Raw genomic sequence first — 144,179 nt, forward strand, 5'->3', positions numbered from 1 at the left:
AGGTCCACTAATTAGAACAAAGAAGTTGAAGGAAAAGGATGGTGTAAAGCAGTTTAAGATGTATATGCAAGTCCACTTTGTCAAAGGAGCGTATACACGCAGGTTCACAGAACAAAAAGAGTGTATACGTATGCACACACTTTCATAAGAGGAAAAACGCGTATAGGTTGGAAAATCAAGAGTAAAGAATACCAGGGGTCAATACCATGGTATTAGCCTAAAATATTGAGTGGAGTAACGAGTATTTGATCCCGTCCAAGAATACCACAGGTCCTAAGTATGGTTTTGGTCCGAGGTATTGAGATAGGCCAAAAACTATATAAGGAGGAGAAGATAAAAGGGCCAAGGTGTGCAAGTGAAAGGGTTTCTCATGAATACTTCTATTTGGATGTATATTTTATGTTTCAGGAGCTATGTTTGTGATATGATCTTAAATATTTTGTGCACCTTGTATTCAATGTTGGATCAGGATCATGAGACCTGAAATGAATTATCATTGAATGATCTGATTTTGGTTGGGCTAGATCTGATTGCATACACATGTTTTATTCTTTGAATGTCATGATTTGGGTATGTCTGAAGTCTGGAATAGCAGCGAAGTTGTGAGTTAATATTTGCAGATCTATATGTTGGTTTGCCTTGGTAAAGGCGCGTATACACGCAGGTTCGAATCTTCATTGAATTAGCGTATATAAATCTGTTTGGGAAATGAAATATTATTGAATTGTAAATATTGATTCACCCCCCCTCTCAATATTATTTCCAACAGCCAAGTGTACCTATTCAGAAGAGAAGTTCGAGCGTTGTTGTATGAGGGCCAAGAATAGTGAGTTGTCGTAAAATGTGTAGAGAGTGCAAAGAGGGCTAAGTATTATTGAAGGATGGTGAGCATAATAGAGGGCCAGATACAAATGAGAACAAAGGGCCAAGTGGATGAAAGCTAAGCCGAAAAAAGGCAGAGAGGTTGCCATTTACAATGAGTATCAATTTCCTTATTGAGTGTGGATTGGAGCCTAAATAACAGGGAGTTGATGCTTCCATCTAGTGGATGTATAAGGAAAGCTTAAGGGCTAGTGCCTCCTACAAAATGGTGCTTACATAAATCGAGGAAGTTGTTAGTTGGTGCTTGCAACAAATCCAAGAAGTCAGTACTCTAGTTGGTACCTCTGCTAAGTTGATCAGGTGTCTATAAAGAAGGGATTCAGTGATTCCTACTAGTGGGCGCTAGCAAAAAAACTAAGGGAGTTGCTTCCTATGAGTGGGTTCTCACAAAGAATGATGTAATAGAGTATGAGATCATCTTTGCATCAGAATAAAAACAAGCTTTGGTGGTTTTTGTCCCGTAAGGGTTTCCACGTTAAACCTATGTGTTCATGTGTATGATGCTCATGGTGTGTGTTCGTGTGTTGAGTTATTCATTTTTTTTACATGATATGTTGGTGATTGATCACATAATGAATGCCAAGTTTGAATGAAAATAGAAATTGGCATAAAAATTAAAATTATCCTAAATATTTATTTATCCCCCCATCTTAGTATTTAACATTGTTTCCAACAATTGGTATTAGAGTGATGTTCCTTTAGGAACAACTTAACCGCTCGAAGGTAGATCAAAGGAAACATGGCTAATCAAACTTGGCTTACACCCAAGGGAGTCCCATTTTTTAATGGCTTAGAATATGAGCTCTCAAAGGTTGGAATGGAATCCTACTTAATGGCTTTGGATGGTGATGTATGGTGCTCCATATTGAATGGACAAAAGAGTAAGCATAATGAAGAAGCCAAAAGAAATCTCATGACAAGGCTATCAAGTTCAAATTCAGTTAAGTAAGACATTGTGAGTCTGTGAGAGAAATATGGGAAAATATTCAATGATTATATGGAGGTTATAACAATGAGGATCAAGAGAAGGAAGAATAATCCTATTGCTCGATTAGTGAATTAGACCCGGTCAATGTCATTTTTGGAGATAAAATAAAGGAGGAGGAGGAGGAATAAGACATCCCCAAGGAAAGATGCTCTAAAGTTTGAAGACCTTCCTCCAGATGTGCAAGCTACTAATCTTCACTCCAAAGGTGAAAAAGAAGACTTGGATGAGAGGCCAGGTTGTGTGGATGGTATGTTATTACTCTATGAATGTAAATAACAGATCATTTATCTCCTATTTGTGCATGTGCGTTATCAAGAGAAAGTGATAAATGATCATCTTGTAGTAGTAATAAAGATAGACCTACCTTAGTAGAAGTAGGAGAATAAGATACCTCTCAAGAGGAGTGAAGAATGTCTCGTGGTGAGAAAGAAGAGAGATTCCATGACTATTCATCTACAAGTGAAAATGAATGTATTCCTTGTAATGATGAAGGAGTACTCCTCATACCCATGGAGGATTCCAGAGACTCAAAAAGGGGTCTAGATCCTTGTGATGATATTGCTAGCACACTGAAGAGGGGGATCTAGATTATAATATTTATTTCAAGAAAAAATTGATCTCTACTCTAAAAGAGATCAAGCATCTATCATAGGCAAATCTCAAGAAAATGGAGTAGTTGCATGAATATGAGCTTGAGAATGAAAAGTTGAGCAAAACAATTGTTAACCTAAATGCTCAACAAGGAGAGGTCGGTAGGATGAACGTGATGTTGACAAAACAACTCAAAGAAAAATAATCATTTTGTGAGAAACTACAAGTTGAAGTGGTATCATTGAGACATGGTTTAGAGGATAACACAAAGACCTTGGAAGAGATGCTCATTAGGAAAATATCCCCTCTCCTCAAGGTTGGTTTGGGATTCAAAGAAGAATCAGGCTCTAAGAAAACAAAAGTAGTTGAAGGTCCCAACAACATTAAAGGAAAATAAGGTGTTGGATAGCAGCAGTAGCAAGCAAATCAATAGCATCAACAAGAGAAGAAAAAATAGTGAGGAGAGTGTTATGCAACGAACTCACAAAATAGAAGAAAGATATATCAACAACTTAAAAATTAACCTCTTCGAGGGGGAAACCTCCTTTACATTACATAACTGAACAATTATTGGATGATCCAAATAATAAGACCTCCTTGGTATATATAAGAGTCTAAAGGGTTATAATATAATCAGAGCTTACATAACAATAATAATGTAAGGGCATAACAATAACAATAGTGGACTTCTATGGGGCACAACAATAACAACATGGGGGATACATGGGCACAACAATAACAATAGGGGGCTACAATAACCATAACAATAAGGGGAATACACTAGTATTATAAGGACCTAACATGTCCCTCTCCTTCAAAAAAGTGTTGTCCTCAATGCTTGAGTAGTTCTAGATGCTTATGTATAAAATTCTCATCCTCCCATGTTGAATCTTCAATGGGTAAGTTCTTCCAATAATCCAGGGGATCAGTAAAGTGCTCAAAATTCAAAGTGTTCAAAATTTCTCAAAACATGTGTCAAAGTGTAGATCTCGACGACCTGAATCCAACAGAACTTGAATCGCTCAAAACTGATATCATATGCTCCCGATATCGCGTTTTGTTCAATTTCCCAAACAAGCAAAAATTTTGCAGATTAGATGCAGGACTGCTGACGAGACAGGGTGACTGTGCAAGTTGATATCACATATGGGGCCAATGGCAGGCTGCTAAGTGGCCTCGTCTGACTGGTCCGAGTTGGCAGCGTATGATTGGTCAATGGTGTTGTTTGAGGTCCAATGGTAGGGTGCCACATGGCACCCCTGTGGCATGTAAATTTTTGGGTGAGGTATGAACTGGCCTCCACAGGAATCAAACACGGGACCTCAGAACTAGTAATGCAACTCCTTACCATAGCACCAATGGTGGATCTTATTAACCTATGTTGCTAAGTCTTATTTAAACTTTCATTATTATGCATTTGGGGGATGAGGTTGGGGCTAAGCCTTGGCCCCCGGTCACCTCATATCCATGAGACCACAGGCGGAGGGTTGGGGTCTCGGGCTTAGCCCTGACACCAGGTCAGGATGGACCATATGCCCATAGTTTTAGAGCGGAGCGCTTGGCATTGGGAGTGAAGGTTTGGGAGCAAATGTATAAGGCCAGGTTAAGGGCGCATGCCATAGTATGAGACCATGACCTTCAAAGGAGCACTAAAAATCAGAGGGCTTGATGAGTAGCCCAGGTCGTGGGAATATGAAGTTTCAAAATACCATGGGACAGATTTTGGCAAAAGGGGCTAAGGTAAAGCTCAGCCCCATGGCACATGGGGTTACACACGACCATGGGTGCAAAGTTGACGAAGCTCAATGAGCCAGTGCATAAGTCGAAGACCAGCCCCAGGGACATATGTCGACCACATGATCTTCGAAGAAGAATTCAGCACTAAGTCGAAAGGTGTTAGGTAAGCGGGTCAGCCCCAGGGTCAAATGCTCATCCACAGGAACCAACGCCGACGTTTAAGGGGGCTTCGATGGTTAGGGCAGGTCGTTGGCCCAACCCTTAGCCTTATGGGGCACCAAATGACCATGGCCCTGAACCTTAAGGGGCTAAGTCAACGGGGGTGGGTCGTTGGCCTTGGCCCTCGACTGCAGGCCCATGTGGCCCAAATTTTTTTCCTGAGGGGGTCATTGTGCATTTAAAGGAGGTAATGAATTTCACCTGAAACAACGTGAATCTCATTAATGTCGAGCGAAATTGTCGCTTGGCAGTTCTAGAAAAAGCGCAATTTGTAGGATGGATAGTAGGAGAGTGCAACTTGTAGATCAGTTAGAAGAAATACTTCTCTAGAGCATAACTTCTTCAATTTTTTGCCAAATTGAGCCCAACAAGAGCCTAGCTGAGGGCTTTTTACTGTTATGGAGCCATTGGAGACATAATTTTTACATTCTGAGCACTGTAAATCCATGTAAACACAAATTTGAGCACTTAATGAAAGAGGCCCAACCTCGGAAGTTAGACCAAGAGATGTAGCCCAAGAGAGGGGTCAACTCCTTTATCATTTTTGTTGTCATGTGTTTCTGATATGGTATATTTGTCTCTATTTTTATGTTGTTAACTAAGTTTTTAAAACCATAATTTTAAGTGCTTTTGCAAAGTGATCCATTGCCTAAAAGACTGGAAATTTTACTTGCTAATTTTCCCATCACCTTCAAGTTTACATTACAGATCATTTTGGAATCAGAGCTCATGTTGTTTTGAAGGTTTGATTTTGTTTGCAAGTGTTTTATGATGCTTACAAGGTTGAAGAACAAAAAAGGATAAGGAGAGCTTGTGGAGCCAAGGTCTCAAATTGTTTCAAGGAGAACACACATATCTCAAGCTTCACCAGTCATGGCACTTGAAGAAGGTCTTGAAGGGATGTTTGAAGATGAAAGGACTTTCAAAAAATCTTTCTTTGAAATGGTTAAATTTCATTATGAGGAGAGGAACTCAAGGTTGCAAGGGGAGATCTCAAAACCTCTAAAAGGAGATGGAGGAAAAGGAGACAAACCTCCAAAAGGAAATGGAAGGAATGGTGACAACCTACCACCTTCACCTCCATCCTCATCCTCATCTTCTTCTACTTCTACCCTTTCACAAACACCTCCAAAGTCTCTAAAGGGACATGGTAAAAATCCTTTGTTAAAGCTTGACATAAAGTTTGAATTGCCTATGTATGATGGAGAGGTAAATGCCGGGAAATTAGATAATTGGGTTCGTCAGATTGAAGTGTATTGCAGGATACAAAGAACCAAAGATGATGAAACCAAAATTCAGCTTGCTTCTCTTAGGTTGGAAAGTGCAACACTTATTTGGTGGGAGGTCAAAACTCAAGAGGACATGAAGAAACATGGTAAGGTTTTATCCTCTTGGAATGATTTTTTTGTTGCAATAAGAAGACAATTTTATCCATTAGCATACATGCAAAAAGATATAATGGATTGGCAAAAACTTTAGGCAAGCTAAGGGACAAATGTGTACAGCTATACTCAAGAATTTAGGAAAAGAGCTTTGATTTTGGGTATAGATTTATCCTCCCAAAACACTCTACTGAAATACATTGGAAGTTTGAATAGTTACTTGAGACACACAATTCTCATGTTTAACCCTACAAAACTAGATGAAGTTTGTGTACAAGCAACTCATTTATAAGTAAGAGGGAAGAATGCCTCTAAAGAAACTAGTGAGAAGTCACTTAAGTCTAGAGGAAAAGGAAAAGGGAAGTTCAAAGGTGAGGATAAAAAGAATGCTTTATTCAAGAAGGAGGGAGAAAAACTCACATGTAAACATTGTTCAAAGAAGGCCATGATGAAGGCCATTGTTGGAAACTTCATCTTGAGATGAGACCCAAATTGTTTAACAACAAGGAGAAAGAAAAGATTGCGGCAACTACACAACAAGATTTAGGATGTGATTCCGGAGATGAAACAAAAATCATAGCCCTGGGATTGAAAGGTAGGGATTCTATTGCATGTACTAGTTCTTCTAACAAGCCCATTGAAACTCAAAATGAAAGAGAAATAATAGAGCTTTTCCATATTAGAGTCATCACAAAACATAACAAAGTAGATACTTTGTTTGATAGTGGATCACAAGCAAACCTTATTTCAGAAGACATTGTCAAAAAACTAAATTTGGAAACCATTCCTTATCCTTTGTGTTGGGTATGTGGCAATGCCAAATTGCAAGTGACAATAAAATGTATACTTAAATTCGCCATCACTGCAAATTTTATTGACAAGGTAGAACTTGATGTAGTACCACTTGACATTTGTGGGATTGTTTTGGGAAGCCCATACTTATATGATAGGAAAACCATCTTTGATCACCATGAGAACAAGTATCATTTGTTTAAAAATTGGATTGAGTATATTGTTAGAGCACATCGCAAGAAGTTGAATTTGTCTCTTGTGAATGTTGGACAAATGAAGAGGTTTGTAAATGCTAGTCAAAATTTTGAATTGTTAATGATTAAACATAAAGATGTTGAGGAATCTGAAGCCTTCCAAGGATGTGATGCAATATTAAAATCTGATTTAGTTGAATTTGTTAACACATGTGATAAGATGTTTCAGGAGTCTAATGTGTTGCCTCCTAAATGAGGAAAACAACATGAAGTTCAATTGCAGCAAGATTGTCCTCATCTAAACATTGGTATGAACAAAATGCCAGTGTTAGAGAATTCAAGGATCAAGAAGTAGATGCAAAAGCTACTTGACAAAGGGAACATTACTTCTAATACATCTTCTTGTGGGTCTCCTAATGTTTTGGATTTGAAGAAGGATGGCGCATGGTGCATGGCGATGGCAATCACATTTGGTGAAGAGTCAAGCCAAATACAAGGCTAGACATGATAAGCATGGTATTGACCACAATTTTCGGGTTAGCGATGAAGTAAGGCTTTGCATCAACAAAGAAAAGATTCAAGGTGAAAGGAACTTGAAATTGGGTGAGCCTCCTTTGATTGAACATTCAGGTGAGAATGTTCAGATTCTTTCAAAAGAAATTTTCCCTCCATAATATCTTGAAGAATTGCAACAAGATCATATCCTTAAAAAAAAAATAGAACTTCAAGAAGAAGGAATGGGAAGCACCTTCGTATGGGGCTCAAAGGTACAAAACTAGGCAAATCCAAATGGATTTAGATTGGAAGGGTGAGGTTCAAAAGCTTCCAGTTGGGAGGAGTGATCTAGGGGATCAGAAAAGTGCTCAAAATTCAAAGTGTTCAAAAGTGTTCGAAACTTGTGCCAAATCGTGGATCTCGACGACCTGAATCCAACGCAACTTGAATCGCTCAAAACCGATATCATATGCTCCCCATATCGCATTATGTTTCATTTCCCAAAAAGACAATTTTTTTGCAGATTGGATGCAGGACTGCTGACTAGACAAGGTAATTGTGCAATTTGATGGTACATATGGGGCCAATGGTAGGCTACCAAGTGGCCTCATATGATTGGTCCGAGTTGGCAAGGTCTAATTGGTCAATGGTGTTGTGTGAGGTCCAATGGCAGGGTGCCACGTGGCCCAATCATGGGTTGCCACATGGCATGTAAAATTTTGGGTGGGGTCTGAACTAGCCTCCATAGGAATCGAACATGGGACCTCAAAACTAGCAATGTAGCTCCTTATCGCAGCACCAACGGTGGATCTTATTAACCTATGTCATCGAATCTTATTAAAACTTTCATTATTATGTGTTTAGGGGATGAGGTCAGGGCTAATCCCTGGCCCCCGATCACCCCACGCCCATGAGACCATAGGTGGAGGGCTGGGAGCTTGGGCTTAGCCCCAGCCCCACGTCACGGATGGGCCATATGCCCAAAATTTCGGAGCGGAGCGCTTGGCATTGGGAGCGAAGGTTTGGGAGTTAAGGTATAAGGCTAGGTCAAGGCCACATGTCGTAGTATGAGACTACAACCTTTAGACGAGCAATAACAATAGGGGGATCTAGGAGTAGCCTAGGTTGCGGGAATATGAAGTTTCATAATACCATGGGGTGGAGTTTGGTGACAGGCGCTAAGGTAACGGTCAGACCTAGGGCACGTGGGGTTACACATGACCATGGGTGCAAGGTTGACAGAGGTGGGGGGAGTGGGGTGTCGATGTGTAAGTCGAGGACTAACCCCAGGGTCATATGTTGACCACATGACCCTCAGTGAAGAATTTGGTGCTAACGCGTAAGGGTCCAACCCCAGGGTCACATGTGCATCCAAAGGACCCAGCACCAGTGTTTAAGGCGGATCCGATAGTTAGGGCGGGACATTGGCCTAACCCTCGGACCCGTGGGGCACCAAATGACCACGGCCCCGAATCTTAAGGGGCTAAGTCGATAGGGGCGGGTCATTGGCCCTAGCCCTCAGCTACATGGCCCATGTGACACAAATTTTCCGCCTAAGGGGGTCATTATGCATTTAACGGAGGTGAAAATTTCCACTTGAAATGGTGCAAACCTCGCCGGCACTAGGAAAAATTGTTGCTTGGTAGTTTCGAAAAAGGCGCAATTCATAGGATGGATAGCAAGAGAGTGAATTTTGTAGATCGGTTAGCAAAAAAACTTCTTTAGAGCACAATTTTTTCCGTTTTTGGCCAAATTGAGCCCAACAGGAGCCCAACTAGGAGTTCTTGACTGTTTTGGAGCCATTAGAGACATAATTTTTACATTATGAGCACTATAAATCCATGTAAACACAAAGTTGAGCACTTAATGAAAGAGGCCCAACATTGGAAATTGGACTAGGAGATGTAACCCAGGAGAGGGGTGAACTCCTTTATTATTTTTGTTGTCATGTGTTTCTGATATGGTATATTTGTCTTTGTTTTTATGTTGTTAACTAAGTTTTTAAAACGATAATTTCAAATGATTTTGCAACGTGATCCGTTTCCTAAAAGACTTGAAATTTTACTTGCAAATTTTCCCACCACCTTCAAGTTTTCATTACAAATCATCCACTTAATGAGATACTATGAAATTAATAGATTAAGTAGCTGTCGGGTTCTTCTTTCGTGGCTAATTCAGGCTCAGATGTGATTTTTCCTTCTTCAAGTTTTGGAAACATTGTTTGAACTACGATCTTGTCATCGATAACCTTCTTTAACCATGAAACATGGAAAACTGGGTGTACTTGGGAAGATGCAAGCATCTCCAATTTGTATGCCATAGTACCAATATTTTGCAACACCTTGTAAGGACCGTAGTACTTGGGTGATAATTTATTATCCTTCTCAGCTTTTTTGAGGAACATTTATTTGTATGGTTGTAGTCGTAAAAATACCCAGTTGCCTACATCAAAACTTATTTCACTACGATGCTTATCTTCCTGTTGTTTCATTCGATTTTGTGTTAGAGTGAAGTTATCCTTTTAGAGTTGGAGAACTTGTTGTTGATGCTCGATGTGATATTCCATTGCTTGAACCTTAGAAATTTCTCTTAAAATGATGTGATGGGGTCATTTTTGCATCAGTATGGAAGGAAGTGTTATACCACCATTCAACTAGATGTAACCAGTTGACCCATTGTGTTTGTTTATTAGATACAAATCAACAGAGATATCATTCTAGACATTTTTTCACTATCTCAGTTTTGTAAAAATTTTGAATAATATGACACTTATTCACAGAGATTATCCCAATTATACACTATTGCGGAATACATGCATAATACATAACCTCCTCTACATTGATCATCAATTTAGCAGCATTAAAAACAATGAAACATCAATCGCATGCGCACATTAACACAGTATGTAACCCGGGGAAAGCATACAGCTGAAAACCCCACACTATCTGTATATTATAATGATTGAGAACATGTAACAATACATAGTACAATACTCCTCACAAGTATCCAGCACTATCTCCACCTGTTACACACAAAACTAGCTCAAATCCGAACAAGTCACAGGTTCAAATCTTCTCCGCTGCTCTGCCTGCCTCCACTGCACAATCCTGCAAGAGAATCACATGAGCACAAGCTACAATTGCCTTGATATTGGCCCACACTGCACAATCCTCATTGGCATTACTCAATCCATGCATGTGCAAATCTCATGCACAACTGATAGTCATAACTCACCCTTTCACTTACCTCTAACACCTGTCTCTGTTGAACTGTCCATGCACTGAGTTAACTGATGTATTCTTTAGTTTCTTTATGAGTTAATAATTAGTGAATTAATTAACAATCAATTCACACAACTCATCACTAGTGTATTCTTTAGTTAGACTAAATACAACTAGTTCAACTAAGTCAAACTAAACACAACTCCATCAACTCCACATCCAACTCCACAGAACTCAGATGCATGAGTTCTAATTAAAGTCCTCCATGCAATAGCTCAACTGACACATAAGAAACCACGTGATTCCTTTTTTCAGCTGCATGTGCCACATCCGTAGCTTGAACTAAAGTGCTCCAAGAGAATAAGATAATGTTTAGAGTCCAAATATTACTAAGGGCTAATAATATTTGACTGTTTCTATTTTTAGCCCGGCAGTCTAAAAATAGACTCTGATCACTCCGCTGTGAACCAAAAATAGAAGTCCATCTATTTTTCCCAACATGACCAATCATCCATAAACAACATCCTGCAACTCATAGACCATGATCCATATGTCTAAAAATAGACATAGTCTAAAAATAGACTTTGTGCCAAAAATACCCTGCGAGCCCACTTAGTGAAGGCGACTCCTTTCCACTAAGCTCCATCATCTTTTTGCATTTTCAACACTCCCTCTCAACAAGATATGGATTATCTGCAACCCCTATCCTGCAACTCTGGAATGTTTTGCATGCAACACATTTGCCCGATCCACTTGCTCCAACAACACTTGGAACAAAAAGAACACTCCCAACTGACCACTCTGTTGGGCTAGGAACATACTCTGATGCTGAAGCTCTACTTGCTGCTGACAAGTGCTCCCTCTCTGACATCTGTGCTGCTGCAACATCTCCATGCATCTCGCACCATTGCACACTTCTTTATGCCACCTAGCACTATGCAAAACACTTGTGCCTCTTGCATTGTTGCATCCTGCTAGCTATGCGCTGTCCTGGGATTCCCTACACTGTCGCTCTCTCTGTCACTCCATCCGCATCTGTCTCTACCCAATTAGTCAGTTCCTGCTACTCCACATCGGGGCTCCCGTAGCAAGGTCTCATCCAAGAGGTTGGGTACCTCAAGGATCCTGCCCCTCCTCCTTGGGACGATCAATCCACATCACCCCACCTCCTACCTGGAGGTATGGCTGCATGTGATCCCTCAGCCCACCTGGCTCGAAGTTTCCCCCTACTGGAGGTCTCTGCATGAGTAGATGTCTCTACTCGATCTCCTCTCAGCTTCCCTTGTTGTGGCTGCTCCACAACCTCCTGAAGCTGCTGCACCAATCGTGGCTCCTCCACAATCGTCTGAGACTTCTTCTGGCTCTGCATGTTGAGAGGTAATATACGCTCCCTCTCAACCACCAAGTCTCCATCAGTTGCCTTGCTGCTCAAGGCTTTGCATGCATCTACATGCAACTGATAAAGGTTCCTGACTCGAACCCCTATCTTCTGGGTTTCTCCAGTTGTCTTACTACGCAAGAAAGCCTTTCCCTCGCTGAAGACAACATCATATCCCTTGTCTTCTAACATTGCTACAGAGATAAGATTCTTCTTCAATCCTGGAGCATGCATCACTTCCTTCAATCTGAAGGGTTTACTAGACTCCCTCTCAAAGGAAATGGTACCAATACCGGTCGCATTGTATCTACCATCATCGCTCATCTCGATGTGCACTCCAAGATCTTTCTCATCCAGATTAGAAAACAAATCTCGATCTCCTATCATGTGAGAAGACGCACCACTGTCCAAGAACCATATCGATCCCATCACACTTGATACCAAGCATGCGATCAGCGAAAAATCCAGCTCAAACTGCGAGGCTAAGGCCTCTCCCGCTGCAGATCCAACAACTTGCTTATTTTTCTTCTTTTACGGACAATCTGTGGCATCTCCATTCTCAGCTTTGATGTTTCTGAGTTTATCCTTGAGCGTCATTCCACCAGCTCAAAACTGAACCGCTTCTGATCTAAAATTTGTGAGAACAAAGTATTTCTTGTATAGAGATCGACTGTATGGGAATTCACCGGATATCTCATCTTCCAAAAGAAGGATGAATCCAGAAGCTACCTGGCCCGATTACAGACTCTGCCTAAAGAAATAAAATGTAAACACTTTCTAAATAATAGATCTGACGATCAATCCCACTTTGATATCCTGTAGAACTTTTTCTACAAATCAACCTGGCTCTGATACCATGTAGAAATTTTGAATAATATGACACTTATTCACAAAGATTATCCCGATTATACACTATTGCAGAATACATGCATAATACATAACCTCCTCTACATTGATCATCAATTTAGCAGCATTAAAAACAATGAAACATCAATCACATGCACACATTAACACAATATGTAACCCGGGGAAAGCATACAGTTGAAAACCCCACACTATCTGTATATTATAATGATTGATAACATGTAACAATACATAGTACAATACTCCTCACAAGTATCCAGCACCATCTCCACCTGTTACACACAAAACTAGCTCAGATCCGAACAAGTCACAGGTTCAAATCTTCTCCGCTGCTCTGCCTGCCTCCACTGCACAATCCTGCAAGAGAATCATGTGAGCACAAGCTACAATTGCCTTGATATTGGCCCACACTGCACAATCCTCGTTGGCATTACTCAATCCATGCATGTGCAAATCTCATGCACAACTGATAGTCACAACTCACCCTTTCACTTACCTCTAACACCTGTCTCTGTTGAACTATCCATGCATTGAGTTAACTGATGTATTCTTTAGTTTCTTTATGAGTTAATAATTATTGAATTAATTAACAATCGATTCACACAACTCATCACCAGTGCATTCTTTAGTTAGACTAAATGCGACTAGTTCAACTAAGTCAAACTGAACACAACTCCATCAACTCCACAGAACTCACATGCATGAGTTCTAACTGAAGTCCTCCATGCAATAGCTCAACTAACACATAAGAAACGACGTGATTTCTTTTTTCAGTTGCATGTTCGTAGCTCGAATTGAAGTGCTCCAAGAGAATAAGATAATGTTTAGAGTCCAAATATTACTAAGGGCTAATAATATTTTATTGTTTCTATTTTTAGCCTAGCAGTCTAAAAATAGATTCTGATCACTCCGCTGTGAACCAAAAATAGAAGTCCATCTATTTTTCCCAACATGACCAATCATCCATAAATAGCATCCTGCAACTCATAGACCATGATCCATATGTCTAAAAATAGACTTTGCGCCAAAAATACCCTGCGGGCCCACTTAGTGAAGGTGACTCCTTTCCACTAAGCTCCATCATCTTGTTGCATTTTCAACAAGTTTACCCATCAGATTGAGAATGATAAGATGAACTATGAGCTAATTGAGTACCATGACAAGAAAATGATTTCGTCCAAAAATTTCCAATGAAAATGGAATCTCTGTCACTTACAATAATCTTTGGGTTTCCATGTAGCTTTTGAATTATTTCCATAAATGCAGTAGCAACTATATTGGATTTAGAAGAATGAGATAATGCGAAAAAGTATGCATACTTGGTAATTCAATCAGCTATCACCATGATGACACACTTTCCTTCAGACTTGGGTAAACCTGTGATAAAATCCTTTGAGACCTCCTCCCAACACTAGCTTGGAATAGCTAAAGGTTGTAACAAACCCGAGGTCTTAATTGTCTCAACTCAATTTTGTTTGCAAACCAAACATTCTACCACAAACTTTTGAATATCAGATTTAAGGTCATCCCAAAAAAAATTCCTTCTTGACCTTGTGGTAAGTTTTTAAAAATCTAGAGTGCCCTCCTAAAAGAGAGGCATGCAGTTCCAAAAGAATATTTTTCTTGAGTTGGTAATTATTACAAAGATATAAGTGATCTTTGTACCATAATGAATCATTTTTTCTAGCTAAATGTATCAGATGTACTGGGATCTTGTTGCAACTTTTGAATGAGTGTCCACACCTCTTCATCATTCTTCCATTCATCCCTTGCTTTGGTTATCCAATCAGGTTGGATAATAGAAATGGAACAAGTCAATGCTTCCACATCCTCATCCTTTCTTGAGAGTTCATCCACAACAACAATTTACTTCCGTTTTTGTAGATGATTTCAAAGTCATAACCCAACATCTTTGTGACCCACTTTTACTGCTCTTCTGAAGATAATGTTTGTTCTAAAAAGTAACTAAGACTATCATGATCTGTGTTTACCTTGAAGTGTCTTCCCATTAGGTAAGTTCGTCATTCTTCTCATAAATACGTTTGTGTAAATACTTTCCTTTGATTGGACGACTTTCAAAAGCAACATTTTTCCTTCTTGCATTAAAACAACACCAATTCCATTTCCTGAGGCATCACATTCCACAATAAAAGTTTTGGTGAAGTCTAGTGTAGCTAAGACTGGTTCTTGGCACATTGCCTCTTTAAGATGTTCAAAGGCCTTAGTTGCTTATGGAGTCCAAGAAAATGCATCTTTCTTCAATAATGTTGAAAGAAGTGTTGCTATTCTCCCATAATTCTTAACAAACTTGCGATAATACTCTGTCAACCTGAGGAATCCTCGAAGATTCTTTATGGTTGTGGGGATTTTCTATTCCTTAATGGATTTAATTTTGTTAGGGTCCACCTTAATACCCTCATGAGATACTATATGACCCAAATATTCCACCTCCTGTACTCCAAAGAAACATTTGGAGGTTTTTGCATATAATTGTTTTTGCTCCAATAGTTTGAGTACCCTATCAACATGTTGAACATGATCCTTCCAAGACTTGCTATATATTAGTATATCATAACAAAATGCTAACACAAATTTTCTAAGGAAGGGTTTGAAAATGAAATTCATCAAACCCTAAAATGTGGAAGGTGCATTAGTAATTCCAAAAGGCATGACCAAAAATTCATAATGACCCGTATGAGTTCTGAATGTTGTTTTTGGAATGTCTTCAGTCTTCATTCTAATTTGATGATATCATGAATGAAGATCCAACTTGGTGAAGTAAATTGCTCTGTGTAATTCATCCAACAATTCATCAATAACATGAATGAGAAATTTATCTTTAATAGTGAGCTTGTTGAGCTCCCTATAATCTGGACACATACGCCATGATCCATCCTTCTTATGCACCAATATTACTGGAGTAGAGAAAGATCTTTGAATAGGTTGAATTATACCAGCCTCTAGCATTTCAGCAACCGTACATTCAATTTCACTCTTTTGGGCATAGGGATATTTGTAAGGTCTGATGTTTAGAGGAACACTTCCTAGAGTAAAATGAATAACATGATCCTGGTCACGAATAGGTAAGAGGACTTTGGGAGTCTCAAATACCTTGGAATGATTGTCTAAGACTTTTTGTAGATCCAGAGAAGTAGATGATTTCAATGTTTGAACCTCTAGTGAGCATAATTGTGCAATTATGCTCCGTTGTTCTTTCTTCAAAAGCTTTGTCATGCCATTAGAGTTGATTATATTTCCTGGTTTCCCTACGAAACCCCTTAATTCAACTTCCTTTCCTTCCCAAAAAAATTTGAAGAAAATTTCTTGAAAATTAAAAGTTATCATCCCCAACGATTGTAACCATTGGACTCCTAGTACAACATCAACACCACCCATTGGAATGGAAAGCATTGGACTATTCAATACACATTTCCCCCATTATTAGCTTGATATTATGGCACTTTCCAGAGAAATTTATAGTTCCTCCATTTGCAACCATCACTTGACACTTTGGTGTTGGATATAGGAAGGAATTCAATCCCTTAGTTCTTTTACAATGGATAAAATTATGGGTACTACCCAAATCAACTAGAATTATTATCTTTTTTATTCTTGATATATCCTTGTATTTTGAGAGTTTAAGGAGTGGTAATTCCTGCCAATGCATTACAAGATATGGTCATATTCATTTCTTCTTTCTCTAGCATTGGTTCCCAGTGTATATCCTCTTCTTTTGATGTTTCTTGTTCCATTTCTTCCTCATCTTCACAATCTATGTAGAAAAAAATATTCTCAACACACTTATGACCTTTAGTGTGTTTTCTATCACAATTGTAACAAAGCCCTTTTTCTCTTTTTTCCTCCAATTTGATGTGGTGTTAACCTTATAGGTTGTGGAAGACTAGGAGCAACAAAACTTCCATCTTTATAGTCGTGAGTGGTAGATTTCCTTATTTCCATAATTTTGCTTTCAACTTTTCTTGCCACCCTGAATGCCTTCTCCAATTAATCAAATTCCCAAAGGCAAACCTCATGTTGGATGTTATCCTTTAAAGTCCCTATGAAGACATCAATCCTATTCTCCTTTGGAATATCAATTACCTTAATATTCAATTTTTGGAAGTCTTCAATGTGCTCCGTCATTGAACCCTTTTGTTTGAGATTTATCAATTGGCTAAAGAAGGTGTTGCGCTTTGTATCTTAATAATTTGCTATGATTTCCTCCGTAAAAATTGACCAGGAGATAAGTGGTTTATGAGAAAAAACCATCTATACCATACAAATTGATTGGGTTCTAAATATAAATATGCAATTCGTACATTTTGTGAGGGTTTCACATCATGTAGATCAAAATATTGCTCCATCTATAGTATCCATGTTACCGGATCCTTGCCATCAAACTTCCTCATATCGATCTTTGGAATGTGGTAGGTCTTCAACCCAAAGTTGGAGTCTCTAAAATCACGATTAATATTCCTTTTGTTCTCATCATGAGTTTCATGGAATACCTTGTCACCATTATGAAGCATTTCTTGTAGCAACTTTGTCAAACCTTCCATTTCTACTTTTAAACCATGCTTCAAACCTTCAATTTTTTATTCTAAAGCATCCATGTTCCCTTTTAAAGCATCCATCATAATATTCATCATCACTTCCAATTCATTTTTTTTTCTTTGTGAAAGTGAATTTTTCTGCACATGGTCTCGTAATTTTGATATATCACGCTGCATTTCTTCCTCTTCTTCATGCGTCATAGAAGAGGTTTTTGGTTGCTTGCTAGGTGTGTCCATTTTTATTTGTTTCGAGACATTTTGGAATCAAACAATGATATCTATTCTTCTTTATGCCCTTTGAATCACTTCAAATTGATTTTATATTGATACTATTGTATCTCTATAATTTCGGATCTCCAAGGTCTGAAATTTCGTACTTTGGTATCCCTCTAAATCTTATTTCCAACCCCACAAGTTAGACCGAGATTGGATTCTTCAAGAAAGAGTTATGCCCAAACTCCCACGATGCCCTGATTATCAACTAGTTCAGTAGAGCGAACTTGTATGGAGTGTCATGTGTCACTGTTTCGACCTTTGGACCTAAAACTGATAAAAAACAAAACAAAAAACAAAAAAACTTAAAGTCCGTGCAATTTCCACTGCTTTTTATGAAATTCAAATATGATGCTTGGAGAAAAAGTTATGACTATTTTCCCTAGGTTGTCTATTTGAGATTGAATTCAAGAGCCTGCAAAAACCCTAACTTCCTCGGATCATATCTTCGAAAATATAGCGAACCAAGATCTAAAATTCATACACGAAGTTTACCAATATTTCGGCTCCATGTGGTTGAAATTTCATCTTTTGAAGCCTCGTAGAAAAAATAAAAATAAATAAATAAATAAATTATAGCGAGAATTCCAAGATAACCTGTTTGAAGAAGCAAAACCCTAGAATCCAAAGTTGTGATACCAAATGTTATGCAACCAACTCACAAAAAAGAAGAAAATGTAGATCAACGACTTAAAAATTAGCCTCTTCGAGGGGAAACCTCCTTTACATTAAATAAATGAACAATTCTTGGATGATCCAAATGATAAGACCTCCTTGGTAAATATAAGCGTCTAAGGGGTCACAATATAATTAGTGCCTACATAAAAATAATAATGTAAGGGCACAACAATAACAATAGTGGGCTTCTATAGGACACAACAATAACAACATGGGGGATACATGGGAACAACAATAACAATAGGGGGCTACACTAACAATAACAATAAGGGGAATACACTAGTATTATAGGGACCTAAGAGAGAGCAACAAAATGTTAAAAACTGTTAAGGAAAAAGCTCAAGGCAACAATCTAGAATGCCACAGAGAGAGAATAAAGAAGCATCAAAGGTTCTTTTCTTCTCCAAAGGCTTTAGAGATAAGGTATCTTCAGTAACCAAAAGACCTTCCATGGGTAGTGTTTTTCTTGCAATAATTTTGGGCATAAAGCCATAGACTATAAATGGCATGCAAGAAGGAAAAATGTGTTGGGTAGCAACAACCCAATAATGCAAAAAGTGGCTAGGAGAAAGCATGTTGGTAGCGATAGAAGTTTTGGCAAGAATGCTTTCAAGAATAGTAACTACTTTGCCCCATTCCTATACCATTTCGAATGCTACAATTGTGGCGTTTTTGGGCATAAGGAAACACACTGCAAATATAATAGGACAAAGCCCACTTCTCAGAAGATGCAACAAAATGTAGCAGCTCGCCCTTTAAATATGAGAAGAAATGTAGGAGAAAAGGAAGTCGAATTTGTCTTCAAAACTTTGTGGCAAAGGGACATGTTGGATAAAGGGGGAAGAAAACCCTCTGTGATTGTCAGTTGCAATAAGCGGGAACATCAGGAAATCATAGGAAGTGGGAGCTTTGGCATTCCTCCATTGTAGATAAAGAAAAAATGAAGTAAAAATATATGGAGAAAGAAATAAGAGAATAAGGGGAAGTGCCCTCTAGCCCTGTGTAGCCAAGAGAATGTCCAAACAAAGGTAAAGAAGGAGCTGGAAAGAAATTCTCTTGTTAGGACTCCGTCATTGAAGGTCTAGAAGAAAGGGGAGGATAATTTGCTTAGTGGGAGTAGATCCTTAGTTTCTCTTCATCAAAAGAAGAGAATGACTTCAAGTGAAGCCAAAAGAAGTCAAATGAAAATTTCAAGATGGAATAGACATATAAGTGCATCTGAATGATTAGAGGTATGATTGAGTCCCCTTGCTTATTATAGTGACAAATTTGTTTATTTAAAATGTACCACCATTACAAGAGAGAGGAGAGTGCATTTAGCTTGGTTTTAAGGGGAGTTCACAACACTTTATGTTGTGAGAAAATGATGGGTTGAAAAAGAAGTGGGGAATGACAAGATGCCCAAAATTAAGCCAAGTCCATGAGGACAATCCCTATGCAGATGCAAAATGACAAATGTGAAGAGATCAGAAAAGGGAGAGAGCATTTGCTCACGGGGACCTGCTTTAGTAGCAATAACATGCAATGATCATTACCCTTAGGAAGAGGTGATTACTCAGGAAACGAAAGGTTCACATCTTGAGTGAGATACACTTATTTCATTTAAGATTGTGAATTTGGTTATGCCTTGCAATCATGTTTTCATGAAGACAGTTGGTATAAGTCGTGCATGCTCCTTAGTTGTCAATTAGTATCATTACGTCAATTGGTAGCCTTTGGCTCATGTGGAGTGACCTTTTATGTAAATGGACATTTCTTGTTTAGATGAAGTCATGAGAGTTTGCATGGTGCAGTGATCGATTTGTATCAACATTACAAGAGAGAGGAGAGTGCAGTCAACCTGGTTTCAAGGGGAATTCACAACACTTTGTGTTGTGAGAAAAGGATGGTTTGCAACAGAAGTGGGGAATGACAAGATGCCCAAAGTTAAGTCAGGTCCACAAGATCAGTCCCCATGTAGATGCAAGAAGGCAGATGTGAAGAGATCAAAAAAGGGAGAGAGCATTAGCTCATGGGGAGCTGTTTTAGTAGCAGTAGCAGGCAATGATCATTACCCTCAAGAAGAGGTGATTGATTAGGAAATTAAAGGTTTTCATCTTGGGTGAAATACCCTTATTTCATTTAAGATTGTGAATTTGATTATGCCTAGCAATCTTGTGTTCATGAACGCAATTGGTATAAGTTGTGCATGTTCCTTAGTTTTGAATTGGTATCACTATGTCAATTGGTAGCCTTTGGCTCATGTGGAGTGACCTTTTATGTAAATGGACATTTCTTGTTGAGATGAAGCCATGAGAATTTTTCTCGTGTAGTGACCGACTTGTATCAATTTCATGGTACAATTGGTATCACTTAAGAAACAATCCTAGTTGGAGTAGCATGATCTTAAGGGGAGTAGAGTTCATTATTAGAATGCTCAAGTGAATTGAGCACAATATCTGAAGAAACAACAACATTAGTGAACAACAAGTCGAAATGCATCACTAATGGTTGGTATTTTAGGCAACAACAATGCCATGTGCAGTTTTGATTGGTATCAATTTCTTAATTGATACAAAGGATACATTAACAAAGAGAGTATTCAATTAGCAACCATAGGGTGCCCATAATTGGATGATCAATCAAAGAAGAGGCAATATATGTTTAGAAGGAGCATATAATAAATATCTAGTTCCTAAAGCAACAACAACTACAAGAAGACACAATGACATGTTTACTAATGTTCAATTCTTGCAGGTATCTTTGCCCATGATGATTGTGGCTGAGTTTGGATGAAAAACTTCAAGTGCCTCATCGAAAGATCAACCCTTAAGTGGAGAATTCTGAAAAGTAAAATTCACATAGTAGCTTGATCGTCAGTTAGTAATTGAAAGGGGGAGATGTTGTAGTTTGTATCCCTTTTCCATTGATGTCAAAGGGGGAAAGTAAGTTGTGATGCCCCAAGAAGAGGAGAGAAATCCATTGATAGGAATGTGTGAGGAGTGGCCATCAATGTGGAGAAGTGTTGTGTTGCCATTAATGCTAAAGGGGGGGATTTTTAGACAATTGGCATTGTCTGGATGGCTGGTGGAATCCAGTGTGTTGGCATTGATGTCAACTAGGCTAGCAATGATGCCAACTAGGCTAGCAATGATGGCAACTGGACTAGGCTTGATGTGCACGGTAAGTTGAGCTTAAGGCGAGTCTCAGGTTTTGAGTGCATTTCTGCCTCAAAATATTTGGTTAGATGCTCCTAGGAGTGACATAGTTGGATAATGCTCATAAATAGCTATCCAACGGTATATTGAAGTCCATAAATGGCCTCCTGGATCAGGAGTTATTGCCAGCTAAAGGTCAGTGCCCTAAAGTTAAAGTTGCAAAGCTAATGATGGTGGATGTAACAACCCTGGTGGAAATTCCATGTAAAAATATATAAATACCACGAATGATGGGACATGTATTCCAAGTTGAATGTTGGGCAAGACATCCTAGGGGGTGTTCATTTGGTTGTTTATGGCTAAGGATATTGGCAAAGGCCATGGCTAAGGCATTAAAGAGGCAAATAGTTATTTTGGCATATTTATTTATGAAAATAATGGAAATTAGGAGAAAAGGAAGGTGAAAGGTCACATTTTGCATGTGAGGAGGAGATTGAAGGAAAATAATGGAAAATGAAGAGAATAGAGGCCTCAATAATAAAAAGGCTTATGAGGATCAGTGGGCAAGACTTGGTCAGTTCAGTTTTGGACCTCTCTCATTATTCTTTCTCTCTCATACTCTTGGTCACTTAGATTTTTCTTGGAGCACTTTGGCATTGGAGCAAGAAAGGCAAAGAAGGTAAGATGAAGCAAGGATCAAGCAACTACAACAGGCTTCATTGCAGGTATCAACTTGCATGTGTATTTTCCTTGCTAGATTTGGCATGCATGGGATTGCATGTGTATTTTCCTTGCTAGATTTAGCATGCATGGGATTGCATGTGTTTCTTTTTCTACCATGGCATGGGTTTTTCCAGGTGTGACAGTATTTTCAGCCTAGCCTTGCCATTTCCTGATAGCTTTGATGAGATGGGTTCTCTCATGTGTTTTGTGGGGGATGGCCGGATTGGATTCGAAGCTGAGTGGGGTGGATCTCTGAATTGACAAACACATGGTGGTAGTGGTCCCTGAACCAGACTGAGGATGCACGAAGCCACTAGCCTAGTAACCCCTGAACTGGATTGTGGGTTGCGATAAAGCCATATTGTGAGCCTTGGTGGGCCTAGGAATCCTTACCAGTGAATGACAGGATATACGGTAAAGCCAAGAGGTGGATTTTCTCTCCATTGGGCCTAGTGATTCTGGAATGGAATGCACGGTAAATCCTGGAGAGTATGTCTCGGTGTAGGGCCTAGTGATCCCTAGATCAGACTGTAGATGCACGGTAAAGCCTGAGAGACTAGGAGGCACTCAAATTCCCCACAGTGTAGGCAGAGAACTTCGGTGGCATCCACATTGATTAGTGTTTTTTGATGTGTTCTATGAGTCCCACATTCATGCTTGGAATATGGCACAGGGGTGATTAGATGAAGAGAGACTTGGCTCAACCAATCTATGGTCGAGTGGAACGTGGTAGTCCCATCTCCGGTTGGTTCATTGCATTTATTAATGAAAAAAAAATCATTCCCTTGATTTTCATGTGCAAATGTACTAATGTATATATGGATTTTGATGGCTGATATGTTTATTGTATTTTTGTTCCTATTTTTATATGCAAATTTACCCCTGAGGGTGTTACAGAGTGGTATCAGAGCATGGTTCAAACACTTGGACTGGATGGGCTCTATCATAGGTAAAATGAAGAACAAAGGTTAAATTTTAGACCTTTCTGTCATATCTATTATAACTTTTCTTCTGTGGAATATTAGAAGTTGAAAATTTGTCCATACTGAAGGTAAATACCACTGATAATGTGATAAAAATTTCAGATATTGGTTCACAATACTTTAGGAATTATGATCTAAGGAAGATGACCTTCCTGAATGCACCTTTAAATAAGTCACGTTGGCATTTCTGCAATAACTCATCTTCTGTAGGCTTTCAGAAACTGAAAATGTGTCCACATTGAGGTGACATACCACTGATTATGTGGTAGAAATTTTACATATTGGGTCGCAATATTTTAGGATATATGAGTAGAGGGAGTCGGGTCTTCTAAATGTTCCTAAAATCAGGTCTCAAACAGGTCACACTGTCATTTTCGTTATAACTTCTCTTTTGGGCACTCTTAGGAGCTGAATTTTTTTTCACAATGAGGGGAAATCCCATTGGTATTGTGATAAAATTTTCAAATATTCATTCGCTATATTTGAGGAGATATAACCAGTGTAAATAGAGCTTTCTGGATACTCCTACAATTGTGCACCAAATATGATTATGTTGGTATTTTTGTTATAACTTTTCCTCTATGAGATCTCAGAAGTTGAAACTTGAACCATAGTGAGGGATAATTCCACTAATCATACAGTTTAGTTTCCATAACTTGTACTACTACATTTTAGGATATATGCATTTAATCATTTGCTATATTAGTTTGCATACAAAGTGTTTGATGAAATGCTTAAATGGTTCAATGATTAATTGCATACAAACTGTTTGATAAAATGCCCCAATGAGTATGTTGTTTGTGGTTGGGGATAGTATTGATGTGTAATATTATTGTTGTAGTGATATATGCTTACTTTTATGCAAATACTTAGCTATATTAGTTTGCATGTAAAGTTTTTGAAGAAATGCTTACATGCAAATGTAATACTATAGTAGTTGTTTGAAGAAAATGTTAAAAGTATGGTAATTGTTTGAAGAAAATGTTATTTTTTAAATGTAATAGTATTGTAGTATGATAATATGGATGTAGTTGATCTATGCCTATTTGCATGCAAAGAATTTGAAGAGTTGCATGTAGGGAAATTGAAAGGTTGCATGCAAGGAATTTGAAAAGTTGCATGTTAAGAAATGGAAAAGTGGCATGTATTTAGTTATTATGCTACAAGTGGAATTAGTGAAATGTTTTAACTTAATCTCATAGAAATGTAGGAGAAATAAAAATCAATTTGTTTTCAAGTGTGGTTAAATTTAATAGAGCTTTGGAGATCCCATTTCCATAATTGGACATTGGAGATCAGGCCATTATAGTAGCTTCCTCCTGCTACCTTAGTATGGACCATGGATAGTAAGGGGTATGTTTATAGGTTGTTAGTATTTGTGAATGCTGATTTCAAATTAATAGACATGATGTCTTGATTTTTGGAAGATTTGACTGACTATGTATGAATTATATGTCGCTTACATGTTGATTTGCGTGATACCTACTTACATCCTTGTATGTTGGGTTACATTTTTAATATTTTGATTACATGTATGAGTCTTGTAGGTTGATTACAAGAATTGATCGCTTATGTTCAACTACATGTGTTTATGCTTAAGTGTAGTTGATTTGGCATTGCTTATGCATATTGTTGGTTGCATGTGGCAATGTGTACAATGGAATAATGATTATTGTCATGCATGAGGTCATGGTTTGTGTACTTGATATGGTCATGCATTGATGAGTGGACTCTAGCTAGAATGGTGTGTGTATGGTTTTACACTCATGTGTTATATGTCTATATGCAGTTGTTATGCATGTATGGTCTTGGTTATAGTTTGAATAGTAGGTCAAACATGCCTTGTGAAGTCATGGTATGCAAGTTAGGTCATCATAGTGCTATTGGATGTTATGATGCTAATGTGTTGGCTAAGATGCAAGATAAAGGAAGTTGGAAGACTGTAGAGAAAAAGAAAGAAAGTTACAGCACTAATCTCGCCAAGAAAGACGAGGAGCCAGATAATTAAAAACTAAGAAAATTATAGGTCCGATAGACCAATTTGGTCTCAGTGGACGTTAACCATCATCATCATCATAATCATCATCATCAATGAATCAGGAGATGTAGATCATCATAATGAGGTTACAGCATTGGACTTTAGGGTAAGAGCAGATCGTCATACATGTATTGTATGTTCGACATGCAGGTATGTAAGTTAAGGATTTTTATATGCATTAGGTTTATATACATTCGGTTTATGTACATGTCTTTTGATGTTATGGTTACATTCATGATAGATGTTAGATGATTAATGTGGTTATATGCACATGTGTTAGATAGTCAAGAATGATAGTAACTTGTAGCTTTATACATTTCTATTGTTGTTTTATATTAGATAACCCGATGATTATGTTGTATGTTGTTAATGAGTATGATATATAGCTTATTGTTGTTATATGTTATTAACTTGATGATTAGGGTTATTTCATTGAGATATTGATGTTATAATTTGGATTGGTCATATGAACGATGGTTATGTTCATTGCCTTGAAGATCTTGATGTTATATGTATTGTGTTAACCTGGTTTGACCTATGTAGATGGTTATGGTTGCGATATTCAGGTATGAACCGACATATTTGTGAGATGGTGTCATACTAATCTATATTTAATTTTCATATGTGTGAATGATAATTGTGTATGAGTTTACAATGTGAACATGTTACTTAGATATTGTTATGGATATCATGATCTTATGAGTGGTTGAGTTGACATGTTGTAAAGTTATATCTCGCTAACTAGATTGATTATGCAGACAAGATAGCCTTCCCTGAGGTACACTAAGGTATGAGTTTGCTTATGTATTATACTTGGTGTTTCATAGTTGATTACGTCATCTAATTGGTATTTGAGTGTTCGGTGCCTATTATGTCGTCTAATTGATTTATTTAACATGGTATGTTTGCGAGTTGGTTGAATGTTTGATGAATTGCTTAATATGAGTATGTGTTCAAATGATTTTGTTTTAAGATGATTGTACTAACATGTATGTTTTGAGACAGTTGATCTGTATTGGAATGTAGTTTATAGTTGTAGCATTATGTCTAATGATTATGGATTATGACATGATTGTTTGTAAAAGTTGATTTCAAATTGATAGATATGATTGTCTTGATATTTGGAACATGTGGTTGACATGTGTGAGCATGATGCAGGGAGTTGCATGGCAAGAGAGGTTTCCATGAAATATTGAAGAAGGCTCGGGTTGAGCTTTCCCTGGGAACCATGGGGATTGAGTCATGGTGTTTGTTGTTAGTCTTGTGCTTTTGGTCTTTTATGAATTGTTGAGCTTGATTTGCATCTTTGTTTATGTCTAGTGTATGGCCATACCACTTTGTTTGTGGAGTCATGTTGTTATTGGTTTTTATGGTCTTCTTCTTGTTTTTTTTCTTATCTTTCCTTTTATGTTTTGAGTCTTGGGAACTGGTTGGGAAAGAGGAAATTTGATGGAAATTGGGAGAGAGGTGTGGTACCCAACCAATGATATAAGACCCAGATGAAGCTCTGTGCAGGAGTAAGTGCAGCGGAAGGTAAGACTATGACAATTGGTTGGATTGGTTGGGTCCATTGTGGTAAATGGAAAGTAGCAGTGCAGACACAAGAAAGGTAACCAAAAAAGGTAAAGTAAATGGATTTGAGGTGTCATATGCTTTGGCTATGTTGGGAATTGTTGCTCTCAATGCCTGTGCATAAATAAGGAAGTTCTCTTAACCTAGACCTTATGTTATCTGGTAATTATGTTATGATCATGATTATGCTGATGTTTATATATGTATACATGAATGTATGTATGTCGTTGTTTGACAGGATCATGATTGTTTTATGCTAACATTTATATATGTACATATGTATCCATATATCTATGTTAATGTCTGACAGGGTTGTCAGGTATCATTCTTGTGAAGGAATGATTGCTTATGCAGGAGAACGACATGAAGAGGTTCCTGGTCTACGAGGAATCAATTGGAAAGAGTAGTCACGAAAAATATATGAGGTCAGCATCATGTGGATATGAATTGATATTGTATACTTGTATTATGCCTATGTTTATGTTATGATAGGTAACGCTGAAGGATACACCAACGGAGTGAAAGCAATGTGGTTTGCGACATGCTAGGATAAGCATAGATGAGATACCAGAAGCAAGGTTTCTTGGTAAGGACAGTGTGGTTTTGGATGTGTTGTACTATTGTTGCGCATACATTGTATATGTTGTACATGTTGCATCTATGATGTGTGCACTTGTGGTGTTGTGTATACATAGCATGTGTACATGTTATTCATGCAATGTTATATACAGGATGGTACAAATAGGGTTGTGTGAATATTGCATATGGGGTGTTGTATACATATTGTACTGTCTTCATGATGTATATGCGGCATGTGTGCATATGGTGCTCTATGCATGTTGGATATGCAGTGTTGTGTACGGATGATGTTATGTACATGTTGGATATGCAGTGCTATGTACATGTGGTGTTGCGTGCATGTTGTACATATGGTGCTATGTACATATGGTGTTGTGTGCATGATTGTACAAGTGGTGTTGTGAGCATGTGGTGTCGTGTACATGTTGTACATAAGGTGTTATGAGCATGCGGTGTTGTGTACATGTCGTGCATGTGATGCTATGTACATATGGTGTCACATACACATCGTGTGTGTGGTACTGTGTACACATTGTACAGTGGCGTAGTGTACATGTGACGTTGTTGATGCAGGAGCATATGGACTTAGCCAGCAATGTGATTGTTTGTTCACATGTTGTGGCTAAAAGAGTTGAATTTCATGACCTAAGTGGTCAAAAATTCATTGTTAGTAAAGAGGGTTGGATCTCTCAAAGATGAGTTTTACTTCATTATTGTAATAGTTAGGAAATTGTATTATTTTAGACTAAGGCTAAGTTGTTAGCATAGGTGTGTAATAGAGCTTAAAGATAGAGATTTGATTGTTAGATTGATCAAAATAAAGATCGAGTTGTTAGTGCAGTTAGAATAGAGTTTGACTCATAAAAGAAAGAAAAATGTAATGGAAAAAGATGAGCTGAGCTGACATGATTGAGGTTTGAGTGAGAAGCGAGAGTTTGAGAGTTAGCGAGGGTTTGAGATTGAGACAGAGGTCAATATATTGTTGTAATTGAGCCGAGAGGGCCAAGACTTTGTAACATATATTATATCAATGAAATTGACTGAGTGTGTATTTGTATAGCAATCTTGGGGCAAACTCTCCTTTATTTTCACATTTTAATGCAAATCTCAATGTTTATGGGTTTTATGGGTTTTATGTGCTTTAACACTAAATTGCGATCATTTAGTGTTAAGGGTTAATTTTGCGATTAAACACTAAAACCATTGACTAAGCGCTTTGTTTAAGTATTGAGTTAATGCAAGTGGTTATATCCAAAACGCAGGTTTTAAACAGTGAAGGTGGTTATCGGGTAGACAAGGAGCTGTAAGTGGTAATTTAGGGTAGTCACCTGATTCCATTAACCAAGTGACACATAGCACTCAGTGGAGAGAGAAAATCGCCTTATCGGGCGGGTATTCTCTGTGCAAGTGGTTCACCCGATATCCTTGTGAACAGTTTGATATGGCACACATTTGATCAACGGTGGAGGATCAACGGACTGTTTTGTTGATCGGGTTGAGTTAGAACCGTTGGATCTGGAAAGAAGAGATCTACGGCGCAAAGTGGTCTTGATGAGTTTTGTTGATTGGGTTGAGTGTTGACCAACGGATCTGATAATGAAAAGATCTACGGTGTGGCTTGAAGCATTGTTTATAAAGCGAAAGTCAACGTGGGACCAAAGTTTTAAATAAAAAGTGGGGACCCTCCGTGCAAAGCTAGCCACGAATAGAATCTATTGGAAGCACCTGGTTGGTTCTAAAGTAACCAATATTCTATTTTGAAGACTTCACCTTGTTTTCACCAACCTCCTACGTCATTTTGGTATCAGAGCACAGAGATTAAGATTGATTGCAGTAAACATGCCACTGAGGAGAGGAGCTGGCATTGGTCGAGGAAGACCTGAAGCAAATGTAGTTCTGTTGGAAGAGATCCAGAGTTTGCGTACAAGAATGGAAACAATTGAGACTGCTCAGAGAAGAACACCTGATGAAGGAGTTGACAGTGCTAAAGAAGAATCTTTTGAGGAAGAAGAAGAGGAGGAAAATGAAACTACCAGAGTTATCAAGATGTTGGCGAAAGTAGGAGGAAAACCAAAGGTGGAAATTCCTACGTATGAAGGGAGTCTCAATGCAGAAGAGCTAATGGATTGGATCAATTTATTGGACAAATATTTTGACTATGAAGAGGAAGTTGATGACAAAAAGAAGGTGAAGTTTGCAGCTACCAGATTGAAGGGTCATGCAGCTATTTGGTGGGATGAATTACAAACATCAAGAACGAGAAAAGGAAAGTCCAAGATCAAGCAATGGGATAAAATGGTGAGTAAAATGAAAGCTAAATTCATGCCTAAATATTATCAGTTAAATCTTTCAAACAATTGCAGAATTTAAGGCAAAAAGGAATGTTTGTTAAATAATATACAGAAGAGTTTTATAGATTGAGTATTAGAGTAGGACATGCATAGGATGACATGGAGAAGGTAGCCAGATATATCAATGGCCTAAGGTACGAAATCCAGGATGAGATCAGCTTGCTGAGTCTGAAGACCATTGAAGATGCCTATCAAGCAGGTTTGAAGGCATAAGAGAAGATGTTGAGAAAACAGAATCAGAGGAATAGAGGAAGGAGTTCAGTAAGAGGTAGAGGAACTACCAGACCAAGGGGTCAGCAACACTAGCATGAAGCAGGAAGTTCAAGTAGTATACCGCCACAGAGGGGAGACTTTAATAGAGGAAGATTTGCACCTAGAGGAAGAGGTCGAGGAAGAGATATTCAGTGTTACATATGTGGAGAATGGGGACATGGATCATGGCACTGTCCTCATAATAAAACAACAAGTCAAAGGAATGTGAATGTGGCTGAGGCAAAGGAAGAAAAACCTCAAGTTGCAGACAAGGAAGAATCACCTGAAGTAGGAGAATCCCTGTTGTCGAAAAGGGCATTGCTTAAAGCAGAGAAAAAGATTGGAGAATAAGCTTAGAGGAAGAGTTTATTTAGAACTACATGCAAATCTAAAGGTAAATGTTGTAAAGTGATAATTGACAGTGGAAACACTGATAACCTTTTTTCTACAGAGATGGTGGAAAAGCTAGGATTGATAAAGACATTACACCCTACTCCTTACAAAGTGTCATGGTTGCAAAAAGGACATCAGATCATTGTGACAGAACAATGCAAGGTAGAGATACAGATTGGTACTTATAAAGATGTGATATTGTGTGATGTAATGCAAATGTATGTATGCCATGTATTGTTGGGAAGACCTTGGTAGTTTGATTGAAGAGCTATTCATGATGGGAGGAGAAATACTTATACTCTGGAGAAGGATGGAAATAAACATACACTGTTGCCATTGAAGGATGAAGCTAACAAGGGAGCACCTGGAAACAGTGTTATGCTGATGAGTCGAAAGGAGCTCTTGCAAGAGGTTGAAAAAGGTGAAGAAATGCATTTTTCTGACATATGGAGACCTAAGGTAATTTTGACTTCCACAAACTTAGATGATTTACCTGAAGAAATCAAAACCTTGTTGAATGATTTTGCTGATATTATTGTGGATGAGTTTCCAAATGCATTGCCACTAATCAGGAGTATTAGTCATCATATTGATCTAATACCAGGAGCAAGTTTGTCAAAAAAAGCAGCGTACAGGCTAACTCCTCAAGAGAATGCAGAAGTTGGAAGACAAGTGCAAGAATTGATGGATAAGGGACTAATCAGAGAGAGTCTTAGTCCATGTGTTGTACCAACAGTACTCTGTCCAAAGAAAGAAGGTGAATGGCGAATGTGTACAGATTCTAGAGCCATAAACAAGATCACTATCAGGTATAGATTTCCTTTACCACGCATGGATGATTTGATGGATTGTTTGAGTGGATCAAAGTATTTTACTAAAATAGATCTGAAGAGTGGATATCATCAAATAAGAATTGGAGAAGGAGATGAATGGAAGACTGCATTTAAAACAAATAATGGGTTGTATGAGTGGTTAGCGATGCCTTTTGGACTCACTAATGCACCTAACACATTCATGAGATTGATGAATGAAGTCTTGAAGGAATATGCAGGCAAGTTTGTTATTGTTTATCTTGATGATATTATAGTCTTCAGCAGAAGTAAAGAAGAACATCTAGAGAATCTTAAGTTGGTTCTAAGAACTCTGTAGAAAAAGAAAGTACTGATAAATATGAAGAAATGTAGTTTCATGAAGGAAGAATTAATTTACTTTGGATTTGTAGTTTCTAAAGAAGGATTGAAAATGGATCCAAAGAAAGTCCAAGCAATTTGGAACTGGCCTATTCCAAGGAATATATTTGAGGTAAGAAGCTTTCATGGTCTTGCAAGTTCTTATAGGAAATTTATCAGAGGTTTTAGTTAGATTTGTGCACCAATTATTGAAAAAATCAAGGAGACTAATCAACCATTCAAGTGGACAAAAGCAGTAGACAGGAATTTTAAGTTGCTGAAGGGGAAATTCACAGAGAAACCAGTTTTGGCTTTACCTGATTTTGAAAAGGTATTTCAAGTTGAAATAGATGCTAGCGGAGTTTCAATTAGAGCAGTTTTGAGTCAGGAACAGAGACCAAAAGCATACTTTAGTGAGAAACTAAATGAAGCTAAGAAGTATTATTCTTATGATAAAGAATTTTATGCTATTGTACAAGCCTTAAAGAAATGGAGACATTATTTGCTAGCAAAGGAGTTTATATTGTATTCTGACAATCATGCATTGCAGTTCATAAATAACCAACCAAAATTGAACCAAAAACATGCCAAGTGGGTAGAGTTTTTGTAGAGCTTTACTTTTGTGATAAAGCACACAAGTGGTAAGTTGAACAAAGTTGTTGATGCTTTAAGCAGGGTAAGTTTTATTGTGCAAGAATTCAAAGTTGGTGTTGTAGGATTTGAAGAAATGGTTGAAATGTATAAAGATGATGCAGATTTCAAAGATATCTATACAGTAGTTCAAAATCCAATAGTTCATAACAGAAGTCAGTGGTTAGATTATCTTATCCAAGGAAGTTTATTGTTTAAAGGCAACAAGTTATGCATTCCCAAATATTCTATGAGGGAAAACATAATAAAGGAGAAACATAGTGGAGGATTATCTGGTCACTTTGGACAAGACAAAACCTTTGCATATGTAAATGCTTTTTACTATTGGCCAAAGATGCAGACTGATGTTAAGAGATTTGTTGAGAAGTGTAGGATATGTCAGCATGCTAAAGGGAGAAGCCAGAATACAAGATTGTACCAACCATTGCCAATACCAAACCGACCATGGGATGCAGTTAGCATGGATTTTGTTTTGGGCTTACCTAAAACTCAAAGGGGGAATGATTCTATTTATGTTGTGGTAGATATATTTTCTAAGATGGCACATTTCATTACATGTAAGAAGACTAGTGATGCAAAACATATTACTAATCTAGTTTTTTCAAAAATTGTAAGATTACATGGATTGCGTGTAAGTATTATGTCTGATAGAGATACAAAGTTTGTAGGGCATTTTTGGAGAACTCTTTGGAAGAAACTGGGAGCTAACCTTAGTTTCAGTTCAGCATACCATCCTCAAACATATGGACAAACCGAGGTAGTAAACAGAAGCTTGGGGAATATATTGAGAAGTTTAGTGTATCAAAGTCCTAAACGGTGGGATTTAGCACTAGCTAAGGCTGAGTTTGCTTATAATGACACTCCAAACCGAAGTATTGGGATGAGTCGATTTCAGATTGTTTTTGGGATGAATCCAAGAGGTGTGTATGAGCTCAGAGATTTGGGTAAACATGAGATCAAAAGTGAAAAAGTTGAAGAGTTTGCAGAGCAGATGCAGAGACTACAAGAAGATGTCAAATGCAGATTGCAGGAAAGCAGTGGCAAATACAAACAAAGAACATATATGAAAAGAAGAGAGAAGGAATTCCAAGTGGGAGATTTGGTGATGGTGTATTTGAGAAAATAAAGATTTCCTGCTAAGACTCACAATAAACTAAAAATGAAAAAAGATAGGACCATGTAGAATTATAAGAAAGTTTTCAAGTAATGCTTATGAAATTGAATTGCCATAAGGGATTGGAATATCACTTATCTTCAATGTTGCAAATTTGTATCTATACAAAGAGACAGAGACAAAGCTACAAGAGGAGACTACAGAAGATGAAGTTCAAACTTTGAACTGGGAAGAACAAATACCAAAGATAGTTAAGAAAGAGATGGATGGTGTTTTGGAAAAAAATAATAACCAAAAGAACCAGAGGATAGGTTTATTTTCAATATCTAGTCAAATGGAAAGGACAACCAGTGGAGGATCCTAGTTGGTTGACAACAGCAGAGCTGCAAAAGTATGGAGTAAACCCTGAAAGTCTGAGGGACGATTCTTTTCTTCCCCGAGAGTCTGATGTAGGAGCATTTGGACTTAGCCAGCAATGTGATTGTTTGTTCACATGTTGTGGCTAAAAGAGTTGAATTTCATGACCTGAGTGGTAAAAAAGTCAGTTTTAGTAGAGAGGGTTGGATCTCTCAAAGATGAGTTTTACTTCATTATTGTGATAGTTAGGAATTTGTCTTATTTTAGACTAAGGCTAAGTTGTTAACATAGTTGTGTAATAGAGCTTAAAGATAGAGTTTTGATTGTTAGATTGATCAAAATAGAGATTGAGTTGTTAGTGCAATTAGAATAGAGTTTGACTCATAAAAGAAAGAAAAATGTAATGGAAAAAGATGAGCCGAGCTGAGATGATTGAGGTTTGGGTGAGAAGCGAGAGTTTGAGAGTTAGTGAGGGTTTGAGATTGAGATAGAGGTCAATATATTGTTGTAATAGAGCCGAGAAGGCCAAGACTTTGTAACAGATATTATATCAACGAAATTGATTCAATGTGTATTTGTATAGTAATCCTGGTGCAAACTCTCGTTTATTTCAGCATGTTCGCGTCCAAACAGTTAACCAGGTATTTCCTTTATTTTCACATTTTAACGCAAATCTCAGCGTTTATGGGTTTGATGTGTTTTAACACTAAATCGCAGTCATTTAGTGTTAAGGGTTAATTTGCGATTAAATGCTAAAACCATTGATTAAGCGCTTTGCTTAAGTATTGAGTTAATGCACGTGGTTATATCCGAAAGGTGGGTTTTAAACAGTGAAGGTGGTTATCAGGTGGACAAGGAGCTGTAAGTGGTAATTCGGAGTAGTCACCCGATTCCACTAACCAAGTGACGCGTAGCACTTGGTGGAGAGACAAAATCGCCTTATCAGGCGAGTATTCTCCGTGCAAGTGGTTCACCCGATATCCTTGTGAACCGTTGGATCTAGCACACGGTTGATCGACGGTGGAGGATCAACGGACTGTTTTGTTGATTGGGATGAGTCAGAACCATTAGATCTGGAAAGAAGAGATCTACTGCACAAAGTGATCCTGATGGGTTTTGTTGATCAGGTTGAGTGTTGACCGTCGGATCTGATAGTGAAGAGATTTACAGTGTGGCTTGAAGCGTTGTTTATAAAGCGAAAGTTAACGTGGGACCAAAGTTTTAAATAAAAAGTGGGGACCCTCCATGCAAAGCTAGCCACGAATAAAATCAGCTAGAAGCACCCAATTGGTTCTAAAGTAACCAATATTCTATTTTGAAGACTTCACCTTGTTTTCACCAACCCCCTGCGTCAGTTGTGTACACGTTGTGCCGTGTACATGTGATGTTGTGAACATGTTGTGCATGTGGTGCAGTGTATAAGTGGTACTATGTACATGTTGTACATATGGTACTGGTGTACGTGTGGTATTGTGTGCATGTCGTTGATGTTGTATTATGGGCATGTGGTACTATGCATCATGTAGTCATGGTATTGCAGCTTGTGTACTCGTTGTGTAGTACTCTATGTAGGCGTATGTATTGAGTTGTGTCATACACTGGGTGTAGGCATATGTATTGAGTTGTGTTGTACACTGGGTGTAGGCGTATGTGTTGCATGTCAGGTTTAGATGCATGTATTGCATGGTGTGGTATGTTGTGTGGATATATGTGTGTGATGCACACTATGTGTCTATGCACATGGTTGAGGAGAAGGCACAGGGTGTTTGTCGGGTGTAGAAATTGAGCCAGAGTGTGTATGGAATAAAGACAAAGGTAGAAGCTAAGGATTGATGAAAGGATAAGTATCAACATTTTATTTCAGATTTATTATGCATGTGATTTATGACTATGGTATACGATGATTATATGGGATCTATCATTTTGGATTATGATGGTTACATGTGATTTACAATTTTGATCTATGATGGTTGTGTTTGAGCTAACTTGATGTGATAACTTTATATATGTTGATTTGGTCAAGTATGCTAGTTTGACTTTTTGTGATAGGAAGCGAACAAGATTGCAAATGTACCTTATTGACGAGCTACCAATGAGGTATGATGTGAATTTATTTCAATTTATTTTAAATCTAATGGAAGTTATGTGCTTGGTACATGAATAAATGAAATGTTCAGTTGGGTGGTTGAAATCGACTACAAGCATTGGCAACAACAACAAAAGAAATTGGAACATGCAACAACATGCTGGTAAAGTATTCAGGAGTAGGGCCATTGTGGGACATTGGTACCCAATAGTGTCCATTGATTTCCATGAGCATGCTATGATCGATATGATGTGTTGAGGCAGGTATATGCCTTGGTTTTTGTATCTTCCGATGCGAGGAAGCCTGGCCAAGGGATGGACTGCCCGGGATACGGGTGCCAGCGAAACTTAGAAGGTGAGTGACTACACGGAAGGGGTGATCGGATTCTCGAGGGACCGTGTAGTAGAGAAGGGAAGGTCATGAATGGATTTGTTTTGGTCATTAGCATTGCCATATGGAATCAGATGCACATTGGGAGTGCGCCCTGGAACGATGAGCCGATAACTGTTCGCTGAGAGGACAAGTGGCACAGGATTATAGCGCTAGACATTGGATGCAGATTTGAATTTGTAGTGGATTTTGGACTTCCTGGGAAGGAGGTGGATCCTAGTATTATTTTGAGGGTAGAGGTGTGAGCCTCTAGATTCCCTTGTTGCATATTCATATTATTTTATTTGTTGGTTGAGAAAATGTGCATATGTGAATATGTGTATATGTGGTTATTGTAAATACCCTAATGAGCTATGTATAAAGGTCCAGTATGTGGTATGTTGCCATGATGTTTTGATTTTGAGCAGATCTTTCTTTGTAAATACTACAAAGGGTTATGTTATAAAGCTCCATGGGCAGTATGTTTTGTTTTCAGTAGTCATGTTGGTTATAGGTGTCATAGAACACCAAGGACGGTGTTCCCCCAAGGGGGAGGGTTCTATAACAACCCTGGTCAAAATTCCATGTAAAAATATATAAATACCACGGATGATGGGACACGTATTCCAAGCTGAATGTTGGGTAAGACATCCTAGGGGGTGTTCATTTGGTTGTTTATGGCTAAGGAAATTGGCAAAGGCAATGGCTAAGGCAAGAGGCAAAAAGGTATTTTGGCACATTTATTTATGAAAATAATGGAAATTAGGAGAAAAGGAAGGTGAAAGGTCACATTTTGCATGTGAGGAGGAGATTGAAGGAAAATAATGGAAAATGAAGAAAATAGAGGCCTCAATAATTAAAAAGGCTTATGAGGATCAATGGGCAAGACTTGGTCAGTTTAGTTTTGGAGCTCTCTCATTATTGTCTCTCTCTCATACTCTTAGACACTTGAATTTTTCTTGGAGCACTTTGGCATTGGAGTAAGAAAGGCAAAGAAGGCAAGATGAAGCAAGGATCAAGCTTCTACAACAGGCTTCATTGCAGGTATCAACTTGCATGTGTATTTTCCTTGCTAGATTTGGCATGCATGGGATTGCATGTGTTTCTTTTTCTACCATGGCATGGGTTTTGCCAAGTGTGGCAATATTTTCAACCTAGCCTCGCCATTCGCTGATAGCTTCGATGAGATGGGTTCTCTCACGTGTTTTGTGGGGAATGGTCGGATTGGATTCAAAGCTGAGTGGGGTGGATCTCTGAATTGACAAACACATGGTGGTAGTGGTCCCCAAACCAGACTGAGGATGCATGAAGCTACTGGCCTAGTAACCTCTGAACCAAATTGTGGGTTGCGGTAAAGCCAGATTGTGTGCCTTAGTGGGCCTAGGAATCCTTGCCGGTGAATGGCGGGATATACTGTAAAGCCAAGAGGTGGATTTTCTCTCTGTTGGGCCTAGTGATTATGGGATGGAATGCATGGTAGAACCTGCAGAGTATGTCTCGGTGCAGGGCCTAGTGATCCCTTGATTAGATTATGGATGCACGGTAAAGCCTGAGAGACTAGGAGGCACTCAAATTCCTCACGGTGTAGGAAGAGAACTCCAGTGGCATCCACATTGATAGGTGTTTTTTGATGTGTTCTATGAGTCCCACATTCATGCTTGAAATATGGAACGGGGGTGATTGGCTGAAGAGAGACTTGGCTCAACCAATCTATGGTTGGGTGGAACGTGGTAGTCCCATCTCCGGTTGGTTCATTGCATTTATTAATGAAAAAAAATCCATTCCCTTGATTTTCATGTGCAAATGTACTGATGTATATATGGATTTTGATGGCCGATATGTTTATTGTATTTCTGTTCCTATTATGTTTTTTTATATGCACATTTACCCTGGAGGTTTTTATAGTGGAGGGCTAGTTTGGCAGTTGGACAGAGTTGATGGAGCAACTAACAGAGAGGTGGGCGGACATGGTTAGACAGAACAACGACGACAAGCATTTTTATTGGCCAACAGAGGCCCCACTTCACAGTGCATCCTGGCGAGTTTACCTTTGGATGGTTCAAAGTGCACGCAAAGGTCAGGATCCATGATGACATAAGCCCAAGCTTTCATGGATAGTCCACACAATAACAAAGTAGGTGACAAAGTTTTTGATTGGCAAAAGTACTACAGCGGGAGGCCCCACAACCACATCATCCCAACGAAGTTACCTAGAAGGGTTTAAAAGTGCGCACTAAGGGAGCGCGTGCAATGATGTAAGCTCAGGATGATGTCAACATGATGTGGCAATAGAGAGTAGAGGACATGTAGTAGGCAGATTCAACGTTTTTGGGTGGCCTAGTGGGTCAAATCGGGGTGACATGTGTCAACACTCATGAGACACCATGTGGGGTTGATGACATAAGCATGACATCATCTTGGAAGGATTATAAAGGAGCATAGATGGAGACTCTGGGCTGATTAGATGTGGGGTTGATGTGGCAATTGTTAAAGAACAAATCAACCCAATTGTTCGTTGATTGATTCATGAATGCAGTTGTGGTCCCACTGTGACACATCATCTTGGAGGCTTTATCCTAGATGATTTAGAAAATGTAGTAAGCGGAGCATGCCAAGCTGACTAGGAAACGAGACAGGTGGAGTATATGGTGGTAGGAAAAACTCATTGCGACCGACATTTAATTGGTGCATGAATGTAGTAGTAGTCCCACAGGGACATGTCACCTCGGAGGCTTGACACAGGAAGGTTTCCAAATGTGCGCGAAAGGTTTCTCCAGGCTGATGAAGCAATAAGACATGAAGGAATATGAGTGGTTGTGATAAGTAATCCCAACTACTAGTTGATTGGTTGGTGGATGCAATGGGCATACCCTTAGAACACGTAAGCCCAAAAGGTTTACCTCGGAGGAAAACTAAGGCACTGAAAGAGTTTTGGCTGGGGCAATGAACCTGGGAGAAAGTTTTTGCTGACATCTGACAGTGTCATCAAATGAAAAAGGTGTGCCAAGGCCATGGTTTTGTGGAGTTTTTTCATATTAAGAGAATATGTGAGTTTGGGCTTATTTTAATGAAAAGCCGCTACAGGCTGAGGGTTGTATACAAAGCACTGTGGTATGAGGCTAGGACAATAAGCTCCATGACTATAAATGAAATGAACAATTCATCAACTCTTTGATGATATCTCTCCATATTTGGTAGTTGTGCCAAATTGGCTATTTGCTACGTTTGGATCAAGCGAGCATTGAACAAATCGACAACTTTGGTAAAGATTCTCCATACTTGGCAGGTGTGCCATATGTGGCATTGCACCATAATTGTGGATAACGAAGCATGGATGAGTTGACAACCATTTAGGAACTAAGGGTTGAACTTGAAGAACCACATGAACAAACTTAAAGGCATGGATTGAGTCGACAACTAAATTTGGAAGATTTAGTGGCAGTGGCAAAATTAACTACTGGCGTTTAATTGGATCATGCAGGCATTTGAAGAATGTATGGGTCAGTAGCTAGAGTTGCTAATGGAGTCAATTGCAAATGCCAAGAGCTCTGGATCAAGACAATGAAGGACCACAAAATGATTTAATGGAGCTTGTCTTGAATATAAACAAGCCATGCATGAGCTTCCTTGCACACCATGAAGAATTCAATGGAAAATATTGATGGGTGTAGAAGAATTGATCATAGGTCAATTATGCCATGCTTGAGGTACATGTTGAGTCTTGAATGCCTTAAAAAGAAGTAATGGAATGCCTTGCTGAAGCACATAGTTTGATTGAGAATTAATTCTCAGTATGGACGAACACTCAGGTGCCCATTATTAGAATTAATATTGTTGTAGTGGCCAAGTATTTGGATATAAAAGCAGAATGGAGAGCCTTGCTGCAGTTATGAGATTGAATAGACAATCTTGCAGGTGTATGTACTTGAGAAGTGTGGCTGATAGAGACAACATCGTTCTCTGTGTTGTAGATGAATAAAACTCAGGAACACTGAGTTTGAAGTGGGGGATTGTAACATTGTGGAGAGTAGAGCAGAGAGTTATGTATGAATGTGCATTTTGTTCAGAGAGGACGAGTGTGCCTATTCAGAAGAGAAGGCTGAGAGATGAAACGCTGAGTGCTGTTGTATGAGGGTTGAGAACATTGAGTTGTTTCAGAATGGACAAACAACGCAAAGAGGGATGAGTATTAATTAAGGATGTTGAGCAGATCAAACGACCAAATGTAAAGGAGAATAGATGACCAAGTGGATGAAAGTTGAGTTGTAAACAGGCATAGAGGCTACCATTTACAATGAGTATTAGTTTCCTTATTGAGTGTGGGTTGGAGCCTATATAACAGGGAGTTGGTGCTTCCATCTAGCGGATGTTTGAGGAAATCTTGGGGGTTGGTGCCTTCTGCAAGTTGGTGCTTACATAAATCCAAGAAGCTGCAAATTGGTTCTTGCAACAAATCCAGAAGTTGGTGCTTTTGGCAAGCTCATCAAGTGTCTACAAAGAAGGGAGTCGGTGCTAGCAAACAATCTAAGGGAGTTGGTGCTTCATGTAAGTGGGTGCTCACAAAGAATGATGTAATAGAGTAGGAGCTCATATTTACAACATAATAAAAACAATCTTTAGTGGTTTTTTTGTGTGGAAGGGTTTCCATGTCAAACCTCTATGTTCATGTATATGCTGCTCATTGTGTGTGCTCATTTGTTGATTTATTCATTTGCTACACATATTATGTTGGTGATTTCTCACATAATGAAGGCCAAGTTTGAATGAAAATAGAAATTGGCACAAGAGTTAGAATGAGCCTAAATAAGGGTTCACCCCCCCTCCCCCCCTCTCAATATTTAACATTGTTTCCAATAAATTTAGGCAATCTTGGATCTATTAGACTCCATACCTTATACTTCGCTCTTTACTTACATCACAATCACCCATTCCTAGTAGCTAGATTATAGTATTCTTCTATAAAAAACCAAAATCAACTTTAAGGTAATAGAAGAACAAAAGCTAGCCGCAAGGGAAAAGGACAAGGAAAATAGAAAGAAGATTTTTAATGAAGTTTTGCATGCATACTAGAGGTGCCAAATTGTTTTCCCCACAATAAGGACAACTATCACAAGTTAAAGGAAATAGTTTTCATCTTCACACATGGCAACTAAAACTATCGTGTGTTTTCTCATCCCCTTTTATTTCTCCTTGTTGATCCAAAACCCCTTGTTCCTTTAGTATGGCAACTTATGCACTTTACATTATTTTTCACTTTATCCTTTTTGTATATGGTGACATTATAATGCGATATCTAGTAATATAAACATATAATAACCAAGTCCAAGCTTGAGGTTTTTAAGTCTTAGCCTTGGACTCCACACTAGGAATTTGTGCAAGGGATTTACATATGACTATTTTAAACTCAACCCACATAGCTCAACAATCTTAACGAAGTAGCCACGTCATTATATTACACACGGTTTGATGAAATATATTCCAAAGTCAATATTAAGCCATTGCATTAGTTGTATAGTGTTAGTAATAGTTCATACTATATTCCTTGAGCCTCTTCCTCTTCTTTCCAACTAGCTTATGATCTAACACCTAAGAGCATTGCTTCTCTCCCTTACATAATGTTGCAATTGCCTCAAAAGGTACTCAAATACATACTATATTTCGAGGAAGTGTTTCTCCAAATCATCATCTAAAGGTGGACAATTTGAGCACACTGTTTGAGGAAGCAAGGCTTCACAAAACTGTGAATTTCTTGATCAAGATTCATGGCAAAAGGGTTGTTTAGAGAGAAACTTGAAATTGTGATGTTTTGTTTGGTTTGCAGCATAGATCCCTTAAACCATTAGGTCTTCTGAACATCATTAAAATTCATTCCATTCAATTCATTTAATACTGGAAAGCATGAATTCTCTCCCTTAAACAAGGTTGCAATTGCCTCACAGGGTCATAGGTTCACGAGTTCTATGATATCATCTTGATACAATAATAAACTTCAAAAGAAATATCAATCAGAGAATACACGAATGAAAGAACGCCTTCAACACCCCACACGGTAGGTGGGCATTAAGGGGCTTGAAAATACATATTTACTAAGAGACATTTTTCCTTTTCCTTTAAATAAAATGTTTCTATAAGCATATGGTTATGGTAAGGAAAAAATATAATTAAAATAATTATCATATTATGTTTATAAAGATGGCAAGGTAGAGCTACGGTTGTTGTCACAATTCCGGAAGTATTATTGAAGGGAAAAGGTATCATTAGTGTTAGCCGAGGTTGGAGAAAAATGGGGGGAGAGAACGCTTCATCAGAAGAGGAATCTTCATTCTGGGGGGTGAGGAAGGAATTTTGGAAGGAAAGGTTTTCGTATTTGAACAAGTATAAGCAGATCCTTGGAAGGGACAAGCCTCTGCCGAAGTGGACCGATGCGGATGTGGATGAATTTATCCAATCGGATCCCGTCTATGGCCCTCAGGTTGTTTTCCATTCTTCAGTTTATCTCAGTGGTTTTGACACAAGAATGGATTTTCAGTATGTCTTAGGGTTTTGTTTTGTTCATTCATTTTGTTAAAAATCTGGTTTCGGTACACAGCTGAAGCTCACGCGACAAGCTGCCAAGATAGCAGCCACTGGGAGTCTGATCGGTGCGGTTTCAACAGCTGGGGTTTCATGGAAATATTCTAGACATGGAATCGGTATATTTCTTTCATTAGTCATTGATTTATAAGAATTCCCTCAAAGATTGCCTTCCATTGTTTGCTTTTAGAAATTGAAGTGCACCATTGTTTGCTTTTAGAAATTGAAGTGCACCCGGGGCAAACTCATTATTTAAACCCAATATCTTTTCTGTTGTCAAGGTGGAGTTTGTTAGTTTGACAACGAATTATGTAATTTTGGGTAAAAAGTAACTAGTTAGTTCTATATCGAAATAGTAGCTATGTAACTGAGGCTATGTAATTTTGGGTAAAAAGTAACTAGTTAGTTCTATACCAAAATAGTAGTTATGTAACTGAGGCTGCTGGTATAAAACTAGTGAATGCCTGACAAATGTAATCGTGGAGAATCATGGTTGAATTAATAGAGATTCCAATCCCTTGTCCCGTGGCTGTTTCCTTGACACCCTGTCGTAGAGGTTTTACCACGGAAATTCTGTGTGTCTATTTGCGTGTGTTTGAATTCAGCTTCTTTTCTTGGTCAATGTATAACTGAATGTGTTTATTTTTTTTTCTTCATTATTTTCCATATCCAAACAACATTTTCGAGTTGTTCTGTGCCTGAAAATTAATATTTACTTTCCGTAGAGACTTGAGTATCAGTTGTTATTATTTAATCTGCTGAATTAGATTCACTTATATTCAGAGTACCGCTAATGCTGCTAGATGGACTCAGTACATTTTATTTGTATCTGAATTAGAACCACATCATCCCTCGGGAACAGATGGTTGTGACCAGGCACGAATAGATTCCAATAGAGTGGAGTAAACTAACTCATCTTCATCATCGAAGTGCCCTCCTGAAAATAACCCCCCCTGAAAATAATGCCCCGTGACATTGGCTGATGACATTACTTGAACCAAAAAGATCCTTACCAGGTTCTTGACTAGCTATGCCTCATTCTCTCTTGCTGCCAATGCTTCGAGAGTTCATTTTCTCAGAGTGAGGTGTCTGTTTAGAAATTTGAGCAGTAGGCAGTGACAACGCATGAGTAGATTCATGTAACCTAGAAGAAGTTGAAATTTCCTTATTATCCAAAATGCTTGAGAAATTTCTGTTACATAAACTTTTCTGCTCATATAATTTGAAACAGATTGATATAGATCTTGTTGACCTGCGACAGAAGAGTTTATTGTTATTGTACAGAAGAGTTTATTGTTCAGGACGTGCTAAGTTTTTTTTAGTTTTGTTTTTTGTTATTGAAACCACCACGTTTGACAATGTGAGAACCATCCACAGATTGAAGTCATTGCAGATTGTTGAAGAATGTAATTAGTATGAGTCTTCATAATTGTCTTTGAGTCATGATGTAATTCGTTTATCAAAAGAAAGTTTTGTTGTTGTTGAAGAAATTGACTTATTAAAACATGGGTTTCATGCTTGGGTCAATTCTTTATAGGTCAAAGCTTCCATTGTAGGCTTCTAGGGATTATGTGAAGTGTCATTGGCCATGTCATAATGTAAAAAGCCCTTCTTGGGATTCGTCAAGAAAGAAAAATATTTTAATGTAAAATAGGTCAATTAGGCCTCCTCCACCAAGTCGGCCTCAACTGGACAAGTCGGCCTAATTGAGGGGCAGAAACTCCTATATAAAGGCAGCGACTCGACCTCATTTGGAACACTCACTCATCAAGTTCGATATGCATTTTCTGAGGCTAAAAAAAGTGCAAAATTCAAGGGACAAGAAGGAAGAATCTAACGAAGAAGAAAAAGGTCATTATCTTGCAAAAGAAACCGAAATTTCTTCACACTTGCGAAGTTTTGGAGTGTTACAGGGAAGTCGAAATTCTGGTGAAGCTGGGAGGTCGAAAATCTGAAGTTGGGTCAAAATTTTGGTAAAGCTGGGGCCAAAATTTTTGGGTTGATGCTGGGCTGTATTTGTTGGATTGGAACGCTGACTTGGTGGAGGAGGAAGGTCTGTTAGTCTAAGGTCTTGTTCCATCTTATCTTGAATTTACTGAAGTAAGAGCTTTGACTGGGTTTTCCCCTACATAGGGGTTTTAGCCTTGTCTGAGTGCCTACATTTGGTGTACTTGATTTTCGTGTTTTGGTTTTGGTCATTACTTGATGAAATTAAGATAAAAGAAAAACATAAGAAATAAGAACTCAAAGAAATTGTTGATTTGGGGTAGCATCGGATGTGCTATAGCCGTGGAAATTGGTGGAGAGGCTAAACCACATGAGATCTCCAAGATCCAGAAATGGTTTGGGCAAATTCTACCCGTTTAGGAGATATTAAAATAATTAATATTTTTAATGGAGTTCCTAAGTCTAAACTTAGGAAAAATAAAATATTAATGGGTATTAATATAAAACTAGGTTAGAAGGTTCCAAAAGACATGGATCAAGCCAAATTTATTCTTAGCCGTTGATTAGAGATGTAATCTTGGCCATTGAAGGACCAACGGGAAAAGTATAAGAGGAGGCTTGAGGGCCAGTTGGAGAACACATCAGAGTGATCAGTCATTTGATTTTCTAGAGCAGGGTTTACTAAGAAAAGTCGAATCAATGATCAGTTTGTAGCGAGGGGCAATGAGTACTAGACAAAGAGGCAGAGATAGTGTCGAGAGACCAGCGCAAAAGTAGAGAGAGGCAGATGTTGAGCCAGAGGGAGCCACACAGAGCTAAAAGGGATTGTGTCATCCACGCAGAGGGCAGCAGGAGTGACGTAGAGCGCTGTAGAGGCTGCGCAGTGCCTCAGAGGGTTGGCGCAAAGGGTTCTGGGCTGACGCTGAGGCCAGGTGGGCTGACGTTGAGCTTCAGAGGTCGCTGGAGAGGGTTTCGTGGGGTAGATTTTCTGAATGTCTGCTTCCGAATAGAGAGGTATTATTGCCGAATTATTTTTTTTGTCGGGTGAGTCAGTTTGGCACCCAATTGTACTTAAGGATAGACTGCATAATAAAATAACCCTCAGAATTGCTGCATCAGTTTTCCCAAGTAGGTTTTTTTGGGGACGAGTTGTCCAAAAATAACGGTGTCACTTGTGTGTTTGCTATTTCTTTCAGCTGTTAATTTGTAGGTGGTTGAGACTCTATTGTGTTTATTTCAATATTTATATGTTTAAATAACTTGTTCGTAATTAACAAGTAGGAGAAATAAACTAGAAGAATACAGTTAAAATTTATAACGGGTAATACTTAGAAATTTCAACATGGTATCAGAGCGTGGTTGCAGATCACAGGGCGCTGAAGGCACCAGCTGAAGCAGAGCATTTGCAGCAGAGACAACTGTCCCGAGTGACAGAAGCTGTTCCTTGCAGAAAGTGGCAAAGAAGGGTTGATGTAGAGAGACTGCGTCATCAGTTCGGGCCAGAGAGAGGCCAGCGCAGAGGCTGAGGAGGGCAGAAAAAGGCTCATGAAGAGCCACGCAGAGATTAGGAGGGTTGACAGAGTTGGCTAAGGGAGCATTTCAGCGAGTGCCAAGATTGTGTAGAGCCTAGAGGTTCAGTCCTTCAGTTGCTGGGGCATAGGAAGCTGTGGGCAAATTGCGCGGAGTGAAGTTAGTGGGGTGTTGTTGTTGCCGAGTCAGAACAGTACCTAACAAGCAAAACCAAGGTAGAGGGAGTTGCTACCGAGGCAAATTTCTAGCCAAGGAATCTGGATCAGTGTTGTAGGTGCATAGGAGACCGGAGAGGTGCGACTCGACGATTGGCAGGCGGATTTCCACGAGGGAAATCGAGACTCAGAGGGAGTCTAGCAGAGAACTTCCAGATGGGAAGTAGCGACTCAGGGGGAGTCGTAGAGAACATCCAGAGGGAAGTAGAGACTCGGAGGAGTCGAAAGGAAGAGCAGAGGGATGGCCATGATGGACTGACGGATTAGGACAGGCTGGATGGGGCGTCCAAATTTGTGGTCTGGAAGGCCAAGATCCTGTCCATTCTAGATATACATCGCATCAAGGCCTTCGCCTTGAGAATAGTGGCTATCCCAGTTGATCCGACTGGTAATGAAAAGTACGAGGAGGCAATGGCCAAGGCAAAATGCATCATCTTTGATGGGGTCAAGGATCATGTGGTTCAACATATTGCCGAGAAGGAGACGGCAAAGGAAATGTGGGACATCTTGAAGACGTTGTACCCACATACTTCCGTGCAGACGAAGATGTTACTTGAGAATCAGCTGCGGTCATACCAGATGCAGAAGGGGGAGCAGATACATCACTTTCTCGGTAGATTGAAGGAGATCCGGGACCACTTGACTTCCATAGGGGCCACGCCGGATCAAGAGTTGATGGTGAGGACCGCTCTAAACATAGTCTCTGAGGAGTGGGAGACATTCGTTTAGAGCATTCTGGGTAGGGTGAATCTTCCAGATTGGGAAGAATTGTGTGCGGCTCTTTGCCAAGAAGAGATAAGACGACTGTCCAAGACGAGAAGTAGCAGCAAAGGAGTCCAGATCAAGAAGGAAGAAGAAGAGGATGCAGCTCTGGCATCTGTGGGGAAGCAGGAGAAGAGGAAGAAAAAGGACCTCTCCAAGGTTAAGTGCTTCAATTGTGGGGAACTGGGTCATTATGCGAACCAGTGTCCGAGGAAGAAGAACAAGGGAGAGGCATCTGACTCCAAGGCACCGCCAGTGAAGGTGAAAAAGGAGGTAGAAGAGGATGACGATTGCGCCATGAGTGCTCATGTACCTGTAGAGAAGAGGCGGGGAGACATTTTGCTGTAATTAGGAGGACTACATGCAATGAGGGGCAGGATCCTTGAGGTACCCAAACTCTTGGATTATACCTTGCTACGGGAGCCTCGAAGAGAGAGTAGCAGGATTGGTGGATGTCGGTAGAAATGGATGCGGATGAAGCGACAGAGAGTGCTACAGTGCAGGAGTCCCGGGCAGCGCAAAGCTAGCAGGCTGCAGCAGTGCGAGAGGCACAGAGAGGGTTGCAACAGTGCAGGATGGCACAGAGAGGTTTGTAGTGGTGCGAGAGGCAGGGAGTTGTTGCAGCAGCACAGAGGCAGTAGAGGGAGCACTTGATAGTGACAGAGAGAGCTTTAGCATCGAGAGCGTTTCTAGCTTGACAGGGATGTTAGTAGTTGGGTGGATCAGTTACTTACTTCTCAGTAACTGAGTTGTAGTGCAGTATCAGTTAGCAGTAGCAGTGCAGACGCAGTGTTGGGAGAAAGGACCAACAACAACATAGATGCATAGGGAGCTGCCGTATGGATGCAGCAGTGGCAGTGGCAAAGCCATGGGCAACAATACATGATGTAGCAGTGCAAAGGATGTTGGGCGGGGAGGCCTAGCATCAGCACAGTTACCGGTGCCATATAATCAGAGTGATACTCAGTTGGAGTATTGCTAGACCATAGTCCTCGCTAAGAGGGAGTGTTGATTTGGGTTAGCATCGAGTGTGCTTTAGCATTGAAAATTGGTGGAAAGGCTCAAGCACATGAGATTTCCAAGACCCAGATATGGTTTGGGCAGATTCTACCCGGTTTAGGAGATATTAAAATAATTAACATTTTTAATGGAGTTCTTAAGTCTAAACTTAGGAAAAATAAAATATTAATGGGTATCAATATAAAACTGGGCTAGAAGGTTCCAAAAGACATGGATCAAGCCAAATCTAATCTTAGCCGTTGGTTAGAGATCTAATCTCGACTGTTGAAGGACCAACAGGAAAAGTATAAGAGGAGGCTTGAGGGTCAGTTGGAGAACACACCAGAGTGATTAGTCATTCGATTTTCTAGAGCGGGGTTTGCTAAGAAAAGTCGAATCAGTGATCAGTTTGCAGCGAGGGGCAGTGAGTACTGGACAAAGAGGCAGAGATAGTGTTGAGAGACCAGCACAGAAGCAGAGAGAGGCAGACGCTGAGCCAGAGGGAGCCACGTAGAACTAGAAGGGACTACGCAGTGGCTAGAAGGGCTTGCGTCGTCCACGCAGAGGGCAGCATGAGTGACGCAGAGCGGTGTAGAGGCTGCGCAGTGCCTCAGAGGGCTAATGTAGAGGGTTCTGGGCTGACGCTGAGGCTAGGTGGCCTGATGCTAAGCTTCAAAGGTTGCTGGAGAGGGTTTCGTGGGGTAGATTTTCTGAATATCTGCTTCCGAATAGAGGTATTACTGCCAGATTATTTTCTCTGTCGAGTGAGCCAGTTTGACACCCAGTGGTACTCAAGGATAGAATGCATAATAAAATAACCCTCAGAATTGCTGCACCGGTTTTCCCAAGTTGGGTTTTTCCGAGGACGAGTTGTCCAAAATTAACGGTGTCACTTATGTGTTTGTTACTTCTTTCAGCTGTTGATCTATAGATAGTTGAGACTGTATTGTGTTTATTTTGATATTTATATGTTTAAATAACTTGTTCGTAATTAACAAGTAGGAGAAATAAACCAAAAGAATATAGATAAAATTTCTAATGGGTAATACTTAGAAATTTCAACATAAATCACAAGTAATTATCAACATAAAGAAAATCTTTTTGCTTTTCTAACATGGTATCAAGGCTAAGGTGAAGAAGAAAGAAAAAAGGAAGCCTGAAGATCTGTTGAAAGGAAAGATATAAGTAAAAGGAGTTTTTAGGAAAGGTCACAAGAAGTAGAAGATAACAATATGACAAACTTAATGAAGGCAAAAAACAAACTAGAAGGAGCCTTCAATTACAGGGCATGGATAAATATGATAGATCTTATCCTCGAAAATCACAAAGTTTTGGATCTTGTTCAAGGAAAAGTCAAGAAGCCTATAGATGAAGCAGAGAAAGTAAAATTCAGAGAAACCGAAATCGTGGCCATGAACTTAATAGTGGATGGAGTAAAGGACAACCTCATTTCATACATATCCAACATGGATTCCGCTCAAGAAATGTACGAGGCTCTCTCCAAATTATTCACCATCAAGAACATTGGTCAAATAACAAGCCTCAGGAATGAACTAAAGACAATAGAGATGACAAAAGACGATACTGTATCATCCTACTTTATAAGGATATCTAGAATTGAAGATGAACTCCAAGCACTAAATGAAATTGTCCTAGAAAAAGAGCTCGTAATTACTGCTCTTCTAGGACTACCAAAAACTTGGAGTGCTTTTGCATTAGGACTTAACAGTTGGAAGGATACTCCATCATTTGAATAAATGTGGAATGCATGCAGTCAAGAAGAAGCTCTAGTATTGTTAGTAAACAACAAGAAGGAGGATGAAGAAGAAAACACCTATAATGCCTATTCCGCTCATCACAAAAAGAAGGGAACCTTCAAGAAGTTCAAAGGACCAAAGAAGAAAGTTGACCTATCCAAGATTGAATGTTACAATTGTCACAAGATGGGTCGCTACACAATTCAATGTCCGGAGAATCAAAGGAATAAGAAGAGAGATAGGGATCAAGCAAATCTTACTGATGAAGCTCCACCTAAGAAGAACAAGATTGAAGAATCAGATGTCAAGGACTTATACTACGAATTCCTCTCTCTCACACATATCCCTCTTAGTTGTCTATTTTTGAGTTTTGAATTGTTTTCCTTTATTTTTTTATTTCTAGAATTTGTAGGTCTAACATTTAGTGTTAGAACATTTTTGAATTATTTTGATGAGTTATAGGTATCCCTCGAGATTGGATTGAGAGGGAGGCCTCACCATTTTCCCAAAGATAAGTTTTTTACTCGTCTCCTCTTTTATGTTTGGTTTCCCTCTCTTATTAAGATGTGTTTGTATTGTATACTAATAACCCTTTCTTTATATTTTCCTTGGTTAGGAAAGCTTGCAGAATACACAAAGGTTATGGAGGAGACTTGAAGCATGGAAGAAGTTTTGAAGCCCTTCAAGAATTAATGTCCTACAAGATTTGTTAAAGAACAATTCAAGGTATGTCTTAAACTGTAAGTTTAGTTACAAGGTTCTCTTCATAGAAAAAGGTATGTACATTCTCTTTTGAAATTTGCTTTACATTACTGACATCATTATGTCTAGGGTTTTGAATCTTAAAGATTCTTGTTAGGGTAATTAATAATTAGATTGAATCTACCCTCGTAATACTATCATTTTTAGTCATTCTTGTGAAACCCTACTCTTTAGGGTTCACTGTAAAACCCTAGCCTCTTGTTGCTAAGGGTATGTCAATATTGATTATAAAACCCTAATTTACTTGGAGGTTATTGATAATGTCTAATCTCCAAATCTCTTGAAGTTTAGGGCTTTGATAATGATATGGAAAAAACCCTAGCCCTTTAGGGTTTGCTATTAATGTCTAGATGAAACCCTAGATCTTTAGGGCTTGGTAAAATAGGGTTTGTAAGCAAAACCCTTGTAATAGTTATAATTAGATCCTAAGAATGAAAACCCTAGGTGTATATTCGTTTGTATGATCAAAACACTAGCCTATTCAAAATTATTGTATATCTAACTTTAATGTATTGATGTTTGTGTCTTGAGATATTGTTGTGATATGCTAGTGCATGGTTATAAAATCTTAGATATGTATGTGCAAGTATTGTTGATATTCATGTTTTAATTTATGAATTCTAGGGTTTGTAACAAAACCCTAGTAGAGATTGATATTCTAGGACTTGATGATATTATTGATATGTTTTAGTTTTGATAATGAAAATCTATGGTTTGGAACAAATCCTAGTAGAGTCTATCATAAAGTATATTGTTGAAACCTTAGATGAATAATAATATGATTGGATTGTTGTTTGATTAAATCCAAGGTCTTGTGTCTCGAAAATGGAATCTAGGGTTTATGACAAAACCCTATTGAGAAGTTGTAGTCTGAAGGATATAACCTTTGGTGATTATGAACCTAACTAGGTTTAGGTATCTAATGTCTAAAGTTTGAATGCTTTGATGCTTCCATTGTAATGATATGATATGATTAACTTTATGCTTCTTTATATATTTGTATTTGCTTGTACTTGCTATTAAAGTTTTGCAGGTACATAATCTTCAAGATGTTCGTAATTGAAGATGATAATAATGATGAGCATGATGAAGGAAGCTATAAGAAAGATGATGATCAAGATGACCTTGATGCTATGAGAAAGAATGAAGTCGTGAAAGGTTAAAGTTTCTCCGATATTATAGAAGGGAGCATCATTAGAAGAGAAAGGGTATATCTCCCCAATTAAGAGGGAGAGCATATTATGACAAAAAAACCTTGAAGAAAGAATGAAATCGAAGAATGAATGAAAGTTCTTCCAATAGATTTGCAATGTACTAAGGATGTCTTGGTGTTGTTGAAGAAATGAAAGAAGAAAAACTTTCGATATGAATAACTTGATATAAGTGGCATCAGGATGATTGAGGACCCCAAAGGTTTGTGTTTACTTGTATGTATATTTGAAAGTTTATTACTGATTGAGGTTGTGTTTGTACAGGTAAATCTCTCCATAAGAAGGTTGAATGCTTTGGAAGCATGCTTGGACAAATGGATATATCTAATTTAGTTTATTAGGGAGAGATGAAGCATCTAATGGCAAGATGCTTGGGAGGACATCTGGCCGGCCTATATGTTGATGTCTAGATCCTGAAGAGGGAGGGTGGCATTGGTTATGGAGCTCCAACCTTGGATACACACCTGGATCCCTGGGTTGGTGGTAGAGCTTAAAAGCCTGAAGGTACCTAGACTGGCTAAAGCTTGAGTACCCTTGGTCCCACCCAGATAGAATACCCTGGTCAAGTATCTAGTTCGCAACACTGAGTGTGCTAGAACTCTTTGTAGTTCATTTTGAGATCTTTGATGTACCTCTATATATATGTAATTATGAATATCTCCCTAGTTAAAAGGGAGTATTTAAGAATGTAACTAGTATCGGTCTTCATAATTGTATTTGAGTCATGATGTAATTTATTTATCAAAAGAAAGAAAAAGGAATTTTTATTATTAAGAAATTGGCTTATTTAAGCATGGGTTTCATGCTTGGGTCAATTGTTTATAGGTCAGAGCCTCCATTGTAGGCTTCTAGTGTTTACGTCAAGTGTCCTTGTCCATGTCATAATGTAAAGAACTCTTATTGGGATTTATTTGTCAAGAAAGAAAATTATTTTAATTTAAATTAGGTCAATTAGGCCTCCTCCACCAAGTCGGTCTCTAACTGGACAAGTCAGCGTAATTGAGGGGCAAAAACTCCTATTTAAAGGCAACAACTCGACCTAATTTGGAACACTCACTCATCAAGTTCGATCTGCATCTTCTTGGGCTAGAAAAAGTGCGAAATTCAAGGGACAAGAAGGAAGAATCTAATGAAGAAGAAAAAGGTCATTATCTTGCAAAATAAATCGAAATTTCTCTCTCTTATCCCACACGTGCGAAATTTTGGAGTGTTGCAGGGAAGCCGAAATTCTGGTGAAGTTGGGAGGTCGAAAATCTGAAGCTAGGTCGAAATTCTGGTGAAAATAGGGCCGAAATTTATGGGTTGATGCTGGGCTGTAGCTGTTGGACAAGAATAGACTATTAGAAGGCTGACTTGGTGGAGAAGGAAGGTCTGTTAGTCTAAGGTCTTGATCCATCTCATCTTGAATTTACTGAAGGGAGAGTTTTGACTTGTTCTCCTATATAGAGGTTTTAGACCTGGCTGAGTGCTTACATCTGGTGTACTTTATCTTCGTGTTTTGGTTTTGGTAATTGCTTGATGAAACTGAGATAAAAGAAAAACATAAGAAAGATAATAAGAACTTAAAGAAATCACAAGTAATTATCAGCATAAAGAAAATCTTCCTGCCTTTTTGATTTTCTGCCACTGAACAATCAATAGCATTGGTCTCTGTTTCCAAGTTGGTAAATCCAGCATGCCTGTCATCTTGTAACTAGTAATTGCTACTAGATGACTTTGGAGTACCCATTATTGTATGCTCTCCTCTAGTCACATTGCTATTCTTGGAATCACTCACATTGTGTTGTTGCATTGCACTGGAGCAACCACTTTCACTCTTTGCACGTCTAGCATAATCAAATAAAACCATCTACCAGTCAATAAAAGAGCCTTCTCCTTTTTGTGCATCTACAAGCGCAAGTCCACTCGAAACTCTTTTAGCCTATTGGTTGATGCTCAAAAAGTTTGAGTAAAAAGCATGTCGCATGCATATCAAAATATGCCTGATCCAACTTCTTTCTCTAAATCCTTATGCTGGGTAATGTGCTTAAGAGTAATTCTTGTCGTGTGCTGAGACAAAAGCTACACGAACTGTATCCTGAGGAGTCTTCTCTCGATTTACCAACTCGTGCAATGAATTTGTTCTCACAGCTGATCCAACTCTCTTTTGGTTCACATCATCGACTTTCTTCTGAATTAGTCGAGACAACTTTGCTTGCGTGCTCTCAATTTGTTGGGAAACATCCATGGGACTCCTGTCATTATCTTGGGATTGCTTGCTTTGATGGGTTATTTAAATAAGCCCTGAGGCTGTGATTAATTCTAGCATTTAAGAGCTTGCCTTAAGAACACATCTGTCACATGAACGAAGTCCTCGAACCCTTTTGATCAGGAGACCCAGATCTTGCCATTTCCAATGGCCTAAGCCACTGTTCGATTTTCCTGGTCTCCATTACCCTTCTCCTTGATTTAGATTGTGTCATTCTTTGTAGAATCTAAGGAAATTTTGCCTAGAAAACTTGCTACTCATTCCGAAGAAACCTATCGAGAGATGGGAACTCAGAGCTTTCAGTGAAAATGGGCACTATATTCAACGAATCCTTCAAGCATTGACAACTTCAACATCATACTTGTAGTCTATGGTGTCACTTCAATTATCAAGCATTATCATATCTGCTAATTGAGCTTGCACATCCTGAATTGCATGTTCGAGATCGAGCTTGCACATTGAGGATTGCGTGTTGGTCATTGAGGTAGCGTTGCGGCGCATCGAGGGTGAGTAGTGTGGTGGTGCATCCTACAACAATTTACATGTGGACTACTACTGTTTAGCTGCGAATCCTTATCGGTCAGCCTTGTGCTGCGGTGCAAGGAAGACGAATAGTTACCGACTGCGCATCCTTACCGGTAGCGCAAGGAAGACGAATAGTTACCGGTCTTCCTTGTGCTATGGCACTGCCCAATTTTATAGTTTGCATCTCCTTTTTTCCATACTCCTTACCTTCTCAAGCTCCCTAGCGAAATCAGCCCCAATTTCTGAGATTCTCGAAGGTCGGCCAGTCAACGGAACATCTGCCTTGGATGCACCTGATGGCTTCAAAGATTCTGATCTCTTCTGCATAATAAACAGTTGGACAACAGTACACCGAGAAACTTCTTACAAGTAAGCTGAAGAAATATTTGCTTTTACTCCAGATCGAATGGCACTACCAGACAAAGATGTAGTTGGAAAATTAGTAGAACCAAAAGCATCAACAGCTCCTAGGAGATTTGAGTTTCCATGATAGGCATCGTTTAATCACCCTGAAGCCATTTGTCCACTTGCAGCAGGGACTGACTTCGAAGATGATATACTTGAAGTTGAAAAATGTTGACTGGACTGCACAGGCCCTTTTTGTAGAATATTCATATTTGAATGTCCGATTGAAACTACTTTACTGGGAAACACATTGTTTATTCTGTTCATGGTTGAAAGTTAGTTCCAGACTCATTTGCTTGTGTAGGAACGAATTCTAATCTTGGGAAGGTTCCAACCTCTGAAACACTTTTATTTGGTGCACATGCAGCAGAACTTGTAAAAGTACTAACTGTGCCTTCAAAAAGAAAGTAATTGCTTCACTAGAAAACATTCCAGCAAATTTGGACATCCTGCCTCTCTTGGATTTGATTGCTCATAGAAAAGGATTTATCACCAGACATGGCTTCACATCAACATTAGACTTTTGCCATCGAAACTTATTAAGATTTTCTGCTTTTGGCATATCAAGGATCTCAGTTCTATCTTGAGGCATTTTAACATTTATATCTGCTTCTTTTGTTTTGACTGTAATTGGTTTGAACTTTGGGTTTATGATCAAGCTCTAGTTGCAGCGTATCATAGGTTTTCCCACCTTGAAAACCAATTCATGTTCATGCTTGCTTGCTTGAGAACTTCCAGAACTTGCATCTTTTTCCTTTATCACAGGAGTTATGGAAGGGGCTTTCTCAATAGGGATTGGCTTTATGACATCAAAAATATTAAAATTTTCCACCCCCATTTTAACAACAGTTGCTCTCACACCACCAATTTCCTCCACTGAAACAGAGCAAATCCTGGCTCATCTGGACCTGACTGCCCAAGTTTAAGTAAAGATACAGCGCCATTTGTGAGGCAAAATCAGCATAGCTCAGATTTTGTTCTGATCTTCAAAACCATGCATTTGTAATGTTCACATAAATACAACGGCATCTCACCAACAACTCCTTCACTTACAACAACTATGGCACCAGAATCAGCAACAGCTTTGATAAGTTCTTCACCTTTTGACTTCTCTGTTTTCAAATAATACTCCAGCTGTTCAGCACTATGAATCAAGACAAAACCCTTGATTTCTGTAGCTGATGTATCTATACGTCCACCAAAGACTGCAACCTCGACTTTCTCAATGTGCTTGATAGTTCCAACAGCATCATTTTAAAGACCTTACCACAAACCACAGTGCCTTCATGCAAACCCCCAATCAAGGAGTTTTGTAACTCACAAATTATCCACATTGAAATTCACTGGATTCTTGGGGCAAACTTGAATACATGCATCTGCAATAAGAGGGCATACAATGCTTTCTTGTGCAAATTGCTTGCTGGCAACAGGTGAAGTAATCCTAAGGATTACTTGCTCTCATTCCTGACATCATTCGTATCTGAATCTCCTTACCAATTTATCTAGAAGTTCAATTGCCTTACACTGCTTTTGTGGATCTGCTGAAATTATCTTGATGCACCTCTGCCCTTCTTTTATTAGTAGGGGCTGTGAATTAGAGCTCTTCTTTAGAGACAATGAAATTTTTAGGTCCATCAAAAGTGTAGTGCACACTGATAAACAGGTGCATCTGTCTTCATAGGTTGAGGAGGGGGATAAACCTGGGCTTTTGTTATTATATGAACAACATCCGATCTCAGGATAGCTTAGATCTCTTCAAACCTTTTATCAATGGCCTAGGCTCATGATCTTGAGGGTTAGGACGCTTCCTCTGCTTCTAAACTCCTATCAAGAGATGAGGGTCAAGGTTGATATTCTGGAAAACTCAATTTACCTAATATATCTGTGGCATACTAGTTCCCCTATTATCATTTATAAGTTATAACATATCCTCCCATGATTATAGGGAATGTCATCCTTCCCTTCTTCCTGGAGCTGATGAATTGCTTCTCAGCAATCCCCACCAGCTGCCTGACATATTCTAGAACAAACATTCTTGGAGTAAGTAGTTTGGGTAGTCTCAAAGGGTCTTTCAGTGTGCCATACGTCCTCATAACAGTCAAATCTGGTCCAAGGTATGTGCCCCCTTCTTGTGCTCATCTCCAAGTTGCAAATATGGCCTAATCTCATTTGGCATCCTCGTTGGCTTAGTCCCCTGGATTATTGATAAAGCAGTATATGCAAATTTATTTACAAACATAAAATAAGACGACCCTGGTTCTCCCTTTTTAACCCATAGTAGCCAATCTATGCAACTGGTGGGCTGCTCATTATGGGATTGTTGTAAGTTGAAGGAGGAAAAATGATAGCTCTGGTAGAAGATAAACTTGTAAACCAAATAGGAGTACCTGAATATTCTATCCATCTCAAATCTGGAGCTATTGTCTGTTGCCCACTCCTAAAGCCTCTGCATATCTAAAAGATGGGATTGATGGTGCATTGTAAGCATCTATGATAGTTACCATCCCTTCATCCACTACAACTTTTGCTTTTGCTCCAGGCTGAATGGCACTACCAGACAAAGATGTAGTTTGAAAATTAATAGATTCAAAAGTATCAACAGCTCCTGGGAGATTGAGTTTCCATGATAGGCATGCTTTAATCCTTCTGAAGCCATTTGTCCACTTGCAGCAGGGACTGACTTCAAAGATGATATACTTGAAGTTGTAAAATGTCGACTGGACTGCGTCACTGCAGAGACCCTTTCCCTAGAATATTCATATTTGAAGGTCTGGTCGAAACTGCTTTACTGGGAAAAGCACTGTTTAATCTGTTCATGGTCGAAAGTTAGTTCCAGACTCATTTGCTCATGTAGAAACAGATTCCAATCTTGGGAAAGTCCCAACCTCTGAAATACTTTTATTGGTGCACATGCAGCAGAACTTGTAAAAGGACTAATTGTGCCTTCAAGAAGACAGTAATTGCTAAACTAGAAAACATTCCAGCAAATTTGGTTATCCTGCCTTTCACGGCTTCACATCAACATTAGACTTTTGCCATTGAAACTTGTTAAGGTTTTCTGCTTTTGCCATATCAAGGATCTCAGTGCTGTATAGAGGCATTTTAATATTTATATCTGTTTCTTCTGTGTTGACAGTAATTGGTTTGGGTTTATGATCAAGCTCTGGTTGCAGTGTATCATAGGTTTTCCCACCTTGAAAACCAATTCATGTTCATGCTCGCTTGCTTGAGAACTTCCTGAACTTCCTGAGACAGTATCTATTTCTTTTCTCACAGGAGTTATGGAAAGAACTTTCTCAATAGGGATTGGCTTTATGACATCACCATCCTTTTGTGGCTCAAAAATATTAAAATATTCCACTTCTTTTATTTTCACAATAGTTACTCTCACACTACCTATTTCTTCCACTGAAACAGAGTCAGCGAATGCTGGCTCTTCTGGACCTGGCTGCCCAAGTTTAAATAAAGATACAGCACCAGTTGTGCAGCAAAGTCGGTGTAGCTCAAATTTCAAACTGATCTTCAAAGCCATGCGTTTGTAATGTTCACAAAAATACAATGCCATCCCACCAACAGCCCCCTCCACTCACAACAGCTTTGGCACCAGAATCAGCAACAGCTTTGATAAGTTCTTCAACTTTTCCCTCGTCTGTTCTCGAATAATTCTCTAGCTGTTCAGCACTATGAATCAAGACAATACCTTTGGTTTCTGTAGCTGATGTATGTATACCTCCACCAGTGACTGCAGCCTGGACTTTCTCAACGTGATTGATAATTCCAACAGCATCATTTTCAAGACCATACCACAAACCACAGTGCATTCATGCAAATCCCCCATCAAGGAGTTTTGCAACTCACACATTATCCACATTGAAATCCATTGGATTCTTGGGGCAAACTTGAATACATGCATCTGCAATAAGAGGGCATACAATGCTTTCTTGTCCAAATTGCTTGCTGGCAACAGGTGCTTTAATCCTAAGGATTACTTTCTTTTTTTTCCTAACATCCATCGTATCTGAGCCTCTCTCTACCAATTCATATAGAAGTTCAATTGCCTTATGCTGCTTTTGTGTCTGCTGAAATTATCTTCATTCACCTCTGCCCTTCTCTTATCAGTAGGGGCTGGGAATTTTAGCTTTTCTTTAGAAACAATGCCATTTTCAGGTCCATCAAAAGTGTAGTATACAGGTGCATGTGGCTTCTTAGGTTGAGGAGGGGGATAAACCTGAGGTTTTGTTATTATAGGATCAACATCTGATCTCAGAATAGCTTAGACATCTTCAAACCTTTTATCAATAGCCTAGGCTCATGATCATGAGGGTTAGGACGCTTCCTCCACTTCTACTTTCCTATCAAGAGATGAGGGTCATATTTTCAAGGTTGATCTTCTGGAAAACTGAATTTGCTTAATATATCTGTGGTATTTTAGTTCCCCTCTTATCATTTGTAACATGTCCTCCCATGATTATAGGGAAAGTCACCCTTCCCTTCTTCCTGGAGCTGATGAATTGCTTCTCCTCAATCTCCACCAGCTGCCTGACATATTCTAGAACAAAACATTTTTGGAGTAAGTAGTTTGGGTAGTCTGTAAGGAGCTGACATTGTGCCCATATGTCCTCATAACAGTCAAATCTGGTCCAAGGTACGAGTCCCCTTCTTGTACTCATCTCCAAGTTGCAAATATGGTCTAATCTCATTTGGCATCCTTGTTGGCTCAGTCCCATGGCTTACTGAGAAAGCAGTATATGCAAATTCATTTACAAACATAAAATAAGATAACCCTGGTTCTCGCTTTTTAACCCATGGTTGCCAATTTATGTGTCTGGTGGGCTGGCCATTATGGTTTTGTTGTAAGTTGAAAGAGGAAAAATGATAGCTCTGGTAGAATATTAACATTTAACATGTAAACCAAATAGGAGGGGTACTTGAATATTCTATTGATCTAAAAATATGTGAGCTATTGTCTGATGCCCACTGCTGAGTCATAATGCCTCTGTGTATCTAAAGATGGGATTGATGGTGCATTTTAAGCATCTATCATAGCTACCATCCCTTCATCCACTACAACGTTTGCTTTTACTCCTGACGGAATGGCAGTACAAGACAGATTTAGTTTGAAAATTAGTAGAACCTATTGTCCCGAGATTTGCAAACCCAAAAATGTGGGAAAAATCCTCAACCCCACAAGGTGTGTTCTTTGTTGCAACGCTTAGAGAAGGGGCTGTCACCTAATCCCAACTCTCTCCATTTAAGCTCTCTCGTAGCTAAGCCAAGGGGGGTGGTCCCTAAGGAAGATTTTTAGGGAAGGCTTTTTAAATCTAACAAGTTCTAGGAGATTATTAGTGAATTAGTTAGACAGACTTGAAAAATAACTTGAAATGAAATTTATTAGCAAGAAACATTTATGAGCATATGAACATCAATAATGTAGATAGATCAATTAGATTCAACAAGGTAGATCCTGCAAGAAAGTATTTTGTGAGTAGAACAGTGCCTTTAATATACTTGTAAGAAATATATGCTCTAAATGAAATCACAGTACTGAGTACTGCAATGAAATATGACTTTCAAGTTACAACAAATTGCAAGAATGAGAAAGCTGCAAGACAAGTGTTAGTAAATGAAGACAAAAGATTATATACAACCTTGAAAGATAAGCAATAAAATTGAAATATGACTTGCAAGAGAATAAAACTTGTACTTAAAAGAGAGATATGCTCAAATATAATAAAATGGCATCAAAGGACAATTAACACGAGCATGAGATAGACAGGTACAAGAATATAGATGAAATGCTTGCAAGTAAATGAGATGCTCACAGTCCAAATTGTAAGATAACCAAATAAAAGCAAGATGAACGAAAGTTATATGTGAGTGTGTGATGTAAAGAGTGGTCTTGGTGGATTTTATTAATGCCTAATCTAAGATGTGACTTCCCCTCAATTCCTTCAACTTTGTAAGGACTGAGGTGGTTGCAAAAAGGCTAGGATGAGGAAGCAATGGCTTCTTTAGATATAAAGAGTGGTCTTGGTGGATTTTATTAATGCCTAATCTAAGATGTGACTTCCCTTCAATTCCTTCAACTTTGTAAGGACTGAGGTGGTTGCAAAAAGGCTAGGATGAGGAAGCAATGGCTTCGTTAGATACCCACCTAGTACTTCAGTACAACCTGCATGCCTTTGTTTCTACAAGGGACTGGGCCACACAAGAGAACTGCAAGGTCATGCGTTTTACCTTTCCTCCAAACTCAAATCTAGGTAGATTGAATGACAGTTGAAGAAGCTTTCCTAAATATCTATTAACCAAGCTTATGCTTGGAGGTAAATTTTAAAGAATCAAACTAGCAAAATGCAAGAGATGCAAAATTAATACAGGTGTTAAATGACAAAATTACTTATGAGTTGAGAATGTCAATTATAGGTCAATTAAAATGGCACTCCTGCTTAGATTCATAAGATGTGAAATGCAACTAATTAGACAATGAGGTAAACAGTGAGATAAGTGATATACTAGCAATCAGATGAGCTATATCAGCAGTAAATAGATCAAATCTAAGGCTAGTAAATCAGCTATGGAAATTAATGTACTTCAATGTGCTAACTAACTTAATGAAATATGTGAGTTAGAGAATAGATCTAGTAATGCTAATTCAACTAGATGATGAAATGAGCAAGAAACCAATCTAACAAAGCAAATGCATAAGTTAGCCTCTAATCACCTACAAAATCTTCCTTCCAAAAGAGGAGACGGGGATACCAAGCTCCCTCCAAAGAAAAATTATTTTATTATTATTTGAAGAGAAAAACCCTCTTATAGAGAAGAGAGGGTTTTAGATTTTGAGGAGGGTTTACAACTAGGGTTTCAAAGAAAGAATAACCTTCCTTAAAATGCAAAATAAAAAATGAGAAAAATATATTACAGAGCCTCTTGAAAAAGTACAATGAAAAATTCCTCAGAAAAGGAATTCGCTTATCCTCCAGTGAGCTTCGCTCAAGGGTTTGATGTGAAGCTTCAAGAGAGAAATTGGCGCAGGAGAGAGGGAGAGACCCTCTTTTTTGCTTGCGGCCAAGAGGAGGAATAGGCCTAAAAAAAGTAGATCTTGCGATTTCAAGCCTTCCTTATAGATCTCTTCAAAATGTCTTGAGAAAAACCTATTCTCAAGCCTTCCTTAAGGAACTGCACAAGCCACCAAGAGGACTATTAGATCTGAAGCAAGAAAAAATAGATCAGAAAATAATGAGAATGTACATATAAAAATACAAGTACTAGCAAAAAGAGTATGAGGACATCTCCGCTCTTGTTCAAGCAAGAAGTGAATAACCCTTTAACTACGCTCTAAAAGCTAGATCTGACAAATAAAATGCATAAAATAAGTAGATCTAGATTTATATTTAAAAAATAAAATGTTTTTAGAGAGCTAGGGTAGAGACTCCCTCTATAATCTTTAGATCAACCTTTAGGAGAAGTAGATCAATGTGGGTTCTTGCTCTTTTTGCTTGGGAGTGGGTTCGTTCAACCAAAAACTTACCCCACGCTCAAGACCATCTTCTGGAAAAATAGATCTTCTACACACTTGATAAAAAATTGTTAGATGCACAAGGAGATAGATTACAAATGAAAAAGAAGACTAGGGGTTCAACCAAAAACCCTTTAGCACTCCCTCCTCTAGAGTGGTCATCTAAACTCAAATATTAATGCAAGATAGCTTACAATAATAGATCCAAACCCTAGAAAATGGAAATAACAATTGGATTTAGCACCAATAGATCATTAAGCACAAATGAAACAATTATACTTGAAAAGGAGAAGAATAACACCACATAGAAATAACCCCAAAGTCTTTTGTTAGCTCATGAGAAAATAGAGTACAAATTTTGGTAGCGCTGCTAGCCCAGTAGACGTAAGCATTACAATAAGAATGATTACCATGAGGAGCTCAGGCTCAATTTATAGAAAAATTGGGACTAGATCCTAATGAGATGAGCACCATGAGGAGCTCAAGCTCAATTTATAGAAAAATGGGGAGTAGATCCTAATGAGATAACTCATCTCCAAGTGCCAAGTGTTCATCCAAGGCTAAACGTCTTGATCCCAAGGAGAAACGTCTAGATCTTCTTCAAGCAAATTGAAACCCTCTTGATCCCCTGTACAGATCTTAAGGAGAGAGAGACATTTTCACTTAATGGAGACTGGGTTGAGTGAAAATTTAATGTTGGAGTGGTTTGGACCACTTTAGAAATATTCTCCTTATTTTTCCTTGATCAAATCCCATTCAAATCAACAAACTTGGACCATCTCCTCAAAAATTCGAATTTGCTGCGACATTAGCTGTTCTCTTGGACTATCGAATTTTTTTGGGGGGACAACTTTCTTGGTAAATGGAATCTTCATCACTTTTTGACTTGACTTTTACCTCTTGGGAATTTCCACTTCATTTTTTAGCATTTTCTAGTCGGAGAGAATATTATTATCTTCCAATTTTTATTTTTTGGCCAATTATTTGTTAGTTTTTGCCAAAAATTAGAAAAAATGGGTTTTGAGGGGTGAATAATCACTTTTTGACCCTCAAAGTGTGTCTTAGTAGAAAGTTGAGGTGTAGAGGTCTAATTTTGAGTACTCATACCCCCTACAACTTCTCTAGACAACACTTATTACATCTTACATAAAAAATTTATTAAAATCTCGTATAGCAGGAAATTTTTAACAAATAAAAAATGACACTTAAGACTTAACCAAATTCCGTGAAACTTTAGAGATGATCTAGTATGGTAATATACATTGACTCTAGACACTAGGACTCACCTAAGACTCTACCATCAAACCACACTCTAGCTTTGGGGTATATCTGGGAGAAAAACTTAACTAATTATAAGTGTTAAAAAACACAAATAATTAGCTAAGGAAAAAAAACCTCCTATAGTGAACTCACTTGATAGTAAAGTCCTAAGCTACCTAGGCCTATTACATGAATTTTTCTCATCATAGTAGAATCATTTTTACAATATCCCCGTGGGGCCGTGAAATTTGAACAACAAATTGATGAGAAGAAGAAGAAAGGGGTTTTAAAAGCCCTGATGAAGTCCAAAATTCTGATTGATTTGAGGGTCCAAGAATGCTCTAAAGTGTGCTTTGATCATGGAGTCTTTGACAAATCTTCAATTGCCACTTTAGTTGTCAACATATTCAAAAACATCAAAAACTCTTGGGAGATTTGAGTTTCCATGATAGGTATCCTTTAATCATCCTGAAGCCATTCGTCCACTTGCAACAGGAATTGACTTCAAAGATGATATACTTGAAGTTGAAAAATGTCGATTGCACTGCATAAACCCTTTTATTAGAGTATTCGTATTTGAAGGTCCGGTTGAAACTGCTTTATTGGGAAAAAATTGTTTAATTTGTTCATGGTCGAAAGTTAGTTCCAAACTCATTTGCTCGTGTAGAAACAAATTCTAATCTTGGGAAAGTTCCAACCTCTGAAACACTTTCATTCGGTGCACATGCAACAAAACTTGTAATTGCTTCACTAGAAAACATTCCAACAAATTTTAACATCTCACCTGTTGTTGATTGGAGGAGAGAAATAAGGGTTCTGCTTGCCTAAGTGCCAAGGCTTGCAAAGGGACCCACAAGACATACGCTTGAGCAGAATATTAATTTATTTAACTATTTTCTAAAGTTGGACTTATGAAAAATTAAAAATTCCTAAGTTAATTAATTTATTTAATTTTAGCTGTTCATCACAATTTAATCTTAGTCGATGAGAAAGATGTTAGGGTTGAGGATGAAATTATAAGAGGAGGTAGAACGAGTAAGTGACAAGTCAGTTGAGTACAACCAGTGTGTTAGATCAATGAGAGGAAAAGACTAGAATTCAATAGATTGCAATGGTTCAACATCTAGGAGGAATAGATCGAGTGAGGCCCGAATTGCCTCAGCTGAAACAACATTTGCGTAGTCTCTAGTTCACATGTGTGCGCAAGGGGGAGAGATCTGTGCTCATACGTGTTTGTAGATAGGTATACTTGCATAGTCTTTTGCATATCAAGTGCGCAAAAGGAAGATCAAGTTATCTTGGAGGTTGACCAATTGTTTTCTTGTGGTGAAAGGGAAGTTCTCCCTTGCTGTAATTTTCTGAAAAAAAACCCTCTTGTTGAAGATAATAAATGACAAAAAGTTGTACGTTTTCCTCGGAGTTGGGGTTTCCTGGGTATATCTTGTTTCTATGTGTTGAACGTGTTTGAAATTTGCTTATCTTCCACTGTGCATGCTAAGTTAGAAAACTCAGTGTATTTGCAATTTAAGTTTCCAGTGTAACAATTGTTTGTATTTTTGGTTTTTACACTTAGAAAATTGCGAATCAATTACTGGGTTTTAAGGAAATTTAACACCTTTCTTGGGTTTGATTGCTTATAGAAAAGGATTTATCACTAGACATGGCTTCACATCAACATTAGACTTTGCTGCTGAAACTTATTGAGATGTTCTGCTTTTGCCATGTCAAGGATTTCAGTGCTGTCTTGACTCTTGAGGCATTTTAACATTTATATCTGCTTCTTTCGTTTTGACTGTAGTTGGTTTGGGTTTATGATCGACCTCTGGTTGCAACATAACATAGGTTTTATGTTAAATTTGGCAATTAGGGCCAAATTCCACCTTGGGACAACTCTTTTGATGGAGATGATGATTGCATTGGATTTTTCTTTCGAGAGGTCCAAGATTGATATAAAGAACATCTTGGTCAAGTAGAAGTGTGATTTTGAATTTATGACCACACGTGCAAATTGTTCAGGGCGGCCTCAACGTAATGTAGGCTTAAGAAACCCAATGGATGTGTCTCTTCACCCACAACAAAGCGTATAAATAGAAGAGACCTCACACCTCATTTGGACATCAATCACTCACGCATTCTTCTCTCTCTTCATCATATTGGTTCGTACAGCTTGGGCAACCGCCCTCTCTCTCTCTCAGGTGTGGCAAGGAGGACAATTTTCTGGGTAGAAAATTAGAGGTCAAATTTCATACTTCAGGAGCAACATTGACCAATGTTGACGAAGGAGATTTTGACTTGTTTTGATTGTGGTTTTGAGGATAGAATTTTGGTTTCTTTAGGCCACATTGACTGGCACAAAAATTGAGGATTTTGGATCTATTTGATCTGTGTCGATAGCAAGCCTGTTTGACCGCAAAGCTGACCTCAGGTTTACTGAGTTTGACAAGAGTTTTTGTGATTGTTTTGGGTTGACTTTGACCATTGCTGGAGGCCGAATTTGATTGCCTTTGGCCGAGCTTCAAAGGAGGTGTTTTACTATTGTTTTGACTAAAGTTGAGTTTTTGGTTAGGGCTAAAGTTTGACTGCAGAATTTGATAGGGTTGATTTGACTTTGTATTGGGCTAGTCTATTTGACTTTTGTACTCTCTCTATTGAACTATTGAATAATAATAAGAAGATTTGATCAAAGGGTTTTCCCCACATTGGGGATTTTTCCTTGGCATCTGCCAAATCTAGTGTCCTCTTGTCTTGGCTTGTCTTCTGCATTTGTTTTATGTTATATTTGCATTTACTGTCAATGTTATTGTGATTGCTACTAGAAATAATTGGAAATTGTTATTGCACTGCTAAAGGAACATTGAAGTAAATTGTGCTAAGCATAGAACATACCATTGTTATCTAAAATTAACATGGTATCAGAGCCAGGTGAAGACAAAGCCCAAACAAGAGTGAGAGAAACAATCACTAAGGGAGGAATTTGGAGCTAGCCTCAATGACGACTACATCATACTTCAAATCCGAGGACAAGCTTAAGAACAAATCCAACTATCATGCATGGAATATGTCTCTGGATTTGACTTTGGAAGAGAATGATGCTATGGACTATGTCAAAGGAAGAGGGGTGGAGCCTGCTTCAAATGCCCCTGTTGCTGCAAAAAGAAAGTACAAGAAAGGTGAAGTCAAAGCTAAGAAAATTATTGTTGATTCCATTCACAAGCCTTTGGTTGCCTATATTTCTGATTTGGAAACATCTAAGGAGATGTATGACAAGTTGGTTGGGATGTTCAAAGTAAACAATGCAAATCAAGTCCTCTTTCTCAAGAACAAGTTGAAAGACATCAAGATGGAGAGAGGAGAGTCCATTCAATCCTACTTCATGAGGATTACCGAAATCGAGAATGATTTCCTATCTATTGGAGAAGTTGTTTGTAAAATGGATCTCACTCTTATTGCACTTGGAGGTCTTACAAGAGAATGGGATGTGTTTAACACCATCATCCTCAATAATGACAAGATTTCGGGTTTTGATGAATTATTGGCTAGATGCACTCAAGAAGAAATAAGGTGATGGAAAGAGATAAGCCCTTAAATGGAAATAATCTTACCGCTTTCTCCGCCCATGCTAAAAAGAAGAACAATGTTGGTCCAAGAAGACAAGGTCAAGGATTTACGCCGGGATTCAAAGAAGGAAGAAAAGGATGCTTCAATTGCAACAGGTTTGGCCACTGTGCAGAGAGTGTCCTCACAAGAAGGACACTCCAAGGGATGATGACAACAACGACCACAACAACTACAAAGGCAATGGAAATCAAAGGAACAACAAGTTCAACAACAAAGGAAAGAGGAATGCTCTCGTTGCTCGATATGGAAATGGTTGTCCTCCCAAAAGATCTAGAAACTCCAGGTATGAGGAAACTGATGTTGTAGATAAGAAAAAAGAGTTTTATCTTATTTCGCCCTCACCACTGCCTTTCCTCCAGAGACATTGGATCATTGGTTGATTGATAGTGGTGTCTTAAGGCACTTCACTGGGTACAAGGAGGCCCTCTCAAATTTGGTTGAAAAGAAGACAAATTTGGAGATCATACTTGGGGACAATGCCACCTACCCCGTGAAAGGGATTGAGACTGTCACTCTTCACTTAAATCAAGGTCAAACCCTTCATCTACAAGAAGTATTGTATGTACCTAATTTGAAAAAGAACTTGGTATCTATTTCTGCGATGGAAGATAAAGGTTTCAAGGTGACATTTGTTGATGGGAAGGTACGTGTTTGGCAAAGGAACCTGAAAGATGCATTTACACTTGGATTTAGGGTTGAAGGTCTCTATCAGGTTGGAGGAAGTCCTTTGGGAGCTATGACTTGCGATACTTCTCTTCAATCCGAATTATGGCACCAAAGATTTGCTCACCTTCATTACAAAGCCTTACTTGATGTAAGGAAGATGGTCATAGGTATGCCCAAATTCAACATAGATCATGAAGGGGTTTGTCAGGGTTGTGTAGCTAGAAAACATACAAGGGGACCATTCCCTTCAAGTGAAAGTCAAACTACTAATATTCTTCAATTGGTCCATTCTAATCTATCAGGTATGTTGCCCGTAACATCTTTAGGAGGATACTTGTACTATGCAATTTTTGTGGATGACTTCTCTCGCAAAACATGGATCTATTTCTTGAAGAAGAAGGACGGAGTGTTCAAATGGTTCCACTCTTCTTTCAAAGCCTTGGTCGAGAATCAAACAGGGAAGAAGATCAAAATATTGAGGACCGATAATGGAACCGAATATGAGTCAAATGAATTCAATGACTATTGTAGAGAAGTTGGCATTAAGAGGGAGACCACTACTGCATATACTCCTGAGAAAAATGGAGTCGCCAAAAGGAAGAATCGAACAATCGTAGAAGCTATCCGTGCTATGCTTCATGACCAAGGACTACTGAAGTTCTTATGGGGAGAAGCTGCCAACATCGTTGTATATGTTCAAAATAGGTGCTCGCATCAAGCATTGGACTTCAAGACACTCGAAGAAGTTTTCACCGGTAAGAAACATGATGTTTCCCATTTTAGAATTTTTGGTTGTCCCATATATTTTGATGTGCCAAAAGAGAAAAAAATCAAGCTAGATGCATTTGGGAAGAAAGGAACTCTTTGTGGGCTATAATGAAACTTCAAAGGCATATAGAATCTACGTGCCTGGTCAAAGAGTGGAAATAAGTCATGATGTCACCTTCGATGAAGATTCTGCCCTTGGGAAAGTCAGAGATCTTCCTATCCCTAGGAAGGACAATGATGATGATGCAGGAAATAAGAATGAATCTCTGACACGATCTGATGCCCGATGTTGAAGGCCTGATGGATCCCATTGATCCAGCTCCTGGCGAGCCCTCTACCTCAAGGGAAAGACCTTTGTGGCTCAAAGATACTCTTGAAGATGCTGAAAGACATGTTGCACCAAGGGGGACATTTTGTGAAAGTAAAAAGCCGAACAAGTACCAAGGGTGCTTAGCTGGTATGAGTACCATTGTTCAATTTGAGCCATGTACATTTGAAGAAGCCGTGAAGCACCAAGTTTGGAAGGATGCAATGAATGAGGAATATGAATCAATCATGAAGAATGATGTTTGGGATATGGTTCCTATACCCAAGGACAAGTCAGTGGTCACTTCAAAATGGATTTACATAATCAAACATGGGGCTGATGGGAGTGATGAAAAGTTCAAGGCCAGGTTCGTTGCTTAAGGCTTCTCTCAAAAGGAAGGAGTGGACTATGACGAGATATTTGTGACGGTTGCCCGATACACCACTATCCGATCCATCATTGCTCTTGCTACTTCTCAAGGATGGATCCTATACACCAAATGGATGTCAAAACTGCTTTCTTGCATGGCTCGCTTAAGGAGGAAGTCTATGTAGAGCAACTTGAGGGGTTCGAAGTTCAAGACTGGAAGACACATGTATGCAGGTTGAAGACGTCCCTAGGGCTTGGTATGAGAGGATTGATAGCCATCTTATGAAGCTGGGTTTTACAAGGAGTGAAGCTGACCCGAACCTATACTTCAAGGTTGAAAAGGATAGGCCTCACATTATGGTCCTTTATGTGGATGATCTTCTCATTTATCAATGCAAGAGGGAGTTGGCTTCCGAATTCGAGATGAAGGACCTAGGTCTGATGCACTACTTCATAGGCTTGGAGGTCTGGCAAAAGCCAGGTGAGATTTTCCTTTCTCAAGGAAAATACATTGTGAAGCTACTCGAGAGATGTGGGATGGTGGAATGCAAGTCCGTGTCTACTCTAATGGAACTCAACTTCAAGAAGCTATGTGGAAGTGCTGTTGGGCCTGGATTGGCAAATCCTTCAGAGTATCGACAACTTGTGGGGGCCTTGATGTTCTTGGTAAACTCCCGTTCGGACATATGCTTCGCTGTGAATACATTGAGTCAATTTATGGTTAAGCTGTCAAGAATCTCTTGAGATATCTCTGTGGCACAACCAACTATGGTTTGAGGTACATTGTCGGGAATTTGAGGCTACATGGATATACTGATGCTGACTGGGCTGGCAATGTGGTGGATTGTAAGAGAACGTTTGGATGTTGCTTTTCATTGGGGTCCGCCTCAATATGTTGGATGAGCAGGAAGCGGAAATCAGTTGCTTTAAGCATCATCGAGGCTAAATACATTGCTGCTAGTATGGCCTGTTGTGAAGTTGTTTGGTTGAGGAAGCTCTTCAATGAGCTATTTGAGCACGTGCTAAATACCACCATGATTTTTTGCAACAACCAAAGTGGGATTCGCTTTTTAGAGAAACCTGTGTTCCACGACTGCTCCAAGCACATTGATATCAGGTACCACTTTATTCGGGATATGGTACAACGGGGAGTAATAAGGCTCCATCACATAAGGACGGATGAGCAGGTCACAGATATCCTGACGAAGCCTTTAAGGAAGGTCAAATTATTAGCCTTCCGTGAGAGACTTGGAGTCGTGGAAAGACCCTCATATGAGGGTCCCACATGAGTTCGACACTGAGCTCTAGGAGCTCCTGAGGTCTTGGGGTACTTCTTGGAGCTATGAACGATCATAGGATGTGGTTCACCTTCCCATAGTGGTGCACTATGTACAGGGTGGGTGGTTCACCTTCCCCTGTGATACCCCATGATGGTTGACATGTGTGTAGGGTGAGTGGTTCACCTTCCCCTACGATTGTGGACACGTGTAGGGTGAGTGGTTCACCTTCCCTTGTGATACCCCATGATGGTTGACATGTGTGTAGGGTGAGTGGTTCACCTTCCCTTACTATTGACATATGCATAGGATGCGTGGTTCACCTTCTCCTATGGCATATGAACATGATGAGTGGTTCTCCTTCTCCTGCCGATGCCCCAACATACATCCTACCCATGGAGTCTGAGACTCATGGGAAGTATCTCTCATCTGGCCAATGAGTTGGGAAAAATAATTAGGGACCATAGCATTGCCGATGGACGCATCGTGTACTGCCGTATTCCCTATGACATGATGCATGGTGTTCAACAACCTGATCTGGGATCATTTGAGGTTCTACCTCTGGATTGACTTTTGTCAGTGGAGAGTGGTAAGGTCTTGTGACTCATTCTCGATTAATTCTTCTTCATTATTAGTTCATGGTTCAGTAGAGTAGAGCAAAGCATAAATGACAGAGATGGTACATGACGATAGGATGGCATGATGATGACAGATGGATTGGCAGGTGGAATTCTCCCTAGTTGAGAGAGAGTGTTAAAATTGGCAACTGGGGCCAAATTCCACCTTGGGACAACTCATTTAATGGAGATGATGATTGCATTGGATTTCTCTTTTCGAGAGGTCCAAGATTGATATAAAGATCATCTCATTCAGATAAGTAGAAGTGTGATTTTGAATTTATGACCACACATGTGCAAATTGTTTAGGTCGGCCTCAGCTTAATGTAGGCTCAAGAAGCCCAATGGATGTGTCTCTTCACCCACAACAAAGTGTATAAATAGAAGAGACCTCACACCTCATTTGGACATCAATCACTCACACATTCTTCTCTCTCTCTTCATCAAATTGGTTCATACAGCTTGGGCAAACGCTCTCTCTCTCTCTCTCACAGGTGTGGCAAGGACGATTTTCTGGGTAGAAAATTACAGGTCGAATTTCAGACTTCAGGACTAGCGTTGATCGAGGATATTTTGCCCTCTTTTGACTGCGGTTTTGAGGGCGAAATTTTGGTTTTTTTTAGGCCACATTGGTTGGTACAAAAATCAAGGATTTTGGAACTGTTTGACTTGGGTTGACGCAACCTTGTTTGATCGCAGAGCTGACCACAGGTTGACTAAGTTTGACTAGAGTTTTTGCGACTGTTTTTGGTTGATTTTGACCATTGTTGGAGGCCGAATTTCACTACCTTTGGCCGAGCTTCAAAGGAGGTGTTTAACTGCTGTTTTGGCTAAACTTGACTTTCCGGTTAGGAATGAAGTTTGACTGTAGAATTTGACAAGGCTGATTTGACTTTGTATTGGGCTAGTCTATTTGACTTTTGCACTCTCTCTCTTTGCTTACCTATTGAATAATAATAATAAGATTTGATCAAAGGGTTTTCCCCACATTGGGGTTTTTTCCTTGGCATCCGCCAAATCTGGTGCCCTCTTGTCTTGGCTTCTCTTCTACATTTGTTTTATGTTCTATCTGCATTTACTGTCAATATTGATGTGATTACTACTGGAAATACTTGGAAATTGTTATTGGTCTGCTAAAGGAACATTGAAGTAAATTGTGTTAAGCATAGAACATACCATTGTTATCTAAAATTAACATTTTCCCACCTTAAAAACCAAATCATGTTCAGGCTTGCTTGCTTGAGAACTTCTGGAACTTACATCTATTTCCTTTCTTGCAAGAGTTATGGAAGGGGCTTTCTCAATAGGGATTGGCTTTATGACATCACTAGCCTTTTGTGGCTCAAAAACATTAAAATATTCCACCTCCTTCATTTTCACAATAGTTACTCTCACACCACCAATTTCTTCCATTGAAACATAGTCAGCAAATGCTGACTCTTCTGGACCTGGCTGTCGAAGTTTAACTAAAGATATAGCACTAATTGTGTGGCAAAATTAACGTAGCTCAAATTTTGAACTGATTTTCAAAACCATAAGTTTGTTGTAGGTTTTAACCTTGTATAGAAATTACGTGCAGACGAATTATAAAAACAAAAACCATGATGAGAATATAAAACAAATACACATAGATTTTCCCCTGGATCCCAAAACCGAAACTACTAGATTGATTTTTCATTATGTTCCTTTCAATGTTACAATATATATATATATATACACATGCCGAAGTAGTGATAAACCCCAATCCATTAACCCCAGATTAGAACATAACCGTAGTTCCCTTGACCAGATCTACAAAATACCATGGGCAAAAAACCATCATGTGCAAAACCCATGCACAAAACCATAGGTAGGTCCGCCCACCTAATATATGGTCCGGCATCCCAGCACGTGCAACTGGTTGTGCAAAGAATATAACACAAATCCAACATTCTTCCACTTGTTGTTTTCTTTTCCACACAGGGGATCACAGGAGAGTTTAGTCATTAGTCCAACCCCGCAACGCCCATTGTTTCTCTACACCAAGGAAACTTTTTAGTGCTTACAGACTTCGTCATTACATCTGCAACATTCTTCAAAGTGTCCACCTTTACTAGCAACATCTTTTTGTCTTCAACCATATCCCTCACAAAGTGATACTAAACATCAATATGCTTTGTCTTTGAATGATAACCAGGGTTCTTTGCCAAGAAAATTGCACTTTGGTTGTCATAGTCTATCCTTATAGCTCACTGTACTAACTCCATACTTGAACACAATCTCTGCAACCAAACTGCTTCCTTGCTTTCATGAGTGGTTGCCATGTGTTATGCCTCTGTAGTTAAAAATGCCACTACAGTCTGTCTCTTGCTCATCCAATTGACTCCACCTTCAAATAGGTTAAACACATACCTACTTGTAGATCTTCTCTGATCTAGATTTCGAGCCCAGTCTGCATCAACAAAGCCACAAATGTCCAAAACTCTGTCCAATTCTGGTATTCCTTGGCAGCACAAACCATAATCTCTAATGCCACGCAAATACGTGAAGAACCGCTTTATTGTTGTCCAATGATTCTTCCCTGGTTTTGACATAAACCAGCTCAATACTCCCACTGCATGTGCAATGTGTGGTCTAAGACAAACCGTCACATACATCAGGGTACCGACTGCACTTGCGTAAGAAACATGGGACATCTCCTCTTCCTCTTCTCGTGTCTTGGGACACTATTCAACAAATATCTTTACACCTACAGGAATAAGAACCTTCATTGATTTACTATCCTGCATATTAAACCTCTGCAGTATTGTCTTGACATACTTTCTTTGGTTTAACCAGAGCTTCTTCTTTGCCCGATCTCGTTTAATTTCCATGCCCCAAATATAGTTTGCAGCACCAAGATCCTTCATGTCGAATTTGGAGGACAATTGGGTATTCAAATATTAGATAATTTCTTTGTCATTTCCAATCAGCAACATCATCCACATACAAGATCAGATAAATAACATTCGCCAATTAATTTAAAATACACACTGTGATCCGCTTTGCTTCTGGTGAAGCCAAGTTCTTGTATATATGTATCAAATTTCTGATACCACATCCTTGGTGACTGTTTTAACCCATACAAAGACTTTTTTAACCTGCATACTGTTCTTTCTTTCCCTTCACTGCAAAGCCTTCAGGTTGCTTCATGTAGACCTCTTCTTCCAGATCCTTGTGAAGAAATGTTGTCTTAGCATCCATCTGTTCTACTTTAAAATCAAAGGCAACATCAACAGATAAAAGTAATATAATAGAAGCTACCTTGGAAACAAGAGAAAAAATATCACCAAAATCAATTCCTGGCACCTGGGAATAATCTTTTGCTACCAACCGAACTTTGTATTTTTCCACCTTGCCTTCTACATTCATCTTCTTCTTAAACACCCATTTGCTTCCAATGGGTTTCCTTTCAGCCGACAACTCCACTAGATCCCAAGCCTTATTTTTGTCCAAATGTGCCATTTCATCAACCATGGCCTCTTTCCAGAGTTTGCCATCCTTTGAATCTATTGCCTCCCTGATAGTTCTAGGATCATCATCAGTAATAGATAAAGAAAAATTTGAACAGAAAACAGATGGACTATACCTTTCTGGTTGCCTTATTTCTCGAACTGATCTTTTCACTGTTGGAGTTTGTGGTTCTTCATTTTTTGATTCCTGTTCTGTTGTAGAGATTGATTCTTCCTCCTTTAGCTCAAATTCTATCTTCTTAGGTTCCTTTGGTAGGACTTCATGTTTAATAACATTTTTCACCTATCTAAACACCACATCTTGATTGTACATAAACTTCCTTGTTTCTGAGTTCCAAATCTTATAACCTTTTAAACCATCCTTATACCAAATAAAGATGCACCTTTTAGATTTACTATCCAACTTGGTTCTTTTCTCCTTTGGAACATGTACATATGCATCACAACTAAATACTCTCAAATGTGAAAGAGAGGGTTTCTTATTAGTCCATATCTCACGTGGAGTCTTATCCTCCAACGTTGATGAAGGTGATCTATTAACCAGGTAACATGCAGTCTCCACTGCCTCTACCCAGAATTCTTGTCTTAACCCAACACCATTGAGCATGCTTCTTGCCTTTTCCATCAACGTCCTGTTTATTCTTTCTGCAACTCCGTTTTACTAAGGTGTGTATGGAGTAGTCTTCTGCTGTTCTATACCACACTTCTTACAAAACTCTTCAAATTCCTTATTGCAGAACTCTCCACCATTATCTGTCCTCAACACCTTTATCTTTTTCTCTGTCTGGTTTTCCACTGGAGCCTTAAATTCTTTAAACCTGTCAAAGACTTAAGATTTCTTCCTGAGGAAATATATCCATGTATTTTTCAAGAAGTCATCTATAAATGATACATAGTACACAGACTTACCCAGTGATGCAACTGACACAGGTCCAAACACATCACTATGCACAAGCTCTAATATCCCTTTCACCCTTTTAGCACCAAAAGGGAAACTCACTCGATTTTGCTTCTCATATACACAAGGTAGTTGTATTGCTACCTATTACAACAATCAGATTATCCCACGAATCTGGTAGAGAACAAAACAAACTGTGCACTTATCTTCATCTGAAATTTAATATAAATAGATAACAACTAGCTTACCATAGTATTAAAGTCGTTCATATGCTCTGTCACCGAGTTCCATCCTTCATCCTCAGGTTATACAACTTTTTCTTTAGGAACAATTTGTTCACTAGAGAATAAGATTGGTACAAAGTCCCTAACTTGTCCCACAAAGCCTTTGCCCTAGCTTCCCCTGATACATTCAACAATATTGAATCTGAGATACACAACCGTATTGTGCTTTTTGCCTGATCCAACTTTGCCCTGTCTTCATCTGACATTGCCGTTGGTTTAGTACTCGGATCTACCGTTATCTACTGATTTTTATCTACCAACAGATCCTCCATCTTGAGTTTCGACAACTCAAAACTCTAACCATTAAATTGCTCGATCTCTATCTTTCCATTTCTCATCATCTTTGTTCACCACAAGAATCAATCCCGCAGATCTCCCACTGAACAGGGTCTACCACAGGCCTGAGCAAAACCCCTCAGCAGCAAAGGCATCCCTTTGAAGCTGAAACAACTTTGATACCAAATGTATGTTTTAACTCTGTACAAAAATTACCTGCAGACGAATTCTAAAAATAGAAAATAAACAATGATGAGAACATAAAACAAATACACAGAGATTTTCCCCTGGATCCCAAAACCAGGACTACCAGATTGATTTTTCATTATGTTCTTTCCAATGTTACAATACATATATCTACATGCCATCTCACCAACAACTCCTGCACTCACAACGACTTTGGCACCAAAATCAGCAACAATTTTGATAAGTTCTTTAAATTTTGCTTCCTCTGTTCTTGAATAATTCTCCAGCTGTTCAACACAATGAGTTAAGACAGTACCCTTGGTTTCTGTAGCTGATATATCTATACCTCCACCAAATACTGTAATAACCCAACTCAGAAAATTTCTCAATTTACAATGTAATTCTAGGTTTATAAATTAAAATCTCGGTGGGGACTTTTCTTTGAACAATTTGACTGAAACAGTACTGTAGGTGACTGATTAAATATTTCATGCCCAGAACAATTTTTATCAAAATATATTGAGCACCAATAAGTTTCAAGTCAACACAGAATTTAACAACGAAGGCAATATTCAACACATTACTGATATACTATAGTAACACCCATGGAAAGTATCTTATTAAAATTTGAATATACAGAGAGCAGTTTAGAAAGATGGAACCTGGTAACTGTTGGGAGCCTCGAGTTATGCCTGACCAAACATATCAGTCCTCCAATCACATTATTTCAGCTTTTAATTACAGAGACACTGCTCAGAACTAACACTCTGGTCTAGAACTATACCACTGGCTCTTCACCACCAGCGATGCACAAGAATACAACTTAGAAATGACATGCTGTGGCAAAAGTGATATTATAGCAGTGTAGGTATTCCAGGTATGTTTCGTCCCCTTAAGAGCTGATTCTGGAAGATGTGGTCAAGAGCAGAAGAGGGAATATGGTCTATGAGTCTCCCACTATCATACTCTCAAGCCAGTGGCTAAGATACAACCCAAAAATTAATATGCAGCCCGGTTCTGACTGAGAAAGGCACCACCCTTGACGACTTTCAAGATTGCTGCCAATACACCCCCTCAGGCATAATGAAATTTGTCCGACAGTTGAAATGTGAAATCTCGACCCTCAAGCTCAAGTAAATACGACCCAGTAATTCCAACAGAACTCGGCCCTTGTAAAGATACGCTTCGGTTAGCACAGAAGAAGGTAACTCAGCTTAGAAAATGAGAGCGAAACTCGTTCTGCAAGAGAGGTGAATATTTTGGTCCTGTTCCTCTTCAGAAACTCGTACGTCCTCCTTCACACCCAACCACGTGAGGGTCTACCCTTTAATGTTTTGTATGCGAAATCTTAGGACTGGCTCCACAATACTGCAGGCAACATATTCAAATAATTCATGGGCCCCAGGGAGCTGGAGCATTAATTTCTCTGTAGCAACCTCTTTTTTTTTTATTGACTCCAATTTGTTTTTTGGTGCTCTATTCTCCCATGAAATCTCCAGTCTGTCATAAGAAACAGGAAATACAGTATAAGGATATAAAAACAATTGCTAAAACTTGATACCTCAATATTTCTCAGAATTCTCGTTCTTCATCGAAGCTCAACGGTGAGATCTGAATGACTTCACTTTCAAATCCAAACTAGGGTGTCTCGTTGCAACACCGAAGTCTGCTATGATGGCTAAGGTTCCAAACCCTAAGCTTTTCCTTCCATTTCTCTCCAAGAGCTCTTTCTCCAAACTCACAAAATGCACGAATGAGGAGAGTCTCCTTATTTTCCTTCTTTAATGAGTTTAGGATTGTCTTTTCACCTTCACCTTCACCTTCTTTTTCTTTTTTTCTTTATTAAACTCACTTTTATAAAGTCACTTTATGGTATTTTACCTTATGAAGTTAAGGTGACTTCTAACTTGCCTAGTAAATATCACTCTTTCTCCTTTTTGAACTTTTTAAAGTGTCCTTAGGCAATTTAAGTCCCCTTATTAAATATTTCCCCGCTTTAGCCTACGGGAACCAATTTAGGCTAGCGGATTCCATCATAAGCTTCCTATGGGGATGGGGACATTACAGACTGCAACCTTGACTTTTTCAATGTGCTTGATAGTTCCAACAGTATCATTTTCAAGACGATACCATGAACCATAGTGCATTCATGCAAATCCCCCCATCAAGGAGTTTTGCAACTCACACATTATCCACATTGAAATTCATTGGATTCTTGGGGCAAACTTGAGTACATACATCTGCAATAAGAAGGCATAGAATGCTCTCTTGTCCAAATTGCTTGCTGGCAACAGGTGCTTTAATCCTAAGGATTACTTTATCTTTATTTCTAACATCCATCGTATATGAACCTCTCTCTACCAATTCATCTAGAAGTTCAATTGCCTTACGCTGTCTGCTGAAATTATATTGATGTACCTCTGCCCTTTTGTTATCAGTAGGGGCTATGAATTTTAGCTCTTCTGAAGAAACAATAGCTTTTTTAGGTCCTTCAAAAGAGTAGTACACAGGTGCATCTGGCTTCTTAGGTTGAGGAGGGGGATAAAACCTGAGATTTTGTTATTATAGGATCAACATTTGATCTCAGGATAGCTTAGACCTCTTCAAACCTTTTATCAGTGGCCTAGGCTCATGATCTTGAGGGTTAGGACACTTCTTCCGTTTCTAAACTCCTATCAAGAGATGAGGGTCATATTTTCAAGGTTGATCTTTTGGAAAACTCAATTTACTTAATATATCTGTGGCATTTTAGTTCCCATCTTATCATTTATAGCATGTCCTCCCATGATTATAGGGAAAATCATCCTTCCCTTCTTCGTGGAGCTGATGAATTGCTTCTTATTGATCTCCACCAGCTGCTTGACATATTCTAGAACAAACATTCTGGGGTAAGTAGTTTGGGTAGTCTGTAAGGGGCTGACAGTATGCCATACATCCTCATAACAGTCAAATCTGGTTGAAGGTACGAGTCCCCTTCTTGTACTCATCTCCAAGTTGCAAATATGTGTTGATTTTCTAGTGCTACTATAAACAAGCACAATTTTCTGCTACTGATAATTACTTCAAATGATACACTGTCTTACTTTAGCACTTTTCAGAACATCATTAAGCAATTACAATTAGAAAATTCAACAGTAGATGCAACAGAAACAATAAAGGTGACAGAAGAAAAACCATGCGCAATAGACACCGGAATTTTTCTCCTAGGAAACCCAAACTCGGGACAAAACCCAACATTTTTTTCTGGGAGAAATAGTCCAGTTCAGAAAAAGTACAATATGATTTTTGCAAGTCAAATTTGGTCAAACTAAACCAACAAACTAGCATTTGTCAAACCTGGTCAAATTGGCATAAATTCGGCTTCCTGCAGCTGCTCATAAATTTGGTCAACCTTGAGTCAAACAGGCTGAATTTTGGTCTCTTGTTGCTACCCAGAAGTTTGGTCAAACTGCCCAAAGACTTGGTCAAACTTCCCAGTCAAACTGTTGTCAAAGTTGCCCAGAATTTGCTTGGTCAACAGATCATAATCTCGATTGAACTGCAATCAAACAGACTGCCCAAAACTTGGTCAAACTTGCCCATAAAGTCTTGGTCAACTGCCCAAAAAATCTTGGTTAAACTTGTTACAGATTCAGTCAAATAACAGACATTCAACTGGGTCAAACAATGCCAGAAGATCTTGGTCAAATTCTGCCCATAACTTGGTCAAACAAATTAGAAGAAGACTTGGTCAGTGCTGGTCAAACAGAGTCCAAAAGTGATTGGTCAAACTTCGGAAGAACTCTCTCTCTCTCATGTGTAAATAGAAGAATATATGTTTTTTGTGTTCATCTGAATTGATGCCAAATGGAGGAGGTTGGATGCATATATATATTGGTAAAATCAAGTGGGTTTTGACCAAGCGTCACACCCATTCAACTGGTGGGGCAACCTGTCTCTTTGGAGCCTACATGAGCTCAAAATTAATAATTTAATTTCTTTTAAAAGGTTGATTTAAATATCGACTGTAGCTACCAAAAATCAACACTCTCTTAAGGAGGTATTCAACTTTGACTTTCTTAGATGTCCTCTTTGCTGAACAATTTCTCCATCTAAAGAAACTATTGAATGAGCTTGTTATGTTAATGGATCCATCTTAGAACCATGTGGAAAGCATCCTACATCAACATCATGCAGACGATTTATTTACCCACTAGTTAAATATCCTTTGCAAATGGATCTAGTCACCTACTAGCCAAATACCCTTTGGTGATATGGTCAGGTACCCCTTGATTGGAGTAAATACAAGACTAGTCCTAGGTCATCAACTATCCAAGTCGTCACTTGGAACCAGGTCAGTATCCCTGGCCATTGGTGAAACCCTAGGCCAATTTAACATTCCTTCATGTTCTCACATGATACTTGAATGGTAAAACACTTGCCTGATGCTATGGGGCATTCACTCAACCCACTAGCCAAGTAACCCTTGGCAATATGGTCAGAACCGTCTGACTGGGGGAGCACTTGGGCCCTGATGCTCTCTGGCCACGTTACATGGCTCTTTGTCAATACCCTTGACCTAAGGAGAATATCTACCCTTGATGCTACAACATCAACACTCTAATCGAGGGAAGCATTCTCAACCACTCCAAGCTTGTCTTTGAAGTAAAGAAACATCATCTGGGACAAAAGATTTGTCAGAATGTCAGCAACTTGCTCGTCTATAGAAATGTACTGGAGCCATATTACTCACTTCTGTACCGTGCTTGATACTTGATCTCAATTTGCTTCGACCTGTCATCACAGTCGTCTCCAACACTTGATCAAACAATCTTTGTGAGTAGCTTTCGACCTTTTGGCTTCACAACTCGCCAAACTAGCTGTGATATACTCAACCTCTACATTGTTGAGTGCAATTGTGTTCTTCTTGTCTTCTGCACTCTTTGCCCAATCTAAATCTGTATATCCCTTCAACTGTACTTCATCATTTGAGGCATTTCAATCCATATCTAGTTGTACTATGCCGGTACCTCAACACATGTTGTGTCGCATGCCTCGGCTCAACCATAAACTGACTGACTTCCTTCACTAGATCCATCACCACAACTGCTTTCTGGTCACCTTGACTAGGTGCTCCCTCCGACACTGAATTTTTTTTCGTTGTGGCAATCTTGGTTGCTCCCTTTGCCACTGAAGCATATTTGCTGTCTGGCATGGTCCACTCATAGAAGGCATACTGCGCTTAGAGACCTCCTGTCTTTGAGCCACTAGTCGGACAATCTCAATCCCATGACATTCACTTGGACGATTGGTCCTTCCAATTTGCTTGATTGTTTGTACATCGTGGGATCAGAGCCTCTTAGCTTCTTTAGATTGGTCACCATGGGAGTGGCCATGGACTTGCAATCATCATCCCAAATCTTTGAAGGATCTCAATAGTATACTTCTCTTGACAAACGACGTAATGCATCAAACTTAAATCCTTTAGAGTTCAACTCCTTCTGACACTGAAGCAGGCTTGACTGCTCCTTCTACCACAAAAGCAAATCTTCTTGCCACTGCTGCTCCTTCTGTCACATGAGTCTTGTTCCTGTCAGAAACAAGTCATATAATAACAAGATCAACTAAGATTCATCAGATATCCATCAATTCGAGAATACCATGCTCGAGGTCCATACAAATCCTTCTTCAGTTTGGCAACTGAAGCAAATATCTCTTCATAGTTCTCTCCCTCTTTCTGGGAGAACCCTCTTGCCATGAATCTCACTTTGTACTTCAAGTTCTCTATGCTACCATACACTGCATGTTTGATCTTGTAGATCCTCTTGGAAGTCACCACTGACTTCTCTTCAGGTCTCTACACAATTTTTCCAGACATCATTCTTCATGATGGCATTCTTCCAATCTACCTGGCTGTCTGCTCCCTTTGAACTAGGAGCTCTTCCGATCTTTTGGCACAGTTCTAGATGTCAGTACAATTTCTTCCTCTTGAACACAAATCACTCTTGTTGAGTTTATGTTCAAGCTTGGGAGAATCCTCTTGTCACAAACTTTGTGTCGTTCTTTCTAATGCTTCCATCTGCTGCTAGAGCCTTGGCATCCTTCATGATGTACCTGCAAACCTCACTAGGAGGACATGGGAGAAACAATTATAACCAAGCTAAAAATACAAAGACAAGAGGTTGTACTAAATAAAGTAATAACGGTCAAGAAAAAGGAAAAGAAATGAAATACTTATCTTTTGATCTGAGGATTGTAGGGAATTGTCAACTCCCTCTCAATCTTGAGCCTGAATTCTCTAGCTGTACTATCTTAAATAAGAAGATCATCTGTACTGTCATTTTTGGATCTCTTTTGATTTGGATGCTCATCATCACCAATGTCTGCAGTTGAAGCATGCTGCTTGTCCTTCCCCTTTCTGTCATTCTTCCTTTTAGGACACTGGTTTTTATAGTGACCAAACTTGTGACAATTGAAACCCTGAATCTTTGACATATCCTTCTTTTTTTGATCCTGAACAAGAACATGTTTTCTACTTGTATTCATTTTTTGAAAATTTCCAAAATTTCTTCTTGCTTTACTATTCTTTGTATGAGTTGCAAGTGCTTGGGACTCATTGTCTTGAGTTTTCTGAATTTTCCCTTTTGATATTATCCTAGACTCCTGATTTCTGATTTGCCACAAATGCTTGATACAAGTGAATCCCATGAATCCAGAAAACCATTAAGAGTCATAGTCACAAGTTCTGATTTGTCAATATTTTCTCCATTGGCTTTGAGCTGATCTCTTAATTGAGAGATCCTCATAAAATAGGAAGCCATAGTATCAAATCAAGGTCATCTTCTGACCAATGTTATCAGAACTAGGCTGAACTGGCTAGAACTGGTTGGAGGGAAAATCTGGTTCGGACTTGTGAACCAGAATGTTTTTGGCTGGTTCAGTATCAAATCGGTCTTTTTCATTGAACAATGCTATCAAGGACCCTTTGAATGTAATTGTGTTTTTTTAAGTAATGATTTATCACTGGGGAAACCCAATATTGACCAAATGACTAGTATTCAAGCACATGGCTCTATTATTGCTATGCAATTCATGGTAATGTTAAATTCTTAAAGTAAAAGTAACAGTTTCATTTATCTTTCATTTTCATCCTTTTACTTAAATTTTTAACTTTACCATGAAATGACTCAAGATGTTTGAGAGTGGCTCTGAACTCATTGGATTTCTTATGGAAAAGTAGAATTTTAGATCCCACTCAAAATGCAGCAGAGTTAATAGTTTTTCAGGATTTCAAGTTTGGGGGGAGTTCAATGTTTCCATTGGCTTTTGTCATGTATGAGGTTATGGAACTGATATTTAATCAAGAGCACCAATCCCTCTATGTACCTTGATGTTAGTGGCATTGATTATTGAACTCCTCTATCATCATCCTACTAAAAATTTACCCATCACTCAAACAAAATCGGGTGATATTGATGACTAAGGTCCCAATATAGGCAAAGATTTTGAAGATATGTAGGTATTTGTTGTAGCAAGGTTTTTTTTTGATGCTAGAGGTCATCTAGGGCCTATTTGTTGATGTATTTTCGGTTCAGAGATGGATTGCACTCAGTGTTATTTTGGTTATGTGTGCCCTTGCTTTATAAATGAGAACTTTTGCTTATTTGTGGATAAATGGTTTGAACTTTGGATTCATATGGATGCACATGAATATATTTGTTTTTCTTTAAAGTTTGATATTTTATGTGTTTTTGGTTGAGTGGTCTTTTCGTCTGGTTTTTTTTACCGGTTTCGGTCCGGTTTTGATTGGTTTCCGGTTCAAGGGGTCTATCGGTCCGATGACCGGTCTGGTTCTGATAACATTGCTTCTGACCAATGTTGTTGACCGCATACAATCCCACTAGGGCATCATACATTTCTGTTGAAGTCTTCAGCTTAGAAACAAATGGAGTCAAATGGTGTTTGATGGATTCAACAAGAATCCTCTTGGCCTTAATTTCCATCTTTGTTGTGCTTGGCCTTTCTCTCATTATCTCAAGGTTCAGTAACTTTGCCTTCCACATATTCCAAAACATCATTTGTTGCAAGCCCTAAAATTTGTTGCACCATCTAGCCTATATCCAGGCTTGATGGAGGGAGCCATCTGACCAGATTGCAGAATAGGTGTCTTCAAGGAGTGATCTCACTGGTCTTTCTTCACCAAAGCTCTGGTATCATGTTGATTTTCTAGTGCTACTATGGGCAAGCACAATTTTCTGCTACTGATAATTACTTCCAATGATATACAGTCTTACTTTAGCACTTTTCAGAACATCATTAAGTAATTACACTCAGAATATTCAACAGTAATAATAAAGATCACAGTAAAAAAACCATGCACAGTAGACACCAAATTTTTTTACCTAGGAAACCCTTGGAGAAAAACCAACAATCTTTTCTAAGAGAAATAGTTGAGTTCAACAAAAATACAATCTGGCTTTCCCAAGTCAAATTTGGTCAAACTAGACCAACAAATTATTACTGGTCAAACCTTGTCAAATTGGCCTAAGTTCGGCCTCCTGCAGCTGCTCATAAATTTGGTCAATCCCGAGTCAAACAAGCCGAATTTTGGCCTCCTGCTGCTGCCCAGAAGTTCGGTCAAACTGCCCAGAAGATTTGATCAAACTTGTCACAGATTCGGTCAACAGCAGCCAGCAAACTCGGTCAAACTCTGCCCAGAACTCAGTCAAACAGATCAGTAGAAGACTTGGTCAACACTGGTCAAATAGACTCCAAAAGTGCTCAGTCAAACTTCAGAAGAATTCCTCTCTCTCTCGCAGGGGTGAACAAAAGAATAGATGTTGTTGTGTTCATCTGAATTGATGCCAAATGGAGGTCGAATGTGTATATATAGTGGTTAAATCAGGTGTGTTTTGACCAAGTGTTACACCCATTCAACTGGTGGGCCCGACCTGTCTCTTTGGAGCCTACATGAGCTCAAAATTAATAATTTTAATTTCTAATAAAAGGCTTATTTGAATACTGACCATAGATATAAAAAATCAACAATATGGCCTAATCTCATTTAGCATCCTTGTTGGCTGAGTCCCCTGGATTACTAAAAAATCAGTATATGCAAATTTATTTACAAATCCTGTTTCTCCCTTTTTAACACATGGTAGCCAATCTATGCATCTGGTGGGCTGCACATTATGGGTTTGTTGTAAGTTGAAGGAGGAAAAATGATAGCTCTGGTAGAAGATAAACATGTAAACCAAATAGGAGGGCTACCTGAATATTCTATCCCTCTCAAAATCTGTGAGCTATTGTCTGATGCCCACTCCTAAAGCCTCTGCATACCTAAAAGATGGGATTGATGGTGCATTGTAAGCATCTATGATAGCTACCATCCCTTCATCCACTACACCATTTGCTTTTACTCTAGACCGAATGGCACTACCAGACAAAGATGTAGTTTGAAAATGAATAGAACCAAAAGCATCAACAGCTCCTGGGAGATTTGAGTTTCCACGATAGGCATCCTTTAATCCTCTTGAAGCCATTTGTTCACTTGCAGCAGGGACTGACTTCAAAGATGATATACTCGAAGTTTAAAAATGTTGACTGGACTGCACAGACCCTTTTTCTAGAATATTCATATTTGAAGGTCTGGTTGAAACTGCTTTACTCGGTAAAGCACTGTTTAATCTGTTCATGGTCGAAAGTCAGTTCCAGACTCATTTAATCGTGTAGAAACGGATTCTAATCTTTCAGAAAAACACTTCTATTTGGTGCACATGCAGCAGAACTTGTAAAAGTACTAATTGTACCTTCAAAAAGAAAGTAATTGCTTCACTAGAAAACATTCCAGCAAATTTGGATATCCCGTCTTTCTTGGGTTTGATTGCTCATAGAAAAGGATTTATCGCCACACATAGCTTCACATCGACGTTAGACTTTTGCCATTGAGACTTAAAGATTTTCTACTTTTGCCATATCAAGGATGTCCGTGCTGCCTTGCGGCATTTTAGCATTTATATCTGCTCTTTTTTTGACTGTAATTGATTTGGGTTTATGATCGAGCTCTGGTTGCAGTGTATCATAGGTTTTTCCACGTTGAAAACCAAATCATGTTCATGCTTGCTTGCTTGAGAACTTGTCTATTTCCTTTCTCACAGGAGTTATGGAAGGAGTGATTGGATTTATGACATCACTACGTTTTTGTGGCTCAAAAACATTAAAATATTCCAACTCCTTCATTTTCACAATAGTTACTTTCACACCATCTATTTCTTCCACTGAAACAGAGTCAGCAAATCCTGGCTCATCTGGACTTGGCGGCCCGAGTTTAACTAAAGATACAGCACCACTTGTGCGGAAAATTGGCATAGCTCAAATTTTAAACTGATCTTCAAAACCGGGAATTTGTAATGTTCACAAAAATACAATGCCATTGTGATAGACCTTTTTGGTTGACTCCCTCTTGTAAATATTTATGAATTCTAGTTTTGTAATTAAATTGTGGAAATGTGGACACAATGAATTGGTGGAGAAAATGGGCACAAGTTTAGCATCCTTGAGGAGGAGATTGTTTGGAAAATTGGGTAAATGCTTATTTAATGGCAACCATGGCCAGACTGGCAGGTTTTTAATGAAACTGACTAGAATTAATAGCAGCTTGGAGGAAGGGTATGAGTTTCATCAATGAAGGATAAACTCATACCTCCCTGCACTGTCTCGTGGACAGTGCTTGGGCAAGTCAACAAGTAGAGAAGGAATGGCATGAGATGGGAAGGAAAAAAATGATAAACGCATTTGGGAGAGACGGGGGCATACTGTTAGTTTTTGTAGCATCGGACAGTTGTTCTAGTCTCGACTTGTGTCAGAGAGGCTAAGAACATGAGATCATCAAAACCCAGAAAAGCTTTCTTGAGATTAGCTTGGGAAATGCCTTAATTAAATTAATTAACCATCATTTAAATTTTTCCTAAGTCTAACTTAGGAAAACTGGTTAATTGCTCTACGACCCAATGTAGAGTAACTATGTAGGTGTAATGTAAGAAAGTTTGTCAATATTTTTAAATGTTGGGAAAAATATATATAGGAAAAAAAACTTATATGGCGCCTTCATATGTTTTAATTAATATTGAAGTTAAAACACATATAAATGTAAAATGTAAAATGTAAATTAACGTCAAATAATTTTACCTAACATTATAAAAGAAAAGTTAACAAACAAAAATTAATAAATTGGATAAATATAAGGTACAAAACCATGGGCAAAAACTAATATATTAAATAAATATAAATATAAAACCATTAGTTATAAACAAACCATGGGCAGAAACACTTTTCTCAAAGGCCACTTTAACACAAACAAATCCAATGACTAAAAATGAATCGTTTAATATTTATATATAATATTTATTTTAATATAAATTTTAAAAAATTAACAATTTGATAATATTTTTAAAATCAATAAAACTTGATAAAAAATAACTAATATTAATGTAAGGTAGTTAAATTTGACCATCAAATTTTAATATAGTAATAAATCTATTATACAAATTATATGCGTGGTACATTAAGACAATGAATATAAACTATAAATATATAAATTAATGATTTAATTTCACTATATTGATTATACAAATTATGTTCATGGTCCATTAAAATAATTAATATAATCTATAACTATATATATACTAATGTTTTAATAATTACAAATATATGCATATGAGAGATAAATTAAACACTTTAACAATAATTATAGTAAATACTAAATAATATATATGAAAATGTCCATCTCAATTTATAAGTGAAATTCAAAAATTATAAATAAATAAATCAAGAATTAAACATTATAATTTATAAATGGATTAATAATTAAAGGTTATGACATTTTTATCAAGATTATGAATTAAGTCCGGGTGTTAAAAGTAATGGATGAAATGGTTCTATTAGATGTTTTGTTTTGTCAATTTTATTCAAAATCCAATACAAATTTTTAAAAATCAAGTGTTTAATGTGCAAAGATAAAGTGCATCATGGGTTTTTCATGGTGGAGAATCCATTATTCATTCAAAAGTGTATTTTAAACAAGAAGTCACAAACATGCTAGATATTGTATTGTCAAATTCTGACAAAAAACTATTTCATCTATACCACATGGAACGAAGTTTAAAATAATAATTAATTTTTATTAACAATTAACAATTAATAATTAAAAAAATAATAAATAAATATTCATTATAATTTTTTTCAAAATTTAGCAAAAAAAACATTAATTCTCAAGTATGTTTGATACATGAAATAAAAACCATAAATTATATTATTTTTAAAACCAACATAGACACATCTTAACTGCGGATCTACCAATTGCCAATAGGGATCAAATTTCTCAAGATACAAATTTCTTTTAAAGTGAAAAGAGATTTGTTCCCTCTGAGCGCTTGGTAGATCTAGAGTTAAGATGGGTCTATGCTGGTTAATAACAATTAATTAAGGGAATGTGAGAATGCTCTAGAAACTCACACGGATTGAGTTTGAGATGATTTGATCCATTGACGGGGATTTAATCATGGCCATTGGTTCACCAATGAGAGATTATAAGAGCAGGACGATGGGGATGGAGAAGAAACATAGAGTTAGTGGATGATCTAAGCAGATTGAATTTTCTAGAGAGCAGAGATTCGACCGGGAAGAGAATTTGACCCAGAGATCAGTAGCAGTGATTGAGGAGCAACAACAGGGTGATTCGGTGGAGTTTTCTAGTGCCGGAGGAGTCAACTGAGAGAGGCCAAGTTATCCCATAGGAGGCTGTGCGATGTTTGATTCAATTGAAGAGGAGGTTGATTCAAGTGCCAGAGGTCGGGGTAATTTTCTAAAGGGTCAGAGAATCACTTCTAGAGGCAGCAACAGGCAAGACATCTAAATCAGAGGCAGATCTGGGGAGTGCGTGTGAGGGACTGCATGTGAGAATGCTCTAGAAACTCACACGGATTGAGTTTGAGATGATTTCATCTGTTAATGGGGATCTAATCATGGCCATTGTTTCACCAATAAGAGATTATTAGAGCAGGATGATGGGGATGGAGAAGAAACATCGAGTGAGTGGATGATCTAGGCAGATTGAATTTCCAAGAGAGCAGAGATTCAACCAGGAAGAGAATTTGAGCTAGAGACCAGTGGCAGTGATTGAGGGGCAGTGACAGGGTGATTCGGTGGAGTTTTCTAGTGCCGGAGGAGTCAACTGAGAGAGGCCAAGTTATCCCACAGGAGGCTGCGCAAGGGCTTGCGCAGTGTTTAATTCAGCTGAAGAGGAGGTCGATTCAGGTGCTAGAGGTAGGGGTGAGGGTCAGATAATCACTTCTAGAGGCAGCAACAGGCAAGACGTCTAAATCAGAGGCAGATTCAGGATGTGCGTGTGAGGGATTGCACAACATCTACCCAGAGGCATGCACAGGGGTCTTGGATAGCCAGTTCGAGTAGCCAGGTTGTTGCCGGATTGCTTGTGGAGAAGGGAAAATTTCCGTTATTAATTTTGCTAGTGATTTCTCAGGAGAGGATTTCCAGTTTGGCGTCTAGTTTTTGTACTCAGAATTTCGCTGTTGAATAAGAATAACAAAACCCACATCTGTTGCACTGACTTTCCCACATTCGGTTTTTCCGGGGACACTTATCCAAAATAACGGTGTCAATTTTATTGTGTGTGCATATATTTTCTCCGTTCCAATTTATTTTCCGCAACGTTTTTTATTGTGAAGAAATTGCAGTGTGATTTATTCGTTATTTTGCTGTAACAAAATAAACTGCATAATTAACTAGTTAGAAGAATAAATTCCATTTGTTGCATTTCAAGGAAATTTTCACAGGGTATTAGAGGAGATCTGAACACAAATTAGTGGCTCAAAAGCAAAGGAGAAATTTTGCAGCTTTAAAGGAAGTCTCTAGGCAAATTTTTTTGGGTTTGTGCAGAGGCCCACTAGGAGTGCAAATTAGGAGAGGCAAGGTTTAATTTTTAGTTGCAAGTTGCAAAAAATTCAAGAGCCTCAGTTGCAGTGATTTGCAGGTATTGGTGTTGCCGAGAAGTAGTTCCTGTAAGCATATCAACAATTTCGTTGAACAGATCTGGGTGCAGTGATTTTGCAGCAGTTTTCGCAGTAGCAGATTAATGTTGGGAAGAAGAGAAAAAACACACACAAAATTATACTGAGGATGCCTTCAGTAAATTTTCCAGAATCCTCCAGTATGGCCACGTGCAGGTTTGATATTCATGGGGCTACAAACTTGTCTTCTAGATTGGAGGATGAGTTTGCTTAGACAACTTGCCTATCTAGCTCAGCTTCATAGGGAGTTTGGTATATAGATGGCGGAGCGTCAACTCATATGATAGGAGTTGGAGATTACTTCACTAGCTACAATAAGGAGGAGATGGACTTCCAGATAAAATGGGAAACATGATAAAATGTTCTCCAACCGGGAAAGGCACCATGGACATTCAGAGGGAGTCAGAAGCAAGCACCAATGTTACAGATGTATTGCATGTGTCAGGACTAGGTATGAACCTAATTTTAGTATCCTAGTTACATGATAAGGGATATGGTGTCCATTTTGTAGGGAAGAAGGTGTTCATCAAACACTAGAACTGGAAGAAGTTGAAACATATTGGGATACGAAGCAACATATTGTATAGGTTGCAGTTCGACTCTCCAGTGACACTAGTTAGCAATGGTAGTAATAGTGGGAGAGACCTGAATGAGTAATGGCATAAGAGGATGGGACACTTACATCATGGAGCACTTAGAATGCTCATGGAGACAATAATAGGTGTTCCAGAATTAGGCACAAAACATGATGATGTGTGCAAAGGGTGCGTACTTGGGAAGTATGCTAAGGCAACATTCCCAAGAAGTGACAACAAATCAGATGGTGTTTACAGCTTATACACTCGGATATTTATGGCCTTATGTCCACTAGATCTCTTGGAGGGTACAAGCAATGTCACATGGTTCGGGTTCGAGTTCAGGTTCAACAATGATTAGGTTCAGTTTGAGTTCAAATTTTTTGATGAGGTTCACCATTAGGTTCATATATATATATATATATATAATTTAAAATGAATTATAGGATAAAATAGTAAGAAATCAACATTAGTAAACCTCAAAAATGCTATCACAGACATGGAAACTGCAATGATAAATTACGAGTTTGAGTTGTGACATGAAGTTATGAGGTCAATGGCTATGAGGTTCGATGAGGTTTGTCGAACCTCAATTTTTTTTAAGGTTCACCAAAATTCGAACCTCAAAGTTAAAGTTCGACGAACCTTGTGGCATAGGGTACAAGTACTTTGTCACTTTCATTGATGACCATTCTAGGAAAACTTGGATCTATTTCTTGAGGACCATGGATGAGGCCTTCAGTCACTTCAAGGGGTTCAAGGCTCAAGTAGAGATGCGACAAGGAAAAAGATCAAGGTGCTTCACTTGGACAATGGAGGTGAGTACACAGATTGTGACTTCACAGGTTTTTATGCGAAGGCATCAGGAGAGAGTGGACAACTCCATACAATCCACAATAGAATGGGGTAGCAGAACAGAAGAACAGGTCTATAGTTGGGGCTGCAAAGGCGATGTTATATGACCAGGATTTGCCCAAGTTCTTATGGGCAGAGGCATGTAACACAACTGTGTATATACAAAACAAGATTTCTGACAAGGCATTGGGGAAGATAAGACCAAAAGAAGTCTTCTTAGGGAAGAAGCCAGGAGTCAGTCACGTCAGGATCTTTGGAAGTATAACTTACTGCCATGTACCAGATGAGAAGTGTACCAAGTTGGATCAGACTGCAGAGAAGGGATACTTCATTGGATATAGCGAAACCTCTAAGGCATACAAGATCTACATTCCTAGTAGCAGGAAGATTATCGTGAGATGAGACGTAAAGTTTATGGAGAATATAGCCTTCAAGAAATCTCGCGAGTTGCCAGCAGGTGATCAGAATGGGTTAGCAGAAACTCCATTAGTCCAACAACAGAGGCAACCATAGGGACAACTGCAAGGACAGTCACATGGATCTGGTACAATTACTAGTACTAGCACATCTTCAAGTGCAGGAGATTAAGTGAGTTCATAGCAGATGGAGCAACAGAGGCAAGATGAGGAGTTGGTCGATTCTCCCACCACTAGTGGTCGAACTGGTAGAGAAGTTCATTATATAGTGAGGGATGTTGAGGAGTTCATAGGAGCTCCTAGGACGAACAAGAGAGAATGTAGACAACCAAATAGGGGTACCAAGCATTGGTGGCACATGTTGTGGAGCCTTCCAGCTATCAAGAGGTCGCACAACATCAAGTGTGGATAGATGCCATGGTGGAAGATTATAGCTCCATCATTACAAACGATGTTTGGGAGGTAGTGCTGAGACCTGAGGGTAGGTTAGTTGTGGGCTTTCGATGGATCTATAAGATCAAGTATGCAGCAGATGGCAATGTGGAGAAGTACAAGGCTAGGTTCGTGGCAAAGGGATATGCACAGAAAGAAGAGATAGACTATGAGGAGACCTTCGCCCCAGTTGCCAGATATACTTCTATTCGGTTAGTTATATCTCTAGCAGTGCAGATGGGATGGCAGATTCACTAGATGGACGTCAAGACAACATTCTTGAATGGGGTGATAGAGGAGGAGGTATATATAGAACAACCAAAGGGCTTCGAGACACATGAGAGGGGCACACGTGTGTAGATTGAAAAAATCTCTTTATGGGTTCAAGCAGGCTCTTAGGGTATTAGATGGTCGGATTGACAACTACTTGTATGTGGATGACCTCTTCTTGACAGGGTCATCAGGGCTTCATAGAGGACTGTGAGAGTAACTTGGCAACAGAGTTTGACATGAAGGATTTGGGACTGATGCATTACTTACTAGGCTTGGAAGTGTGGCAGAAGGATGGGGTGATCTTCCTTGTTCAAGGGAGATATGCTACAAAGATTCTGAAGAGATTAAGGATGCAAGATTGTAGACCCATGTCTACACCCATGATTAGCAACTGAAGCAAGATCAATGCATTAGAGGACGAAGACATTGACCCAACCCTGTATAGACAACTTATCGATTCCCTCATGTATCTGTTGTATGCTGCTTCAATGTTGGATCAGGGATTGTATCTTGGTGCAACAGGAAGCAGAAGTCAGTAGTACTAAGCTCTATAGAAGCAGAGTATATGGTAGCTAGCACAAACACGTGTGAGGCTATATGGCTTCAGAAGCTGCTAGTGAGCTTGTTTAGTCAGAAGTTTGAGGCGACCAATATCTACTGTGATAATCAAAGTTGCATCAAGCTCTATGAAACTCTAGTGTTTCATGATAAGTCGTAACACATAGACATTCGATACTACATCAGAGATTGTGTGTAGCGTGGAGCAGTCTAGCTACAACATGTTCCCACAAAAGAGCGGGTTGCAAATATACTCACAAAAGCACTCTAGGGAGAGCTAAGTTTGTCTATTTTAGAGAACAAATGGGTATAGTGGAGAATCCTTTTCAGTAGCAGATATATCAATGTCAACTTAGCACAGTTAGATCTTGAGGGACAGTTGCAGTTAGTTATTAAGGGGCGCATAACTAGTTAGGGTGCAGACAAATATTGAATAGACAATGTAGAAGCTAGTTGCAGTGAGAGACTCAAGAGACAATTGCGGGGCCAGTGCAGGGACACAGTTGATTCAAAGTTTCTTTCTTAGTTGCAGTAGTTGCAACAACAACATGAGCTCAGTTGCAGTGCGGAGCAGAGTTGGAAACAGTGCAGGAGGCACAATGCAATGTCAGCAACAACGCAAATGTAGGGTGGTTCATCTACAAAGTGGCAGATGAATCCGAGTATGCGCGGTGGCTTGGTGGGCAGTGGTAGGTTGTCACAGTTGTCAGACATCAACAACGTGAGAGAAGATGTTATGGGAGAAAGATAGTAGAACACCTTCCTTGCTAAAAGGGAGTGTTAGATATTGTAGCATTGGACAAGTGTTTTAGTCTCGACTTGTGTCAGAGAGGTTAAGAACACTAGGTCTTCAAAACCCAAAAATGGTTTCTCAAGATAAGCTTGGGAAATGCCTTAATTAAATTAATTTACTATCATTTAAATTTTTCCTAAGTCTAAATTAGGAAAACTAGTTAATTAATAACAATTAATTAAGGAAATGTGAGAATGCTCTAGAAACACAGATTGAGTTTGAGATGATTTGAGCCATTGATGAGGATCTAATCATGGCCGTTGGTTCACCAACAAGAAATTATAAGTGCAAGACAATGGGGATGGAGAAGAAACATCAAGTGAGTGGGTGATCTAGGCAGATTGAATTTCCTAGAGATTAGAGAATCAATCGGGAAGAGAATTCGAGCCAGAAATCAGTAGCAGAGATTGAGCAGTAGCAGAGTGATCCGGTGGAGTTTTCTAGTGTCGGGGGAGTCAATTTAGAGAGGCCAAGTTATCCCACAGGAGGTTGCATAGGGGTTTGCGCAAAGCCTCAAAGAGGCAGGTCGATTCAACTGAAGAGGAGGTGATTTAGGTGCTAGAGGTCGAGATAATTTTCTATAGGGCGAAAGAATCACTTTGATGCAACAAACCATAGGGCTTGCAAATTAATAATTAACACACAACACAAAACTGAAATCCACACAATACTTATGCACATAAAATCTCAGAAATAATTCATTAATAAATAAAATATTTACAAGAGAATTCTTGGCCTAATCATTGGCCTCTTATTCCTTTCTCACGCTTACACTTACATGCCTCATGGCTCACCTAGATTTACACAAGTGGATCTAAAGCCAAAGTAGGTTCCAAATCCTAAACAAACTCCCACAATATCTCTTATGATCCATAAAAAGTCTCACCTAATCCCTTATCTCTAGATAAGATATAACTAACCCTCAAATCTCTCAACTCTTCCAAAATATTCTCAAACCTTCTCCTATTTACAATAATTCTCATTCTCTCTTAAAATTATAGGAAAAATACATTAAATAATTAAATCCTAACTCAAGAAACTAACTCCTTTAGTAAACATGATACCCTAGGTTAGATGCTCTTGCATCAGACTCCCTAGGTAAAAGAAAATCATAGTCTCCCGACCATATGTCTTTATAAGTTGATCAAAATTCCTCCTGGATCCCATACTTTAGTTTGTAACTGATCATCCATTCTGTTGTTGTCTTTTTCTGTCTTCCAGGTTACCAAACTTTATGTTGTAGTTCTCCTTTGCTAATGTATACTTGTGTAGTCAAATGTATCCTGTTGTTGTCCTTCTGCCTTATCTTGCAATATCTTGGTTTAAGTGTTTTTTTCATCAGTTTCCTTAATTCTTCAATTTCAATATCCAATTTAGTTTCCGGCTGAAATTTATTGTTACTAGCTTGGAATATCAATTCATAATCTTTAACATTAAATTGCAAATTACATTTTATGTCAGGTTCCACATTTTTACTGCTTGAATATTTCTCTTTATTTGCAACTTGATTAGAGTCATGTTCCATCAACATCTTTTCTGGCAATTGTAATTCTTCTTTACATTTCATAAGCATTTTACGATCACTTTTAGAAATCATCTCAACAAACTGGTCTTCATCCTTGCCTGAAACAAAAGTAGTGTCTTGTCCATCATCTATAACACATCCTGCATCCACACACCAATTGTCAGATTTAAGAACCAACATAATTGTTATCTTCCATTGACGATTCAGTCATCCTATGCGTATCTTCTAAACAATTTGTGGCGCCATCTGTGGAAATCGAACCCACGTTCATATCAAGAAACTTCATTTCAACATCATCATCGTCCTCACTAAGCATCGGTTCTTGTTCTGGTTCACAAATGCATACATTCATCTCGGTTATCTGGAGTGTTTCTGCTTCCCTTAACAAAACTTTCAATTAGTATTTCTGTCTCCTTGCAATCAATTGCTCAATTGGCCATCTAGTTGTCTTCTTCATTATCCATCCATGTTTATGATTTTGTAGCAGCTCCGTCAATACGTCAAGTCGTGCCTTCAACTCAACGATCTTTCTCAAACTCTTCATCATGTACACCAACTGCCATGGCATTGTTGTGGCTTTTTCCAAGATTTTGCAAATGACTATCCATAGTTATCTTCATTTACTTCTTCCCTTGTATAAACTCCTCTTAACTCGGCTTTCTTTGCTGCAAACAACTGCGATATCCTTTGTCTTTATAATACATTGAATAGACTTTGGTTGTCGGCTCTACCTATCTTGCACCCAATTACAATTAACGACTCAAACTTAACTGTACTTTTGACTTGACTTATGACTCTTTAACTCCAGACTTCTAATTTAGTATTAACTCTTTACATTAATGGACCTTGGGTGTCGGGTACAACTGAAAATGCACCCTTTACATATCAATACATGACTATAAGCTTTTATAAGCTTTTGTTTGACTTCAGGGGTTATTAATGTTGAACTTTGATTCTAACTTTGATTCATTCTTGACTTGAATCAAGCTATACAACTTAGACATTGACTTTCTAATTACAATTTCCTTCATTGGCCTTTGACATCCACCCTTAACACATTCTTTACATAACATGCACTTTTGATCTTAACACCATAAACTCACCCTCTATACTTACACATCCCATTCTCCAAATGTCTTTACAACAATTCATATTCCCTTTGTTGAGAACCACATTAAAGCATAACTCTTTTTCCTTCGTTTTCAGTGTTCACTTGATTTCTAACATATCTTTACAACAATTCATATTCCCTTTGTTGAGCACCAAATTAAAGCATACCACTTTTTCCTTCGTTTTCAATGTTCGCTTGATTTCTAACATATCAATGTGGCCATGCACAAAATTCACAATACAAAACAAAGACAATATCTCTCATTTGAGTACCTTGTTGTTTGAGCTAAGGTTACTTCTACTTCATAGTCAAAACCTAGGATGAAAGAGTTGTTTCATACCAAAGTCCATGTATTCTATGGTCATTTTCCACAAGGCCTTTACATATTCGTTTGAAGGAACACACCACATTGCTCATAAGCTAGCAACGTATTATGAGGTTTCCCCTCAGGCTTTCAGTCTTACAAATGATCTCCATGCCTTATGACTCACAACGTAATACTTGTAGGTCTAGTGTATACTTTACACACAATTCCACACCATACTTTCTCTTGTCAAAAATGTTTGTTGTGTGAGATCACTTCCAAGCAATTGTTCAAGTTTCCACCAGCCAAACAAATAAAACACATCGATCGTGTGAGAACCACGTTGGCAACATAAGAAGCATCAAGAAGAATTTACGCTTGGCCTCTGTCCATGATATGTATTTCAAATTTGTCTAGTTGTGCAATTTTGGCGTGGCAATTCACAACTTATAAGTTATTCCACGTAAGTATCCATTTTTCAAACGATTGGATCTCCAAAATTTTTTCACACATCAATATTAGATACAATAGGCTACAGATCTATAATTCGTCTTTCATGGCAAATCAATGACTTCTTTCTGAGAAAACTTTACACCACGCGCAGATTTTGATTCGCCATTTGTTGTATACAGTCACTTTTTGTTGATCCGTAGCTATTCCTCCAACCATATTTCACCTTCAATTCCAGGATCTTTCACTCTGATACTAAAAATGATGGCTTAGGTTAGTGGGCTTGCAAATTGATAATTAACACAACACAAAATTGAAATCCACACAATACATATGCACATAAAATCTCATAAATAATTCGTTAATAAATAAAATATTTACAAGAGAATTCTTGGCCTAATCATTGGCCTCTTATTCCTCTCTCTCACTCCTCACTTACATGCCTTATGGCTCACCTAGATTTATACAAGTGGCTCTGAACCCAAAGTAGGTTCTAGGTCCTAAACAAACTCCCACAATATCTCTCATGATCCATAAAAACTCTCACCTAATCCCTTATTTCTAGATAAGATATAATTAACCCTCAAATCTCTCAACTCTTCCAAAATACTCTCGAACCTTCTCCTATTTACAATAATTCTCATTCCCTCTTAAAACTATAGGAAAAATACATTAAATAATTAAATCCTAACTTAGGAAACTAACTCCTTTAGTAAACATGATACCCTAGGTTAGATGCTTCTGCATCACACTTCCAAAGGAAGCAACATGCAAGACGTCTGAATCAAAGGAAGATTTGAGGAATGCGCGTGAGGGACTGCGCAACATCTGCACAGAGGCTTGCACAGGGGTCTTGGATATCTAGTTTGAGTGGCCAGGTTGTCGTTGGATTACTTGTGGAGAAGGCAAAAATTCCCGTAATAATTTTGCTAGTGATTTCTTAGGAGAGGATTGCGAGTTTGGCATCCAGATTTTGTACTCGGAATTTTGCTACTGAATAATAATAACAAAACCCTCATTTGCTACACTAGTTTTCCCGCATTGGCTTTTTCCTGGGACATTTGTCTAAAATAACGGCGTCAATTTTATTGTGTGTGCGCATATATTTTCTCTGTTCTAATTTATTTTCAACGAAGTTTTTTATTATGAAGAAATTGCTGTGTGATTTATTCATTATTTTGTGGTAACATAATAAATTGCGTAATTAATCAGCTAGAAGAATAAATTCCAGTTGCTACATTTCAAGGAAATTTTCACACATACAACATTTGAGACGAGGATTTGACTGGCATTCGAGGAGGGACAACATTGTGGAAAAATAAGAGGAGATAACACTGGTAAAAAGGCAAGGGACTTAGACAACGATGCATTGGGACAACATGCTGGTAAAACGTGGGAGAGGAGAAAAGAAAACCTAGGCGGGGGACTAGGCTATGGGTGCATGCAACAAAGCATGGGAAAACACTACTCAGGTGAAGGAGCAAGGTTCTCTGGACTCCCAGTTTTGGGTGGATGCCCTGTATCCTTTGGATTCTTGGCTTGAAAAGGTGTTCTCTTTGTTTTTAATACTTGATTGCGGGCTTGCAATTGGTTATCGTGTGCTTTCGATTCCCAATTTGGGGTGGAGACGTTGAAGACGACATTCCTTGGTTCATGTGGTTGGAGATGGTGTAATCTTTGGATTCCTTGTATCAGCCGATTGTTTGGTTTATCTCCCTCGAGTACTCCTCCTCAGACTCTGAATCTGGCTTGGGGGTGGTTGGCTGCAAGAAAGGATGCAGTGTAGTCAACCATAGGTTGGGTGGAGAGTTGGAGTCCCAATCTTAGTTGTCAAGATCATTTATAACACAAGATAAGTGGTTTACTTATGTTAATGTGATTGTTATTTCACTATGATGTTATATTGTTGTTATATAACATGTACAGTTAATGAGGATTTCATGTTCATTGTGTATTTGAATGAATGTGTGAATGAGAAATATTCATGTGATGGGAGCTTGAAACTCCTTGTAATATTGTTATGTTCATAGTAATTCTTATGACATCTTGAATGGTTTAACGCACTAATACAATGGCTAAGAGTGTCTTGAATGTGCTGTGTATTAACCTGAGAAATGGTATACCTGAGCGTCGTTGTTATGCAACTAGTGATTGTATGCCTGAGTAACAGGCCGGCTTGTATGGCCATGAATGTGCTTATTTCATGGTTAGCACTATAGATTCACTGTGTTGATGAATGAAGACCTATTAATAGCCTCTGTGTAAGAGAGCCAATAGGCTTCTCTACTATACTACAACTCAAGAGGGATAGGCACAAACTTTCTAAGTGTTGAAGGGCAACTACAGAGAGACACAACAAAGGGATTTCTTATTCTCGCCTCGGAAGTTGAGAGAGCATGCCACTTTGATGCGGTCTTGGGAGACATGAGCCACGAGACAGAGCGTTTTCCCCTCTATAGGTGGGAATATGTATGTTGTGCCGTAGGCCCTTGGGGGGCCTTAACCCTTTTATGTATTTCGGTGAGAGGGGGTGGGGCACGAGACAGGGAACCTATTAGTCATTTAACGTGGAAGTTTTCCGTCGTTGGACTAAGGGCACTTGTTCACGGCCCTAGAGCAGTGCAAGTCTGTCTTTTCATTGTAACGCTGGGTGATGGCAGCCACAAGACATACATTATGCCTATCAAGTGACGACTTCGAGAGACTATTTTCATTTGCGGCCGCGACACTATGGGGGTGACTATTTTATGTTGCAATGGAAATTGTCGGGGTGCGATTATGTGGAGGCCCAAAGGTTGGGATCCACAGAAGGTGAGAAAGACTTGATAGCAGGAAATGTTAAATTGCACGAGGAGTTGGGACCCTTGTGGGACTTAGGATTGAGTCCATGTGGCAGGATAACGTGGAGGAGGAGATGATGTGGCATAGCCCAAGATGAGATGATGATCCATGTGGAGACTGCTACCAATGGGGAAAGCAACAATATGAGCACCACATGCTAACCTTGTTGCTATGACGAGGGTTTATGGGCTAGAATTTAAATAGCCATAAATTTTGACCCGAGTGTCGGATTGACAAAAAAATTACATTGCTGAAAATCTCTCAATGAGCCGGTCACAATGGTGGTATTAGGTTTTTTAGTTTTGAGGAAGCTGAAATTTGAGGAATTTTGTAACCCCATTTCCATTACAAGACTATGGAGGTCAGGTTAAAAGAAAGTAACACCTTATGGTGCCCCAAAAATGGTCTATGGGGGTGGATGGGGGTGTTACAGCCATCTCACCAACAGCTCTTCAACTCACAACAACTTTGGCACCAGAATCAGCAACAGCTTTTATAAGTTCTTCAACTTTTGCCTTCTTTTTTCTTGAATAATTCTCCAGCCGTTAGCACAATGAATCAAGACAGTCCCAAATACAACAACCTTGACTTTCTCAGCATTCTTGATAGTTCCAACAGCATCATTTTCAAGACCATACCAGGAACCACAGTGCATTCATGCAAACCCCTTATCAAGGTGTTTTGCAACTCAAACATTATCCAGATTGAAATTCACTGGATTCTTGGGGCAACTTGAATACATGCAATCTGCAATAAGAGGGAATAGAATGCTTTCTTGTCCAAATTGCTTGCAATAGGTGCTTTAATCCTAAGGATTACTTGCTCTTTATTCATAACATCTAGTGTATCTGAACCTCTCTCTACCAATTCATCTCGAAGTTCAATTGCCTTGTGCTGCTTTTGTGTCTGCTGAAATTATCTTGATGCACCTATGCCCTTTTATTATCAGTAGGGGCTGTGAATTTTAGCTCTTCTTTAGAAACAATGACATTTTTAGGCCCATCAAAAGTGTAATACACAGGTGCATGTGGCTTCTTAGATTGAGGAGGGGGATAAACCTGAGCGTTTGTTATTATAGGATCAACATCTGATCTCAGGATAGCTTAGACCTCTTCAAACCTTATATCAATGGCCTAGGTTCATGATCTTGAGGGTTAGGATGATTCCTCTGCTTCTAAACTCATATCAAGAGATGAGGGTCATATTTTCAAGGTTGATATTCTGGAAAACTCAATTTACTTAATATATTTGTGGCATTTTAGTTCCCCTCTTATCATTTATAACATGTCCTCCCATGACTATAGGGAAAGTCATCCTGCCCTTCTTCCTGCAGCTGATGAATTGCTTCTCATCAATCTCCACCAGCTGCCTGACATATTCTAGAACAAACATTCTTGGAGTAAGTAGTTTGGGTAGTCTGCAAGGGACTGACAATGTGCCATACGTCCTCATAACAGTCAATCTGGTCCAAGGTACGTGTCCCCTTCTTGTACTCATCTCCAAGTTGCAAATATGGCCTAATCTCATTTGGCATCCTCGTTGGCTCAGTCCCCTGGATTGCTGACAAAGCAGTATGTGCAAATTTATTTATAAACATAAAATAGGAAGACCCTGGTTCTCCATTTTTAACCCATGGTAGGCAATCTCTGCATCTGGTGGGCTGCCCATTATGGGTTTGTTGTAAGTTGAAGGACGAAAATGATAGCTCTGGCAGAAGATTAGGAGGGGTACCTGAATATTCTATCTATCTCAAAATCTGTGAGCTATTGTCTGATGCCTACTCCATTCACTCCATTCACGCCATTCAAACTTCATCCACTACAATATCTTCCTCTCTTCCCAGAATCAGAGTGAACATTGCGAAGCACTCTTGAACCCACTTAGCAAAGTTCTAAAATCTCCAGGGAGTACAGTGAACTTTGGCTGCACTTTGATCATAGGCAACCCTGCAAAGCTTGACGGTATTGGTCCTTTAATTTTATTACATGATAGGTCAATGGTGGTAAATTGTAATGTTTGAAGAAAGCTTATGTGATGGAATGTTTCTTGTCAGCTCATTATAACTCAGATCTACATAGCTGATAGAAGGTACGGTACTAAAGTCTGCTATAAAACATGTAAGCCACAATTTCTGAGGCTCAGCTTCAACAAATTCGTCATGTTAGCATGTGACTCTGTGATCACGCTATCTGTGAAGTGGTCATTATCAAGTTGTAATATTTCCAGTTTTGGTATATTTGCTGATTCAGGGGGGAGTTTACCTGTCAAAATGTTAATGTCCAATAAAAGATGAATCAATTCTGGAAATTTGGAAAGCTCTTTTTGGTATTTGACCACACTCAGTGAGTTATTATTCATATGAATGTGCAATACTTTTTTCAGGTTTTCAAAGGACTTTGGTATCAGGCCTGATATGTTGTTCCAATCAATTTGTAATCTGATAAAATGGTGAAGGTAACCAAGCCCTTCAGACAATGGACCTAATAACTGGTTGCCATTCAGAAGCCATTTTAGGTTTTGCCAATATGCCACTAGTACATCCACTGGAAGCTTGATTCCATTGCTTGGTTTGTTATTCAATGAGCTGTTCCTCTTCTTCTGACATGTGTTGACAAAAAGATGTCTGAATGGCCTCAGTGTAGACCGCGAGTCCTCAGCACAATTTCACAGAACCATGGTCGTTGTCCTTTAAGGCTGAATTTAACAGTTCAAACACCTGCATTGAAATTTTTGTTCAAAGATGAATATGCGTTCCAACTTTTATGTAAGTCCAAGAATGAAAGATGAAGTATCGACAGATAATGCACATGATTGGACAGGCAGAACTTCTTGTTGTAACAATGATTCATTCGTAGACTGCACTTGATGATGATTAGGACATTCTCAAGGGTTTCTCTAAGTGATGCAACAGAGATGACCATGAAAACTTACAAAAGAAAGGGGGACCCAAAAATTTTAAATGTACAGGGTAAAAATTTTTGGGGGCTGTTGTAGGGGCTACAATACATCCCTATCTGAAAAGTAAGGAGAAAAAATATTAATTCTACAGCAATCAATTGGGATAACATTACAGGAGACTTCATCTACAAGTGGAGGCATGGTGAACTTGACTGGACTGTGATGTTTCACCCATAGCTTCATTTCCTTTGTTTAACCAGCCCTAAGTGTATGGTTTGGAGTGAAGGAGACTTTTTGATTTGCATGCCAATGTAAAATAATAATTCCATATCTTCTTCTTCTTCTTTGTTTTTTGTATTGCAAGAAGAAGACTATAGGAGTTCTCTACCTACCATTGGGTTTGGTTAAGATTTGAATATTTTTTCTTTAGTTTAGGATTCATTTTTAGATGCAGACTTAGCAATTTGTTTATCAATATAAGAGTGGCCTCATCTTCCTTAAAAGAGAGAATGCAATATTCTTAGTATAGCCATCGTTTTGGCAAGAGTAGATGCTTTTAATTTTTTGGAACGACATAGAAACAGCAATGCATACAGGTTTTGAACACTTTAGGCCTAGGACCATCAAGCCAAAAGTCTAATGGGCATGCATATGGTCAAGAAGAACCCAGAAAAAAAATCTTTATATTTGATTATCTTGAAAATGAAAACGAAATACACAGGTTTCAGGTTTCATGATCATGGGGTGTTATCGTCTCATGAAAGACCAATAACATTTATGATATGATTGATATATAGGTCAGTAAGTTGTATTGTGAAAAACAACAAGTCTGAAAGTTATGATTAAAGTTTGAGAATCAAGCCAACTTTAGTGGATATGAATCTTTTCTTGATGGGAGTTGCCTTCAATTAACATTGGTTGCTTTTGTATATCAAGTGAAAAGTTGAGAACTGCCATTTTATTGCCACCATCTCATGTTTCTTTCCATTCATTATCTTACATCGAGTTTGAGGAAAGAGTTTGTTTTTCAGGTATTGTGTTTGGATTCCGAAGGACTAATATTGGCCTTAACTTCACATTCATTGCATCAAAAATTCGACCTTAGTTTCATCTACTTGACCTGTAACTCACTGGATTCTTCTCTGTTTATAATTAACTATAATTTAGCATCATCTTGCCTTTTTAGGGCTGCATTCATTTGGCAATGACTCTATATTTATTATGATCAACGGTTCAGGGTTTCAATTAAAAAACCTTTAGACTCAATTCTTATAGATACTAATACAGTTACTGTGGTTTTGGGTAAGTTATAGAGTTCTGATTTATACTTATTGATGTTTTTCCCACATAATAAAAAATTAGCAGATGGTTGGGGGATTTCTATGGTGGTTAGAAGTAGAGCTTTAATTTAAATATCACTTGAAAAACTGATTTTGATTTCAAGGTGGTCAGAGTCGGCTTAAAATTTAAATGTAACTATATCGTTACTAGGTGTTGGAATTCTCTCCATTTCTTTGGACGTCCACATTGTCCAATCTTTTTAATTAGGGCAGAGGTTTGGTTCCCCTGGGAATTCTTCAACCTATTCCATTTAAGTTTTTCCTTTGGTCTCTCTTGGGGAAGTGTGAACTGTAAAAGCTTGCTAGTTTACTTCTGCATGCCCCAAGAGGGCTACATACCCTACATGTGTGGGTTTTATTAAATTTTTAGCGTCAATCATGGGTAAGAGATGCTGGAGGATGAGGCACATGATTGTATGTTTCTAAATCTTGACTATCATGTGTAATCGATGTTGGAGGATGAGGTGCAATATATATATATTCAATGGAAAGTTAAAGGTCCCTGAAATGCAATACAATTTGTAATATGCTCAAAGAACTTTAAAGGGGAAGGGATGGTTTACAAAAATAAAATAAAATTAATTATTAAAATAAAATTGAGTTAAAATAGTTAATTTACTGTTGGCAGTTCTTGGGCTCTGGGTTTTGACAACCCATGGTTTTGCCAATCTTATAATCTTATGTAAGAAATATATATATATATATATATATATATATATAGATATCAAACCAGCCTAGATCCATCTGAACTCGGAATCTACCAACCACTGACAGGGATCAAATCTCTTGAAGTTCAAACCTCTTTTAGAGTGAAAAGAGATTTGATCCCTTTCAAAGCTTGGTAGATCCGGAGTTCAGATGGATCTAGGCTGGTTCTGTATCTTGATCATCATGGCTAATGGATGCTGGAGGGTGAGGTGCATGATTGTATGTTTCTAAAGCCTGAACATTATGGGTAGTTGATGCTGTAGGATGAGGCGCAGCATATATATTTTCAATGGAAATTTAAAGGTATGAGTGCAATACTATCCATAATATGCTCAAAGTACTTTTAAGGGGAAGGGATGGATATGAACCAACTTTGCTTTAATGAAGAGATGTATGGCTGTTTCGCAGCTTGCTTATTATGTTTCGTGAATGTCCAACATAGGAAAAATTGATTTGATGATGTGGATTGGGACATGTTATTATCTTTTGGTCCAACAGCACATTGAACACTTGATTCATATATTAAAAAGGCCAAAAGGAATCTTATTCTCCTAACTTGTAATGGTTGTGTCTTAAATTTTGACACTGGTCAGTTCTGAGGAAAAGGTATCAGCATTTAATTTGAGTTGTTTGTTCTGAGGTTCTTATGAAATGAGGTAGTTTACCAGGCACGTGATTTAGTGAGCAAGAAACAGACAACCGACTAGGCATCGATAGGGCAGATTCCTCTGAGTTCGTAGGTCCTGTTTGTTGATTTCTGAGGGGAAGTTAGGTGATTATTAGTTAATATTTTCAGGCTTATGACAGATATCCGATACAATTCCCTTGCTCTTGTACAATTAATTAACATAATTAGCGTTGAATTCATGTTTAGTTCCATAGTATACTAGCATTAAAGTTATATTTGTTCAACTTTAATTTTGAATGTATCTGTTTTGTTTATAATTTCAAATGTAACCGCCAATTGCATGTATTCAATAATGTTTATTAACCGACAAAGAGCTAGTTCTTTTCATTTATAGTGGAGTGGTAGGGGCAGTTAACTGGTAGATTGTGATATGATTCGACACTTTCTTTGATACAGTCTCCCTTATTTGACAGTCTCTAACATGTTAGTTAGGGTGGGAAGTTTCATATAGAAAGAGTAATGGCATTGGGTACGTTTGTTGTATGATTTTGTGGTCCTTGCCATTATACCACAAATTACCACAAAATTAAAGCATAACTCTTCCGGATAAATCACAACAAATTTTTTATGATCGATAGGATGCAATTTAATTATTTGGGCATTAATGTTTATTCTATGCTGTTTGATATTGTGTTATTTTTTGGTGCTTCGACAGGAGCTATATTGTCCTTCGGTGCAGGAGCTGCTTTTGGCTGGGTTTTTGGTAAGGAAGTTGCAAACCATACACTTCGTCTATACAAGTTTGACTCCATGGATGCCCAGCTGAAGTTTTTTGAGTGGTGGGAAAAGAAATCTGAAGGTAGATCTTGAGTTGCTGCGCAGAAACTTTGGTTTCTCACCATGTCTGCTTGCAAAAGTTAATAGAAACATTTCAATGAATTGATGTTTGTTTCTATTCTGGTTGATTTTGACGAGGATATAGGTGCACAGGACACAACTGTATTTCTCATAGGCTAACTACTGAGAAGTCTCCTCTAATAAAGAAAGTTTGTTCACACTACTTGAGATGTAAGCTAATGTGACGATGATTTTCTGTGAGACCAAAAAGTGCATGATATATATAAGGTTTGGAATATTTTAATGGCTTGCTTTCTGTCAGGATTCTACTTGCCAGTTTAGGCTGGAAATATTTGCAATATCCTAAAATAATGCATTTAAAGAATGGGAAATATTAAAATTCCCACCAGGAGGAGGTTCATTTGTTCTTATGATTGTTGATATGCTAAGGAAAACCACCCTTTATTGAGATGTTCATGACGGTCTCCGTTTAGTGAAAAAACCCTTTCTCTTGATTTCTGAGTGTGCTACATTCAAAATTATTTAAATCTCTCTTGAATTTATTTCAAATCTGCAGAGTTCTTCGAAGTACCAGTTTTCCCTGCTTTTGTATATTATGATCTCCGCCATATTTTCCCATGCTGATTGGCTTTTTGTTTATTTAATGCTATGAATATGAAATTTGTTTTTACATAAATGTATAATCTAAAATTATATTGGGTTGGAACAACATTCTAGCAGTTAGTAGGTTATCCATTCACCAACATTTTTAATGCGATTGACTATGGTTGTTTCGTTAGCTTTGGTAATCTTAAGCATGGTTAGAGTTCTACCCAACATTAATCGGATATTTGAAAAAAAGTGAATTACTGAACCAGTGTATAATATTTCCTTCCGGATTTCTCGCAAAAGTGATTCTTCCCTTCATTGTTATATTGGATCTCATGTTCAGGGCATTTTAACTTTTAGTACTGCCACGTCCTCTTGTTTGTTGGATGTTTTCCTGTTTCACAAAGTTGCTTGATACTCTTTGTGGTTATCCATTTGATATTTGTGACCCTATCAACTAATCTCGGGAAGTTTCAGTTCTTCGAAGTACTAGTTTTCCCTGCTTTTGTATATCATGATCTCTGCCATATTTTCCCATGCTGATTGGCATTTTATTTATTTAATGCTGTGAATATGAAATTTGTTTTTACATTAATATATAATCTAAAATTATATTGGGTTGGAAACATTCTAGCAGTTAGTAGGTTATCCATTCACCAACATTTTTAATGTGATTGACTATGGTTGTTTCGTTAGCTTTGGTAATCTTAAGCATGGTTAGAGTTCTACCCAAACTTAATTGGATATTTGAAAAAAAGTGAATTAACGAACCAGTTTACAATATTTCCTTTTGGATTTCTCGCAAAAGTGATTATTCCCTTAATTGTTATATTGGATCTTATATTCAGGGCATTTTACTAAACTTCTGCATTTAAATTTGTATCTTCTTGGTACTGCCACGTCCTCATTTGTTGGACGTTTTCCTGTTTGACAAAGTTGCGTGAGACTCTTTGTGGTTATCCATTTGATATTTGTGACCCTATCAACTAATCTCGGGAAGTTTCAGTTCACTTCAATATTGTTATTTACAGTTTGCTAGGTTCAAAGGATTCTGAATAAACAGACATTATAAGCCTTACACAATGCTTTTGATATTTTTAGTTTTAAAAACTTGCTTGTTGAAGTAAATGTTGTGATTGGCAACACTGATCATTTATTGCCATGAAGTTTTAGTGCATGATATTTTATAACCGATGCATTTTTTGGGCACTCTCCTGCAAACATCATTAATTAGTGACTTCATAAATAAACATTGTGGATCTCCTAAAATAATACTTAATGATCATGCTTTAAAAATTAGTGGTGATTTTCATGTGGTGAAAATCCTTGCTCTATTTGAAAATATTGTGCAGCGCAATCACGGACAGGGATGTCTATGGTTGGTTCAGACAGAATATCTGGCACATTATAAAACAAATTGTTTTCTGAAAGATTTGTGAATACTATGATTTAGGTTACAAGTTGATGTGGGAGCATTGACTCTAAACTATCATTGTATTTTAGTAGACAGGGTATGTGTTTTCAAGGAAGTTGGATTCCTATGTATATGTAATTATTAATGTTTTGAGTGGTTAAAGTATGAATTAATTAGATAAGTGTGATAATATTTGTAAATGGTCTCAAGTGTAGGAGAACATGAGTGATTAATGATGATGAGAGAGTTGGAAATCAATTTTAATTTTTATAGGTCTCATGATTTGAGGAACTAGAAAAGATTCTTAGGGATAAGTAGGAGTTAAAATTAGATTTAGAAGATTTTCAAGAGTTAGTTCAGCAAATTAAGGATCTGAACTAGAATTTGTTCAACAGAACCTTTTTGTATAAAGCAGTGTTTTAAAAGCCGGCCGGCTCGGAACCGACTCGGCCGAGTTGGTTCGAGCCGGTAAAAAAATTTGCGACTCGGCCGTCGAACCGGTTCGGTCGGCCGAGTCCGTATCAACTCGGCGGGGTCACTTCATGCCGCCAAAAAACCCCAAAAACACAATTTTTATTTTTTTATGTTTTTTCTGAGTGTGGGGAACTCCAAATGGTTTTATTAATTGGTTTTTTGGTCTTTGGGGTCCATTCCCCTCTCCTAGTATTGATATGCTATTCAAATTTCATGGTAATGTTAAATTCTTAAAGTAAAAGTGACATTCTCCTTAATCTTCATTTTCATCTTTTTACTTAAATTTTTAACATTACCATGAAATGACTCAGGATGTTTGAGAGTGGTTCTGGCCTCATTGGATTTCATATGGAGAAAGTAGAATTTTAGATTTCATTCAAAATCCAGCAGACTTATCAGTTTTTCAGGATTTCAGGATTGGGGGATTGCAATGTTTCCATTGAATTTTGTCATGTATTAGAATTTAGGGTATGGAACTCGTATTTAATCAAGAGCACCAATCCCTCTATGTTCCTTGATGTTAGTGACATTGGTTGTCGAACTCCTCTGGGATTTGCTCCCAAACCGGGAGCTTTTGAAAATGTCGCTCCCACTCTCGTTTTCGCTCTCGCTCCCCACTTTCGCGCCCGCTCCCAAGTAACACTGAGCTAGATAACGTTGGCAACTCTAGCAGTAGAGAGTAGTACTGGTCACAGAGTTTTGTTGTAGAGGCCATTTATAGCCTCCTTGGTTATGTGTTTTTGTTTTGATCTCTATATCATCATCGTGTATGTATTGGACACTGCACTAGATGCCATTTTGATGTAATGGATATATTCATGAGCCCTACTTTGATCATATGTTGTCTTCTATCTATATTCTAATGCTTTGTGTTTGGAAATATGAATGAAAATCTTTAAAATTATGTGTTTTTTATAAAAAATAAATATTTAATGTATTTTTTACAACGACCGAGTCATTGAAATCGAGTCGGTCGAGTCGATATAGAGTCGGAGTCGACCCTCGGCCGAGTTGGAGGCGGAGTCAGAGTTTTAAAACATTGGTATAAAGGTAAGCCTAAAACGCTGAGAGCAAGTTAGTCAGTCAATAGTCTGTAAGCCTACGGGCAAGTAGGAAAACAGAGGCCACTGATCAGAAAATCAGGCCAGAGAGAGAGACTCTTGTGTAAATACTTGTTTATTAATACAAACAACTCGATTTGGAGTTCATGTGTGTGTATTGGGTAATTAAGATATAGATCGTGTATGATTTTGAGTTATTCTGCATAACTTAGGTTGCAGGTGTAGAATCAGAGGCAGAATACAGAGAAGAGTGACTGAGAGGTGTTATGGCTTTACACCCACCGACAATACAGGAGGAAGCATAAAGGTGCGAGTGGAGCTAAGTTAAGGAGGAAGTTGTGATGCAGAAGAGCTAAAGACCAAAACCCTGGAGTAATCCGAAACCATGGAAGAACATTGAAGAATGATGTAAAAACAAAGTAAAGAGGAGATTAGTAACCGCAACGGGGGTAGAGAGTACGGGATGCCTTGATCATGGGTGAAGGCCCGCAGTTGTTCTTAACCGTCGATTGCAAAATTCAGATGCTGACATCATAATCAACTACGGGGGTTGAAAGCTTGATAACCCACATGCTAATTGAAGACCCGCAGACCGTCAGATCGAATGATTAGATCAAGCGTGCCTTGATCAATCGGTGGAGGATGGCGATTGGATTGTTTTGATGATCGGAACAAGTGATGACCGTTAGATCTGGAGAGAGAAGATCAACGACGGAGAGTGAAAGTCAACGTGGGACGGAACTGTTGTTCAATTGGCGAATTGCTGTTCAATCGGCGAAGTGCTGTTCAATCGGCGAAGTGCTCTTCAATTGGCGAATTATTGTTCAATTGGCAAAGTGCTGTTCAATTACGGATTGATGTTCAATCCCAAGTGTTGTTCAATTACGGATTGCTGTTCAATCCCGAGTGTTGTTCAATTACGGATCGCTGTTCAATCCCGGATGTTGTTCAGTGGCTGTTCAATTGACAAATTGGAGAGGAGCAGACTTGAGAAGGTTATAGGTGCAGTTTCATTATATTTGAAGTCCGGTTGTGTTATCACATATCACATGCGAGAGGCGATGGAGTCATAGGTCAGTGGGATGTGATATTGCGACAATCGTTGATCTGGTGGACGAAATCAACGGTGGATAGGGCAATCGCATATCGCAGATCGGGAGTTCTGAAAGCATATTCTTAAGAGTCTTGAATCCTGCGATTGCGATAAAGGTATGCATTGATAAATGTGCAGAGGCGAGGAAATGTGATAAAAGGTAAGTTCACATATGTTTGTGAAAGATTTCTATTATATAAGGTTTATAATAGAAATAAAGAGCGTAGAAGGTTTTACGAGTAAATCCATATATATAACCAAAGAAAGAGTGGGGATTGGTTATATGCGCGACATTAAGGATTAACGAAGGTTTAGGAGGTTGAACAAAGTCCCGATGAAAGGATTGATTAAGGGTAGTCTGGGTTAGTTAACAAATCATTCCACAGAGATTTAATAAAGGGGGCCTTAATCCTTAACTAATGAAGATTTGACTAGGCAGGTCTTTGAAATTCCTAGGGTTAATGAGATTATGCATCTTTTATATGGATACTATGGGATTTGCAGGTTTACCCTGCGTCACAAGTTATACTTGTGTATAATGGAGCACTATATGCTTAAGCATTTATTTAAATTTTGTAAATACAAAGTAAATTTGGGAGAAAAAACATCTCCTAGCAAATATGTATTTTCAGCCCCCTTACCCCCCACCTTCCATGTGAGGGGTGTTGAAGGTGTTCATTCGTGTATTCTTTGATTGATATCTCCTTTAAAGTTTAATACCATATTAACATGATATCAGAGATGTGGTGAACCTCTTACCCTTTGAGGCAATTGCAACCTTGTTCAAAGGAGAGAAGCAATACTTTCAACTATTAAATGATGGGTTGGAGAAACACTTCATTGAAATATAGCATGTATTTGAGTAGTGGTGAGCCTTTGACCCTTTGTTGCAATTGCAACATTGTGTAAGGGAGAGCAACAATGCTCTTAGCTGCTAGACCATAGACTTGTTGGAAAGAAGAGGTTCAGGGAAGATGATATGAACCATTCTCAACACTATACAACTAGTGCAATAGCTCACTATGGACTTTGGAATATATTTGATCAATCATGTATAATATGATGATGTGGCTACTTTTAAGATTATTGAGCTATGTGGGTTGAATTTAAAATAACTATATGTAAATGTATTGACTTTGGAATAATTTTGATCAATCATGTATAATATGATGACGTGGCTACTTTGTTAAGATTATTGAGTTATGTGGGTTGAGTTTAAAATAACTATATGTAAATCCCTTCTACAATTTTTTAGTGTGGAGTTAAAGGCTAAGGCTTGAAAGTTAAACCTCAAACCCCTTGCACAAATTCCTAGTGTGGAGTTCAAGGCTAAGGCTTGAAAGTTAAACTTCAAGCTTGGACTTGTTATTGCATGTTTATATTCGTAGATATCATGTTAAGATGTCACCATATACAAAAAGGATGAAGTAAAAAATAATATAAAGTGCATAGGTTGGCATACTAGAAGGAACAAGGGCTTTTGGATAAAAAAGGAGACATAAAAGGGGATGAGAAAACACAAGATAGTTTTAGTTGCCATGTCTCAAGTGAGAACTCTTTCCTTTAACTTGTGATCTTTGTCTTGTGGGGAAAACAATTTGACACCTCTAGTATGCATGTAAAACTTCATAAGAAATCTTCTTTATATTTTATTTGTTCGTTTCCTTTAGGGCTAACTTTGGTTCTATTTTTTTTGTAAGTTGATACACAATTTCCTATTAATAGAAAAAAGGATTACATTGAGTACATATAATTAACATTGGACCAAAAGAACTGACCTGGGAGATCTTGCTAACAACTAGGTATGACATACTAAACACCTTTTCATCAAAGACCAGAGGTGTTCAAGGGTTTTTCTTTTTTTCCCCTTTCTCCTGCGGAAATCAACCTATCATACAGATTTATTAGATACAACAGAGGATAATGTTGAAAAGTGTAACTAGGTTCGGTTTCATAATGACATATAATTGCGATTTTTGTAAATGATGTAAAGAAGAAAAATAAAATTATTGTTGTAACGCTGCTTCATGGGTTTCATGAGCAAAATATTTTATTTTAGATGGCTCCCATTGTGAGCCTTTAGGATTTGTCAAAAGTAGTCAATGTCATACCCTTCTTGGGCATGTTACAAATGTATATGAGTTTATAGAATTGTCAAGAAGCCCTCCAAGGCAAGCACTAGTTACTCCTCTTCAAGTTGGCCTCAAAATAAAGTGAAGAACTCATGTCGGCTCACCTAATTTGGAGACACAACCCTTCATAAGATCATGTTAGCTAATCACATCAGCATTAAAGTAAATTGCAGATAGAACATAATCATAGATCGTAGAAGACAAGCCAAGACAAGAAGACACAATATGTGGTGCTAGCCAGGGAGAAACCTCAATGTGGGGAAACCCTTGATCAATTCTTCTTATATGATCTTCAATAGTTCAGCAGAGAGAGAGAGATAGTACATATACAACAGAAGTCAACACTTTGACGTATTTAATTAAGAGCATAGATCATCTCTAAGTAAATGATACATGAGGTAGCTGAACTCAGTTGAAGACAAGCTGCTTCAATTGATTCTCCTAGGTGACTCCATCACCATGCTGCACCTATCATTGTGCTGCTCCTCATCACCATGCTGCACCTCACCGTGCTGCACCATGCTGCACTCATCATCACTATGCTGGACCTCATAACCATGCTGCACACATCATACTGCTGCACCTTACGCTGTCACTGTTGTCCCATGTGTCATTGTTGCACCATGCTGCCACAACTGTCCCATGTGCCATAACTGCACCATGCTAGCCATGATTGTCCCATGTGGCATACTGCTGTCCCACCGTTAGTGACATTGCCATTCCATGTTTGGCATACTGTTGTCCCATTTGCTAGTGACATTGCCATTCCATGTTTGGCATACTGCTGTCCCATTTGCTATGCTCCAACAAGCACCATTGCCTCGCTGTCCCATTTGGCATGTTGTACCTTGCTGTTGTCCTAATGAGTTTGCAACACTATGCTATCACTGATGTCCCATTGTAGCCTCGCTGCACCATGTCATTGATCGCTGTCCTATTGCTTCCTCCACCAAGTGACCTTGCTGTCCTATTGCTTTCTCCACCAAGTGACCTTGCTGTCCCATGTATCTAGCTGCCAACACACTATACAAACGCTGCTCCAATAAGCATGTACTAGCTCACAATTTTGAGGTCTGTTTGGTTGCAGCAAACTAGGTCTGGTTAGGGCACACAATAGTCCTTAACAAATGCGACTGCCCTTCTTTGAGGGGCCGAGGGTGGCTGCTTCAATTCTGGGCTGCCTTAGCCCTTGTCTACCCTTCGGCCTACCTGTAATTTACTGCGACACCCTACAACAAGACTATGTAGGGTTGCGACTGCCTTTCCATGGATCTGCACCCCTCCAAAGTTCCCTCAAATCTGTCCTATGGTTGCGGCTCTTCTAGCAACGGAACTCGACCCTCCTTCACCCTGAAATAGGCCCTAAAACAATACTATTTTTTCAGTCGCATTAGGCTTGCGTCTAGGGCACCATAGGCCTGTGGCTAGGGCACCATAGGCCTGCGGATAGGGCACCCATGGTATGTTTAGGACAACATATATCTTTATCTTCACGACGGCTAGGACAACGTGGAGGTTTAGGGCATCCCTTCATGAATGTGTCCTCTAGGTTGTGCGTGGCGCTGTCATAGGCTAGGGTGCTAGGACTGCGTTATGGCCTCCATGCTTATGCTTCTTTCCTCCAACGTCTAGTGCTTCCTCTCCTAGATTTCTCTTCCACTAAAACCCAAAGCGAGTGGAGAGAAATCAAGAGAGAAGTGTGTGTGAAATGACTCTCAAGTCATGTCCTTTTATACTAAAATGTTGAGCACATGTGAGAGTTATTTGGTTGCTGGCTGACCTTGACGAATTGTCTTATAACACAAATGAATTCATAACTCCATGAATACTTATCGGAATCGGATGATCTTTAGATCAATCCTACACCTCTCGATGAGAGGGATCCAAGAAAAATATCAGCTGCCATAAATAAGATGACCCACATGGAGTTTGTCCCTAGTTGCCAATTTTAACACTCCCTTTCAACTAGGGAGAACTCCATCCGCTGATCGATCGGCCAGACTGTACTATCTCTACCCACTGTGCCCTGCACTGCTCGGCTCTGCTTTGCTTTTCTGAGCTCTGCTCTGCTGAACCATGAAGAAGAAGAATTGATCGAAAATGTCTCGTACCATTGTCTACTGATCCAAAGTCAGTTCCATATGAAGAGAGTGAGTCATACCACTCTTACTGATCCCAGATCAGTTCCAAAAGAGAGTGAGTTATGTCACTCTTACTAACCCGAAGTCAGTTTCATTGATCCTAGATCAATATCACAAGAGAGTGTCTTAAAACACTCATACTGATCCCAGATCAATGGAGGTCATCCTAGCATAGGGAGTATGGTAGATACAATGATGCATCCATTGATAGTACTACTATGGTCCCTAACCCCATTTCCCTGCTCATTGGCTAGATGAGAGGTACTTCCCATGAGTCCCAGACTGCATGGGTAGGATGCCTCGACATGAGAACCACTCATTCTGTCCCTAAGTCGCCACGAGGTATCACAGGGGAAGGCTGAGCCATTCACCCTGTACACAACACACCATTAGGGGAGGGTGAGTCGCCCTATGGTCGCTTGTTGCTCCAAGAAGTACCCCAAGCCCCTTGAAGCTCCTAGAGCTCAATGCTTGCATCATGCACGACCCTCATAAGAGGGTCTCTCAACGACTCCAAGTCGTTCGGAAAAGTCACAAATTTGACCTTTCCCCGAGGCTTTGATAGAATGTTTGCGAATTGCACATCAGTCCCAATGCGATGGAGCCTCCTCGCTCATCGATGTACCATATCCCAAAAAAGGTAGTATCTGATGTCTATATGTTGGAGTAATCATAGAATACGAGATTCCTCAACAATCAAATCCCCCCCTGGTTGACACAGAAGATCACAGTGGTATCCTTCATGTGTGCAAACAACTCACTGAAGAGCTTCCGCAACCAGGCAGCTTCACACGAGGTCATACTCGTAGCTATGTATTCGGTCTCAGCGGTGCTCAAAGCAACCGTCTTCTGTTTCCTGCTCATCCAAGATATCGAAGAAGAACCCAAAGAGAACCAACACTCATAAGTGCTCTTGCGATCCTCCACACTACCTGCCCAGTCAACATTCGAATAATCATGCAGCTTCACATTTCCGGCAGTGTATCTCAATCCGTGAGAGATTGTGCCTCGAAGATATCTCAAAAGATTCTTGGCACCAATCCAATGAGGCTTATCCAAATATGAGCCCAACATGCTAATTGCAAAACATATATCCGGACGGAAGTTCACCAAGAACATCAAAGCGAATGAGTTTATGAAACTCAAAGGCCTTTCCCAAAACAGGGCCGGCATCCCTACCACATAACTTCTGAAAGTTAAGATCCATCGAGGTAGTCACGAGCTTGCAGTTCATCATTCTAAATCCTGAATCCAACTCCCTCTTACTTCTGCAAATGAGAGGGTCTGCACCTGTCAGAAATAGGTCGTCTTCAGAAGGTGCCGGTATGAGAGGTCTATCATCCACAACCTTCGAGCAATGGTTTGGATCGGCTTCACTCCTAGTGAATCTCAGCTTCATCAGACAACTATCAATCCTTTCATACTAAGCCCGGGGTGTTTAGCTTCAAGCCATAGAGGGCTTTCTTCCACCTGCATACATGAGACTCCCGATCAAGAATCTCAAACCCCTCGGGTTGTTCCAAACCTATGGACTTGCTACATGAGGGGAATGGTCCCCTTGTAAGATTTTCCTTCGGTACATCTCAGACATGGTACCTTCATGCTCCTTTTGAATTCAGGCATCCTTGTTACCATCTGAATCATATCGGGTAGGGCTCCATAATAAGTAGACCTCAGTGCTATAGATGAGATTTGTCAACTGACATGGTCCCCAATGGACTTCCTGCAACTTGATACAAATTGCCAACCCTGAACCCATGAGTAAAAGCATCTTTGAAAATTCTATTTTCAGACACGTACCTTTCCATCGATGAATGCCACCTTGTAACCTTTGACTTCCATTGTTGAAATGGACACCAGGGTCTTCTTGTGATCAGGGACATAAAAGAGATTTTGTAAATGAATCGAGTTACCCTCATTCAATTGAGGGGTTCCCTACACCCTTTCCGGGACAGGTGGCGTTGACTCCAAGTATAATCCCACGGTTGTTTCCATCTCTACGAAATTAGAGAGAGCACCCTTCTATTCGATGAAGTGCCTTGAAGCACTACAATCAATAAGCCAGATTCCCAAAGAGTCTGTAGGAAAGGGCCAATACAAGATAACATTTCTTTATCTTATCTGAAACAACATTTGATTCTTCATACCTGGGGTCCTTGCTTTCTTGAAGAGTCGATTGTTTCCTTGATGACCTGCATTCCCTGTCATTCCTCTGATCATTGAAGATGTCCTTGGAATGATTGTTATCATCATCAAGTGATGTGTCCCTACCATTTAGACACTCCTTCGCATAATGGCCGAACTTATTACAAACAAGGCATCTGCCTTTCCTTCCACCCTTAGATCTAGACTTCCCATTGAAGTGATCTTTAGGTAGGCCATCAGAAGCTTCCGCTGCGCCATTCTGATAATATTCTCTGCTTCGATTTCACCCTTGGTGAATTTGAAGAGGGATGAGGAATCCATTGATCCTTTTGTCCTTTCCCAACTGTCTTCGGTGATTGCTCTTTCACTCTTGCTTGGGATTTGTCTTCACCTCAGCTCTGATACCATGTTAAATTTTAGGTATGTTCTATTCTTAGAGCAATTTATTTCAATTTTCATAGTTAGCTCAATATCATTTCCAGATTAGCAATCACATCAACATTAAAGTAAATTGCAGATAGAACATAATCATAGATCGCAGAAGACAAGCCAAGACAAGAGGACACAAGATGTGGTGCTAGCTAGGGAGAAACCCCAATGTGGGGAAACCCTTGATCAATTCTTCTTATATGTTCTTCAATAGTTCAATGAAGAGAGAGAGAGATGGTACATATACAACAGAAGTCAACACTTTGACTTATCTGAATAAGAGCACAGATCATATCTAAGTAGATGATACATGAGGTAGCTGAACTTAGTTGAAAACAAGCTGCTTCAACTGATTCTCCCAGGTGACTCCATCACCACGCTGCACTATCATTGTGCTGCTCCTCATCATCATGCTGCGCCTGACCATGCTGCACTCATCATCACTATGCTGGACCTCATAACCATGCTACACACATCATACTGTTGCACCTTATGCTGCTACTATTGTCCCATTTGTCATTGTTGCACCATGCTGCCACAACTTGTCCCATGTGCCATAGCTGCACCATGCTAGCCACGACTGCCCCATGTGGCATACTTCTGTCCCACTGTTAGTGAGATTTCCATTCCATGTTTGGCATACTGCTGTCCCATTTGCTAGTGACATTGCCATTCCATGTTTGACATACTGCTGTCCCATTTGTTATGCTCCAACAAGCACCACTGCCTAGCTGTCCCATTTGGCATGCTGTACCGTGCTGCTGTCCTAATGAGTTTGCAACACTATGTTATTGCTGTTGTCCCATTGTAGCCTTGTTGCACCATGCCATTGATTGCTGTCCTATTGCTTTCTCCACCAAGTGACCTTGCTGCCCCATATATCTAGCTGCCAACACACCATACAAACGCTGCTCCAATAAGCAGGTACTAGCTCACAATTTTGAAGTCTGTTTGGTTGCAACAAACTAGGTCTGGTTAGGGCACACAATAGTCCTTAACCAACCTTCTTTTTGTGCCCAAAAACACTCCCAAGAAATGCGTCTGCCCTTCTTTGAGGGGCCAAGGGTGGCTGCTTCAATTTTGGGCTACCCTAGCCCTTGTCTACCCTTCGACCTGCTTGTAATTTACTGCGACACCCTATAACAAGACTGTGTAGGGTTGCAATTTCCTTTCCATGGATCTGCACCCCTCCAAAGTTCCCTCAAATCTATCCTATGGTTGCGGCTCTTCTAGCAAGGGAACTCGACCCTCCTTCACCCTGAAACAAGCCCTAAAACAAAACTACTTTTTCAGTCACACTAGGCCTGCGTCTAGGGCACCACAGCCTTATAGTTAGGGCACCATAGGCCTATGGCTAGGGAACCCTTGGTATGTTTAGGACAATGTATATCTTTATCTTGACAGCGGCTAGGACAACATGGAGGTTTAGGGCATCCCTTCATGACTGCGTCCTCTAGGTTGTGTGTAGAGCTGTCATAGGCTAGGGTTCTAGGACTGCGTTATGGCCTCCATGCTTAGGCTTCTTTCCTCCAAAGTCTAGGGCTTCCTCTCCTAGATTTCTCTTCCACTAAAACCCAAAGGGAGTGGAGAGAAATCAAGAGAGAAGTGTGTGTGAAATGACTCTCAAGTCATCTCCTTTTATACTAAAACGTTGAGCACATGTGGGGGTTATTTGGTTGTTGGCCGACCTTGACGAATTGTCTTATAACACAAATAAATTCATAACTCCATGAATACCTATCGGAATCGGATGATCTTCAGATCAATCCTACACCTCTCGATGAGAGGGATTCAAGAAAAATATCAGCTGCTATAAATAAGATGACCCACATGGAGTTTGGCCCTAGTTGCCCTAGTGAGCCTTTAGGATTTGTCAAAAGCAGTGAATGCCATACCCTTCTTGGGCATGTTACAAATGTATATGAGTTTATAGAATTGTCAAGAAGCCGTCCAAGGCAAGCGCTAGTTACTCCTCTTTAAGTTGGCCTCAAGATAAAGTGAAGAACTCATGTCGGCTCACCTAATTTGGAGACACAACTCTTCATAAGATCATGTTAGCTAATATTCATGGGCATAAAGAGGTAGCTTAGCCCATTCCAAAGAAGCAAGTTCGGATCTCTTTGAAATTAAGATGAAAATTACAGAGGCAAGTTCAGTGAAGGAGCTCGGATAAGGATATAGGGATGCAGAGATAAGTTCGGTGCTATCTCACAGTCAAGGGAAAATTTCTGTCTCAGTACAAGAAGGAGAAATTTGGTGAAATTGCAGTGATCAAGGTTCAATATTATCACAAAGAAGGTCTCTTTGCCTCGGTGTCATGATAGTTCAAAAATATAGTATCTGTGCCTCTACAGTTCGTTGCTATCACAATTTGGTGACCATCTTAGTGTGCTCAGATAGGAGATGATGTCAGTATATCCACAATTTGTTTTGATGTTATCATTGTAACTTTGTTTCGGTGCCTCCACAACGAGAAAGGCTCTTTACCACCATAATATGAAGGAATTGATAAGGATTCAATGCCATCACATAAATAAGACCTTTGTGTCATTGTCAGTGACAAGGTCTCAGTGGTAACTATGTCTTGGTGCTAAGAAGGCCAAAGTGGAAAAGCAGTCAAGAAGAAGAAAAGAGCATAAGATAGTCAAGAGAACTAGTGTCTTGGTCTTGGAGTGGCCTTTAGGTCAAGGGTCTTGGTCTTGGTATTCATCAATTGGAATCTCTATAAGAAGAATTTGTGCGAGTTTTCCTCTCATAGAGTGAGAGGTTTTGGCCCTCGCTGATAGCCTACAATTTGTGTCTCTTGTCTACTTATGTTCATGCATTGGTAGCTGTTTGATGAAGAAGAACACTACTAACCTAAGTAAAGAAGATCCTAATATAAAGAAGTAAAAAGCACTCACAAGCAGTGATTAATTGAAGAGAAATCACCTAACTAGTGATGCCCTAGATTTCTCAACATGGTATCAGAGCTAAGGGGACAAAGTCAAGAAAAGGGCATCTAATCAAAGAGACACCCAAAGGATTGAGTTTCAAGAAAGGCATCAAAGCAAGTCGATGGATATCAAAGCAAAACTTCAAGATCTACATTAAAGAATCACACCCTAGATCAAAGAAGAAAGTCTACTTCAAAAGAAGTATTAGGATCATCAATCAAATAATCAAGTCCAAAACCTTATTTCTACACAAGGCGAATAGATCTACAAATCAAAGGCAACTAGAAGTCTATTCATCCAAGAGAAGTGTTTCTAGGTCAAAGATCATATCATCTTGGAGAAAGACAAAACCTTAGAAGTATTTCTGAGATCCGCACTCTATCATCACCAAAGGAAACCTCAAAGAATTTGTAGACTATTCAATCAAGAGAAGCAAGATCAAGGGCATGATCATTATCTTCAAAAGATTCCAAGGCAGTCTCCCCTCGTTCAAGCAAGGACCTCCTTATCCTTAAAGAAGATCATCCGAGAAGCATCAAGACATCTTCATCGATCATCATCAACAAAGAGATCAAGTTGAAGATTTTATCTTCACTTGACAAGTAAGTTCCTTTTTCTTCTATAATCTAATAAAATGACTTTGTTTTGCAAAGAGATTTATACGCTGGTTGGGTCATCAAACTTCCTTGCATGGAAAAGAAGGATAGAAATAGTCCTCGAAGAAAATGAAGTCATTGATCATATAAATGGAAAAGTCTGCAAACCATCCGAAGGTCAAGTACTATCTGAATACATGGAAAAGAATCTAAGGGCTCAAGAGATTCTTATGGAATCCATCAAAGATTCCCTCATTCCCCATATAACAGGATTGGAGACATCAAAAGAGATATATGATAAGTTGGTAGAACTATTCTCTAAAGATGCGATAAAGAAGGTCATATCACTTAGATATGATCTACACAAATTAAAGGTATCAAAGGATAAAGGGTTATCTTCATAAGATCTCAACTGCAAGATCTGGGAGAGATGATTTTAGATAAGGAAATGATCTCCTTTGTTCTAAATGCACTAACTGATGAACAAGGTAACAAATGCCTATGAGGATAAGAAAGCTATTCCATTCAACAACTTGTGATTTCTATGCAAGATAGAAGAAGATAGGTTGAGGGAAAAAAAGTGTTCAAACATTTGTCGAAAGGAAGGGGAAGTTTGGAAAATTTGGTCCTCAAAAAGGAAAGAAGAAAATAGCTAAGATTCAATGCTATAAGCATTACAAGAAAATATTGTCCTAAGCTCAATAAGGGCAATAACAAGAAAGATAGAGAAGAAGTCCATATCACCGAAGAAGTGGAGGAAGCTGAAAAGAAGAAGTCCAAGAAAGAGGAAGTAAGATATCTCTACTATGACTGAGATAGTCTTCCTCACCTAAGTTCTTTTCAAGTTCTTATTCTTAAGTCTTCTGTTGTAAGATGTGGCTATCATGATTCACTAAGAAATATGATGGGATGCATCATGGCATCATAAAAGTATTGAAATCAAGAGCTCGTGACATCATCATATAGAAGCATGAAAGATGGTTGAAATTGAAATCTATAGCAGTCAACTATGAAGGATATAACCCTTGGGAAAAGGTCATCCAAAGACAAAGCTCATCATACATCAATCAAAAGGAAACATATGCTCGATGGGGATACTCTAGATCCTCAAGATTCTCTAATAGAATCTTCATCAAAAGGTTCACCGATCGAGAGGGGAAGCAAGTGTTTCTTCAAGAATTCCAAACTTGTGGAATTCATGGGACGATGGTATGATGACATAAGAGGTGAAGTAGATCAAGGGATTGAAGCTCTTGTCAATCAAGGAAGTTGCTGAAGGGAGTCTGAATGACACAAAGAAAAATGAGGTATATATGTATTTAATATTGTGAAGTCATGTCATGTGGTTGCAGGTAACATGGATCAATGCTCTATCTTGAGAGCATGATCAAAATTAAAGGATCTCCTCCTCTGAAAGGATGCAAGAAGGCATGAGTCACATATTGTCTAGATGAAATCAACATAATATGTCCTCACATGTAATATGAAGTGGTTGACAACAATTGGAAGAATTCTGATTGGAAGTTCCTAAAATGAAATGTGTGAAGAAAGGAAAGAAGAGATCATGGGATATACAACCATGGAAAAAGGAATTCAACATCCAAAGACCAAGAGATATAACTAGGATATCTCCATGAAGAATATGTAGACTCTGATGAAGTCTGAAAAGGAAAGAGACCCTTGACAATATATATCTTTGGGAGATGTGTCAATGTGTATGCGGGATGCTGATGCAAACTAGAATATGCCATGATGAAAGACCATCACAAAGGTAATTTTGATTTAAGTGTTCATTTTTGTTTGTTTGTTGAACAAATATCTGGATGGTTTTATGCAGGACTTCCAAGGAAAGAAGTGTGAATCCTTCCAAAGAACATAACATAAAGAAGGCAACATGACATGAAGCAAGGCCAGATGTAGACTGATGGATCGCTTTATAATGAAAGTAATGATGACATGACTAACTCGTGGATGAAAGTGATGGATGCTCTGTGCCCTATGAAGAAGTCCCAAAATATGAAGACTCCATGACAAAGAAGAAATTCATGACATCGAAGGAAGGAGCTCTTCAAGCAGCTGGTTGTCTCATCATCTCCACCTGAGAAGCTGTTGTAGGTCCCTAGCTAAGAGGGAGTCAGGAAACAAGTTTTCTTGTTTGATAGAAATTTGGAAGCAATATGTCCTCCCTAATTTAGAGGGAGAGATAGACACATCATTCTAGTCTTAACTTGGGAAGACAAAATGGAGGATTGGTAATCATCTGACATCCGATACTCTTTGAGGATGAGATAGGGCATCCAAGATAAGAGTAGTCGTAGAGGACTGGTATTCTATGAGGACTGGGAATCGAAGATAAGAATAATCTTGATGGAACACACCTTGAGAACCCAGGTGGGGTATGTGCCCGGAGAGACAATGATGAGAGTGTCTATAAATCATTGGTCTCGCCAACATTGAGCTCAGATCTTGTGGAGAGATAACGCTGTTAGTCAAGGCCTTGCTATGTGACAATGTTGGTTGATATGTTGTTATACAGATGGGTTACCAATTCGATTCTTCTTATGATAAATTCTTTAGATTGAGAATGAACAAGTACCATTATTAATACCTCCCTAGTTAAGAGGGAGTGTTGAAAAGTGTAAATAGGTTCGGTCTTCATAATGACATGTAATTGTGATTTTTGTAAATAATGTAATGAAGAAAAATAAAATTAGTTTTGTAATGCTTGCTTTATGAGTTTCATGAGCAAGATATTTTATTTTTAGATGGCTCCCATTGTGAGCCTTTAGGATTTTTCAAAAGGAGTCAATGTCATACCCTTCTTGGGCATGTTACAAATGTATATGAGTCTATAGAATTGTCAAGAATCCCCCCAATACAAGCACTAGTTACTCCTCTTTAGGTCAACCTCAAGATAAAGTGAAGAACTCATGTTGACTCACTTAATTTGGAGACACAACTCTTCATAAGATCATGTTAACTAATATTCATGGTCATGTTAGTATAAATAGCATCCCGACCTATTCCACAGAAGCAAGTTCAGATCTCTCTGAAATTCAGATGACAATTACAAAGGCAAGTTCGGTGAAGGAGCTCAGGTAAGGGTACATGATTGCAGAGATAAGTTCGGTGCTATCTCACAGTCAAGGGAAAAACTCTGTCTCAGTACAACAAGGAGAAATTTGGTGAAATTATAGTGATCAAGGTTTGGTATTATCACAAAGAAGGTCTCCTTGTCTCGGTGTCGTGACAGTTCAAAAATATAGTCTTGGTGCCACCACAATTTGTTGCTATCACAGTTTGGTGACCATCTCAGTGTGCCCGGATAGGATATGCTTTCAGTATATCCACAATTCATTTTGATGCTATCATTGTAACTTTGTTTCAGTTCCTCCACAGTGAGAAAGGAGCGGTACCACTATAGTATGAAGGAATCGATAAGGACTTAATGGAACCACATAAATAAGACCTCTGTGTCATGTCAGTGACAAGGTCTTGGTGGTAACTATGTATCGGTGCTAAGAGGGTCGAAGCGGAAAAAGAGTCGAGAAGAAGAAAATAACAGAACACTGTCAAGAGAACTAGTGTCTTGGTCTTGGAGTGGCTAATAGGTCAAGGGTCTCGGTCTTGGTATTCATCAATTGGAATCTCTATAAGAGGAATTTATGCGGGTTTTCCTCTCAAAGAGTGAGAGGTTTTGGCCCTGGTTGATAGGCTACATTCTGTGTCTCTTGTCTATTTATGTTGATGCATTAGTAGCTGTTTGATGAAGAATAACACTAATAACCTAAAGTAAAGAAGATCCTGATATAAAGAAGTAAAAAGCACTCACAAGCAGTCACCAATTGAAGAAAAATCACCTAACTATTGATGCCCTAGATTTCTCAACAGATAATTCCATATCCTCATTTTTCAGAGAAAGATCCATATCTACCACCTCCTTAGAGTGTGGGACATCACTATCACTATTTGAATGATTGGACTCGTGAGGTTGTTTTTTCTGATTGGTTGTAGCCACAATTAACACTGATGAATTTTCATTTTCCATAGTTGGAGGATTTTTTTCCACTAAGGGTGGAAGTGTATCGACTGTGCGCTGCATAGGATCTTGCAAGGCTAAAGAATTAGGAAGTGTCTTTTCTTGTTGAGGGTTTACCTTCTTATTACTTGTCACGTTCTTGATGTTTGAAGCTTCTTTCTGATCACGCCATCCACGATTGGGTTTTCGTTGCTCCAAGGATCCTAACACCCCTTTAGAGGCAGGGCATGCACTCTAAAGATGCCTAGGGTGCTGAAAAAATACGCATATAAAAGATGTGTTTTCATAGTTTAGAGGTTGATGGTGTTCCTTTCCATTCCATTTTAGGATGATTTTATCTGAGAGACCTGCACTTAAATCCAGTTCAACACAGACACAGATGAATGAGATGAACCCATTAACTAGTCTCTCACTGTCTATTTTGACAAAGTGTCCAATAGCATTTCCAATAGCTTCAAGGAAATCCAGTTGAATCCATTAGAGGGGTAAGTTTGGGAGTCTTACCCAAACCGGAGTGGCCAAAGTCTTCATGGAGAGCAGGTTGAACTCTAGAAACCATGGCTGAATTGAGAGTCTTGCATGACCCCAAAACCAGGGACCTTGGTCAAAAACCCTCTACTAGTCTTCAATATCCTTGAAGACGACAAAAAAATAACCTTTGTAACAAAATACCAGATGTAAGTTTTGCGTCCAATTTTGAAAAACCCAATCTCCTAGAGCGGACACTGAGGCCCAGAATCCATTAAAATGACAAATGATTGCATGCAGAACATAAAAGTGAATCTTTAATTGGATGAAGAGAACATTCATTTGGAGCATTGAAGCTTACAATGAATGTTCAACCACAAAGGCTTGGCCAACAAGAGCTTACAACTTAACAATTTCCATCAATTCATTTTATGTGTTTTTATTAGTAGACACATCTATTCTAAATTGTCATTTTCAAATTTCATCATTTATTTTTCATATATATATATATATATATATACCATATTATACCATCTGAAAAAATATAATGGATAATTATGATCACTATAACCATTCAAATCTAAATCTACTACACTTGCTCTCACCTTTAAATAAATAAAAAATATTACATAGTTAATTAACTTAAAACAAAATTTTCTATAACTTTTATTAAAAATATTATTTTAACTAATATATGTATTTACTCTATGAAAACCATGTTAACATTAAGCCCTTCAATTTATAACTCAAAAATATCATCATTTTCATTTATAGATTAAATATTTTTTTAAATCCTTACACATTTCAGTTCAATCAAAATAATAAAAAAAGTGTATCACATTTTTTATAATTTCTTAGTAAATTCATATATTATACATAAAATAATATTTTTTACATAGCAAAAACAACTTTTTCTTTTTAAATTATAAAGATAAAACAAATTATTCAAATTAAAATTTTTAATTTTCATTTCATTAAATATTATACTGTTATATTTTTTCACACATAACACTCTTATATATATTGGGTCAGAGCATCTTCGGTACATCTATTGTGGGAGAAAAGTGGGTAAGGCTTCTTTTCTATATGATAAGATTTCAAGGATTAGAAGATTTAAGTTGGGATGATTTGCCTTAGAAGAGAAATTAATAGAATTTGAGAATGGAGAGGAAGAAACTGAATAATTTACGAGAGTAGGATTCTTCATAGATGGAGAAATGATCAGAGGGGGTTCATGCAAAGATGAAGGGCACAACACATCATTCATGTTTTCTTTGATTTCATAGACATTTCTGATTTTATTTGTCGATTAAATAGATTTTATTGTCAATAATAAAAGAGTCTTTCAGGGGAAGCTTATTTGGGTCCAAAGCCTGTAGATCCAAACTTTTCGGTCATCCCAACATCGTGCAGAGGAGCATCTTGAGGGGAAGTGTCCATCTTTGAAGATTCCTATGAATGAGTCACTCGCCAACTTTTTAAGCCATTTTTTTCTTAGAAGGTTGCATCTTTCGATCATAGAATTCATAAGTATCAACTAGATGGCTTACCTTATGACAACTATAACACCTGAAGGGTAGTCTCTAGTAGTTGATAATTTGAAGCCATGTGCACCCCTGAAAACATAATTTGATTTCCTCAAGAAGACCTTTTAAATTAACTTATACTTGCAACCACACAACTTTGCAATCAATTTTCGAAAAATAGTCTTCAAACCCACAACTAGCCAATTTTATTACCAATTTCCCTCAGAATGGTCAGGTTCTAGAAAATCAAAGGTAGCCTTGGCAGAAGTACCCAAACCTTCTGGGTTTGCATCGGCTAATGGGAAGCATCAAAATCCAAATTTCACTACTATAGGGTAATACCAGAAAGACCCTAAACCAAATCCTTTGATATGATTTTTTTGACCTCTCCCTTTGAAGAAAGAAGAACACAAAATTAACCCCGAATCAAAACATGAAAGTCCAGAGTGGTTCCTAGTATTGGAACCCAACTCTCTTGAAACCATTGTTCAAGGGCAAGTGGATGGACCACCTTACCAGCGAATCTTCCCATAAGAGCTCTCTCTTGTAGCTTTGGGATATCGATATGCAGGATGTCCTCGCCAACTACCATCTTTGCCTTTTCCTTGTGAGATTTCAAAGGATGGTTCGAGGAATGTTGAGATTTTGATCTAGGACCAAAAACCTTTTCAACATTGGTGGGTCTGAAAGGTGCTAAAAGTAGAGTTTCTACTAGCGGAATGGAATTACCACCTTCATGACCAAATTCAATATGCTGATACGACGAAAGATGGGAAACCCGACTATGAGGCGAGATTAGCAGAGAAAAACTTGTGTCATTTATTTCTGCTTGGGATAAAAAAAAATTGAGCTGTTACGTGGGCTATCTACACTGTAATCCAAAGACTCGTCATCCATTGTGGAAATCGAAGAGACATGCAATATCTATGGCATGTGTGATGGCCCTGAAACCTAACTCTAACCACCGTTAGAAGTAATCACTGTAGTCCTTGATGTGCAATGGAAGATACACATGTACTCTGAAAATAAGAGCCCAAGACAGAAGGGAAAACCGACGATAATGATCAATGACACCTGTACTATTCGAAAAAAGAGACCCTCTATATATATTAATATCAAACTAACTTAAACAAATCTTTATTTTAATAATAAATAACTAATAAAAATACTTATCCTATGTAGTTTTAATATAACAACTAATACAACTTCCTAGTTAGTTTTTTTAAGAGTTCAAAAAACCAACACTATCTATTTGAAAGTTTAACAAATATTTATAATATTTATTCTCTAATGAAGTAAAATATCCATATATCATTTTCATGGTTTATATATATATATATATCAAGATATCTTCCATTGCTAAGTTTTTCCAATGACAAAGCAGTAACAGGCACCCACATTACCTACCTCTCATAGCACTTGAATAATTCCTTCTTTTCCTCTTAATCCCTTGGAATTCTCTTCATCTTGTGCTTTTCAAAGAAGACATAGAAAGGTTAAATGGATGTCACAAAACTTTTGATAGTTTTTGTTTTTTTTTTCTCTTTCCATGAACATATTCCTCTACCTTCATGTCTAGTTTGGTACAAAGGTTCATGGCCTTCATTTATTTCTCTCCTACTCTCTAGAACTCTCTCTAACTCCTCTTTTATTCAAATTTTCCATGCATAACTCTTCCCAATTTGTTCCCCCCTCCACTACTTCTTTCCAAGAATGTAGGGTGATACCTTCCTCAAGAGTGGGAGTGATTTCTTTAATTAGGAAAATAGTTTTCTCCACTCCTCATTGTTCTAATAAAGTGACGAGGATAAAGTAGGATGGCTAGATGAATAATAATGAAATCCCTTATACCCCTTCCCTTTCCCCACTTGTGGTAACACAACCCTTATAGCTGCTCATAGTTTGTTGGTCTTAGTCATCATCATTTAATTAACTACAAAATAAAAATATTTACCATATGTATTATATCATGGAATATCTAACCCATGGTTATGAACCAATTTAGTTCCAATTTTTTCCAAGGATATAAATTGGGATGTTATAGTGATATGATAAAATTGATAAATGGATGATTTAGTAACAATGTACCCCACCCATGGGAAGGGGTGAAATATTTTTCACGTGTAGAAATTGAACCTAATTGAAGAGGATACTAATCACTCTTCCCCTACTCAAACTAAACCTAATTGACATATATATTTATATAAAAATCATTTATTAAAAAAATAATATTTTTAAACAAAAATAAGTAATATTTGATAAACTCTGTGCCCGGTCGCAGTAAAGTAAAGATACACGGGGATACACCTATAGAATTCTCATCTGACCAAGAGCTTCATAGATCCTTTGTACCTATTGGCAAACTTACTAGAACCAACAAAGTTCAGACCCAGAACCAACACTGATACATATAGAAACTAGCACATATTAATCTGCTGTACATAGAACACACACTGAAACTACCTTTTACAATAATCGAGTACTAACCAAAATATTAACAGACAACAACTTACAAAATATGGTCTACATGGCAGAGAGACGACATAGTCAATCATTGGCAGAGGCAAGCTTGTTCAGATCGAAATCCCGGCCATCCTTGATTTCCTCGAACTCGCTTGAGACCCTTGGTGCGTCGTTGTGCAGTTTAAGATCCATTACCATGCTTCTTTGGGCGTCCATCTCATCCACGAGACGCGAGAATTGAAATGGTAAGAATAACAACTTGTTTGTAATCTCAATTTGTGAATGGGACATCCGACAAAATTTGACCTGCAATCTCATTTTGTGAATGGGACATTTGACAGAATTTGACTTGCAGATCACAGTCAGCTTTATGGAGAGCCTCATGCGTTTCCAAGTAGTGGGAGCACAGACTGTCTGGAATTGGGGAGTTAGAGTCTGAATCAAAACTCATTATGCTGTTCGAAGCCCAATAAATCAAACAAGAGACAAGGAGGGTCACCCTGAGGCAAATGCTAGAGTAAATTCCGAGCTTCAAGATGAGGTTACGAACCAAATCAGAGTAAACTCTTAAAATTAACCAATTTCCCAATGTAAACGGTGGAGAGGCCCAACTAATGGAAAGTACCTTACAAACCTTTCCTTTCTCAGGTTTCCATAAAACAAATAAACTTAGAGCAGAATAATTGGAAAGACACTACACCTTCCAAAATAGTCAAGGTGGCAAGCTCTGAGCTTCCTCCACCTAAGTCCTTTGCGTTTGATTTAGAGCCAACAATACCTGAACACCAGGTGACCCACAAGCACAAGTGCTTAAGCCACCTTGAATTCCAACCTGAGAGATGAAAAATCCTTCGATGGAGCTCCTCGCATAGCTTCCAGGGATGGATCTTCCTGAACGCCACTATTGAGACAGAGAACACACCCATAACCAAATTCTGAGATAGATGGGAGGATAAAAATTCGGCAGAAAGGATTTCCAAGTTTAATGAAACTGCGAGGGGGCATCTCATCAATTTAACATTCTCCATCATGTCATTCCACATGTATTTGACTTTCCTCACTTTTAATTTTTCTGCAGATTGTTCAAGAAAATACATCATTAATATGAGTGAAGCGTAATCCCAATACTCTGATAGATAAGTTTTAAAAGCTCTGGCATGCGAAATAAGTATTAAGGATCTTGCATGACACAGGGAGGTGATAGATGACACGTTTCTGACCGTTAGAATTCCAACAAGTCCTTGGGAGAGGATTCGTGATCGACCCATTTCATAATTATATTGCATCACAAAGCTTTGAGGAGGGGTGATCATAAACCAGGGGTAGGCTATGTATTCCTTATCAAATAAAATCAATCTAGGGAATTGGGCACCTCACAATGATCCCATTGATTTCAAGCTCTGATTCTGACATCAAACATTGATTTCAAGCCCTGATTCTGACATCAAACAAGCCTGATTTGCCTTCTCATCAGCCTCCATGTTGAGAGATCTGAGAATGTGATAGTATTTTTTTAGATTGGAACATTTGTCATTATACTTCTTATTTGCTGGAGGATCCTTTTCAAACTATTGTGTTTAGGGATGCTTCCATTCATGAGAAATTGAATCAAAAGTGAAGTGTCACTAAGAATAATAAGGTCTAGCACACCTTTATTTTTGGCAACGAGGAGGACCTAGGGAAGCCTTTACATTTTCAGCTTTGTTATTTGATCTTCGTCTTAAACCCCAAGCATATATGATATCAACTATTCCCTCGGGATTGTAACGAATCCCTCCGCATCCTACTGTTGTGTGTGGAGCATGATTGTTCAGAGGTCTTTGTTTCAGCCGGATGTATACCCCAGGAAGTTTGTACACCCCTCCACGCGGGGGGCTGCCCGCAGGGGTTCGGGGGGGCCGATCCCCCCGGCTGGGGGGTCCGAGGGCCAGCGGTCCCCCAACGGGGGCTCGGGGGGAGTGCCCCCGAAGCTAAAAATAAATGTAAAATTGCCTTGTAAAAGTATAGTAATCTCTAGTCAATCTGGGCCGTTCATTAGGTAGATGATCTGACGGTAGAACTTATGTTTAGTTTAGGGTTTTTTGCCCTAGATGGCAACCCCTCTCTTTGTATGAGGGCATTTTATTGGAGGCTGAGATATAAATGTGTATTCTGTGAGCGAGAAATAGAGAGGTGAGACTGTGAGAGAAAACAGAGGATATTACAGCGGATTTGCTGTAGGTTGTGTCTCTTCATTTTGCTGGATAATAGAAAGGAAGGATTGGCTGTCCGGGGTGGACGTAGTCCAAACTGGGTGAACCACGTATATCTGTGTCTCTCTTGTTTTGTGCGTTTTCTGTGTTTATATTTCTGCAATGTTTTATGTGTTCCATTGCTCTGTAATATATATTTTTCTAACACATACCGCCCCTGCATTGCATTTGGATGACCCATTAAAATTGAGAATCCACTTTCCCTGCTGTAACTTCAAGCATCAAGTTCCTATAGAGACAAACACAACTTCCATATGGGACACACGAGGATAAAGGGAGGGGCAGTATTTGAGGAGGGATCAGGGGAGAGGGTTCTGACCCAATTTTCTTCAAGGGGATCCAAATAGGTTTGTTTACTGAGGGTATTGACCTCCAAGCAGAAGGAGAGGGCCTTTTGTGACCTAGAAGAATTTTTGAAAATAGCAGAGTTTCTGGCGAGCCAGATTTTCCAGTAGAGGTACTTAGGGAGAGATTTCCAGAAGGATTTAAACAGAGGTTTGGATCAAAGGGAGCTTGAATACAATTTGTTCCATACCGAGAAGAAATCCCGAACCTCACCAGGCCATCTTATTATAGAAAGGTGAGGTCCGAGAGCAAGAGACCCAATTGATTTGGAGAAGGAGCAATCTAGAAAAAGGCGAGGAATTGATTCTTCCTGAGACCTGCACAAGGGACACCAAGAGGGGCCTTGAATTCCTCCTTTTCTCAAATTATCCACAGTCAAGATCTTCTTATGACAAAGCAACCAATAAAATATATTGACTTTTGGAATGGCATTGGGGCTCCATACTTTGGACGAGTGAGTACATTTAGAAGGAACTCTATATTGGAAAAGAATTTCTGCATATCCTTCTTCGATAGTATAAGCCGAGGATTTCCATCCTATTTTGTTATGAAGGAGACAGTTAATCTGAGCCTTACCCAACAAATTCTTTTGCAAGAGATTTCCTGAAGCCTTGAGATGCCGGGGGGAGGTATCCCATATTCCAACTATGCCATGATCCATCCTCATTCCATTGTGATATTTGGAACATGGTATATTTCTCCTTTTCTTGCAAATGATCTCTTAAATCCCGCAAGTCTTCAATCTGAGCTAATGGAGCATGCTGGAGAATTGAGTCTTCCCAAAAATTGACTGATTCACCATTTTCTGGAATCCAATTGAGGTGAGATTTGACGAGGAATGAAGCCGACAAGATTATATTCCATTTTGGGAAAATTTGTCTCGGTACTCCACTTTCCACTGACCAGAGATATTTTTCCTTCAAGGATTTGAGCCCACCATGCCTCAAGGTCAGTTTGAAGTTTCTAGCCTAATTTGGATCCGAAGGCAAGGTTGGTTAAGGAAGGATCCCTTAAGCCCAGAATGCCATAAGGTTTAGGGGCTCTAATTGTAGTCCAATTGACTAGATGAATTTTTTTGGTTAAGGATTTCCCTCCTTCCTAGAGGAATTTCCTAATGAGGCTGCCTAAACGTGAGAGAATCCTTTTGGGAGCCAGGAGATATTAGAACTGAAATAAGGGAATTGATGATAAAACAACCTTTGAAAGACCATTCAAGTTGCAATATTCAACCAACGAGCCCCTTGATTTTCCATTTTACTTTTGATTCTATTCAAAATGTTATTCCAAGGCCGATAGGATGATTTCTTAAGGCTGATTGGCATCCCAAGATATTTGAAGTCTGTCCAATAAGAAAGAACTTAAAATCCCAAAGAATCTTCAATTTTCTTTTGGCACAGTAGACTTATATTCCAGGAAAACATGTGAGATTTGGATTCGTTGATTGATCCATCAAAATATTTTAGAAAAAATTCCAGGATCTTTCTATAACGTTTTGCGATTGCTACCGAGGCTCCCCCAAGCAGGATCGTGTCGTCAGCAAAGTGGCCATGGTTGATGCTCTTGATTCTTTCCTGAAAGTGGATTCCTGGAAGGCGACCATTCACTCTCTCATCTTCCAACCTTCTGCTGAGTGTCTCTACCATAACGACGATATAAAGGAATGGAGAGAGGGGGCAACCTTGTCGAAGACCTCTCAAGGCCTTAAAGAAACGAAAACCTCTCTCGAGGCCTTAAAGAAACGAAAACCTCTTCCGATGATTAAGGGTGCAATCCAAGGGTATTTGGTGCACAAGGCTACCCAATGGATAAAGTTTCCATGAAGACCCAGATTCTGCATGAATTTGAACAAGAAATAGTGCTTAACCTTGTCAAAGGAATTTTCCATGTCGATCTTGATTACCATACCTTGGTGTCCCCTTCTCTAGCTTGAGTCTCTTGCATCTTGAATTAAAATGATATTGTCAATTATCTGTTGTCCTAGGAAAAATCCACCTTTGTTATTAGATATAATACAAAAAAGAATTTTATTAAGCCGGGGCGCTAATATTTGGAGAAAATTTTGTAAGAAATGTTACATAAAAGAAATAGGCATGAATCTGGTGAAGGAAGATGAGTTTCTTTCTTTAGGAATTAGGGCCAAAAAAAAAATAGTCCCTCCTATACACAAGCACTTCAAATATTATCTGATCATTCTAACCGGATCTTTGCAAATTATCTCCTAGAAGTGGTGAGAAAAAAGGGTAGGAAATCCATAAGGACCTAGAACCTTGTCTGGGAGGAAGGAGAAAATAGCTTGATGGATCTCATCCAAAGAGTGAGGAGCAGTAAGCTGCTAATTCATTTCTTTTAACACTAGAGCTGGAACCTTATCTAGCATGGAGTCTTCTTCTTCTTCACTGCTTTGTCCCGATTATGAATATAGATTGCGCAAATGCTCATAGGCGACTTCTTGAATGAGTTGGAAGTTATCGATTTTTTGAACCCAGACGTGGATTTTTGATGTATTATTTTTTCATTTTCTGTCTTTAGCCTGTTTGTGGAAGAATTTGGTGTTTCTATCCATAGATTTCATCCAAACACTTCTTGATTTCAATCTCCATAGGATGCACGTAAAGTGTTTGACGGAATTTGCCCACCAAATTTGATAGTGACTCTGATACCAAGATGGCAGTAGACGGGTTTTCTCTAAATCCTTTGATGAATTTTATTGCTGAGGAACAAACAGAGACAAAAGAATGGATTTCAAATCTAGGGATTGGACCCATGTAACAAGATGAGTTGGATCAAGGTGACATGTTTAGCCTTGCTGAATTATCATCTTTTGAAAACCAGCGAGAGCAAGTGGTAGTTAGCGCGACCAATATAGCCATGGAGTCCGATTTCTCATTCTGGACAACCCAGGTAAAACCAATGCTGCAGAAAATGGAATTTCTTGAAACTGAAAACAAGAAGCTCCATTCAGAAATACACACCCTCTCTGCCAGAGTTTCAAAGGTGGAGGGGGATAACTTATCCCTTAAGAAGATGTTACATGAAACCAAAGAGCAAGAAATTCTCCATCCTCCAAATTGTGCATTGCATGCAAAAATTCTTGACCTTAAAAGTAAGCAAGAAGAAATCCAATCCCAACAAGCCACCTTCAAACGAGAAACTGTTACACACATCAATTCTTGGGTACCGATGGTTCTAGGGAAGGATAAAAATCCTAGCAGCAGTTGAGGAGGTGGTGCAAGCAAAACTTATGGAAGAACGCAACAGACGTGCAAGAGAATTGAATCTCAAGGTGAGAGGTCTCCCCTTACCCCACCCCTCTCCAGATCCTATGGAAGTTGGGGCTAGGTTCTTTCGGGGCACCCTTAGCCTCCCTGATATAGCTTTGGACAAAGCCTAGTTGGGCTATGCCTCCATTCTCTTCCTCAGGTTCCACACACCTAGGGCTAAGTAGAAGTTGTTTTCTCTTCCCAACGAGATTTTCTTGGACGAGGACCTCACTCGACCACAGGTTGTGGAACTTAAACAATCCAAAGAACATGTTATGGCAGCACGACAAAAAAGGACATGGGTAGTTATCAGGAATCTCCGGGCAGTCATTCGGGACTCCTTTCCACCTAGGTGGGAACCCTGAACTAGAGGTTCCAAATGATGGGCCCGCTTGGGGAGGCGCCAGGGTACATGCATTTCTATCTGTTGTTGGAACGAAAATGGATCTTTTTGGTCATCACTGAGACTCTTGTATGACGCTCTTGAATCAACAAACATCCTCTTCGTGACTGAGACTCACCCGAGCCCTGTTCGACCCCTCCCATATATTGCAGGATACCATTGGATCTCAGTTTGCAGGTAGGAGACGAGGAGCTCAAGAGGGGTTAGAGGATCATGTGGAGTTTCTTGTTTGGCTAGTTACTCAATCCAGAATAGGGTATCTTTGATAGCCAAAGATGAGTTTTCCAAGTTTATGTGGATTCGGATTAGTGTCAGAGTCTCTCCTCTGGGGGACATCTACATTGTAGTTTGTTACTTCCCCCCAGCCTCTTCACCATTTTCCGTCCATAATGGCTCAAATGGGGACTTATTTATAGACTTTTATACCGACATCGCCCAGTACTGTGTTGTTGGGGAAGTCATCCTCCTAGGTGACTTTAATGCTCGCACTAGAGATCTCCAAATCCCTCTCCACGACCGATTAGAGATGTGTTTTGTACCCAGGGGATAGGTCCAGATTCAATAAGGCTTCAACGAATGTCAAATGATGCTTTGGGGCCCACTACAGTTTATAGTAAGCATCTATTGCAGTTGGGGGAATCCCGGGAGTTGTTGATTCTAAATGGTCTCCCCTATTTCCCAGACTCTCGCTTTTTCACATGCCGACCATATGGTGGGGGTGTGAGTATAGTTTATTATGTACTCATTAGCCATAAATTTCTCCCTTTTATTCGCCATTTTTCAGTCTCCCCCACCCCCCTTGTTGATCATGCACTTCTTTCCTTCTCTCTCCGATTTGACTCTCCCCTTCCACCCCATCCCTCCCCTCGGGGCCCACCTCAAACTACCTTCCGATTTGACGAAGGAGATTCTGACATCTTCTCCTCTACTCTACATAAGATGCTACCATCAAAGACTCACTTCTCCTTGCTTGATTCCAATTCCACTAAATACACTTGTCTTTCAGCTGCCATTTGGGAAGCAGCACTCAAATCCTCCCTCCACTCCACTTGTTCCACTTCCATCTCCCCTAAAGTTGGATCTTTCCCCATGAGCAAATGGTATGATGACGAATGCAAGACTCTACATCGAGAAATTCGATATGATTTCACCCACTCTCAACCCTTCTACTTCGACCTCAAAGCTTCTTATCGATGTCTCCTTCGTCACAAGAAACGACTATTTGTCTCTCATAGAAGACAAGAACTTTATGCTCTCCTTTGCCACTCCCCTAAACAATTATGGCGTACCATCCTTCCCCGACGCTCCCCTCTTTGTCACGCCCCTACACCTGCAGTGATCTTCCAACCGCTTATAGCGAGGTGCGGCACCATTGAACGCTTTCTTTTCACCAATACTCACCTTCGTGGACTACGCCTAATTCACTTGTCCTTACTTAGTTTGTGTTTCTCAACCAAGTAAAATGCATTATCCTTTATACTTAATGAAGCCCATACTCATTCATTATCCAAATGCAATTAACCAAGAATATCAACAATTGCACACAAGTATAAAGGGAGGGGCAACTCCCGGTAAAGTCTGCCTAACAATAATATATTATAACAGTTCTTCAATAATACATCATCAAGTATACTTGGCAAGACTCCAAGTCTATACTTAGAAATATTTACAACCAAGGCAAAGACAACCTTTTACAACCATGTGCCAACCTCTTACGGTAGGAGGGTGCTCACCCGAGACACCAAGAACTCCTCCTTTCGGTTCTGCACAAAATCACCTTACAACCGTACTCTGTCAACCTACAATCAGCTCCCGGTAAATCTGCGCACTTCCTTCCTTAAGCGCATGAGATATGCGCACTTAACTGTGCCCTTTTACCCCTTGCTCGATGTAGAAGAGATATGCGAGTTCGATGATGAACTTCAATGGTGCAAATGAAGCTCTGCGCCATTGTATATATACGCATGCTAACCCAAATGGTGAGGGGTGTCCAGCCTTAAGCCGACCCCATAAACTGTGTTACAACGCCCACACTTTAACCAAAGTGTAAGTCGGCTTGCCAATATGCAAGTCTCTCCCACGCCAAGGTATAAAGCCTTTCGTCCTTCGCATTATTTTGCTAAGTGTTCATACGCCCTCCATAACGTCGCACTTTTCGTCGCACAAGTGTCGGATGACCGTTGCATAACCGCGCCCGCCCTTCGCACCGTCCGCCCGCTCGTCGTGCACGGAGCGCCCGATCGTCGTGCAAGGAGCGCCCGCCCGTCGCGTGCCTACCCGAGTCGCGAAGGCCTTACATCCTCCTCCACCTGAAATCGTTGTCGTCCTCGACAACATACCATCTCAGTGACTCTCCACCAAGATCATCATCAACCATGATGTAGACTCCCCCATATAAGGCAAACATCTCTGCAACATATATAAAGCTCCATCTCCATCATGTAACACCTTAGCAACCAACTGTTACCAAGATACTCCATACTAATGTATGTCGTATATCAGATGTCCATGACCACCTTGTCACAATCTGCCCATGCTGCTCTCCACCATGGAAGGCTGATCCCTCCAACTCAAGCTACATGTCCACTGCAACAATGTGTCAAACTCCATCATCATCACCATGTGCAAAACTGCCCATAATAAGTCAACAAGTGCTAACACATCTCGACCATGTGTCAACATCTCATCTCCACAATATATCAGTAGTCATCTTGATCCATATGTCATCATGTGAACCTCTGTCATGATACTCCAGCATAATGTCAACACATCTCTGTACACTTCGCGACCCCATGTCTGAACTAGTTGGGTAGCTACTCCAACCATCACGCTCAATCCATGAGAGTGAACATCCTCATGTCCTCATCAACTGTTCCTCAAACATCTGCCACATCCTCGACTCATCAAGAATCTACAATCCATGCTCAGGTCCATGGAAACTCCATCCATCTGCAACATGCCATGATGCTTGATGCCAAGCCATCCCTGCACCATCAGTCATACCTACTCAAACATGTTTAAGGACTCACTGCCATGAGCAGCTAATAATGAGCCCCATCTTCTATGTCATCTAAGAAGATGTAGAGGGAGTAGAGCCTGAAGGCTCTCCCTCACTAATCAACTCAATCCATCTATCAGGATCCTCAATCTCCATCCTTTGTAGATATGCCTCCCGGTCTTCCTTCTGGATATTCGGCCTCACATACACCTCATCAACATCATCATCATCATCCTCCACCAGCTCTAGCCTTCTTGATAAATCCAAGATGCTATCTGAAAGTGATCTAATGACCAATGACTGCTCCACAAGCTTTGCCTCAACAGTGGACAACCGCTTGTTCACCTTCTCCTTATCCTCCATTTGCATTCCTCCCAATTTATGATCAGGTTTTATCACACCAATGGTTGGAACACCAATGGGTACATCTTCCCTTCCATCATAAATGAAGAGCTTCCTCAAATGTGGCACAACCATAGCCTCAAATTGTTTCATGAATTCCATCCCCAATACAACTTCATAGTCATCAATCCGCACTATAGTGAAGTCCACCTTCCCGGTCCATTCACCAAGTGTAGTGTCCACCTTCTCAGCTATACCAAGAATTCCCATAGGAGGAGAATTCACTGTCTTCATTTGTGCCTTCACCGGTACAAACTTCAGCCCAATTCTTCTTGCAGTATCTTCACTCATGAAGTTGTGTGAAGCCCCACTATCCACCATAGTAAGTACATCAGCACCTCCAACCTTCATCTGAACATACTCCAACCTGTTCCTCTCAGGATCTCTTCTAGAAGTCACTTCCGTAGTAGCAGAGGCACCAAGTATCTGCATCATCCCCACAGAAGCACCTTCATGCTTTCCATCAGATTGTGCAATAGCAGCCACCTTTGGTTTAGAAGGACAATTCTTCACCGTATGTGGACCAGCACAAATCCAACATTTCAAAGGTTTCTTCATCTTCGAACTATCATCCGATTTTGAAGCATGTTCCTTCTTCTTCTCCTTCGGTTTCTCAAACTTCTTCTTCCTATCATCAGAAGTTTCATCATAATGTTCCACCAACCTGTCAACAACAACAAAAGCTTCTTCAAGTGTCCTTATCTTCTGCCTCTTCACTTCATTGCGTGCCCAAGGCTTCAACCCAATAATGAAGTTGAACACCTTGTCCCTCTCCGCCATGTCAGGAAGTTCCAGAGCTGCACTTGCAAACTCCCGCTGATATGCTTGTAGGCTTCCAGTTTGTTTTATGTACTTAATCTTAGTCCTTGCTTCCCATGTTTCATCCTGAGGACTGAAATGGGTCTGCAAAGCCTTCTTCATTTCATCCCACGAAGTAATGTCATCGGCACTACCATTGGCAATCTGATCTAACCTCCTTCGCCACCACATCTTAGCATCCTTTGTTAAGAACTGAGCAGCTACCTTGACCTTTGTCTCATCATCGGATAGACCCAATCGTTCCAAGTATTGCTCCATGTCCCATAGAAAGTTGCCAAGAGTTTTTGCATTCCTTGTGCCATCATAAGATTCTGGTTCCTTGACTTTCATATGAGGTACTCCTCCACCTGAGTTGTGCCTCACTGCCTTCTTCAACACCGCTATCTCATCATTGGCTGAGTCAATGGTTTTCTTCAAGTTTACGATCTCTGCAAGACCCTGATCCCTTGCTTCTTCAACCTCTTTGACCCTTACTTCAAGTTGTGTACACATGAGATCAGTGTACTCATACTGTGCCCAGAGTTCATCATGTTGTGTTCGGAGTTCTTCAAGCTCTTCCCTGGCCTTCAAGTTGGTCTCTTGCTCTCTAGCAAGTGAGTCCATCTTCTTATCCCAAGAAGTCTCCAAAGCCTCCATCTTTTCAATCACCTTTTCAATGAACCCAAGAGTAGTATCCTTCATTGTATGACTAGACCCAGCCTGAGAATCAGCTGCCATCTCTAACAACTTCTTGCTCTTCTGCAATCTAGTTTCAACCATTCAACAGCTTCACCAAGTCACCTGCAATTAGAACCAACCCTTGTTCCACTTCGTGTGAAACGGTTTCCTTCACCTGCAAGAACCTGTCATGAGCAACCCTGCTCACCAGCTCTAGACCGAGCTCTGATACCACTTGTCACGCCCCTACACCTGCAGTGATCTTCCAACCGCTTATAGCGAGGTGCGGCACCACCGAACGCTTTCTTTTCACCAATACTCACCTTCGTGGACTACGCCTAATTCACTTGTCCTTACTTAGTTTGTGTTTCTCAACCAAGTAAAATGCATTAGCCTTTATACTTAATGAAGCCCATACTCATTCATTATCCATATGCAATTAACCGAGAACAACAATTGCAAACAAGTATAAAGGGAGGGGCAACTCCCGGTAAAGTCTGCCCAACAATATATTATAACAGTTCTTCAATAATACATCATCAAGTATACTTGGCAAGACTCCAAGTCTATACTTAGAAATATTTACAACCAAGGCAAAGACAGCCTTTTACAACCATGTGCCAACCTCTTACGGTAGGAGGGTGCTCACCCGAGACACCAAGAACTCCTCCTTTTGGTTCTGCACAAAATCACCTTACAACCGTACTCTGTCAACCTACAATCAGCTCCCGGTAAATCTGCGCACTTCCTTCCTTAAGCGCATGAGATATGCACACTTAACTGCGCCCTTTTACCCCTTGCTCGATGTAGAAGAGATATGCGAGTTCGATGATGAACTTCGATGGTGCAAATGAAGCTCTGCGCCATTGTATATATACGCATGCTAACCCAAATGGTGAGGGGTGTCCAGCCTTAAGCCGACCCCATAAACTGTGTTACAACGCCCACACTTTAACCAAAGTGTAAGTCGGCTTGCCAATATGCAAGTCTCTCCCACGCCAAGGTATAAAGCCTTTCGTCCTTCGCATTATTTTGCTAAGTGTTCGTGCGCCCTCCATAACGTCGCACTTTTCGTTGCACAAGTGTCGGATGAACGTCGCATAACCGCGCCCACCCTTTTCACCGTCCGCCCGCTCATCGTGCACGGAGCGCCCGCTCGTCGTGCAAGGAGCGCCCGCCCATCGCGTGCCTGCCTGAGTCGCGAAGGCCTTACACTCTTCCACCTGACCTCGACCCTACATCCATGTTCTCTCACACTTCCAACCTTGATGATATTCCCAGGCAGGCCCAAATTCATGTTACCTCCCCACCCTCTTCCTGTTACCTATTCTCAGATAGAGATATTAGAGAGGCCATTTGGGTGATGAACAACAACAAAGTACCCGATGAGGAAGGATACCAAGCAGAGTTCTTTAAGCATGGTTTTTGTGCTTTGGTTAGCTACTTGGCTGATCTCTTCAACAATGTAGTCTGTGAAGGTTTTCCACCAACATGGTCATACCACATCATCCATCCGATCCACAGATGAGGTTCCAGCTCAAATCCCAATAACTATAAAACGATCATGGCAGGCCACATGTTCTCGAAGTTGTATGCTACTATTCTACATAGGAAGCTCTCTAGTGACCTTGAGCAGAGACAAATCAAAGCTAGGGGACAGGCTGGTTTTCGACCGGCTCATCAAACCATTGACCACATCTTCACCCTTCGTGCTGGGATTGAGGAGGCACGACACTGCTCTTCGAAAGTCTACTGTTGTTTTGTAGAATTTCGAAAAGATTTTGACTCTATTCCGAGGGAGGCCTTGCTCCAGAGACTCAAAGACATTGGCATCTCTGCAACCCTATTGACCACTATTATGCGCCTATATGAGTCCATTCTTGGTCGTTTTCACGCGGCCCATGGGATGTCTGATTTCATTCGAAGCACTATTAGGGTTAAACTGGGTCGTCCACTGCCCCCTACCCTATTTTAGATCTATTGTTTGAGGAAATTTGATTTTAAAAGGTTAACATTGAATTTCCAAGTCATAATATGTAATCCAATCAAAATTCTTTAAAATTCAAAAAGAGATACATGTGTGACTAGGCACTGGATTTTTTTAAATATAATTTACCTATCTTAAGCGCGAGTGTTCCCCAAGTGACCTAAAACTACATTAAATACTAAAAATAAAATTAATATCTTATTCTATAAAAGTTATCGTATCGATAATATTTTTAATGACGTGTAACTAATTTGAATTTTAAATTAACGTTTTTAATTTAAATTTCCTTGAATCTTGTGTAAACAAATTAATTTAAATATAAAATATATATACTATTATTTTGAAAAAAGTACATTTACTTGGTTAATTTAAATTTACTTTTTCTATTTAAATTTTATTAAATCTTGTGTTGAAAATTTAATTTAAATA

General features: G+C 39.0%; 1 protein-coding gene across 1 annotated transcript; it reads left to right on the plus strand.

The window, feature by feature from the left end:
* The first annotated feature begins 42,235 nt into the window (after window positions 1–42,235).
* On the plus strand, window positions 42,236–107,405 carry SDH6 (succinate dehydrogenase subunit). Its single transcript, XM_089372817.1, has 3 exons — window positions 42,236–42,493; window positions 42,611–42,713; window positions 106,980–107,405. The coding sequence occupies exons 1-3, from the start codon at window positions 42,305–42,307 to the stop codon at window positions 107,132–107,134; spliced, it is 447 nt and encodes a 148-aa protein (XP_089228943.1). The 5' UTR covers window positions 42,236–42,304; the 3' UTR covers window positions 107,135–107,405.
* Window positions 107,406–144,179: the final 36,774 nt, after the last annotated feature.

This window comes from Pinus tabuliformis, chromosome 8 (genome assembly GCF_031772625.1).
Source record: "Pinus tabuliformis cultivar Carrire ecotype Pingquan chromosome 8, CPIR1, whole genome shotgun sequence".
Taxonomy (NCBI): Eukaryota; Viridiplantae; Streptophyta; class Pinopsida; order Pinales; family Pinaceae; genus Pinus; species Pinus tabuliformis.

Bases quoted from the DNA above. Each gene is read 5' to 3' on its own strand.
- SDH6 (XM_089372817.1), top strand. From the start codon at position 42,305: ATGGGGGGAGAGAACGCTTCATCAGAAGAGGAATCTTCATTCTGGGGG. The intron at 42,494-42,610 runs GTTGTTTTCCAT...TTCGGTACACAG, and splicing joins ATCCCGTCTATGGCCCTCAG to CTGAAGCTCACGCGACAAGC. The intron at 42,714-106,979 runs GTATATTTCTTT...GTGCTTCGACAG, and splicing joins ATATTCTAGACATGGAATCG to GAGCTATATTGTCCTTCGGT.